Source organism: Pecten maximus, chromosome 12, assembly GCF_902652985.1.
Source record: "Pecten maximus chromosome 12, xPecMax1.1, whole genome shotgun sequence".
Classification (NCBI taxonomy): Eukaryota; Metazoa; Mollusca; class Bivalvia; order Pectinida; family Pectinidae; genus Pecten; species Pecten maximus.
Window position 1 is genome coordinate 37,810,133 of NC_047026.1, and position 144,179 is coordinate 37,954,311.

The following is a 144,179-nucleotide window of genomic DNA, read 5'->3' on the forward strand; positions in this document are numbered from 1 at the left end:
CCAATTACAAGAATCCCTGAAATATTCAGGTGAACATCATTCAGACCAAATGGGCCTCTTCCATAATTTAAGCAACTTCTTCAATGAAACCCCAAGTTTAAACTTTGATCAAAGAAAAATTGGAGCATGAGCATTGTTCCCTGGCAGATGGGGAATACTGAATTCTTCAAGCTGTTAATTGACTTAATTCCCTGTCCCAGTGCCCGAGGAGGAGAGTGTGTTTTTTCAGAATTAATCACCTTAGCTTATGGAACCACTAGTTCAGCTTGGCAGGGATTATTCCTCATATCAAATCTAAACTCAGGATTGCTCACCTCAGTTTGGAGGTAAGGAAGCCCCAAAAAGGTCACAAAGTGCACTTTGCTGTGAATGTTCCCACTACAAGGATTTTTGTAGTCCGTAAGCTGTCAAGGCTCTACAGGCATCTTGTTAGGTACATGGAGTTGTTAGGTATATGGAGTTGTTAGGTATATGGAGTCGTTAGGTATATGGAGTTGTTAGGTATATGGAGTTGTTAGGTATATGGAGTTGTTAGGTATATGGAGTCGTTAGGTATATGGAGTTGTTAGGTATATGGAGTTGTTAGGTACATGGAGTTGTTGGGTATATGGAGTTGTTGGGTACATGGAGTTGTTAGGTATATGGAGTCGTTAGGTATATGGAGTTGTTAGGTATATGGAGTCGTTAGGTATATGGAGTTGTTAGGTATATGGATGTTGGGTATATGGAGTTGTTAGGTACATGGAGTTGTTAGGTATATGGAGTTGTTAGGTACATGGAGTTAGGTATATGGAGTTGTTAGGTACATGGAGTTGTTAGGTATATGGAGTTGTTAGGTAGGTACAGTGTATATGGAGTTGTTAGGTATATGGAGTCGTTAGGTATATGGAGTTGAAAATTAACAGTATTATTACAGTGTTGGCTTCTGTTCCACAAAATAAGAAAAAATCCTGCATTGAGTTCTTGACCATTTTATTTAGGACATGTAGATCATCATCATGATGACAATCAGATGACTATGAGAAGATCAAACTGCTTATGGCACAAAATCCATACCAATAGTATCATATCATATTACATGTAAAATGTTTCATCGGGACTTACAGTAGATGTATATTCAATGCTTGTTTGATCAGTGTGTACAAAGTACAATCCGACTGTCTGGTGGTCGCAATCATAAATCTGACAATGAAAGGGAAACAGATCTGGCACCAAAGGATTGCACCATTAAAAATTTACATATACCTATGACGTAGGAAAAGACTTGACCGTTGTCCAGTAACATTACGGAATACGGATGGATGAGAATATAACGAAACATAACCATTCAAGCTTAACAATACAAATTACAACTAGATAATAATCTTCTTGGATGGACAGGTATTTTATCAAAACTGTAAATTTCATGGCCCGCGGGTTTCATGTTTCTCCCTGGGAAGGGGCTAAACTTTACTGTAATTGTTTATCACATTTTTTAGCATAAATTTGTTATTTTATTTCTGTTGGAAATGATTCAAAATTGGTTAGAATTATGGGAAGGGGCGAAGCTTTGCTATCATTTACATAGGAACTGTTTAGAGATAAGTTGTAAATACAGTACATACTGTACAAGATATAGTTACATGTTAAAAACTCAGGTGATTGTTAAGGCTCATGGGCCTCTTGGTCTTTAAACTTACATGTGCCGGTACTTGTGGTCATGATATTAGGCCAGTGGCATACATTAAGGGCTACCAAGACGGATAAAATGCTTGACCTTGGTTTATTACTTTCAAACTCGCAGGGATAAAACTTTTTTTTTTTAAGTTAACACCATGCAGCAATGTAGACCAGTACGTATCATACGGAAATGCAAGTTTGTTCAATTGAATGACCTTGACTAGTTTTTCAAAGCTACTAAAGTACAGAGGTGAATGAGCAAGATGAAGAGAGTCATGATATCAGATTGGTACCTGGAAGCTTACTGCGATCAATGACTTACGATCAAGGGTTGATATAAAATGTAATTGTTGAAATGAATAATTTTGCCTATACTCATATTATAATTAATTAAGATGTGTTTATCTTAATTAATAAAGCATCCACATGAATGGCCAATTTAAGCTTTAAGGTAAGTTGCAAAATAGGTGATCAATGCATGTATGTAGCACATTTGTATATTCTATATTTTTTTATTAGGGAGACAACTACTAGCAGGGACATATATATAGAGAGAATACATGGTCAGTGACTTAAAATATAAGCTGTATTTTTATTTATTTCGCGAGGGTAAAGCATAGGTGCTTAGCACATTTATCTCTATATTTCTTGGTCTATAATCGGTCTTGTACTTATAATAAAAAATATTATGTAACAAAGCAGTTTAATAGTACATAGGGCAGGAAATTGATATTATCATTCCGCATTAATTGGCTTTTAAAAGTGTAAAGAATTTGTTAGTTATATATGAAAGAATTTTAACGATGGGAGGTAACCCCAATGTAAGAATCCGGCTCTGTCGAGATCGTTTTGTTTTAAATTTAGAAAGTGCTAATAAACATCCGGTTTAAGCGCATTTCACAACGGGGTGGACATTTAGTAGGCTAACAAAAACATTGTTAAAAATAACTCATTGCGATGTCAGCATATTTTATTGATATATCTGTGAAGGTTTCGCCTCGAACGACTTAAACTTATTGAAGGAAATCTGACGGCCTCTTTAACAAGATGGTGTTGATGGCCGAGTCGAGTTTAGCCGTAAAGCTTATTTATTTCCTTTCCTTATTTGTGGTAACAGGGTTTTTTACTTTCTGTATATTAACTCTGTGTAAACATCAACGTTGTTTACTCTTGTTTCATCACTACAAAAAGTTGATTTCTTTTTATTGGAATGCGAAGAAATGGAGAAAAACGATCGACAAATTTGTCGGTAAAGAAGAAAGCATTGAAACTTTTAAATCGTATATCGTAGGTGAGTACACCACTGTATGCTCTAATTTTATATTTATGAATAAAGAAATCCATTTATGAAAGATTTTACTCCAAAATTATGCACATATACCTTACAATACTAGATGCATATGATATGTGTATATTGTCATTTTATGTGGCAGTTTTTAATCCGAAGATTTCTGATATTTTTTATAGGCCTTATCTAGTATGGGCCAAATTTTTAAATTATCTCCCCTTCAGTATTCGAGTTTTGGCAGTTTTATTATCAAATAATGTAGGCCTACAATATGGAATATATTAACATAAAATCCCCTTTCACCCCTGATCAATTTGATATCACTGAAAGTCCATTATATTTACTAGTTAAAGCACTTACATTAGGAGGGGTGAAAGGGCTACAAACAAATTAAAAGTACATAATTTATAATCAAGCACAATAATATTGGAGACAATAATTGAATTAAATTGACTTCCCATGAAAACATGCATGTACATGTACATTGTTACAAACGAACATCAGAACCCTTCGGATTACATGCAGATATTTATTTTTATTTTATTTAATGTTGTTTCACTGTTTTTTCTCAGGAAATCTTGGATCTGGTGTGGATGAAAAAACCTTGATAAAAACTTTACTGCCATTATATAGACAACAAAAAGCAGAATCAGATGTCGTCATTAGTATAACTTTGGATCCAAAGAACACTTCTCTGAGAAAGGCACTTGTACAGGTCCCTTTCCACTGTACAAAAGCTTGCAACCTACTAGCATATAATAATGTGTGAGAACCCTTTCTTTTTATCTCACTTAACAATATAGGGGGTTTGTTACTGAATAATGTACCATTATCATATTATGTACATGTATATACATGTATATATATATTTAACATTTAATTGAAAAAAAAAAATTGTATACATGTATTATATATTTAACATAATAAAAAAAATCATATTCCAATTTTATTATGAATTAAAATCATCAGTATTCTCCATCACATTTCACAATGTACTAAGTGTATGCATATTAAATAAAGTTAGGCCTATAGTACAGATGGTATAACAATTAACACTCCATAATGTCTCTTAAGTCTTAATCATCTCTTGTTTGTTTACATAAATTCATGTGTTTTTGGATCAAGCAAAATGGCTAGCATTAATTAGTTTTGAAAATTGGTCATCAGGTTTTACTGTCAAAGTAATTTGCTTTTTTAATTAATTTTTTTTACATTTAACAAATATTAATTTCAATTAAACTTTGTCATCATTTTCAGAGTTTTAAATGACAGAAAAATTTCAGTAAGTGAGATAAAGAAAAGAAAACATTTACTACGGAAAGATTTTAAATTGGTCAGTCCAGAACCAAGTGTTGTGTCTGTTGGAGAAAGAGATTCGGATAATGGAGCCTGGAAAATGAACACATTCTCAGAGTACCAACTTATTGATGGAGGCAATCGTATCATAGACATAGATAGAAGACTTTTATCAGGAATCCTTGCGAATTCAGATGAATCAGGTGAGTAGAAGTACCTCCCTCGACTGCATCGCCCTTATAAAGAAGTGACTATGAGTTTATAACATAAAATTATAAAAATGCCTTAAATCTAGTTCAAACAGAATAATATGATTAATGAAAGGTTTCAGTCATTATAATTGATCATTTTCAAACTTGATGTTTTTCTATGATGTATGAAATGAATCTCTACTATGCCAAATATACAAACTCACAAATCTCCTCTACTCTGAAAACATCCTTGAGTATCTCCTTCATTATGAGGCTCACAACATACAAATTCACGTTAAAATATTGCCAGTAAACATCCAGTCAGTATTACATACACAGTCACATGTTAAAATATTACCAGTAAACATCCAGTGTTACATACACAGTTACATGTTAAAATATTACCAGTAAACATCAAGTGTTACATGTGTACACAGTCACATGTTAAAATATTGCCAGTAAACATCCAGTGTTACATACACAGTTACATGTTAAAATATTGCCAGTAAATTCATATAAACTTGTTCCAATTTTATCTTGATTTACAGGAATCTGTGCTATGGTGCTTACTTGTTCCAATTTTAAGCAGATTAAACAGGCTGTAAAATTGTGTGAACAGTACCCGGGATACATGTATTTCACGGCAGGTAAGGATAATCAGTGTTTACTTTGAAATATTGGAACACTTCAGTGTCATGATGCTCTAAAAAAAGGGGGAAACAAATTGTTTAGAGCACCGTCATTTAATAGTGTTCCGCCCTTTGTTAATGGTTTGGCATCATTCCTTCTAAATCTGTAAAGAATAAATAAACACTGGTCAGTAGAGAAAGCTTGTGATTTACAAATTGTTTTTCAATGATATCAAGTTACAGACATATATAAAAAATGAAAAAGTCTTGTTTGTCAAAATGGCAAAGGAGGTTTTGTTTGGGAACTTTTATGAAAAACTTTTCCATGAATTGGTTGTCTTTAAAACACTGTTGTTATTACTACTGTAGGTGTTCACCCTTCTGAAGTTAAGCAATGGAATGATGACAGTCTGGATGTGCTGGAAAAATATGCTGAACATCCACAATGTGTTGCAATTGGCGAGTGTGGCCTTCAGGACTCTAACACTGACACAAACAAACAAGTGGAGATATTCAGGCACCAGGTATGTTATCAATAAGGTCTGAACTCTCTAACACTGACACAAACAAACAAGTGGAGATATTCAGGCACCAGGTATGTTATCAATAAGGTCTGAACTCTCTAACACTGACACAAACAAACAAGTGGAGATATTCAGGCACCAGGTATGTTATCAATAAGGTCTGAACTCTCCTCCATCCCTTGTTAGCACCAAGGAATGCTGATATTCATAGATTGGTGTCTGGATTAATTTAGTTAGGTTAATCATTCAAATACATTGTTTTTAACTTTTTATAATCTATAACAATACATGTAAAAGGTCAAGGTCAACTTGATTGGATGAATAAATATGAGGTCAAGGTCATTTGATTCAACACCAATCTATTCAGTAATTATTTGTTTGTCCCACTATGCAGTATGCGTACCATATTGATGTACATACTGAATATACACCACAGGTATGATGTCTCACTATCCAGCCATCACTAATCTTCATTAGGAACTTTTTACAAATATCCTGGTCTTGTGTTTCAGATTGAGCTGGCATGTAAACTTAAAAAACCCTTGTGGTTTTGTTCGCTGGGAGCTGATGACAAACTAATTCCTATCTTACATGAATACAAAGATAAACTGACAGGGATGTGTGTTGGAGAGTATATACCATCAAAGGTGAAGAAGTACCCACACAGAATACCAAGATTTTGGGAACTAATTCAGATGGGAAGCTTTGTCTCAGTCTCATGTAAGTTATTGTATGGTTGTCGGGTCAAGACAAAGGTCACTGTTAGAGTTTTAGAAAATCCATGTTAGGGCTTTCGAGGCTTCATTCCTTGAAAGAGTTTGATTAAACTTCACTCAAATACAAAGAACCAGCATAGCTCATACAAGTTTGAGTTTCAGGATTGTGGGGTCAAGATTTAGGTCACTGTTACTAGTTTTAGAAAATTCTTGTCAACACTCCTTTGGGGATTTTGTAGAATTTCAGACAAATACAAAGGACCCTGATATCTCGGACAAGTATGAGTTTCAGGGTTGTCGTGTCAAGATCGAGGTCACTGTTACTATTTTAAGCTTTTTTCTTTGAAGAAGAGGGAGAGCTAATGTTGTCGCCCTGGCTTCAGCGTCATTGTTGGCTTTCTAACTTTAAGTTTTTGGTGCAAGTGTTAAATAGCATTAACACATCACTTAATAATTGTACTAGGGTACTGATATTTAACATTATGCTTCCTATTGGGTTATACTATCCTCTCCCAGAGTCGAACTAAGAGATTATTCGCCAAAAAACCTGCATTTTGACATATTGGACTTTGTCAAAAACTTAATTTTTAGATGCAAGTGTTGAAAGGCATTAACAAATCACTTTATGTTTGTACTAGCGTACTGATATTTGACTTTAGGCTCCCTGTGGGGTTATAGTATATTCTAATATAGTGGTATCTGCATAAATGACCTAGAACAACTTCAGAGTTGTATCCGAAGCAGGTGAGCAATGCAGGCCCATTTGGCCTTTTGTTGGTGGGAGACTCAATATACTACTGTTTCAGTTTGTATTACAGAGCTCAAAAATTATATCATGGTTCTTGGAAATGAATTCACTCAGGTTTCCTATTAGTTATGTTTTCCTCTTATTTTTCAGGGTTTTCCAAAGAAGGGGGTGGCTATGACAAGACTTGGTTCAGATTCTGGTTACAGAAAGGTTACATTTCTCCATACCAGATTATATTTACTAGTAATGCTCCATCTACTGGTGTGCCAAACACAGACTATGAGGGTTTATGTAGTACTCTGTCCCGTAGCGTTCTGACGTATCTCCAAGAGAGTACGATGGACAATTATTATAATAACTCTTCGGAAGTCATGGATGGGGAGCCCAGCTGTTTGCCTGCCTTGCTGGAGATCATCTCCTCCTTCCTGGACTGCCCACCAAAAAAACTGGCTTCAATCACCACCAGCAACGCTCAAAAGTTTTTCAACTTTAAATGAACTCTACCTGCTTTGTTGAAATTTTGTCTATCCATGAATGAGATTGTAAATGCTAGCGATTGGAATCTGTTTACTTTAAGAATTGATTATCAATCTATCTGTCTCACAGTCTGTCAACTTTGATTTCCACATGCAATAATTCTGTTCGTTTTGGTTGATTGTTGTTTGTTGTACAGTTGTGTGGAGGAGGGGATGCATGGGATTTTCATTTCACAAAGATTTTCATTTTGGTAAAAATTTATCATGTATTGGGCAACAGATTAGTATCCATAGGAACACTACCTTGGAGTTACTGCCCTTGATACTGTATTAGATATATATGAACCGTGGGTTGGAAATTCGTGCCTTTTGTAAGTACCTACAGTATATAGGTGGAATAATGAATAGTTTATAATAATAACATGATCACTCTAACACTTAACAAATGTCATATAGTGAATTGTTAGTTACCTCCCTTTATATTATGTGTCTAAAAATGTAGGGCGAACTTGATTCTGACGTGCTGGCGGAAAGGGGAAAAAATTACTTGATTGTGTCCAGAATATGTGCGCGCAATTTCGGCATGTTCCGATTGGCGTAAATTCCTGCCAGTTTGGAATCACCGGCACAAATCAAGTGAGAAGTTAAAGAATTTCAACTTGTTTTGGGCCTGTCAGGCTATTTTAGTCATATATATTGCAAAATAAGTTGATTTTGAATGTTCTGCAGCGTTCGATGTTTACAATGCTTTTGAAATATGTTTATTCATATATAAATACATAAAATAAATATATTTTGGTCTATGTCGGCCATAATGCAACTGAGCCGCTTTGCTTGAATGTAGGTGCTGGCGGCAAGCTCAAAACTGGCAAACGAAACAAAAGGCAAGACAGAATCAAATTCGCTTTTCAGGTTTCTATTGTAAAATCTACATTGTCTATATTTCCTGGAACATGTGCCAAAACAGCAGTTTGTTATTTCAGGTGTTATCAAAATAAACATTCAAAATAACTTTATGACACTTCATATGATCCTCAATTTTTGTGTTTATTCTAGACAGTGTTTTTCTGTTTATTTTAACGGGGGCGTGGTGGCCGAGTGGCACTTGATCACCTCCACCTCTGGGTTGCAAGTGTGAAACCCACGTAGGACAGTTGTCAGGTACTGACCGTAGGCCGGTGATTTTTCTCTGGGTACTCGGCTTTCTTCAACCACCAAAACCTGGCAGGTCCTTAAATGACCCTGATTGTTAATAGGATGTTAAACAAAATAAACCATTGTGTTAACAGTTAATACTTAACAGTTTTAACATTTGTTCTGTAATTAAATCTTATTTCTGTTGATAGTTAAATATAGACCATAGGAACTTGACCATTGGACATCAGGAATATAAATGATGGATAGAAAAATATTAATTTTTAAATTCTTTGTTTTACATAATAAATTTATATTTTGATATGAATAGTCTTTATGTTTTATCCCTATGGGTGATATTGCTGTGATATTTTCGGTTGCCCAGTACACGTATAAGTGTCTGCATGTTGTGTGACCTTGGACCTGGACAGCTTCAGATAACTTCTGTAATGAGTAGATGTGGTAATCTAACCTCTGCTGGATCTAATAGTGCACAAATCACAATGGATGACTTTTTTTTTTTTTTTTTTTTTGACTGATATTTCACCAATGACTCTCCTTTTCAATCAAATTCACTTCATCGCCTTCGGCCTCGTGCAGTAGAACATTGGTCGATTACAAGTACTTGTGTCAAATATTCTGGATTTATATCTATATATTATTCCTTATTTTACACTACATAAAAAGTAGACAATATAATTGCGATTTGAACCACATCCTCCAAAAATACTTTTAACCAGGTTAATAGTCAAAAGTGCTATTTACTCAGAATGAACGCATTCATATTTTCGCGGTTTTTCGCTTCCTTCATTCTGATTTGACAATGCGTCTGTCTATCGTCTATCTATGATCGGGTAGGCGTCATTATCCGGAGAAGACAATGTATACAAATAAAACTTCAAACCCACTGGTCAGTATGTAGATCGCTGACACAAATCCGTAGAGCGTTGACACAGAATCCGTAGATCGTTGACACAGAATCCGTAGATCGTTGACACAGAATCCGTAGATCGTTGACACAGAATCCGTAGATCGTTGACGCAGAATCCGTAGATCGCTGACGCAGAATCCGTAGATCGTTCACACAAATCCGTAGATCGTTGACACAGAATCCGTAGATCGCTGACACAGAATCCGTAGATCGTTGACGCAGTATCTGTAGATCGTTGACACAGAATCCGTAGATCGTTGACACAGTATCTGTAGATCGTTGACACAGAATCCGTAGATCGCTGACACAATGTGTAGATCGCTGACACAATATATAGATCGCTGACACAATATGTAGATCGCGGACACAATATGTAGATCGCTGACACAGAATCTGTAGATCTTTGAACCAGAATCTGTAGAAGATCGTTGACACAAATCCGTAGATCGTCGACACAGAATATGTAAATCGTTGACAAAAATGCGTAGATCGCTGACACAGAATCGGTAGATCGTTGACACAGAATCAGTAGATCGTTGACACAGAATCCGTAGATCGTTGACGCAGAATCCGTAGATCGTTGACACAGAATCCGTAGATCGTTGACACAGAATCCGTAGATTGTTGACACAGAATCCGTAGATCGTTGACGCAGAATCCGTAGATCGTTGACGCAGAATCCGTAGATCGCTGACACAGAATCCGTAGATCGTTGACACAGAATCCGTAGATCGCTGACACAGAATCTGTAGATCGTTGACGCAGAATCCGAAGATCGCTGACACAATATGGAGATCGCTGACACAATATGTAGATCGCTGACACAATATGTAGATCGCTGACACAGAATCTGTAGATCTTTGAACCAGAATCTGTAGAAGATAGTTGACACAAATCCGTAGATCGCTGACACAGAATCCGTAACTCGTTGACAAAAATGCGTAGATCGCTGACACAGAATCGGTAGATCGTTGACACAGTATCTGTAGATCGTTGACACAGAATCCGTAGATCGCTGACACAATATATAGATCGCTGACACAATATGTAGATCGCGGACACAATATGTAGATCGCTGACACAGAATCTGTAGATCTTTGAACCAGAATCTGTAGAAGATCTTTGAACCAGAATCTGTAGAAGATCGTTGACACAAATCCGTAGATCGTCGACACAGAATATGTAAATCGTTGACAAAAATGCGTAGATCGCTGACACAGAATCGGTAGATCGTTGACACAGTATCAGTAGATCGTTGACACAGAATCCGTAGATCGCTGACACAGAATCTGTAGATCGCTGACACAATATGAAGATCGCTGACACAATATGTAGATCGCTGACACAGAATCTGTAGGTCTTTGAACCAGAATCTGTAGAAGATCGTTGACACAAATCCGTAGATCGCTGACACAGAATATGTAAATCGTAGACAAAAATGCGTAGATAGCTGACACAGTATCTGTAGATCGTTGACGCAGAATCTGTAGATCGCTGACACAATATGTAGATCGCTGACACAATATGTAGATCGTTGACGAAGAATCCGTAGATCACTGACACAATATGTAGATCGCTGACACAGAATCAGTAGATCTTTGAACCAGAATCTGTAGACGATCGTTGACACAAATCCGTAGATCGTTGACACAGAATATGTAGATCGTTGACAAAAATGCGTAGATCGCTGACACAGAATCGGTAGATCGTTGACACAGAATCAGTAGATCGTTGACACAGAATCCGTAGATCGTTGACGCAGCATCCGTAGATCGTTGACACAGAATCCATAGATCGTTGACACAGAATCAGTAGATCGTTGACACAGAATCAGTAGATCGTTGACACAGAATCAGTAGATCGTTGACGCAGAATCCGTAGATCGCTGACACAGAATCCGTAGATCGTTGACACAAATCCGTAGATCGTTGACACAATATGTAGATCGCTGACACAGAATCTGTAGATCTTTGAACCAGAATCTGTAGACGATCGTTGACACAAATCCGTAGATCGTCGACACAGAATATGTAGATCGTTGACAAAAATGCGTAGATCGCTGACACAGAATCGGTAGATCGTTGACACAGAATCCGTAGATCGTTGACACAGAATCCGTAGATCGTTGACGCAGCATCCGTAGATCGTTGACACAGAATCCGTAGATCGTTGACACAGAATCAGTAGATCGTTGACGCAGAATCCGTAGATCGTTGACGCAGAATCCGTAGATCGCTGACACAGAATCCGTAGATCGTTGACACAAATCCGTAGATCGTTGACACAGAATCCGTAGATCTCTGACACTATATGTAGATCGCTTACACAATATGTAGATCGTTGACACAATATGTAGATCGCCGACACAATATGTAGATCGCGGACACAATATGTAGATCGCTGACACAGAATCTGTAGATCTTTGAACCAGAATCTGTAGAAGATCGTTGACACAAATCCGTAGATCGTCGACACAGAATATGTAGATCGTTGACAAAAATGCGTAGATCGCTGACACAGAATCGGTAGATCGTTGACACAGAATCGGTAGATCGTTGACACAGAATCGGTAGATCGTTGACGCAGAATCCGTAGATCGTTGACACAGAATCCGTAGATCGTCGGCACAAGTTCATAGATCGCTGACACGGAATCTATAGATCGTTGACACAGAATCGGTAGAAGATCGTTGACACAGAATCTGTAGATCGTTGACACAGAATCCGTAGATCGTTGACGCAGAATCCGTAGATCGCTGACACAGAATCCGTAGATCGCTGATACAAATCCGTAGATCGATGACACAAAATCCGTAGATCGCTGACACAGAATCTGTAGATCGTTGACGCAGAATCCGTAGATCGCTGACACAATATGGAGATCGCTGACACAATATGTAGATCGCTGACACAGAATCTGTAGATCTTTGAACCAGAATCTGTAGAAGATCGTTGACACAAATCCGTAGATCGTCGACACAGAATATGTAGATCGTTGACAAAAATGCGTAGATCGCTGACACAGAATCGGTAGATCGTTGACACAGAATCAGTAGATCGTTGACACAGAATCCGTAGATCGTCGGCACAAGTTCATAGATCGCTGACACGGAATCTATAGAAGATCGTTGACACAGAATCTATAGATCGTTGACACAGAATCGGTAGAAGATCGTTGACACAGAATCTGTAGATCGTTGACACAGAATCCGTAGATCGTTGACGCAGAATCCGTAGATCGCTGACACAGAATCCGTAGATCGTTGATACAAATCCGTAGATCGATGACACAAAATCCGTAGATCGCTGACACAGAATCTGTAGATCGTTGACGCAGCATCCGTAGATCGTTGACACAGAATCCGTAGATCGTTGACACAGAATCTGTAGATCGCTTACACAATATGTAGATCGTTGACGAAGGATCTGCAGATCGCTGACACAATATGTAGATCGCCGACACAATATGTAGATCGCTGACACAGAATCTGTAGATCTTTGAACCAGAATCTGTAGAAGATCGTTGACACAAATCCGTAGATCGTCGACACAGAATATGTAGATCGTTGACAAAAATGCGTAGATCGCTGACACAGAATCGGTAGATCGTTGACACAGAATCAGTAGATCGTTGACACAGAATCCGTAGATCGTTGACGCAGCATCCGTAGATCGTTGACACAGAATCCGTAGATCGTTGACACAGAATCTGTAGATCGCTTACACAATATGTAGATCGTTGACGAAGGATCTGCAGATCGCTGACACAATATGTAGATCGCCGACACAATATGTAGATCGCCGACACAATATGTAGATCGCTGACACAGAATCTGTAGATCTTTGAACCAGAATCTGTAGAAGATCGTTGACACAAATCCGTAGATCGTCGACACAGAATATGTAGATCGTTGACAAAAATGCGTAGATCGCTGACACAGAATCGGTAGATCGTTGACACAGAATCAGTAGATCGTTGACACAGAATCCGTAGATCGTTGACGCAGAATCCGTAGATCGTTGACACAGAATCCGTAGATCGTCGGCACAAGTTCATAGATCGCTGACACGGAATCTATAGAAGATCGTTGACACAGAATCTATAGATCGTTGACACAGAATCGGTAGAAGATCGTTGACACAGAATCGGTAGAAGATCGTTGACACAGAATCTGTAGATCGTTGACACAGAATCCGTAGATCGTTGACGCAGAATCCGTAGATCGCTGACACAGAATCCGTAGATCGTTGATTCAAATCCGTAGATCGATGACACAAAATCCGTAGATCGCTGACACAGAATCTGTAGATCGTTGACGCAGAATCCGTAGATCGCTGACACAATATGGAGATCGCTGACACAATATGGAGATCGCTGACACAATATGTAGATCGCTGACACAGAATCTGTAGATCTTTGAACCAGAATCTGTAGAAGATCGTTGACACAAATCCGTAGATCGTCGACACAGAATATGTAGATCGTTGACAAAAATGCGTAGATCGCTGACACAGAATCGGTAGATCGTTGACACAGAATCAGTAGATCGTTGACACAGAATCCGTAGATCGTTGACGCAGAATCCGTAGATCGTTGACACAGAATCCGTAGATCGTCGACACAAGTTCATAGATCGCTGGCACGGAATCTATCGATCGTTGACACAGAATCGGTAGAAGATAGTTGACACAGAATCTGTAGAAGATCGTTGACACAGAATCTGCTAATGACACAGCAATATCAGCATAAAGTATCGCATACAATTTTTAATTTTGTTTTTAAATGTCTCCAGTTGATAGGCCTTTTCAATCTCCCAAATCATTTTTAAAATCGGGGACTTAAATTATTTTAGCCTTAATTCGGTTGCTTGTGAGGGGAGGAGGGTGAAGGGGTAACCATCCATTATATATGCTATACAGATACCCAAGTCAACACAAGGCAGCTTCAAAGGCGATATAACACCAGAACCGTTCGGATTACCATATCACATTTTATTGATATGATCCACAGTCTTATTGATCACGAGTGACTTGATTCAAGTTTCATGTTGTCTGTGTAATTATTGAGAAGTCAATATATTTAAAGTAAACATTTTAACAAGACAGCTTCATAAACGAGGAGTGTTCGAAAACTTTTGCAAACGCACTGTATACTAGCTCGAATATCACGTGATTTACGTGCATAAAAAATCAGTACGAACTGGTCCACCGTTTCATTAAAATCAACTAACCGGTTCTCTTGCAATTTAGATTGCTTTCAGGTGTAGTCATATATATATACTGTTGATAATGGTTTAGAAACTTATAGAAAATGTCGCTGAATCAGGGACTGTATAGAAACCCGCTGTAAGTTGGGATTGAACTTCAAAAATATGGGTATAAAAGAATACCATTTTACACAGTTTATGGATGGTTTACTACATTTCATTATGGTCACGAATCAGTCGAAGGTGACCTTTACTCATGAAGGCCTAGGTCTGTGGTTACCAAATTGAACGCCATTAAAATCAAGTTAATCATAGAGAAAGATGGGCATTTTACGGTCAGACTGTTAGCACGAATAACAAGGTTGGAGTTGGCATCTGTTCACTTCATTCTGCTGAAAATTCTTAAGGTTAGGGAAAATGAGTGCTTGTTGGATCCCACATTTACTCGCTGACGAGCAGAAACGTGCACGGGCACAAATGGCTAAGAAACTGCTGAAAAAGTACCCAAAATATCAGAAAATGGCGTTTGATAAGATATAGGCTTTGAAACATGCCAAAAAGCCCAGCATTGTTAAACGAACACTGACAGCAAAGAAAGTGTTATACGCAATAATCCTTAGAAGTAGTGGACCAACCATGCAAATTGCTGTTCCAAAAGGTAAGGATGTATCTTCTGAAGCTTATATAAGAATGTAGTTCTGAAAAAAGTGAGAACAAAAATGAGAAAAATTCGTCCTAAAACAGCTCTCTAGCATGTCCAATCGTTACGTGACAATGCCCCAGCCCACAATATCGAACGTCTTCTTGTATATATCTATGTTTCTACATGTATAATTCCTGACGAACTACACAAATACGTTTCTTTATTTTTTATTGAAGAAGTGTACATATTAATGAACTGTAACAGAAGTTAGAGACGACACATCGATTTACCACCCTTATCCTGCTCTGTGATACAGACCTTTGTTACTGGGGGAGAAAACAGGCCAATCATTATCAATTAAAACTTCATTATGGGGCGATACCAGGAGCTATCCCCGATTAGTTGTAGACGTTAATGATAATATCCTAATCGGAGACAATGAAACAGAAAAGCGCAAACAATTGATACCTCTGTAATGACGCTACCACTTTCCTTAAGTTTGAACAGCTGCATATGACAGTCCTTTCGATGTTCAAATAATATAACAATTACCGACTACAGATGTACCTGTGGATATAATATCCAACACTAATTTTGACCGGACACCCATCTTGTTTTTCCTTTGAAGCAAAACACCAGTTGCCGTAACAGTTAAACTACAGTGGGCTACATCACAGTGTGTACATATAGTACTCGATTGACTGCCAGATTTGCATGAGGTTGAGGTCACGGACCTGTTTCAACCTCAGTTTCCAAACGAATATCTAATAATAACGATCCATCAGTTTACTTTTCAATAAGTCCCGATGATCAAGGGATACTCAGAAATAAATCCTGCTTTCGTTTTAAAAACAATATATTGCATCATTGCGCATGGGAGCTGTTAACTTGTGTTTATTTCTGGTTTTGAAGAGGAACAAGAACTGTTTGTTGACACCTAAGGTAAAATTCAAAGTAAGGTTAAAGAACACCAATCAGCAGCGTAGTTTGTCGTTAAACAGTTTATCCTGCAACTGCCACCGCATTGTCGGAATACACCCACCGTATATATTTTTGCTGTATACGGCAGTGACGGAAAACAGCTGTATTTTGGAATCTTAGCACGTGCGTCAGTTCGACTGACCTACTTCAAAGTGAAACTACGTTTAAAAGGCGAACATATTTCGGTCATTTTTGACACCCTTTCACTTCAAAATGATTATTTTTGATGATTATTTTTATGACTGTTGCAGGATAAATAGAATACATGGTCAGTGTCTTAAAATATAAGCTGTATTTTTGGCTCGGGACAGAAAGACAAAAGTGGCTCGCCAAGGCTCGCCACTTTTGTCTTTCTTTACCCTCGCCAAAATACAGCTTATATTTTAAGACACTGACCATGTATTCTCTATATATACAGCTTTGAACACTGGTCCGAGTTGACCATTTCGGACATCAAATCTATTCGACAGTTTCAACACTATGTAGTGAAACACATACTAAACGTCTGAACACCTACACGCTCCGATATGATTGAAAGTAATCTTGGCCTCACAAGAATTGATGTTGAGATTTCCAAGAAGCTTACATGTAGTTCCCTACAGAAACTAATCTCACGTGAGAGTAAATACGCTCTGAAGCATTTATTTCTCGCGTGTAGATTAATTCCCGATGTTGTTACTATTCTGACCAAATACGGACTTATTAGCCATCTTGACACTAAACTTACGTTCAGAGGTTTGTGACAAAGATATAATGGGAAAGACTGGCCAATCGAGCGATTCTCTCTGTTGAAAATAACTTTCTTGGGGAGAGAATAGATAGTTACCCGGATTTTAGTCAGTTTAAACATATCCATGATGGGTACTGCACCCTTGACATGTATATGTAATATTCAAGTACACTATTTTTGAGGGGGAATACTAATCGAATGAGCGTGTTTAAAAAAACAACAAAGTATTCAATCTATTTTCGTTTCTCGCAAAAAGAATCTTTTAGTGCCGTTCTATAAAAAATAACTGACCTGTTCTTCCCTGTCAGACAAGTATAATAACATCATTGAGACGTCGCACGACGGTCACTTCATAGATACATTGTAGAGGGAATAAAACGTCGAAAGTCTGACGCGCCTGATTTATTATATTTTTATTACAAAATTTTCTCATTGATACGAGTTAAGTAATAAACGTAATCTTACACTCGTGGCTATGTAAATCTGGAATTTATTAAAAGTGTAAACTAATTTCATATCCGCCTAAAGCTTGCACATATTAAAATGATTGAGCTCGTTTAACAAACTCAATATTGCATTTCTACGACTGTAAGATTATCTAATACATATGTATAGTGGAATGTATTATATCGAATCGTTATACAATTTCAATGTAATTCAGCAATATTGATGATATAAAAATAACTTGGGGACACAAACGAAAACAATCTTTACGTTTATCTGTAGATTTAAGCCCATGTCCCGTGATTCAATGTTCATAGGATTGTGGACTATTCAAATAGTCCGTAGTCCGTGGTCCGTCCGTTCACATCCGTAGTCCGTCCGTCACAAGGCAGGGGCGTAGCTAGGCCAACAAAAATGTGTAAGCCCAGGCGAGGGGTCTGGTGGAAAATTAATTTAAAGATTTTATGAAGGTTTGAAATTGATTTCCGAGATAGTAATTTCAAAATATGTTTAATTCTAAATTATACTGAACTACAAGTTTTCCGGTATAAACATATAATTAATGTTCATTTGTTTCTATAGTTAAGACAAAAGACAATTGTCTGTCTTAGAAGGAGACACCGCCTCAAAATGACCCTGGCTGTTCACGTGGCGATAAACCCAGTAACAAACAAACCTGCTAAATAAGTCACGTGTATTGAATTCATATTGGAATTTCAGTTGCGTTCATCACCCTTGTTTACTAACGTTATCAACGCATGGACCGAGTTATGATGCTCGTCCTAAATAACGATATACAAAAGTTGAATATTAATTCACCTTCAATAAATATAGTATCAGTCTGACCACGATATCAAAAGACGGATACTTAAAGTATGCCGATATTACACATATTTGTACTTGTCAGTGTCGGACATCATCTTCTCGGCAGTAAGTTTTTTTCTTCTTTTTTTTTTATTTATTTATTTTATTATTTTGTTAAGTTTTACGTTAAACACCTGGCATATTAAGAGCGGGGGACATACATGTACAGATTTCAAGAACAATTGAACTTGTATTTGTAGTGTCTATTGTTCATGTTTGTTTGAAGTAAATAACCCATAAGAATCCATAAAACTTTAAAACATACTTTTATTCAATTGTAAAACAAGTAAATGTAGAACTATCTAATCTCTGTAAAGCATGCAAAAATAACATAAAACCACTGCTTGGTGGAAACCTTTGAAAATCTGAAGGGAGATAACTCTCCGTCACTCGAATCTGACAGCATTATTTAACAAACTAACGTACGCATGTTATAGAACGACAGGTGAGGGTTTATAAAATATCGGGTAATAATTTTATAGAAAAAAGTGATGATTATCAATTTTACAAACTGAAACTCTTAACTTTCATAAAGATTAAAAAAAAAACCTGGTACATTGTAAAATGTTCAATATCAGACTTGAGAGACTAGTCCTTTACCGTGCAGCCCTGGCCACACAGTCGTCTTGTCTCTCAGTAAATGCTACTAAAGCAGGAGACGAATTTATACAGAATAAAAGTGAATTTTCCCTTAAAACTACTTGGCTACATAAACATGTCAGGTAGCTGAAATACCAAGGCCCATCTTTTGTCTTAATGGGCTTTGACAAGATTTAAGATAAAAAGGTTCTTAGCCAGCAACACATATCAGAGGTTGTACCAAATAATATTGTCCATAAAAATATCAAACATGTCCCTGTGTCTATCACACACCGGAACAGGAAATATAACATGTCCCTGTGTCTATCACACACCGGAACAGGAAATATAACATGTCCCTGTGTCTATCACACACCGGAACAGGAAATATAACATGTCCCTTTGTCTATCACACACCGGAACAGGAAATATAACATGTCCCTGTGTCTATCACACACCGGAACAGGAAATATAACATGTCCCTTTGTCTATCACACACCGGAACAGGAAATATAACATGTCCCTGTGTCTATCACACACCGGAACAGGAAATATAACATGTCCCTGTGTCTATCACACACCGGAACAGGAAATATAACAAACGTTGGTAAACATAACAAGTTCGAATATCAAAACATAGATTTATTTTGTGTACTGGTCCTCCACTTAGTAACCATTCACAGGTTTCCTATCATATAAAATAATATATACGCATGTGGGTTAATGTTGCATTTATAATTAAAAATAACAAAAAACGTCATGTTTTAATATAAATTCAATATTTAATGATTTCCCGGTTAGTTCTGTTTGTTTTCTTGATCGGATTTTAATGTTAGGTGTCCAACGTCTTTATCGGGATGTTTTCGTCGTTCCTCGTGTTCTCGCGTGGTCACGTGACCGGCACGAAGGACTACATTAACACTTGGTCGGTAAATATGGCCAGAGCACCCGACCAACGTATTTTGTCGTACAAACAAATATGATACACTTATTCATCGTGCTAAGAAACCGAGAAAAAGTGCTGTACATTCTTTTATTTATTCAAGTATGGTTACATAACGGCGTTATAAACTGGTGTTAATTGAAGAAGTGCCGATTAATTGACTACTTTTTAAGTAATTTTGACGATGTTTATCATTTTCGTAAGAATGTACAGCACTTTTCGTTGTTCTCATACAATTACCTTCACGCTCTTACCTGTTTCATAAGTATTGATTTAGGGTAGTCGGGTGCTCTAGGACGATTCATAGAGCAAGTGTTAATGTTCATTCTCCAATATTGGAACTCTTCAGTGTTTTAAGTATCGAAATCGGCATATAGAAACGAACAAACGTTAATAAACGAATGCAATGGATCGTAATTAATTCAATTAATTATTTACAGATGATTTCCAAAGACATAAGGTAAAGTTAGAAGTTTTCGGCTGTACACATGCAAGTTTGTAAATTCGTCACTGTGATAAAACCACCGTCCTCGCTGTTGCCATGACAGCCGATCGAAGCTGCGATCACGAATGCACTGACAAAGTGAAAGTTGAAGTATTTTTCGCAACATGCCGTTTAAACTTAAAATTACATTCTCACCTCATATTGATTGGGGTTGTTTAATCATACCTGATCAATTGAATTATCAGAAAACTAACAAAAACACTAAAAAACACAGAATGAAGCCTTCGTGCCAGGCAGTGCAGACACAACGCGGGACCTGTAAACAATGTGACGTCATTGGAATATACAAGTTGCAACAATGTACAACAATGTATATTTTACATGAATACACTAATGAGCAACAAAATGGGACGCAACATTAACCCACATGCGTAGTAAATCAACTGATGAATATCAGTGTAACATCAATGGTCATGCAAGATTTCCCAACTAACATAAATGGCAGCTTTTCTTTGTGACTTCATAATATATACAGACTAAAACCTCAGATTAAGAAAAAAAAGAAAATAATGGCAAACATTTCTACATTGTAATCACTAATTAAACAACAAATATACCTTGTAAATATATCTTAACAATATAACAAACCATATCTGTATACAGACGTTGTATATAATGTAACAAAGGGGTCAAATAGAAAACACTTATTGTTTAAAGTTTGAACTTATCAAACGCACTCTTTGTGCAAAAACCGTTTTAGTTTTAGGTAGCACTTTGCATTTTGGTTTCTTCTAAAAACTAACCTGGATATTAGAAAAAGTTAATAAGTCCGCAACATTTGCATTTTGGGGAGGGTTTTGAGAAAACAAAAAGGAAATTCGTAATCCATAAACCTGCAAAATTGAATCTAATTACATGTTGATGATGCAAGCGCCAGCCGATGTATATGAACCGGAAGGGGATTTTAATATACATGTACATGTTCATATCAGAATATAATCTAAATACATTTCATGAAATTCTTAAGATTTGGAAAAGAAATCAGCGTTAAACGTACCTTGAAACAAAGACACAAAAATCTCATTTTAAAAACAAACACGATCTATATTTTTTTCTTAAAGTCTGGTACATGTATAGCTTTAAAACACGTTCAGCACCAGTTCCATCCTACACCATCCACTCACTCCCAGTGAGACTAGCGAGTTTTCGGTCGGCTCCGGCCAGGTGGTTTCACTAGACTAGTTTGTTCCCGGGAAGGATGAATTCTGTAAGCATTCTTCTGATTTCTCCTTGAGATTCGCAGACTTCTGGAGATTTGTGTATGTGTTGAATCCTTATCAGTGATTTTTAGATTTGTGAGTTCGTGTGATGAATGTAGTTTACATCCATACTGCTTTGTTTTCTCTACATGACAATTGCCCCAAGTTTTAAAGGTTGATCGAAGTCGTACAGGTACAACATAAGCTGACGTCATGTTGAGAAGGTGGTGCAGTTCCCGTGACAACCCCAGTTTATGAGCCACACCTCCACCGATAGACTTTCTTGGAGGAGCTTCCCTCTTTTGAATTCTCTGAATCGTAAAACGGATATCATTTTCATTTAACTGAATTTTAAGTAGAAGTTATCTTAACTACAGGGACCTGTTCATGTGACAATACATTATTACATGTATAATACAAGTCTACTCCGGCACACGTACTTGTCAAGCAGACTGGGGTCGTGGTAAATTTAGTTGGTGTTTTAAATTCGGCATCCTCGATACTCCCTGGTTACTTTCACTTTCGATCTTTGGAGTATCGAGGGTGCTGTTTCGGTAATCTATATTTATATACATCCTTTAGGTCTCCGCTAATACCTTTATAAAATACAATGATGAACTTAATCAATGTAGTAGCATTTACAAAAACGTATGCTTGACGAAGATCTGATATACTATACAGCTAGTATGTCTTATTTTTAAAACTATGTACATGTAATTCACACTTAAAATTCAAATTTTTAAGTGAACCGTTAACACATTACCCGAGAATCCCTCGTCCCCAGACACACGCACACACACACATGAATGTTTTAAAAATCATTCTGGATTATTAAAGTATGATCAATGAGCTGTTTCACACTGTACAGTTGCCAATTTTATCTCCCTTGTATCGTACCGAAGGCCGGGCAGGCAGCGAGCTTGAGTTCGACCTCGGTCTGGGGGGTACTCGTCCAAAATGTAGCTTTCTCTTCACTCTATGCCATGGGATATCTGTCAACAAAAATATACGTATTAAATAATCTCGGTAAAATTCCCGGATTCTGAGAAAATAACACAATTCGGTGACATGTATTAGCGTTTTGTTTTGTAAAGTTTTGTGGTCCACTGACAGTTTGATTCATACAGGGCCAAGACAAGATATATATGTAGTCAATGCTCAACTGTCAAAACACCCAACATGTATTGACTGACGAGGCGAATACCTCTGGTACATTTAGCTGTGATCAAGTACACGTATAGCTCATAACGACGAGACAATTTCACCACAGGGACCTGAGAACTTGTTAGTCTTGGGGTGTATTTATACATTTCCTAGTATGTATTGTACATACTAGGGTTCAAATACACACAGACTAAGGAATCGTCGGGTACCTGCGGAATTTACAAAGGAATGCAGATATGATACAATTTGTTACCCAGACAGTACACAAATAAGTGTTTTACCTGTATAACGGATGCAGAAATGTAAAGGTTTCGTGAAATTGTTGAATCACTAAACACCAACAGTATATCCTGATTATACTGCCTTTACAATGTTTCAACTAGACAGTAGTGATCTCTAGCCAAAGAACTGCTACAATCTAATGTTTCCACTAGACGGAAGTGATCTCTAGCCAAAGAACTGCTACAATCTAATGTTTGAACTAGACGGAAGTGATCTCTAGCCAAAGAAATGCTACAATCTAATGTTTCATCTAGACGGAAGTGATCTCTAGCCAAACAACTGCTAGGCCTACAATCTAATGTTTCATCTAGACGGAAGTGATCTCTAGCCAAAGAACTGCTACAATCTAACGTTTCATCTAGACGGAAATGATCTCTCGCCAAAGAACTGCTACAATCTAATGTTTCAACTAGACGGAAGTGATCTCTAGCCAAAGAACTGCTAGGCCTACAATCTAATGTTTCCACTAGACGGAAGTGATCTCTAGCCAAAGAACTGCTACAATCTAATGTTTGAACTAGACGGAAGTGATCTCTAGCCAAAGAACTGCTACAATCTAATGTTTGAACTAGACGGAAGTGATCTCTAGCCAAAGAACTGCTACAATCTAACGTCGGACGATGGACAACACACAGTTCATTACAGAGTTTTAAGCTCGCCCTTCAAAACGGGCGTACACACAATCGGAAACATTTCAGACTGACATTCCCCATGACGACACACGGCCATTCTGTCAATAACCACAAGTTCAACTACACACCCTGTGATAACAACAATATGACTATAGTTCTGGTATTCTGATAAGTCCTATAATTGAAACTTAATTTCTATGTACGGCTTTGCAAATAATGCAAAATTGTTATTTTAAGGTGTGTCTAATAAAAAGCACGTACCTTCAGATTTGTTTCCACTGTTCTTGACAGGGGTGGGGACCCGTCCCGGGGGCGTTGTATAATGACCATTCCTACGATTGGCTCGGCGTTTCCTGGTGTCGTGTCTTCGAACAACGCCCATGTCTATTGTCCTGCGCGTGGGTGTGGTCACGCCTTCCTCCGCCTGTACATCTAAAACATACACAATAGACTACGTGTGGTCAGGGTAACAAGACACAATGGATCGTACGTCACAACGTATATGACGATGCAAAACCGATGACGTCATTAATTATATCATACATTCTAACAAGATTCGTTTGCAACGCGTGTTTTGGTTAGTTTAATACGGACCATGTTCTAATCTGCGATAGAGCCATGATCAATCGTGTCTTAAGTTCAAACCAAATTTCATGTTCTATTCGCCAGATAGCCACTCAAAACAAAGTACTATCCCCTAATTACAGAGACTGTTAGTCGCAAGGAAATGCGTCCTGGAGCATTTCAAATAAACCTTATACTATAGCCCTGTTAGAGCGGGAAGTAAGAAGAATTGGAATAATGGCCAAACTGATTCGCTATCCAGATAGAACGAGATTCCTAAAATGTATAACTCCCCATCAAAACCATTTGTGACTGTTTCCAGTGATTCACCATTCCGAGAAACTCTTACTTCGAAATCACGGGTCTTTCTAGATCTACAGATCGTTGCAATTCACATTGAAGCAAAACTGAAGGCTCACTGATGGTAGCCATTTCATTGGGTTTTTTTTTGTTATCATCTCTACTTGACGATAATTATTAACTGTGCCAAAGATCATATGTGTCCAAGGCTCCGTTAAAGTTGTCAGATATCATCATACATTAAATAATCTATACGTCTGCCGCAAGCGGGACATATGGATTGCGATTGATACAGAAACCGTCAAGTAATCTTGTTTTTTATGGACCACAGACCCATTCCCGCTAAAGTTCACGCGTGACTCGACTGATTTTTGAAAATCTGAAAAAACTTTCCCCCATCCACCACAGGTAAGATACTATAAAATAGACTAAGAATCGACTGTTCATATTATTAGCCGGACGCTCTACACATTTAACTGATGGACGGGAAATTAAAATATATGTACGCGCACAATCTGACATGTACAATAGGCGACTAAACCATATTGTGTACATTTAAAACAACTTATAATATTCATCAATATAATATACATAGGCCTAAACTAACATTACAGTTGTGTTAATGTGTCCAGGTTGGTCAAGGGACAATGAATTTGATTTGAAACATCATATTTAATTGTCTTCAACTTGTGGGCTGAGATAGCACTCTCTCTCCAAACAAATAACCTTAATTATAGCCTATTTGATAATGTATCTTCCTATTTCGCTTATCACCTCTATCTAGACCCTGAATCGATATTGCATGCCAACACACAAGAATAACGCTTTCCGCCAATTGTGACGTCACATGGTTTATTGGGGTCAAGGGTCGTTGCTACGCGCGCTATTTCTGTACTTTCCCTTCGCTCTCGTCTATGGCCATGTGTGTGTTGCACAGTTGATCGTTTCTGTCTACGTCTTCAGGTATCGGGATTTAAACTGAAAATGTCAGGTAGGTGATCTCTCTCATAGTTGGAAGTGAACTTTCTATTGTACGGGGTGTCATTTTTAAATGGCTGGCATCGGTAACGAAACAGCATCCCCAGCTAATTGACATGACAGGTGATCCGCTAATTGAGAGATAATTTGTCTAGGAAAATAATAGGAAACTATTATATGCACTAAATTATAGGATCGTGTTTCCTACCATTGAATAAATTACTTTAGAAGTAATTCTTGTCAGGAAAGTAAAGCACAGTATATTTTTTTCGGCTAGTCAATACACCTACTGACTTTACTGTTATTGAACGCAGACGATAGTTTGGTTCAATGGAGAGTTTTTGTTCACGGTGGGCCGAGTTATTTGGTATTTCTGATAATCGCTTTACCCGATTAAATCCGTCTGATTGTGCTGAATAAATTTGACACTGTTTAAACTTATCTGAGGTAGACCATATTCAAAATGTTATACTGGACGAGAGTGTAAACTGATCCGAGTCGATGTCTATGTTCACTTTTGCAATTACAATCGAGAATGGGAGGTAACGATACACTTGTTAAAACTGATCAAATACAATGTTTAAACGCTTCCATTGTATAAATTAGATGAGACACAGTAACGATATTGGAGAGCTGATCGTACCGCACTGCTTATGTACAAATTGTGACCTAATGTTTGGTATTACAGGTGTTACATCAAACCTAGCCAGATAACAAATTAGAAATACTGGTGTGATGGTATGATCATTGGGAACACAGATAAAAAATAATAAACATATAATTACTGTATATGTATAGGAAAATAAACTGATAAAAATTCAATTTTTAGATAATTCAGTGTTTTTTTAACAAGAATAATTTTGTAATAATTTTTTTTAATTCTGTATTTTTATTTTCCTTATATAACATCCAGTACGTATACTGGACACCTATCCAGTAATATCAAAATGAATCATCTCTATAATAAATGTATTTGATAATTTAATCATCTCTATAATAACTGTACTTGATAATTTAATCATCTCTATAAGAAATGTTTTGATAATTTAATCATCTCTATAATAAATGTATTTGATAATTTAATCATCTCTATAATAAATGTTTTGATAATTTAATCATCTGTATCAGCACTAACCAGAATTCAAAACTACATTGGTTTAAGCAGGATGGCCTGGTATGTTTCGTTTGAAGGCCAAATACAAATCAGTTCTCTTTTAGATAAAAATGTGTCAGAAAATCTTAAATACAGCCCAAACCATTCATTAGCACCACCATATTATTTCTACACAAAAATGTCATGATATAGATTTAATTTACGAATTCAAACTGAATAGGAAAAAGCCTTGTATACTTGAAATAATTATTCTTTTTTTCCTGATCTTTAAATATATACATTTTGATGAATTCCTGAAAAAAATTAATGACATAATGTACGTGTTAAAAACGACAAAACTTAACGTATAAAAAAAAAATCAAAAGTTTTAAAAATATGCTATACAAAAAAGGAAACAACAGTAATAATTTTTAAAGCATATCATACTTAGGAAAAAGTTGGCTAGAAATTGAAAATGGTTAATACATTTCCCTATGACCTTTGGTATGAAAAGGCCTATCGGCCATTTATCAGCCAGGAACACAAAACATGTCGATTTATAAAATAAGTTCACCGATGATAAAAGTCTATTTATCATGGTTTGATCAATAGCTGCTTCCATAGCTGTGAACAACAGCTCAAACTATAATGGAATATGTGTATATAAATACACTGGACAAACATTTCACACTCCGTGGATATGGGTTATGTTAATGTAAAATCTAATTAATTATAACCGTAAATAAATCTTCATGACTTTATAAATTTGATTAAATTGACACCAAATGAAAACTGATCCGTGCCTGCCTATTATTAGAGGCAGTTTCTCTTCAGATTTGGCCAACATTCATTGTGTATTAGGTGCTAATACGCTGATATATCAAAATACCCCGATATATTGGATTAATTGTCTGGATACATCAACAGAGTAAAACCATAAATTTATCAAACAAGTTTAATAATATATCACATTTACATAGGTACATTAATCATATTCCACTTATTTGCGAAGAAATATAAGGCGGCTAATTTTCACTACCAAGGAAATTCCGTTCTATGATATACCTGGTACATTGTATAAGACAGTATAAGTTTTTCACTACCAAGAGAATCCTATTTTATGATATACATTGTATAAGACAAGAGAATCCTGTTTTATGATATAAATTGTATAAGACAAGAGAATCCTGTTTTATGATATACATTGTATAAGACAAGAGAACCCTGTTTTATGATATACGTACATTGTATAAGACAAGAAAATCCTGTTTTATGATAGACATTGAATCATGTTTTATGATAGACATTGTATAAGACAAGAGAATCATGTTTTATGATAGACATTGTATAAGACAAGAGAATCTTTGTTTTATGATATACATTGTATAAGACAAGAGAATCCTGTTTTATGATATACATTGTATAAGACAAGAGAATTCTGTTTTATGATATACATTGTATAAGACAAGAGAATCCTGTTTTATGATATACATGTACATTGTATAAGACAAGAGAATTCTGTTTTTGATATACATTGTATAAGACAAGAGAATCCTGTTTTATGATATACATTGTATAAGACAAGAGAATCCTCTTTTAAGATATCCAATGTACATTGTATAAGACAAGAGAATTCTGTTTTATGATATACATTGTATAAGACAAGAGAATCCTGTTTTATGATATACAATGTACATTGTATAAGACAAGAGAATTCTGTTTTATGATATACATTGTATAAGACAAGAGAATCTGGTTTTATGATATACATTGTATAAGACAAGAGAATCCTGTTTTATGATATACATTGTATAAGACAAGAGAATCCTGTTTTTGATATACATTGTATAAGACAAGAGAATCCGGTTTTATGATATACATTGTATAAGACAAGAGAATCCTGTTTTTGATATACATTGTATAAGACAAGAGAATCCGGTTTTATGATATACATTGTATAAGACAAGAGAATCCTGTTTCATGATATACATTGCATAAGACCAGAGAATTCTGCTGTTTTATGATATACATTGTATAAGAAAAGAGAATCCTGTTTTATAATATATATGACACAGGTTTATTACATATATGACCATTTATGTGATCAGCACTGATTGGCCAGTCAGATCACAAGAGAGTATATATTCCAATGTATGACTATTTGTTTTCATCCAAACATTATGAAACTTCACTGAGCATCTGTACTCGTGTTTCTGAGTTCAACTATTTTTTAATGGCAAATGTCCTTTTCTATGTTTGTTGATTGAATCTTGTCGGGACAGGTCTCTCCTAACAGTAATTTTCATCCGAAACTTATGTGGTCACCATCAAAAGAAAAAAAAAATGCAAGGTCAATGTCAGATGAGGCTGCTTCCAAATTTGAGTTATATCAGGTTTTAATTAGATCTATTGGTAGATTAAAAAATGTAATAATAAACTTTTATTGAAATCTATTCATTATCATCAGATGATATATCAGAGTTACCAAATGTATATGTATAATTCAACATTTCAATATGGTGTCTATAGGCAGTATAAAGGGGACATAAAAAGACATAATATTCAGCATTGTCAGTGCCTCAATGGGTATACATGTATACCTTGAAATACCTTTTTATATTACCCTAGTTAATTAAAAGTTACACCTATAACCACTACATACTGATATCATCAATCTCCCCAAAATGCTTATTAGTGCTTTTATCATCTTTATGAATATTACAGATTTAGAAGGTTATGAAACTTCTACATTCTATGACCAAACGATCATTAGTTTTAATTATTATCTTCCTCCCATTGTATTTGATTTCACAATTATCAATTCTAAGAATGATAAAATGGTTGGTCACTTGTCACAACAGGTTTGATGCTCCAATGTAAAATTTGTATTCATTCAGTTCTTTTCTTTTTATATCTATATATATATTTGAGGTAATGGATATTTAAAGGAAGATTAAGTAATTCATGCATGAAATATTCATCTGACATGTTTCATAAAAATACCAATTTTACCGAACATGTACTTGTTTTTTCATGCTCTGTCTTGTGTGAATCTATAAATCCTATCAGATGTATATGCGTGTTGCAGTATCAGACTTAAATGTCAATGTGTGTATAAATACAATTCTAAAGAAGAAACTACAAACCTGAACATTATGGATGTGCAAAGGTATGAATGTTAATCTTTTTCTGAATGATTGCGACAGCTACATAAAACTGAACTTTCTCACAAACTACACAGACATGCTCTTCTCATGTTCCCACAAGTTAAGATAGGATGTTCTCTATCTGTCTTCTCTCATTCCCAGCAGGTAAATGATGTCTTCTCTCATTCCCAGCAGGTAAATAATACATGTCCTTTCTTCTCTCATTTCCACCAGGTAAATAATACATGTCCTTTCTTCTCTCATTCCCACCAGGTAAATAATACATGTCCTTTCTTCTCTCATTCCCACCAGGTAAATAATACATGTCCTTTCTTCTCTCATTCCCTCCAGGTAAATAATACATGTCCTTTCTTCTCTCATTTCCACCAGGTAAATAATACATGTCCTTTCTTCTCTCATTCCCTCCAGGTAAATAATACATGTCCTTTCTTCTCTCATTCCCAGCAGGTAAATAATACATGTCCTTTCTTCTCTCATTCCCAGCAGGTAAATAATACATGTCCTTTCTTCTCTCATTCCCTCCAGGTAAATAATACATGTCCTTTCTTCTCTCATTCCTAGCAGGTAAATAATACATGTCCTTTCTCCTCTCATTCCCAGCAGGTAAATAATACATGTCCTTTCTTCTCTCATTCCCAGCAGGTAAATAATACATGTCCTTTCTCCTCTCATTCCCACCAGGTAAATAATACATTTCTCTTCTCTCATTCCCACCAGGTAAATATACGTCTCTTCTCTCATTCCCACCAGGTAAATGATACATGTCTCTTCTTCTCTCATTCCCACCAGGTAAATGATACATGTCTCTTCTCTCATTCCCACCAGGTAAATGATACATGTCTCTTCTTCTCTCATTCCCACCAGGTAAATGATACATGTCTCTTCTTCTCTCATTCCCACCAGGTAAATAATACATGTCTCTTCTTCTCTCATTCCCACCAGGTAAATGATACATGTCTCTTCTTCTCTCATTCCCACCAGGTGAATAATACATGTCCTTTCTTCTCTCATTCCCACCAGGTAAATAATACATGTCTTTCTTCTCTCATTCCCACCAGGTAAGTGATATATGTCCTTTCTTCTCTCATTCCTACCAGGTAAATGATACATGTCTCGTCTCTCATTCCCACACCACTATGTAAATATGTGTCCTTTCTTCTCTCATTCCCTACAGGGAATTATACATATGTCCTTTCCTCTCTTAATTACACTAGGTAAATATATGTCCGTCATTTCTTCTCTCATTCTTACCAGGAAATATATCCTTTTAAATCCGTCGTATCTTCTCTCATTCACACCTGAGGGAAATATACGTTCGACCTTCTCTCATTTACATCTGAGGTAAATATATGTTCTATCTTCTCTCATTCACACCAGAGGGAAATAAACTGTTCAATCTTCTTTCATTGACACAAGGGAAATATATGTTCTATCTTCTCTCATTCACATCTGAGGGAAATATACGTTCAACTTCTCTCATTCACACCTGAGGGAAATATACGTTCAACTTCTCTCATTCATACCTGAGGCAAATATATGTTCTATCTTCTCTCATTCACACCTGCGGGAAATCAACGTTCTATCTTCTCTCATTCACACCTGAGGGAAATATACGTTCTATCTTCTCTCATTCACACCAGAGGGAAATAAACGTTCAATCTTCTCTCATTCACACCTGAGGGAAATATACGTTCTATTTTCTCTCATTCACACCAGAGGGAAATAAACGTTCAATCTTCTTTCATTCACACAAGGGAAATATATGTTCTATCTTCTCTCATTCACATCTGAGGGAAATAAACATTCAATCTTTTCTCATTCACACCTGAGGTAAATATACGTTCTATCTTCTCTCATTCACACCTGAGGGAAATATACAAGTTCATACCAGGATCATATACATATAGGAATATATCATAATACTCTTGCTTCTACCATGTAAATAGACCTTTTCTCCAACGTTAGATTCATGTATATTCCCATTATGTCTGATACAGATCAGTTACAATAATGTTTAAAGGGTGACTTATTTCCTATTATTATTATTGTTAAGTCTCAGTACTGTTACTTTAAGGTTAATGTCCACTTGTGAGATACCTTTCCACTTCTGTGTGTGCTTTATTTGAAATGGTAGAATTATAGTAATAGTAAAACTTATCGACATATTTCATATATATTTGACAGTTTTATTGAAGTATGCTGACAATGCATTAAAGAACCAAATTTTACTTAACACTTTGCATTGGTATTGTTCCAAGCACTGTTAGCATAATAATACAATTACTGTTTGATATTAATGTGGCAGTTTTACATGTTTCCCATCAATTATCCACTGTGCAATACAATTGTCCTTTGTAAGTTGGTTATGGCTGGTTTCCTTGCAGCGTTTACAATATATACATGTAGGATTATAAGCATTCTCACAATAATGCTACCAGGTTTTAACTATAGGTACAGATAAAAGGTATACCTTCATATTGATTGCCAGCAAAGGGTATATCAGTATTATGAATTATTCAGTCGGAGAGAAAAACTGACAGGACACCTGGAAATATTCACAGAAACTTACCAGGTTCTTCATTTACTTTATACGGAATGAGCTCCATGTGCAGATAAAGACTATTAAGTCTAGGATTTACTTTCTCATTAGAAAAGAAACAACCAAACTCCCATACTATAAATAGTGGTATGGGCCACAACTCCCTGTACCATAAATAGTGGTATGGGCCACAACTCCCTGTACCATAAATAGTGGTATGGGCCACAACTCCCTGTACCATAAATAGTGGTATGGGCCACAACTTCCCGTACCATAAATAGTGGTATGGGCCACAACTCCCCATACCATAAATAGTGGTATGGGCCACAACTCCCCGTACCATAAATAGTGGTATGGGCCACAACTCCCCGTACCTGCGTACCATAAATAGTGGTATGGGCCATAACTCCCTGTACCATAAATAGTGGTATGGGCCACAACTCCCTGTACCATAAATAGTGGTATGGGCCACATCTCCCTGTACCATAAATAGTGGTATGGGCCACAACTCCCCGTACCATAAATAGTGATATGGGCCACAACTCCCCATACCATAAATAGTGGTATGGGCCACAACTCCCTGTACCATAAATAGTGGTATGGGCCACAACTTGCCGTACCATAAATAGTGGTATGGGCCACAACTCCCCGTACCATAAGTAGTGATATGGGCCACAACTCCCTGTACCATAAATAGTGGTATGGGCCACAACTCCCTGTACCATAAATAGTGGTATGGGCCACAACTCCCCGTACTATAAATAGTGGTATGGGCCACAACTCCCTGTACCATAAATAGTGGTATGGGCCACAACTCCCTGTACCATAAATAGTGGTATGGGCCACAACTCCCTGTACCATAAATAGTGGTATGGGCCACAACTCCCCGTACTATAAATAGTGGTATGGGCCACAACTCCCTGTACCATAAATAGTGGTATGGGCCACAACTCCCTGTACCATAAATAGTGGTATGGGCCACAACTCTCTGTACCATAAATAGTGGTATGGGCCACAACTCCCCGTACCATAAATAGTGGTATATGGGGTACAACTCCCCGTACCATAAATAGTTGTATATGGGCCACAACCTCCCTGTACCATAAATAACTTCCCATACTATAAATAGTGGTATGGGTCATTACTCCCCTTTAGGAAAATGAACTGCAGAATCAACACTTTATTGAAGTATAAGTTACAAGGTTTGAAATCCTAGTCTGATAATGCTATAGTTGTTAATGTTATTAAGTATAATGTTTATAGTTTAGTAGAGCTGCATGTGAACAGCTTCTATATCAAAATCAGAACATTTTCATATTACTGGCTGCTCATTTGACAATGGACTGAAGTTAATTACTTGTGGCTCTGTTGCAAGAATGTACCAGATAGATATTCATAAATAAATAAAAAAAATATGTATGTATATATAAAAATATTTTCTTCCCAACAGCATATCTAGAATTTTCACAAGGCGACAAATATTTTGATGACCAAGGTAAAACTTCTTCACGCATTTTTGACTTCCTGTAAATTTGTCTAACCTAACCTTTGACCTTATATACCTGTGTTCACCTGATAACCAAATATAAGGCTGCCATGGCCATATCTTTATTCGGAGAAGCAAAACATTTATTGAAATTTGAAAATAACGTCTATTTTACAGAATTGTATTAAAACTGTATTCATGAATTGAAAGTATCTGGCAATCATGAACTGTGAAGTTCAGGTCAGCACTGATTAAAATTCTTATATAAAATGAAAAAGTTTGGGACCGACAGCTCATGGCAGGATTCTTTTTTATTCTATTTGAGATCTTTGAATTAATTTTTTTGTTCTGTGTGAAGATTTGGGTTGCTTCCATTGCTTCAATTCCAAAATTCCTTCTTTACTTTCCCTTGTGAGGTCTGAAATTCCCTCCAGAAAGAGGAGATGCTGTCTTTCTGGATTCCTTAAATTGTTCTTATTGTGGAGTTGCTTCCCTTGTTAATCACAAAATTCTTTCTACAAAGAATCATAATCTATTTTCCCTTGCGAGGTCTAAAATTCCTTCCAGAAGTGAGGAGATGCTGTCTTTCTGGGTTCCTTAAATTGTTCTTAGTGTTGCCCCCTTGAGAATCCCAAAATTCTTTCTGTAAAAAGCAGAATTGATTCCCTTTATGAGATCTCATGTTATTTGTGTGAGTTGCATCCCTTAAATTAACAAAAACATACATTTTTGTGACATCATACTAACTATATATATGAGAAAGAAAATGAAGAGTAGTCTCCCTTGTGAGCTCCATTAATGCTTTCAGCACTACATTAATGTGTAATTGTACCTACCTGTGATTTTCAACAGTACACCGACTCTTGTTGGACAGGTTCTTTGGTAAACTATAGTACTTCTATAGTAAGCATGTTATTTAACTGATCATATCAAAAGAAAAATATGAGCTATCTCTATCTATTTATTATGTATCTATTCCTAAAGAAAAAAAAAGACAATTTGATATACTTTGAAATCCAAGAATGGAGAAAATCTATGTACATAATAATAAAATAAGTCATATACAAAAAAGTGTATATATTATATAGGTCAGGGCTCGAGTCAAAAAGTTGTCTTCCTTCGTCATTTGTGTTGCTAAGTTATATATCTATTTATTAGCACAATGTATCATATACACTATGTGTTGGTGATCCAAAGATATAGATTTGAATTTCCTGTCGTAGTTGTACCGAGAGAAATATATATAATATATGTACAATTCGTATCCATGTATGTGAATTATACATTGCGATCCAGGTATTCATATCATCTTATAGACGACTTCCACAATGATCATGTCAGGGTATCGGGCCGACCATCACTGCACCATTGAAACGTTCTTTTTTAAGAATGCCGATGTGGCGCAGCAGTATAAGCTGCGGGTATTTCTGGCTAGACGATTGGGTGCCGTAGATCGTGAGTTCGAGGCCCGGTCAGGGCATGAGTCAAAAAATTGTCTTTCTTCGTCATTTGTGTTGCTATGTTATATATTTATATATGTTGTATGTACATATACTGACAAATACCATGAAATAGTCTGAGCCGATCATTTAGAGGTGGCGACAATTTTAATTGTATTTAGAACTTAAAGAACTTACATTGATAACATTATAACCTATATACAAAATCAGATCAGCCTGCCGCACAGCCATGTTTGTCTACAATCGACACCTTACAATCAACCTATACGATTTAGAGCGGCGGGATTAGTGCTGTAATGAAAGCTCGCCCAGTTATAATACCACATTACATTTACACCTGCTAATTCTGTAGGTAGGAAGCTCTCTTACTGGTATTAAAACAAGTGAATTAAGTGCTATCTTTGGATAAGTATTGGGTATTTGATTAACAGCTAGGGCAGGGTTTAAAGATTAGTTCTAGCAATTTCACTTGCTCCGGGTTCCATCCATCTTTCCCTTGAGATTATCCTTCAATCTGCATGTATAACAACATTTCCCTTAACTAAACTATGAAAGGCATTGAAAGAATGAGTAAATGACATACCTTAAGTTTATCATGAAGTTCTAGAATGGAGCTCACAAGTTGTATAATTAAACTTTATGTTCTAGAATTGTTCTTGAACTGGTGTGCAAAAACTGTAACTGGTGTACAAGAACTGTAACTGGTGTACAAGAACTGTAACTGGTGTACAAGAACTGTTCTAGAATGACTGTTTAACATTTAAGAACTGTTTTAGTACATTTCTTGATCACATGTTCCACAATTGTTCACAAAAAGTACAATTTAAAACACCAGAGAAATATTCCCATTCGGTTCCAAATGACTTTCATATTTGCTAACTTTACAAATATTGATCAACAAAAAAAAAGTTTTTTAACATATTTTTGAACAAATATTTTACCTTAAAACTACAAATCTGCATGAAACTGTTTTTTTCTGAAAAATGTATAACGGATGACTTTTGTTTAAATTTGGGATTATACTGATCTCCCTCCCAAATGTAACGGGTTGACAAGCATTAAATGTTCATGCAGACTTATTGATTTTGTATTTGTGTATTGTATAAGGTACAAAATCAATATATATGAAAAATGTCACTCTACTGGGACTCTATCCATTATGACATGCAAATCATATATATGGATAAAAATTATCTCATCAAGATAAATGTATTTTAAAATATTACAAGTATAATGAATTCATCTCCATATTCATATGTTAATGTTATATGATAGATTAGAGTGCAATTTCGTATGGATCAAACGGAGTCCTGATAAAATGATTAGAAAAGTATAATTTTAAACCTCTCTGTATATTATGGTCTCTGGCAACAGAGAAAAAAAAACCAGGTAACAGTTATTGTTATGATAATTCAGGTCCATGTTTTAAATCGGGATTGAAAATATTTTATAATTAAAATGGCAGGGATTAATTGGCTGTGGCATTTCCATGGTGATGTAGTGTAGAACACCAACATTGTGTAAACATGTTACAATATCATTATTTACATGTGACATGCAATTATAGATTAAACTGATGTTGAATCAAACTTGTTCGTGTTCGTTATTGATTATCATGTAGTTTACAAAAGTCTAATTTTCCTACATGTATTGAAACCAGAGACCCTCTGTTCACAATACAATAGACATTGTATTTCACATATAAAACTCTTTTTAAGTTATATGCTCTTTATTTTTAAAAAGTAATAAAGATGTATATGCATTAACAGTTGAACAAGATATTGGTTCAAATTGATTTCTTAAATAGAATAGTTCCTGTTTACTTTAACTGCATTGTCCTAATTATATACTCTGACAAGGAACAACTATTCATTGTGTTTACTGGAGAGACCTCCTATTGAAACTGAACTCGAAGTAAAAATATTGCATCAACTAAATATTCCAGATCATATTGATTTTTCTTTACATGTTAAAGAGTGTTTTAAATTTCAGCTTACCGCAAATTCTGGACACAAGTTCATATGGTCTTCTAACTATATACCAAATTTGCTACCCGAAATTGGCACAACATTATTTATTTCTAATCAACTTTGAATACGATATTGTACCATAAAGCAAACTATTTCTACTGGTCGTGTGGAATTCATTGTGAAATGATATTAGAGAGGGGTGTGGTTGCGGATGTTTAATTATATTAGAGAGGGGTGTGGTTGCGGATGTTTAGTTATATTAGGGAGGGGACTGGTTGCCAATGTTAAATGATATTAGATAGGGGTGTGGTTGCGGATGTTTAATTATATTAGGGAGGGGTGTGGTTGCGATTGTTTAGTTATATTAGGGAGGGGTGTGGTTGCGATTGTTTAGTTATATTAGGGAGGGGTGTGGTTGCGGATGTTTAGTTATATTAGGGAGGGGTGTGGTTGCGGATGTTTAATTATATTAGGGAGGGGTGTGGTTGCGATTGTTTAGTTATATTAGGGAGGGGTGTGGTTGCGGATGTTTAATTATATTAGGGAGGGGTGTGGTTGCCAGTGTTTAATGATATTAGAGAGGGGTGTGGTTGCGGATGTTTAATTATATTAGGGAGGGGTGTGGTTGCGGATGTTTAATGATATTAGGGAGGGGTGTGGTTGCGGATGTTTAATTATATTAGGGAGGGGTGTGGTTGCGGATGTTTAGTTATATTAGGGAGGGGTGTGGTTGCGGATGTTTAGTTATATTAGGGAGGGGTGTGGTTGCGGATGTTTAGTTATATTAGGGAGGGGTGTGGTTGCGGATGTTTAATTATATTAGGGAGGGGTGTGGTTGCGGATGTTTAATGATATTAGGGAGGGGTGTGGTTGCGGATGTTTAATTATATTAGGGAGGGGTGTGGTTGCGGATGTTTAATTATATTAGGGAGGGGTGTGGTTACGATTGTTTAGTTACATTAGGGAGGGGTGTGGTTGCGGATGTTTAATTATATTAGGGAGGGGTGTGGTTGCGGATGTTTAGTTATATTAGGGAGGGGTGTGGTTGCGGATGTTTAATGATATTAGGGAGGGGTGTGGTTGCGGATGTTTAATTATATTAGGGAGGGGTGTGGTTGCCAGTGTTTAATTATATTAGGGAGGGGTGTGGTTGCCAATGTTTAATTATATTAGGGAGGGGTGTGGTTGCAGATGTTTAATGATATTAGGGAGGGTTGCGGATGTTTAATTATATTAGGGAGGGGTGTGGTTGCGGATGTTTAATCATATTAGGGAGGGATGTGGTTGCGGATGTTTAATCATATTAGGGAGGGGTGTGGTTGCGGATGTTTCATTATATTTGGGGAGGGGTGTGGTTGCGGATGTTAAATTATATTAGGGTGGGTTTGGTTGCGGATGTTTAGTTATATTAGGGAGGGGTGTGGTTGCCAATGTTTAAACGCTGAAGATCAATGGTTATGTACCGTTTCTAGTTGATATGAAATACTGGGTGCTAACCCTGACATGTAGGAGATTGATCGTACCTTCTATTTCTGTTTTACACTGATTTGATCCCTATCTGTATTACCCAGGTGGTTATGTAATACTCCTGACAAAAGATCATGTAATCAAACCCCATCCCAGGTGGGAGAACAAATACCACCATGGAGTTGTAATCTATCAATCTGCCTTGGATCTAGACAATCTGACTCCTCATTGACAATCAGTTTCAACAAATGTCTACTCATATTTTGTTTGACTTACACTATAATTATTATCTTGGTCTGAATTTTTTTACAGATCATTTCTCATTAAAGTTTTCTCTCAGTATTGTATATTATGGCTTGCCTTGGAATGACAGTTCTTTTTTACAGTAGACATTAAAATGAGACACTTTCGTAATGGATATTATTTCTCTAACTACCCTTCCAGAAAGGTACCTGTATCTCCATGGTTTCTGTCAACCTAACCCCGCCCCCTGTCCATGAGTCTGTCTCATAAGGTATTGTTCCTCTGTCCCGACACCATTCTCAGGTGTCTATCCTGTTGTTCCCCTTTACTTTTAATAATTGTGTTTTCTGTCATTTCCTGTCCCCTGCCTTGCCCCCTCCCTAGTACCTTTCATACATCAGAGAGGTAGGGGGCAGGGAATGACAGGGAACAAGGGACAAATGTTACCTGTCATTCCCTGACCCCTACCTTTCCTGATGTGTCCCCCTGTTACCTGTCATTCCCTGCCCCCTACCTCTCTGATGTGTCCCCCTGTTACCTGTCATTCCCTGCCCCCTACCTCTCTGATGTGTCCCCCTGTTACCTGTCATTCCCTGCCCCCTACCTCTCTGATGTTTCCCTCTGTTACCTGTCATTCCCTGACCCCTACCTTTCCTGATGTGTCCCCCTGTTACCTGTCATTCCCTGTACCCTACCTTTCCTGGTGTGTCCCCCTGTTACCTGTCATTCCCTGACCCCTACCTTTCCTGATGTGTCCCCCTGTTACCTGTCATTCCCTGACCCCTACCTTTCCTGATGTGTCCCCCTGTTACCTGTCATTCCCTGACCCCTACCTTTCCTGATGTGTCCTTCTGTTACCTGTCATTCCCTGACCCCTACCTTTCCTGATGTGTCCCTCTGTTACCTGTCATTCCCTGACCCCTACCTTTCCTGATGTGTCCCCCTGTTACCTGTCATTCCCTGACCCCTACCTCTCTGATGTATCCCCCTGTTACCTGTCATTCCCTGACCCCTACCTTTCCTGATGTGTCCCCCTGTTACCTGTCATTCCCTGACCCCTACCTTTCCTGATGTGTCCCCCTGTTACCTGTCATTCCCTGACCCCTACCTTTCCTGATGTGTCCCCCTGTTACCTGTCATTCCCTGACCCCTACCTTTCCTAATGTGTCCCCCTGTTACCTGTCATTCCCTGACCCCTACCTTTCCTGGTGTGTCCCCCTGTTACCTGTGATTCCCTGACTCCTACCTTTCCTGATGTGTCCCCCTGTTACCTGTTATTCCCTGTCCTACCTTTCCTGATGTGTCCCCCTGTTACCTGTCATTCCCTGACCCCTACCTTTCCTGATGTGTCCCCCTGTTACCTGTCATTCCCCGACCGCTACCTTTCCTGGTGTGTCCCCCTGTTACCTGTCATTCCCTGACCCCTACCTTTCCTGATGTGTCCCCCTGTTACCTGTCATTCCCTGACCCCTACCTTTCCTGATGTGTCCCCCTGTTACCTGTCATTCCCTGACCCCTACCTTTCCTGATGTGTCCCCCTGTTACCTATCATTCCCTGACCCCTACCTTTCCTGGTGTGTCCCCCTGTTACCTGTCATTCCCTGACCCCTACCTTTCCTGATGTGTTCCCCTGTTACCTGTCATTCCCTGACCCCTACCTTTCCTGATGTGTCCCCCTGTTACCTATCATTCCCTGACCCCTACCTCTCTGGTGTGTCCCCCTGTTACCTGTCATTCCCTGACCCCTACCTTTCCTGGTGTGTCCCCCTGTTACCTGTCATTCCCTGACCCCTACTTCTCTGATGTGTCCCCCTATTACCTTTAATTCCCTGACCGCTACCTTTCCTGATGTGTCCCTCGGCCCGGCGCGGCCCTATTACCTTTAATTCCCTGACCCTAACTTCTAAGACTTTCTTACTGTTGTTTCCTACATCCCCACCTTCTCACTTCCAAATGTCTCTATACTTAGTTTCTGATAATTTTTCCCCATCGTGTTATTCCCGAGTGTGTCACTTGCAGCAGATGGAAATGGTCTGTTTGTTATGTCCTCATTAAGGGACACGTTTAAGGTCAAAAGGTCATTGATGACTAATACTTTCAGAACATGATTCAAGCTGTATTAAATATGTACATCGTATATATTGTATTTATCAAAAGGACCATTAAAACATGTTTTGTTTTTTTCCTGTGTGTAATGTAAATCCATAATATATTGAACTTTTCGATCTTTAAGAAGTTTTAATCTTAAAATCTGTTTGATAAAGATTTCACCTAAACCCAGTGTCTCATCAGCTAGCTCACAAGTATTTTGTAAATGAGTCTTTTGTCTCTAGTTACAAATTACTATACATACGGTATGATACCATGATATTTATCCTCAAATAAAACCCCTTCCCCCCTTCCCTAGTGCTTTTTTAATTAGCTTAGTATTTTAGTTTGGGGAGGGCTCGGATATCTGAAACTGAAATTGCTGATTCTGCAAAAATTAAAGGTGGGTGGGGGTGTTGCCTGTGGATAAATACAGTATTTACTACAAGTGGCCCAAGTTAAGTCAGGTTTGAAAAAAAAAATGTGTTTTGGTCTGTTAACTGTCTAGGTGTTGAACAGTATACCATTCACCAGTAACAAATGGCACAAAGCTGTATCTAGTGTATCTGAGGTGTTAACGGGACGATAACATTATTGTCCTGTTACAATGACTTTGGCCTACTTTAATGACCTTGATGTAAGGTTACATACCTACCAGTTCTTATCTGAATCACAACGATACAATAAAGTACAATACCTCTGATTATAGCTTTGTTAGGACTAAACTTCTAACGCTGACTTAGGTACCCCTCTTACCCAACAGTTAGCTTAATTCATCAAGAAAAAAAATCTTAAACATTTTTATAAAATTTATTTCAGGTTTTCATAATGCTATTATGTAATGAAATATGTACATTTTGTTTTATATAATTCATTCAGATTTCAGGATTTTTTTTTAGATATATGTACATTTTAAATTTTACTTCAAGTTAAGATTGTCATACTCTGTGAAGTCTGGTTGAAACAATGAAGGTTTCAGACTGTAGCTGTCATGGTTGTAATTGTTGTATTATATACATACAAACAAACATTATCTATGAGGTTTACTATGTCTCTCTGCTGTAAGCATGTTGTACATGTGCTGGTGTTATATCTAATTGTGGAAATGATGAAAGAGAAAAACATGGAGACAATTTTCTTCATTTGACATATTTTTCAAGTGATTATTTTCTATTTTACGATTGTTAAAATGGTTGCAGAGTCCAAACAGAAGCAAAATGGTAGGTATGTATTGACATGATTGGTGAGTGTCTTCATTAGGACTTACCACTGTAACTTCTACCACTTATAACTATGTAGTGTAGTAGTACCTACCTGATGTTTGTGAGTAATATCTCTGCTGATTCAGAAATGATTTTCAGTCAGCTAACCCATGTATCTTAATAGGACTCCCATAATTTCTGGATTTCAGTTTCAGTTTTTCAAAAACAAACATTTAATTATTTGCATCAGCAGGTAGCGGAAACGTGAATCATGTTTAAGGCCTTATAATATTTCAACATATTTCGATCAGCTTACATTTGCTTGCAGCATACATTAGCTATATCATCTGAAAATTTAACATAATGAAGTTTATGAATCAAATTAATTTTACAGAACTACCCGAGCTAATCCAGCAACTGTACATGTTTTACCTTACTTCAAGAATTTGGGGGAGAGCCGGTACATTCACAAGTTATCATTATGAGGGCCTATTGTTTTTGCATGAGTTATTATTTTGAGCTAGGGCCATGAGTTACGATTTATTATTAGGAGTGTTTTGAGTTACGATTTATTATTAGGAGTGTTTTGAGTTATGATTTATTATTAGGAGTGTTTTGAGTTACGATTTATTATTAGGAGTGTTTTGAGTTACGATTAATTATTAGGAGTGTTTTGAGTTACGATTTATTATTAGGAGAGTTTTTGACAGACACTGTACATTATCTAATTTCCTGTTTTCTGTTGTTTTTTTCAGTGGAGTTTGAACAGATCAGGCAGTGTGGCAGGTGAGATTAAGACATTTCTTTTGTTGCTTCAGTCTAGTGCAAAATTTTCTAGTCATTAGCTGGTAATTCAACATCAATGTTTATTTTTTTTAGTTCACCTCAGACGAAGTCTCGGTTGACCTATTACGATCACCTTTTCAAATGTGCTCAAATCTTCTTGATAAGCAAGAGGCCCAGTGACCTGATATTGGGTCTGTAGCATGCGGAGATTAAGTGCTACAAAGTTTGTTAAAATGAAGGAGTTAAATATGCTAAAATCTTTAAACAACTTCTTCTAGATAACCAAGAGGCCAAGAGACCTGATATTTGGTTTGTAGCATTCTGGGGTAAAGGGCTATAGAATAAAGGTTAATGATTGACATTGACCTTCATTCAAGGTCACAAGGGTGAAATATGCTAAAATCTTTTAAACAACTTCTTCCTCATAACCAAGCACCCAGGGACCTGATATTTGGTTTGTGTAGCATGCTGGGATGAAGGGTAACCAACTTTGATTGGACAGATGACCTTGACCTTCATTTAAGGTCACAGAGATCAAATATGCTGAAATCTTTAAACAACTTCTTGATAACCAAGAGGCCCAGAGACCTGATATTGGGTTTGTAACATTCTTGGATAATTGGCTATCAAGATTGTTCAAATGAATGGACTTTACCTTCATTCAAGGTCACAGGGGTCAAATTTGCTAAAATACATAAAAACTCAGGTGACTGTTCAGGCCCATTGGCTTCTTGTTTTTTTTTTCTACATCTTAACCAACACCAAAGTACCATCAATTACATCACAAAAGTCTCCAGACTAACAAGGTTCTACAGTACACAGGTTCTACTATACACACAAAGCAAAGTGTCCAGACTAACAAGGTTCTACTGTACACAGGTTCTACCGCACACACAAACCAAAGTGTCCAGACTAACAAGGTTCTACTGTACACAGGTTCTACTGCACACACAAACCACAGTGTCCAGACTAACAAGGTTCTACTGCACACACAAACCAAAGTGTCTAGACTAACAAGGTTCTACTGCACACAGGTTCTACTGCAAACACAAACCACAGTGTCCAGAATGACAGGGTTCTACTGCACACACAAACCAAAGTGTCCAGACTAACAAGGTTCTACTGCACACAGGTTCTACTGCACACACAAACCACAGTGTCCAGACTAACAGGGTTCTACTGCACACACAAACCAAAGTGTCCAGACTAACAAGGTTCTACTATACACAGGTTCTACTGCACACACAAACCAAAGTGTCCAGACTAACAAGGTTCTACTGTACACAGGTTCTACTGCACACACAAACCAAAGTGTCCAGACTAACAAGGTTCTACTGTACACAGGTTCTACTGCACACACAAACCACAGTGTCCAGACTAACAAGGTTCTACTGTACACAGGTTCTACTGCACACACAAAGCAAAGTGTCCAGACTAACAAGGTTCTACTGTACACACAAACCACAGTGTCCAGACTAACAAGGTTCTACTGTACACAGGTTCTACTGCACACACAAACCAGTGTCCAGACTAACAAGGTTCTACTGTACACAGGTTCTACTGTACACACAAACCAAAGTGTCCAGACTAACAAGGTTCTACTGCATACACAAACCAAAGTGTCCAGACTAACAAGGTTCTACTGCACACACAAACCAAAGTGTCCATACTAACAAGGTTCTACTGCACACACAAACCAAAGTGTCCAGATTAAAAGGGTTCTACTGTACACATAAACCAAAGTGTCCAGACTAACAAGGTTCTACTGTACACAGTTTCCACTGCACACACAAACCAAAGTGTCCAGACTAACAAGGTTCTACTGCACACACAAACCAAAGTGTCCAGATTAAAAGGGTTCTACTGTACACAGGTTCTACTGTACATACAAACCCAATTGTCCAGCTAACAATGTTCTACTGTACACACAAACTAAAATTTCTAGATGACCAAGGTTCTACTGTACACACAAACCAAAGTGTCCAGACTAACAAGGTTCTACTGCACACACAAACCAAAGTGTCCAGACTAACAAGGTTCTACTGTACACAGGTTCTACTGCACACACAAACCAAAGTGTCCATACTAACAAGGTTCTACTGCACATACAAACCAAAGTGTCCAGATTAACAGGGTTCTAGTGTACACAGGTTCTACTGTACATACAAACCCAATTGTCCAGCTAACAATGTTCTACTGTACACACAAACTAAAATTTCTAGACGATCAAGGTTCTACTGTACACACAAACCAAAGTGTCCAGACTAACAAGGTTCTACTGCACACACAAACCAAAGTGTCCAGACTAACAAGGTTCTACTGTACACAGGTTCTACTGCACACACAAACCAAAGTGTCCAGACTAACAAGGTTCTACTGCACACACAAACCAAAGGGTCCAGACTAACAAGGTTCTCCTGTACACAGGTTCTACTGCACACACAAACCAAAGTGTCCTGCAGACTAACAAGGTTCTACTGCACACACAAACCAAAGTGTCCAGACTAACAAGGTTCTACTGTACACAGGTTCTACTGTATACACAAACCATAGTATCCTGACTAATAAGGTTCTACTGTACAGACAACAGTTTTCAGATAGGATTGATTGTAGGTGTTGAATATCACGACCCATTCTGACATAATTTGATCATTTGTACACTGACCAATTATTAACTATTGTAATATGTCCCTTCAATTTTTGTTGTTTCTATTAATGGAAAAAATAGATAATGACAATTTTTTTTTCTTGATAGATTTTAAACAAGCAGTCAACATTGATTAATAATTCACCGATTTTTGAGCCGATGACAGAATCAGTTTGCTAAATCAAGAGGGGTTGATGCCTTGTAGATTGGGATTATAGAATGGAGATCAGCCCCGATATGTGTACATTTAAAATGACCCGTAAAAAACCTACGCCTATCAATAGATCAAATATCTTTAGATCCTATGCTTCTACCCTGATAAAATGCCAGATAAAAACTCAATATTCAATTTGCATTGCGGTGAAACATTTAAATACTGACTGACAAATATTTAATCCTAAATTAAGTCAAATTTAGATTTGGAACAAACTTCAACATCCTTTTTTTTTTATATTTCTAAGATTTTTCAAATCTACATGAATTGTCTTTATTATTCAAAATTATAGCCTTTGATTAAGGTAGAGTGCCCCACCACCTTTTAACTGAATATACAGGCCCCTCGTGAGATATATGGTTGATTTGATATTTTTCAATTAATGAAGAAACTATAGGTAAAGGACTGAATATTATTCCTAGGAATGTTGCAAGAGATTATCACACAATAAGTAAAAATATGACAACAGCTATAGTATAATGGGTAGTATAATAAACTCCTTGCTTTATATTACAACATCCTGGAATCCAATCTGAGTAATGAAGCATGTTGCTATTGTGAAAAGGAAACCTACAGAGTCAATATCTGTCTTTGCTAGTAAACATGGAAGCAACCTGAGAAAAGAAAAAAAGTTGAACAAATTCAAACTTTTTACACTGCTGTATGGCATCACGTGTTGGAACACTCTACCTTAAAGATACAGGCTGCCAAATTTGATCTGATATATAAATCTTGTATTAAATATAGTCAGATTAAGACTGCAATGTATATATATACACGCATTATCAGGAGTATTATATCTAATTATTATATCCAATTTAATTTGCAAAATCATAAGGTAGTTTATTTTATCCGTAGGACAATATGATTGTACCTCCTATGGTGTTTGTCACCTGCACCTAGCCGAGCACGACCAGTTTATGTCAATGGCTCTAGCCCGTTGGCAGTTCATTCATACCATGTCTGCCAATAGACTTCTAGTCATTAACAACTCCTATTAATTGTCATTGAAGCATGTGATTTGATCCACTAGCCTGTACGCCACAGAAAAACTGTTGTATTATGAAACACTATTATAACAGTGCAAACTTCACCCTCGGAATAATATATACCTATAGAGAAAATGTCTTGGGGTGGATTCATTATAATAAATTAATGATAAATCTAACAAGGTCCTTTTAAGGGGTAATGTAAGGGAATTAAATATAATAGAAATTTGAAACCTTTTTTTTTCTTTTTAAAAGAAAAATAAGATTCCTTGATTAGTTTCCAATATGAAAAAAACTAAAATTTTATTATCTAATGATTTTAGATTTTAATTGGTTACTGGCAATGAGGGTTGGTATGGGTCAATGGGAGCTATGCCAGACAGGGAAACCCTATAATAGTAACCACTGCCAGTGTCTAATGTTTACATATTAACACTCGAGCTTGCTGCATGTATTATATGGCACATCTGATCATGCCAAAATGCCGGATGTAAAACCCATGCAAGACTTTCATGGATTTTATGAGGATGAACGGTCTGATTTTGATCTCAGGTGAGCGCTTTACCTCCTTAACAAACTATAATGGTGTTAGTGATAGAGTATCATGTCTGACACGAATGTAAGGTCGTGGTGTCACCAGTGTTATGACCCCTGCCTTTGATCAATATCCAAGCTGACAACAAAGATACATGTGCACAACAGCTATAAATCTTGTATAAAGTTCAATCTAAAAGATACCATAAACTATACTTTTATTTAATGAACATGCATAGTAAGACTTAATTAATTGTGAATAGAGTTTCAAACATCAGTACAGCTTTCTGAACTGAAACTTTCCCATTCCTGAAAAAACCTACTAATTCTCTGTGCTTTATATATATTAGTTTGAAACAACTATTCACTGTTCAGGTCATATATATATGTATAGTACTTTAAACACAGTTCTTTTCAGCCGATTCTCTTTTCACAGTCTCCAATGATATAAAATCTCAAAACAAAAAAATGATAATAATACTTTGATAATGAAATAGAGAAAATCAGTCTTTTTCAATTTAACACAAAATGTTCTTTTTGTTTCAAACCTCAACCTTGCTGTCAGCACTTTATAAACTGTCTAGAGAGACCATCCCTCTGTCAGTACTGTATAAACTGTCTAGAGAGACCACTCCTGTCAGTACTGTATAAACTGTCTAGGGAGACCATCCCTCTATCAGTACTATATAAACTGTCTAGAGAGACCACTCCTGTCAGTACTGTATAAACTGTCTAGAGAGACCACTCCTGTCAGTACTGTATAAACTGTCTAGAGAGACCACTCCAGTCAGTACTGTATAAACTGTCTAGAGACCATCCCTGTCAGTACTGTATAAACTGTCTAGAGAGACCACTCCTGTCAGTACTGTATAAACTGTCTAGAGAGACCACTCCTGTCAGTACTGTATAAACTGTCTAGAGAGACCACCCCCTTTGTCAGTACTGTATAAACTGTCTAGAGATACCACTCCTGTCAGTACTGTATAAACTGTCTATAGACCATTCTTTTCAGTACTGTATAAACTGTCTAGAGAGACCACTCCTGTCAGTACTGTATAAACTGTCTAGAGACCACCCCTTTGTCAGTACTGTATACACTGTCTAGAGAGACCACTCCTGTCAGTACTGCATAAACTGTCTAGAGAGACCACTCCTATCAGTACTGTATAAAACTGTCTATAGACCATTCTTGTCAGTACTGTATAAACTGTCTAGAGAGACCACTCCTGTCAGTACTGTATAAACTGTCTATAGACCATTCTTTTCAGTACTGTATAAACTGTCTAGAGAGACCACTCCTGTCAGTACTGTAAACTGTCTAGAGAGACCACTCCTGTCAGTACTGTATAAACTGTCTAGAGAGACCACTCCTGTCAGTACTGTATAAACTGTCTAGAGAGACCACTCCTGTCAGTACTGTATAAACTGTCTAGAGAGACCACTCCTGTCAGTACTATATAAACTGTCTAGAGAGACCACTCCTGTCAGTACTGTATAAACTGTCTAGAGAGACCACTCCTCTGTACAGTACTGTATAAACTGTCTAGAGAGACCACTCCTCGTCAGTACTGTATAAACTGTCTAGAGAGACCACTCCTGTCAGTACTGTATAAACTGTCTAGAGAGACCACTCCTGTCAGTACTGTATAAACTGTCTAGAGAGACCATCCCTGTCAGTACTGTATAAACTGTCTAGGGAGACCATCCTCCTGTCAGTACTGTATAAACTGTCTAGAGAGACCACTCCTGTCAGTACTGTATAAACTGTCTAGAGATACCACTCCTGTCAGTACTGTATAAACTGTCTAGAGAGACCATCCCTCTGTCAGTACTGTATAAACTGTCTAGAGAGACCACTCCTGTCAGTACTGTATAAACTGTCTAGAGAGACCACTCCTGTCAGTACTGTATAAACTGTCTAGAGAGACCATCCCTCTGTCAGTACTGTATAAACTGTCTAGAGAGACCACTCCTGTCAGTACTGTATAAACTGTCTAGAGAGACCATCCCTCTGTCAGTACTGTATAAACTGTCTAGAGAGACCATCCCTCTGTCAGTACTGTATAAACTGTCTAGAGAGACCACTCCTGTCAGTACTGTATAAACTGTCTAGAGAGACCATCCCTCTGTCAGTACTTATAAACTGTCTAGAGAGACCATCCCTCTGTCAGTACTTATAAACTGTCTAGAGAGACCATCCCTCTGTCAGTACTGTATAAACTGTCTAGGGAGACCATCCCTCTGTCAGTACTGTAGACCATTTAAAATCTTTCCCAAGAGATATAAATAAAATAGGACCTGATTTGAGAGACCATCTGTTTTGTCTGTACAGTAGAACCTGACTAGAGACCAGTGAAACTTTGCAACAGTGTTAGGCCCCAGTGTTTTAATATGTATATAAATGTTTGACATATACACTACATATGAACGGGCGTGAAAGCTTTATTTACTTTGAAAACAACTCGCTTCACTCTCCACATGGAAATATAGCTGACCTGTTAACGTCATTCGCGAATTTAAAGTTATTTTGAGATCAGAATTCGTGAAATTATGAATTCGCAAATAAGTCGAATGACGTGAGTTCCTGAAATTAAGTACTCTCGAAATATAAGTGATTTACAGTATGTTTGTGGACCTGCTGACCTTGACCTTGACTTTTGACCTACTTTAAAAAAAACGAATTCAGAATTTCAACCCACTTGGCGACCTATGTTGCAAGGTTGTTTTCAGACACCTCTTGTTATGATATTAGGAATGTATATTAGTTACAATGTCCCTCTACATTTAAAAAGTGTTGGAGGAAATTGTAACAGGAGAAAAAATAGTGTGCATAATTAGATCACAGATTTGTGCAAATATTCCTTTTTATTATTTTTTCATTTTTGATATATTATGTGTATTAATACTACAAATGTTGATCACTCTTTAAATTTATTTTTTTTTCAGAGAGAGGTTACAACAACTATCCAGACCAAAAGAGCCAAAAGTAGAATGGTGGACAAACGTGGGGTAGGATCTGTATCAATATTCTGTTTTACAAAAATCATTATTGATGAAATATATAGGAGACAAGCCACATTTCAAAATAGGATCTGTATCAATATTCTGTTTTACAAAAATCATTATTGATGAAATATATAGGAGACAAGCCCCATTTCAAAAGCAGTATTATGTCCAAACTTAAAATTATGATAAACTCCTTCCCCATCTGCATAACAAATATACATAATAAATTGTATTATGCTGTATGCCTGTCCCTATCATTAAAACTATTTTAGATTCAATAGACATTTAAGTTAGTTATTTGTGTAGAGAAGGACATCAGACCTTGATATTCACTTCAGAATCAAGCTTATGACATTAAAATAGGCCCTGAAATACTTCAGAAGCAAGCTTATGACATTAAAATAGGCCCTGAAATACTTCAGAAGCAAGCTTATGACATTAAAATAGGCCCTGAAATACTTCAGAATCAAGCTTATGACATTAAAATAGGCCCTGAAATACTTCAGAATCAAAAGCTTATGGCATTAAAATAGGCCCTGAAATACTTCAGAATCAAGTTTATGACATTAAAATAGGCCCTGAAATACTTCAGAATCAAGCTTATGACGTTAAAATAGGCCCTAAAATATTTCAGAATCAAGCTTATGACATTAAAATAGGTCCTGAAATACTTCAGAATCAAAAGCTTATGACATTAAAATAGGCCCTGAAATACTTCAGAATCAAGCTTATGACATTAAAAGAGGCCCTGAAATACTTCAGAATCAAGCTTATGACATTAAAATAGGCCCTGAAATACTTCAGAATCAAGCTTATGACATTAAAATAGGCCCTGAAATACTTCAGAATCAAGCTTATGACATTAAAATAGGCCCTGAAATACTTCAGAATTAAAAGCTTATGACATTAAAATAGGCCCTGAAATACTTCAGAATCAAGCTTATGACATTAAAAGAGGCCCTGAAATACTTCAGAATCAAGCTTATGACATTAAAATAGGCCCTGAAATACTTCAGAATCAAAAGCTTATGGCATTAAAATAGGCCCTGAAATACTTCAGAATCAAGTTTATGACATTAAAATAGGCCCTGAAATACTTCAGAATCAAGCTTATGACATTAAAATAGGCCCTGAAATACTTCAGAATTAAAAGCTTATGACATTAAAATAGGCCCTGAAATACTTCAGAATCAAGCTTATGACATTAAAATAGACCCCGAAATACTTCAGAATCAAAAGCTTATGACATTAAAATAGGCCCTGAAATACTTCAGAATCAAGCTTATGACATTAAAATAGGCCCTGAAATACTTCAGAATCAAAAGCTTATGGCATTAAAATAGGCCCTGAAATACTTCAGAATCAAAAGCTTATGGCATTAAAATAGGCCCTGAAATACTTCAGAATCAAGTTTATGACATTAAAATAGGCCCTGAAATACTTCAGAATCAAGCTTATGACATTAAAATAGGCCCTGAAATACTTCAGAATTAAAAGCTTTTGACATTAAAATAGGCCCTGAAATACTTCAGAATCAAGCTTATGACATTAAAATAGACCCCGAAATACTTCAGAATCAAAAGCTTATGACATTAAAATAGGCCCTGAAATACTTCAGAATCAAAAGCTTATGACATTAAAATAGGCCCTGAAATACTTCAGAATCAAGCTTATGACATTAAAATAGGCCCTGAAATACTTCAGAATCAAGCTTATGACATTAAAATAGGCCCCGAAATACTGAGGCAGCTCAACTGTATTTGGATATGTACACCCTTCCGAGATTGGTTTAAAATGTGGGGAACATACATACAGACCAGGATTCTGACCCAAATTAAGTGGAGTTTCCATGCCCACATAATAATACTTATAATAAGTTATGATGGACTACAATTTACACGATGTGCCTCAAGGTGCCTACGTCCAAGATTCCATTAACTAAGTGAAGAACAGCCACCAAGGATATGGCTGATAAAATGACAGTGGTAATACATCTGATTGTTTGATAATCAGGAGATTTAATTGTCAGGGAATCATATGCATGAGTAGGTGACATGTTGAAGGCCAGTTTTGATAGCGACTTTATGAAGCATACAATGTTAGCATTGATCTGCCAGTTGGACACTTTCCAATATGGCTGATCTCCATCGCTGTCCATAGAGACCAGATAACTGCCTACACTTTAGTAGTTGACTCACCGTACCCTTCTGTTGTTATCACTGAGTTGTTAGTTTAATTATAATATCCTAACATATCAGGAACAACTTAACATTCTGCCCCCACCCCATTCTGACCCAGGAATGAAATGTGACTTTATTGAAGTATAATCCAATCTGTCCCACCCCAGTCTGACCCAGGAATGAAGTACAATCCAATCTGTCCCACCCCAGTCTGACCCAGGAATGAAGTACAATCCAATCTGTCCCCACCCCAGTCTGACCCAGGAATGAAATGTGACTTTATTGAAGTACAATTTATCCAATCTGTCCCCACCCCAGTCTGACCCAGGAACGAAGTACAATCCAATCTGTCCCCACCCCAGTCTGACCCAGGAATGAAATGTAACTTTATTGAAATACAATCCAATCTGTCACACCCCAGTCTGACCCAGGAATGAAATGTGACTTTATTGAAGTATAATCAAATCTGTCCCCACCCCATTCTGACCCAGGAATGAAATGTGACTTAACTGAAGTACAATCCATTCTGGCCCCAACCAAGTCTGACCCAGGAACGAAGTACAAACCAATCTGTCCCCACCCCAGTCTGACCCAGTGTTCCAATTTACTTTAACAAAGTACAATCCATTCAGTCACAACCAAGTCTGACCCAGGAGTACAATATGTGACTTTACTGAAATATAATCCATTCTGACCCCACCCCATTCTGACCCAGGAGTACAATATGACTTTATTGAAGTACAATCCAATCTGTCCCCACCCCATTCTGACCCAGGAGTACAATATGACTTTATTGAAGTACAATCCATTCTGTCCCCACCCCATTCGGACCCGGGAGTACGATATGACTTTATTGAAGTATAATCCAATCTGTCCCCACCCCATTCTGACCCGGGAGTACGATATGACTTTATTGAAGTACAATCCATTCTGTCCCCACCCCATTCGGACCCGGGAGTACGATATGACTTTATTGAAATATAATCCATTCTGTCCCTCCCCCATTCTGCCCGGGAGTACGATATGACTTTATTGAAGTATAATCCAATCTGTCCCCACCCCATTCTGACCCGGGAGTACGATATGACTTTATTGAAGTATAATCCAATCTGTCCCCACCCCATTCTGACCCGGGAGTACGATATGACTTTATTGAAGTACAATCCATTCTGTCCCCACCCCATTCTGACCCAGGAGTACAATATGACTTTATTGAAATATAATCCATTCTGTCCCCACCCCGTTCTGACCCAGGAGTACGATACGACTATTGAAGTACAAAAATGAACAAATTAAAGAGACTCTAATCACATTGTCCACACAACTACATCTTGTATTTCTTAACATCTTTAAAGTAGTTTTGTGAACCCTAATTTAAGATCATTTTCTGTTGAATAACACCTGGTCCCAGAAATACAAATTGAAATAATTGAGATTATTATTAGTTACGTACTCTGTCCTCAGACCAAATGTTATGTGGGGGACCCAGGAGATGCTGTGGCCCATCACTCAAGAAGCAAAGGATGCCACACCGACAGAACGGGTTGTCAACCTCGCCACCCCCAAGAAAAATTTCCAGACAGGAATGCATGCGGGCAGGTAAATAAAAAATACTTCAGTATTATCACTAATGCATCCAAACAGGTAATACCAGTGCAAAGTTCCAAGAGGCTAGTTAGAATTCTGATCTTTTAATTAAGTTCCATGAGGCCGGTTAGAATTCTGATCATTGAATTAAGTTCTATGAGGCTGAGTTAGAATTCTGATCGTTGAATTAAGTTCCATGAGGCTAGTGAGAATTCTGATCATTGAATTACATTCCATGAGGCTAGTTAGAATTCTGATCGTTGAATTAAGTTCCACGAGGCTAGTTAGAATTCTGATCGTTGAATTAAGTTCCATGAGGCTAGCTAGAATTCTGATCTTTGAAATAAGTTCCATGAGGCCGGTTAGAATTCTGATCTTTGAATTAAGTTCCATGAGGCCGGTTAGAATTCTGATCATTGAATTAAGTGCAATGAGGCTAGTTAGAATTCTGATCATTGAATTAAGTTCCATGAGGCTAGTTAGAATTCTGATCTTTGAATTAAGTTCAATGAGGCTAGTTAGAATTCTGATCGTTGAATTAAGTGCAATGAGGCTAGTTAGAATTCTGATCATTGAATTAAGTTCCATGAGGCTAGTTAGAATTCTGATCATTGAATTAAGTGCAATGAGGCTAGTTAGAATTCTGATCGTTGAATTAAGTGCAATGAGGCTGGTTAGAATTCTGATCATTGAATTAAGTTCCATGAGGCCGGTTAGAATTCTGATCATTGAATTTAGTTCAATGAGGCTGAGTTAGAATTCTGATCGTTGAATTAAGTGCAATGAGGCTGGTTAGAATTCTGATCGTTGAATTAAGTGCAATGAGGCTGGTTAGAATTCTGATCATTGAATTAAGTTCCATGAGGCCGGTTAGAATTCTGATCATTGAATTAAGTGCAATGAGGCTGAGTTAGAATTCTGATCGTTGAATTAAGTGCAATGAGGCTGGTTAGAATTCTGATCATTGAATTAAGTTCCATGAGGCCGGTTAGAATTCTGATCATTGAATTTAGTTCAATGAGGCTAGTTAGAATTCTGATCATTGAATTTAGTTCAATGAGGCTAGTTAGAATTCTGATCATTGAATTTAGTTCAATGAGGCTAGTTAGAATTCTGATCATTGAATTTAGTTCAATGAGACTAGTTAGAATTCTGATCATTGAATTAAGTTCCATGAGGCTAGTTAGAATTCTGATCTTTTAATTAAGTTCCATGAGGCCGGTTAGAATTCTGATCGTTGAATTAAGTTCAATGAGACTAGTTAGAATTCTGATCATTGAATTAAGTTCCATGAGGCTGGTTAGAATTCTGATCTTTGAATTAAGTTCAATGAGGCTGAGTTAGAATTCTGATCTTTGAATTAAGTTCAATGAGGCTGAGTTAGAATTCTGATCTTTGAATTAAGTTCAATGAGGCTGAGTTAGAATTCTGATCTTTGAATTAAGTTCAATGAGGCTAGTTAGAATTCTGATCATTGAATTAAGTTCCATGAGGCCGGTTAGAATTCTGATCGTTGAATTAAGTTCAATGAGGCTAGGTAGAATTCTGATCGTTAAATTAAGTTCAATGAGGCTAGTTAGAATTCTGATCTTTGAATTAAGTTCAATGAGGCTGAGTTAGAATTCTGATCGTTGAATTAAGTTCAATGAGGCTAGTTAGAATTCTGATCGTTGAATTAAGTTCCATGAGGCTAGGTAGAATTCTGATCGTTAAATTAAGTTGAATGAGGCTGAGTTAGAATTCTGATCATTGAATTAAGTGCAATGAGGCTAGTTAGAATTCTGATCGTTGAATTAAGTTGAATGAGGCTGAGTTAGAATTCTGATCGTTGAATTTAGTTCAATGAGGCTGAGTTAGAATTTTGATCGTTGAATTTAGTTCAATGAGGCTGAGTTAGAAGTCTGATCATTGAATTTAGTTCAATGAGGCTGGTTAGAATTTTGATCATTGAATTTAGTTCAATGAGGCTAGTTAGAATTCTGATCGTTGAATTAAGTTCCATGAGGCCGGTTAGAATTCTGATCGTTGAATTAAGTTCAATGAGGCCGGTTAGAATTCTGATCGTTCTATAAGAGATTTTCAGTCTTTATTTTAATAAGCCTTTTCCTTCATGCTGAGGAAACAGATCAATTTTGTCCAATCCAAGCGGATATGGCCACTGTGAATTGACTGCTAAGCGGCTATATCCAGTGTTCTATTGCACTGATATTCTACAAATTTACTGTTTGATATGTTTAGGACTCATTTTACGAGATCACATGCTGACTTCTACTCAAACACTCTATACTTTCCTCAAACTAAATATTTCATATTTTAATTAATTTCTTTGGTTATAGATATTGTCCTTGCAATCATAATGTCTCGTAGTTTAAAGACCTCTTTAAGTTTAACTTCCTACCAATAAATAAGAAATAAGGTTGATGGTTTATATTGGTGTCCATACTATCAAATGAGCTACATATATGGTCATTTAAAGACAGCCTCACCTCTTGTATGTACCATGGTTTGTGGTAAGTTGGGAGACTATGATATGTCTGTGTTTGTCTCCTTGTGATAGCAAGGAACTGATATAAATTTATAGTGCTACCTCACTGAAGACACCCAGCAGGACACCTCACCTGATCACATAAATAATACTGAAAACAGGCAAACCAGTTGTCACATTCCCAGAAATGCTGAGTGCTTAGCGGGAGTATAGCAACTACACTTGTATAGACTGGTATGTCTGAGGCCACTGAGGACAGAACCAAAAGTCTTCCTCACAAGGGCAAATACTCTACATATGGTTAAAAGTGAGGCAGTGTCAAGGGAGACATTGGGATGAGAAAGAATAGTCTAGATAAGATACCAAACTTAGCTGCCTCTTATGATGGACCGTACAATGGGAGCATCAGGTACAATTCTTCACGCCCCACCTTCAATATTTAATATTATACGAAGACCTAATTTTTTTTCAAAGTATTTTTTATGAAGTTCATGATAAGTCCACAGAGATTAATAAACAATGTGCAAAGATTAGCTACTTACATATCCATAGCAGATACTGTATATAATAAAATTACATGAGATCATGCTAGATTTTCTGCTGAAGGCAATAGCCACCCACTTTATAATACAATTTATTGTAATACAGTAATATATTCAATCATGTATATTGTACAGAAACAATTTCACATACTCCAAAACGATTACCATATTTCAATTTCAATTAAGTCAGAATCAGATTATAGTTGTATTACCCTGCTGTGGTAATGCTGATAATCCTCTTCTCCCTGGATCTGGTTAATCCACATCAACGAGTCTGAGGTGTTCACAGTATGTTAGCTTAACTTGTCATTAACTTGAAATTCAAAATTAGTTATTTGTAAGTTTTCCAAACAAAATCTTTGAATTTTTATTATCATGAATTGATTTATTCAATATCTTATACAGTAACTTAGTAATAAATGTCACTGATTCAGTGAAAAACTGATAAAAAAGATAAAATTTAAGACCCATCAGTAAGATATGTTAAGGTGTGATACTGTAACGTAGTACCACTTCCTTCACAACGCGACCTCGCCTTCCTGTTACGTTTGACCAGAACAGCTTGATCATAATTTCTATAGTCATGGTTGAAAGGAACTAACTATCTTGATCTTCATTACCAAAAGGTGCATCAGTGGTTTCTAAGTGTTGAAACTTAAGGTTTCATGACATAAGCAGGACAACATAACAAACGCTCATTTTAATTATGCTGGCTAAACCATACAAATTGGATAGGTAAAGAATTGTGTACCTATGTGGACCATTATGTCACTTGTACAGAAATGGAAAATACAATTTGGACTGACAGGTGTTAAAGTGCAGTTTAATTACCTGAATTTAAATTCAAGAAGATTTTCAGGGATTTAGTATTACGATGAAGACAGATGTGAAGATTACAGTTATTGACGAAAAGGGGGAGAGAACCAGCAATTCTTTTGTGAGGACTCCCACACCACCCAAATCACCTCACATACCCCCTCTCTCTAATCATGTAATGACAAGTCAGTCCTTCCTAGATGCAAACGATGATCTGTTGGTAAAGGATTACAGTGTTTATAATAAATACGATAAATATGACAACATACGCAAAAACGGAGCTCAAACAGGCATTCAGAGTATGTATATTGGCAGTGATAAGAAATGGAAGTTCCTTGCACCACGGTTACCAGAAGAAAATGATAACAATTATAGGTATGTACAACAATGAGCGTGCTATGATACTCGGGATTAAGGAGCTATATATATTTAGTTATACTGAAAAAACCCTGTCTGGCTATTGGCATTCAGTACTTGTGAGTTAAGTCATCGTCTTGAAAGTCACAAATACGTTGTTAAAATGTTTGGCTGTAAGATATGATAATCTAATTTTAATTCATTTGTTAATGAAGAGCTCAATTCTGTTTGTTCTTATTCTATCCCTTTAGGGGAAAGGGTGGGGGCTTCATTATTGCATGGTTCAAAAGATGTGACTAAATTTGGGATCTTATAACCTTTTCTTCCTTATGTCTCCCTTGACACTGCCACACTTAAATCTTTAGTTGAGAGTTTATCCCTCTGAGGGAGGTAAATAATCTGTCCCCATGCTGAGTCAAATTAAAGTCTCCAAGATTGGTATTTGCTAATTTCTGTTTGACCTTTAAAGTTAAATATGCAGTAAGGACTGGTTCACATGTTGTCTTTAATTACTGGTTCACATGTTGTCTTTTTTTACTGGTTCACATGTTGTCTCTATTTACTGGTTCACATGTTGTCTTTATTTACTGGTTCACATGTTGTCTTTATTTACTGGTTCACATGTTGTCTTTATTTACTGGTTCACATGTTGTCTTTATTTACTGGTTCACATGTTGTCTTTATTTACTGGTTCACATGTTGTCTTTATTCACTGGTTCACATGTTGTCTTTATTTACTGGTTCACATGTTGTCTTTATTCACTGGTTCACATGTTGTCTTTATTCACTGGTTCACATGTCTTTATTTACTGGTTCACATGTTGTCTTTATTCACTGGTTCACATGTTGTCTTTATTCACTGGTTCACATGTCTTTATTTATTGGTTCACATGTTGTCTTTATTCACTGGTTCACATGTTGTCTTTATTTACTGGTTCACATGTTGTCTTTATTTACTGGTTCACATGTTGTCTTTATTCACTGGTTCACATGTTGTCTTTATTTACTGGTTCACATGTTGTCTTTATTCACTGGTTCACATGTTGTCTTTATTTACTGGTTCACATGTTGTCTTTATTCACTGGTTCACATGTTGTCTTTATTCATTGGTTCACATGTTGTCTTTATTTAATTTGACCACTGTCAGGGTGTGTCCAGGTGTGGCATTTCAGTGTGATGATACTATAAAACACCTGTCAGTTGTCCCCTCATTCCAGGACACTGTCAAATGGTCTTATTGTATAGGACAAAAACAACACTAAGAAAACCTGTTGAGTGTGAGTTAAATCATGGCTACAGGAGACATACAACTAAACGAATTAAAAACAAGCTTTCAATATGTACCATAGCTTGTAAATTACGATCCATTTTAAATTAGGATTTAATTGGCCCAAAGGTATTAAGGTAGTCATTATGATATTAATGAATGTGTGGATCCATTTATCTGAAAGTCACAGTGAATTACACATGAATCACATTTGTGTATCAGCTTTGATTGGCTAATTCATTATGATGTAGTAGACTAGCTGATGCTTCAGTTAAAGTACTGCTAACCTGCCTTTGGATCTCTTGAGTCCAAATACACAAAATCATGTAACACTTTTCATATCAAATTCCACCATTTAGGAACAAATTCTTCAAAAACAAACAAATTTCTTCATTGTGACACTTCAATTAAAGACTCACAAACCTTGGCAATTGTCAATATATGGTGAGTACAAATGTACAAAGGGACATAACTCTGTATAAACAAATTTCTCTATTATATTACGAGACTCAATCTCTGCAATCCAAGAAGAACTTACAGTATGTTCAGTAAGGTGACAGAATTTGATATACAATGAATTGATAAAATGACACTTCTGAGGAAAAAGAAATTGACAGACTAAAATAGATAGCCACACGGAGACCCACTACACTTCCAGTCCAGACCTTCTGATAAAACATATGCCAGAAACTATTGATAAAGCAACAGTACAAAACATGTAAACATCCAATACGTTTGTTTCTGTTGCAGGCCACTATTTTACTACAGCTGTGGCCGGCCGTCAATGATATGGGAGAACAAGTCTAATGTGAAGGAAGCCAACACGCGGGTAACAGATTTGTCGGTACCTAAACAGCCAAGTAAAGAGTTCACTAACCAGGAAATCAGGTAAGAATTCAGATGGAAACAAATTATATGGTCAATAATGTAATGTGAAGAGGTCACCGGGTCAATAACACAAAGATTTCACAGATCATATGTAAGCTAACAGTGTTCATAGCACTATGTTTTCACAGAGTATGATAGGTCACTGTGGTAAATAACACACAATTGACTTCACAAAATGATTTAAATGATAGGTCAAAGGGTCAATAACAGTCAGATTTCATGCTGCCTGATAATGTACGTAGACCGCTGTTGAGGATTAATGACAGTAAGATTTCATATCATAAGTCTCTGCGTGGTCAAAAACAGTCTAATTTCACAGCATGATGCGTCACAAGGTCAATAATAGTCACATTTCACAGCATGATGGGTCACAAGGTCAATAATAGTCACATTTCACAGCATGATGGGTCACAAGGTCAATAATAGTCACATTTCACAGCATGATGGGTCACAAGGTCAATAATAGTCACATTTCACAGCACTGTAATGTATTAAAGTATAGGTCACAATTAGGTTTAAAACTCAGATATTTCTGCATGATGGGTCATAGGGTCAATAACACTCAGATTTCACAGCATGGTAATAAAGGTCACAGGGTAAGTAGGTCAAATTTCATAGATGGATGATGTAGGTCACAGGATCAATAAGTCATATTTCACAGCATAATGCAGGTCACTGTGGGGTCAAGAACAACCAGATTTCATAGCATGATAGAGTTCGGCCAGATTTCACAGCTATCAAAGGGTCATTTATAGTCTGATTCCACAGCTTGATGGGTCCTAGGGTCAATAACGACGAGATTTCAAAGCATAGTCGCTATTCAAAGGAAAAGTTGAAGGACAATAAATATTATAGGGCCAGACCGATGCTGTGCCATGTCATAAGCTCACTGGTCCCTCGGACCAGGTGTGCTTAATATTTGATACACGGTTATGGAAGGGAAACATATTTAGAATCTACAACATACCAAACACTAAAAGTATTTGAATCAAAGCTAAATAGACTCCAGTGTTCCTGTTGGTTAGTTTCTGGATAGATCCTATCTGATTTTATATAAGTATGCAGGGTTTTCCCTGTGATTTTGTAATGCCGGGTCCCAGGGACTCTTAGATGTGAAAATCGGAGACCCATTTTGATATCCAGGGGTCTCATGACATTTTAAAAGTGACAAAATCATGGTAAAGCAATTCCAGCATCCAAGTTTGTGTGATCAATTATAACAATGTTGTTTTAAGTAAACTCAATAAAATACAAGTGTACATGTAATTTGACATCAGCTGTTATTTCTTTGTTAATTACATGGACAATTTTGGAATTAAAATGCATCGAAGAAATTTAGTTTGAGAGTCCGTTATGCTTTGCTGCATCTAAGACACTGAAAACCTATGTCAGAGAAAACCCTGCATGTTTGTGATAATTAATTATGTTTGAAGTAAGTTGACATCTACAATTCATGTTTATTTAGAGATTTTTCATCAACAGGTGCCTGGTCGTAGTTATGAAAGTAAACTCTATTGTATCATATAACAGTTAATTCTAGGCTTTTTGTTGATAAAATAATAAATTTATTACAACAGGATTCCTTACACCGAGCAGGACATGAAAAGAATGTTTCCTAATGCCAAAAGGTGGTGTACATTATACTAATGTCTAACACAACTAATATTTTATAGTTATTTTCATTTATTGAGGGCTTTGAATGGTTTTAATAACCTTAGAAAAATAGACACTTTTCCAGTGTTGAGGTAACAGACCCTACTAAACTAACCGTCTTTAAATTCATAATACAGTACATATACCGTATATATTTCCTTGAAAAACAAGTGTATGATATGTACAATGTATATGCATTTAGTAACTCTGATCGAATTACAGAAATCTCTTAAATCCTCAGTTTTAACTACCTTTTTATTATGTGGCCCAATTGTCAGTTTAGTAAGAGGGGAAAACCATTACTATATGTATATAACATAATCAGAAATGTTGTTTGTTTATGAGAACATTTTTTTTCTACATCCCTCCTCCAAATAACAATGTTTTATAATATTTTACCTTACAGTTTGTTTACTAATTATAAAATTTGATGAGGTTTTGAACATTGCTGGCATGGGATCCAAAGCTAGACATCCCTTATTAATATATTTATACAAAGGATTTCAGTAAAAAGTTTGAACAAAGTTTCATATGTATTAAGAACATTTAAATTCACAATATCAAAATAAGCCATACTTATACGGCAGAAAATAATGGATTAATTAGGAAAATGAATATTAACTGCTACAATCTTTTGATTAACAAAAACCACCCTGATATTAAGCTATGATTTTGTGTGTACCAAGATGTCTAATTGGAAATGTGACTGTAGTGGTTTAAGAACATGTATGATCCATTGTGTGTTGTTTTGAAAACTAAATATGGTGTGACATTGTTGTTCAGGGAGCCTCAATTGTCATGAGCAAAATGTATAGACTTATACATGTACATCGAATGTGATTTTATTATGCATATATCCTTCAACAATCAGTCCTTCACCAACATAAATCAATGTTTTTGATTAGGTATCTAGGCAGTAAGATTCTATTTCTTATAATGTATCGCACAGTTCTGTCAGAAATCAGAATTGCATAAAAATGAAGTATTTTTATTTCTGGATTCTTAAAATGTCTTTATTTATTACCTCCCTTGACATTTACCTTGGATATTGTACGCCAGAAAGACAAAGCCCAACAATTTCCTGTCAGTTTATCCAAAAAGATGTTGTACAGATGAGACTATAGAAATATATCTAACACAGGATAGAGATTCCCCAGGTGTATTGTGTATGAGAAAGAATCTAGTACTTCAGTCAAATGAATACACGGAACAGAAAATTTAAATCTCAACACTGTTTTACTTGTGCCCTGATTTTGAAGAACACAGGGAAATTCCAGTATTGACCTGCAAAAGGAGTATTCTCTGGAGTTCTGGCCATGAACTGGTCGGAGTTTACGGTAGTCCAATGTGTAATAAATAGCTAGAGATCACATTTTTTTGATGTAGTACAAATGTAAAACAAGCTTTCTGAACACATTGCATATATACATATAGAAATCCAAAGACGTATTCATAAAACTAAACCTTGTTTGTTACAGACCGCAATACCTGTTCAGCTGTGGAAGGTCTAGTCCAATTTGGACGGTCCAGAAAGGGGCTCTCTCTGCAGGTGACCGCCCACGCACACAGAGCCTGGCAAACCCCCGCCCACCACACAAGGAGTTCCAGCCCAGTCGTCAAGTAGAGTCCATTATACCTGGAGGAGCTCTCAGTGCCTCAGCTTCTGAACGGATACATACCCTAGCGACACCCAAAGAGAGGCCAAATGGGCCATTCCGACCACCACAGTGGCCTGTGAGTGATTTTGTCAGTCGGCTAGCCAAAGATGGACTACTAGGGAATCCCAAGTTTATTATATTTCAAGATAAAGCAAACAAAATTGCAAAATGATGATGATGACTAATCTGAGCATTTTTTCCTTTATTTTTTTTTTTTTTTAAACATTTTCTTATCTTTATTATTTGCAGAATGTTTCATAATTTACACATTGCGGTAAAAACATCAATTTTCTGTATTTTTGTTAGGTAACACCTGGAGCAAGGAATGCCATCTCCTCCACTCGATGTGCTGACCTTGCTCGTCCTAAGGCCACGGTGGAAGGGTACCAGCTACCACGTGACGAGATGTGGCCTGTTACACGTGCAGCCAAGCGTGGCAGTGCATCAGGCAGGATTCAGGAACTATGTAGACCACTTGTGAGAGCATCAATGGATCATGTGCAATTTAATCCAGACGCTTTCTTGGTTAAGGAAACAGCCTTAAAGGGACAGGTACCCAAACGTGTGGAGGAACTATCTCAACCTATTCAGCGCTAACAGATCATCTCAATCGGGAATTCTTGCCACTGTGATTAAATTTATTGATATATCCAATCTTTGGTTTACAAGATGCTGATTCTAAGAAGTTTCCCTTTTGAGAATTTGTTTAAAGGGAGATTGTTCTTATGTTTATCCAGTAAGCACAATTTGACAAGAACAGTATTATTTATGTCACTAAAACAGTATTATCATTAAGCTGTATGTTTGTATGATGTTTATCTGTTCTGTGTTTGTTATGGTACTATATAATGCATTCCATAAAATGGATTTGCAATGAAAATATTTTACTGTAAAAAATTGGTAATAAAATCTTGCTGTAATCTGATAACTTGTATATCTAGGTGTGCAAAGTGCCTACATAAACAGCTGCTGTGATGGTTTATACAACCCAGTACAAATAGCATGCCTCTTAACACATCAAACCTGGGCAATTTCACAAATCCTAAATGAGTCAATTTCAGTAAGATTTTTTTTTATCATACAAAAATTTCAATAATCAATAATACTATATATGTAGTGTTACAGTAATGCTTCAGGACAAAAAGAGATAAAACGTGTACATTTACAGTGATATTTGTATTCTAAAACCAAGGAATTTAAATCAAGTGTGTCCTGAAATAAGACTAGAACACTAGATTAATAAATTAGACATTGCATTGTTGTACTTGTTTATTAGAGGGAGACAACTCGCAAGATGATTTTGTGTTTAAACCATAAAATTTGTTTTAAATTTTTTATATGTATATGAATATACTTAAAAGAAACTTTTCATTCAGAAAATAATCCTCTGAGGTTAATAGCAAACACTCTTTCTTGTATGATGACCTGGAAGTATTTCCTTCCATTGTTCCTGTTACTTGCGTGTGCTTGAGATATATGTAAAACTATACAAATATTTGTGTTTATTTATTTATTGAAACAGATTTCCACAAATCAGATCAGCGTGCTGGTTTTCCTTATTTCATCTGATTAACATTCAATATATTCCTTGTGAAGTATGATTTGTTTGTTAACAACAGTGATGCATAGAAATTAATGATTCATTCAAAATGTATTAATTAAAGATTTTTCTTTTCTGGATTTCAAATATTTCTACATTGCCTTCAAAAGCCTAACTGTGTTTACTATAAGGACCAAGGCGCTGAACTTAGTGGAACTTGAGATTGTGCGATGTGTTATAATCATTGTTATTAGATATATGCTATAGTTTGGCTATGTTTGTTTCATATCTTATTTTTTTCCCCAATATCATTGTTACCAGGAGTGAGACAATTGCAGCAAATTATCTTTACACGTGTGTTATGTGAATTAAAATGTCAATACAATCTTCTCTCCTTCTTGTTATTTATATTGTGACTTGCCTGAAACCAAAAGACTTGTCTGGTAGACCTCTGTCAAGTGCTAAGAGAAATATCAACCCAAGTGATTTTTTTAAAGATTTTTTTTGCGTTTTCTTTGCCAAATCATTGAAATGCTGACATTGAAAATTGTAGCCTGAAGGGTTGAAAATTCCTTGTCTTAATCATTTAGTTCCACGCTTTACTATGGCAAATGGTATTCCAAATGGTAAAATCCTTACACTATATATCATTAATTGCACATTAAATCGGTGACAAAAGTTATCATTTTTTGACATCCATTAAGATATTTTACACATTAGTACTGTTCAAAGAGATTATACAATATGCAATACAAGATGCAAAATTTAACCTTGACCTCTAACCTGATGACCTTAACCATTGGTCAGTGTGACCTTGACCATTTGATGTAAATTTTAGACCAACCTTCCTTCATGACAAATCAAACTGTTTAACAATTAAGAGATACAGAATTTGACCATGGCCTGTGACCTAATGACCTTGATAATGCAGATTGACAAGGAGGGAGCTACTTTTATACGTATCGCAGGGCTCCACTGTGTTAAGTATCAAAAATATTCATCTTTGGTTGGCAGGATTCACCAGAAATGAAATCATTATGATCTTATGCCGGATGGATGTACAATAGACCGACACTAACTAAAGGCCTAATAAGATGTCAGCATCACCTCTCTCCAAATCATTACTTGTTTTCTGTCTTGTTTACCTGTGTAATCACACCTGAAAAGTCCATGCAGAAAATAGCATTTTGTGCGAATCATCAAATTTTATGCAAAGAAGTTCTCAATTTGATATGATCATCTCAGCTAAATTTAACATGAGTTGTCGCACATGTTATAAACAATACTGAAGCTGTATGTTATGATCATTTTTTATTTTTACGATAATCTTATATACATTTAATATAAACACAAGCGACTCCGATACTTTCAAACTGTTACTTAGACTTTTGATCACAAAACAACAAAAAAGACCAACAAAAAACCAAAAGCTCAAAATCTTAAATAATTTCAAATTACTAGATGTTGGTCCGATCTTAGCATTAGAACATTATATCCTGTTAGCGTTTAGAAGGAAACACTTCATACTAATTTGTAAAAGTTTGGTTTCCTTCAAAGCGACATAAAACGAACTGCAAATAGTTTACAAACTGTTACATTACCGGCATGATAGCCTGGATCAGATGACAGTTCAAATCTAGTTATTCATCATTACAACAAGAATGGAAAGACTGATGCTGTAAATACGATAATGTGATGATTTGAAAAGAATTCATGATGAAAATAACTTGAACAATTTTTCCCCACTCAAGTAGCATCAACAGATCATTCACATTTTGAATTGTGGCAAGGGATATTTAATTATGGAAAATATGATCTTCCAATTCAGGTACGTCACCTGCCCTAGCTCCAACAAACAGCAGCATGACTGTCCATCCAGGATCATGTGTTTAAACAAACAATTGTCTTGTCCGACACCATGTAAAAATGTTTTGTGAGGAAACCGACTTGTTTATTTGTGACCGATCATCCCGATTCCTGTACAACACATATCCTTCTGGTATTCAGAAACAACCAATCAAAAGGGACGATGATGTGACTAAATCTGACACATAGCCTTCACATTTCACAAGCAATGATTCGATTGGGTAGATGATGCTGACACTTTGACCTCTGTCATGAGGACGTACCTGTCACTCCCTTACTTTTCAGGTACTCGCCATACTGCTCTGGGATACTTTTGAAGGCCTTGATTTTACTCTTGATTTGCTTGGGAGTGTCCTGGTAGTAATTCTTAATGTCCCTGGCCATAGCCTGTGTAAAAACCAACATAATTAATGTCCCTGGGCCATGGCCTGTGTAAAAACCAACATAATTAATGTCCCTGGCCATAGCCTGTGTAAAAACCAACATAATTAATGTCCCTGGGCCATGGCCTGTGTAAAAACCAACATAATTAATGTCCCTGGGCCATAGCCTGTGTAAAAACCAACATAGTTAATGTCCCTGGCCAAAGCCTGTGTAAAAACCAACATAATTAATGTCCCTGGGCCATGGCCTGTGTAAAAACCAACATAATTAATGTCCCTGGCCATAGCCTGTGTAAAAACCAACATAATTAATGTCCTGGGCCATGGCCTGTGTAAAAACCAACATAATTAATGTCCCTGGCCATGGCCTGTGTAAAAACCAACATAGTTAATGTCCTGGGCCATACCCTGTGTAAAAACCAACATAGTTAATGTCCTGGGCCATGGCCTGTGTAAAAACCAACATAGTTAATGTCCTGGGCCATGGCCTGTGTAAAATCCCACACATAGTTAATTTCCCGGACCATGATCACCTATAATAAATGTCCCGGGCCATGGCCTGTGCAAAACCCCACACATAATTAATGAAACACCACAATAATAATGAAATTATGTAGAACCACAAATCAAAACAACTCCAAGATCTGAAACTTCAACAAGTTTCAGGTATGTAGTACAATTTTTTCATTTCTTACTAGAAATGTGCAGCTATGAAACATGAACCTCAATTATGACAATTACCGATGGGGTCTGGATATAAACTGTTTCCAAATCATAAGCCCCAGGGATTAAATTACCAAGTCATCCTCATGTTATGCAACAAGAACCCTTCGACCTTAAATATACCAAAGTCAAGGCCATTTATGTAGAAATATTAAACCAACTAATCCCTTATATCAACTGACCACGATCCTCTACCTTATCTTCAGTCTTGAGATTCTTATCAAATACACCCATGTTTAACTCTGATCAAGCCAAAGTTGACCTCAGATGGAAACAATGTAAAAGAAAGATTTGCTGTACTGTATGATAAATTAAAACCTACTCACATAGCACGGCACAAGATCTTTGGATAATATTGAGTGAAATTACAACAAATATGACATCTATGATCTTGAAATTAGTTCATTGATGATAATACTGTGCATTTGGTTCACTGTTGTATCCACATACTTCTATCGACCTAAACCTTGACCTTTAACCCTATGTCCCTCACCTTATAATTCTCGCCATATTTCTCCATCATGTAGATACAGTAGCGAGTCTCTGGTTCTGATAACCTCAGTCGTCTCCTCTGGGGAATATTAGCCTCTGCCTCCAACTCTGTAATTATGTCCAAATATCCACAGTTTGTTTAGTCTAATATATTATCAATTATTTTGTGGAGAAATAATTGAGTTCAGAAGGTCTTAAGAAGTAACCAATTATGGTCTAATAAATCATACAAAACCACACAGACATCCCTGTAGCTTTCTTCAGCATAGAAATTTAAAAGTACTCAATAAAGGAAGCTTGAAGTTATTTTCAGAAACTTATCAACGTCTACAGAAGGACTCCATTTAATCTAAAATGGATTCTATTTGTTCTATTTGTAAAATACAAAGTGTAAGCCTGCACAATGTATGCTCCTGAGAAAATGAATTCTGATATCCTTGAATCTTTCCACATCTAGGAGATACTGTATACATTATAAGCCTTAAGATATTTGAAAATTTTGTGTCTTGTTACCCAAAGCCACATGCTGTTTGACGGGTGTGATTCTTTCTTCCTTCTCTGCCTTTTTGGAGGTCCCTGGAATACTGGTAACAAAGGAGTCCTGCAAAGAGTTATTTCAAGGGAGATAATAACAGTAAATCTATATGGATACATCAATCACAATATATTAAATCAAAACGATTACAGGACTTCACAAGAAATGCAAGATCGCTTAAACTGCTAATTCTTATCACTATTAATGCCACCTGACCAGATTGCCTCTATATGTGTGTATGTGCTGGAGTTATTATTTTGTGCTGTGACTGTACATGTGCTTCCATGACATCTTGTATATTATTGCGTCGCCTGACAATTACAGTACAGATAGGAAATTATCATACAATGTAACTGGATTGTTGCAGTTGTCAAAATGTTCGTCAAGACATCAAACTATAAAGTACATGTACTCTTTTTTCAGTACTTATATATATCAATTACTACCCACAATTCTAGCCTATTTCCAGTATGTTGGATGTATCATTGATATAAGGGGCTTCAAATGATCTACAATCACTAACTCTAATTATATAAGAAGACAGAATTAATTTGGATAGCATTGCTAATGCTGTGACATGAAACTTGGAAATTCCAAAAATAGACTTTGAATTTGAAATAAATTGGTAATCAAAGTACTGAAAGTACTGAAGACACAAACGAAAACAAATTATTGTAACTGCTTTTGTTTAGTGGGGACATGGTCAACTTTGTATGGAACATCACCAATACCTGATTAGGACTAGGACAAAATATTGGCAAGAAAAGAAATTCATATCTACTTTTGATTGCAAGTGCGTCTTGGCAGCTAATTTTCAGAATAGGTACTCGGGTAATCTTATTTGACATCTTCAATGGGTTAATGTATACGTCGTTGTAGATGTAATATGAAGGTCCTAGATTACCTGTAAAATTAATAAGGCCTTTCTTTTCAAACTTTTGAGGATCCCATGCCTATAAGCGCTTCACAAATTATCATTATCATTAGCATTTGAAAAAATATTTATACATTAGCCCCATCTAGCTACCAGCTTTTAGATAAGAGAGAGCTCAGGTTAAAAACATTTGTGTGATTGTTTTAGGATTTTATCGTGTGTGCGAGCCCTGGTTTGAATGATGTTATGTCAAGGTTTTGAATGATATTTTGTGGCAGATTGTTCTATCCCTTCAGTGCCTTCTGTAAAATAGCGATAACAAACTTCAATTGTCAAAATACAATATGGCTGCCTGTCGGCCATGTTGTTTTCCGATTAGTCTCAAAATGCAATATCCATAACTAGGCACCGAGGGGAACCTACATATAAAATTTGAGAAAGATCCCTTCAGCACTTTCTGAGAAATAGTGATAACAAACTTCAATTGTCCAAATCCAAGATGGCTGCCTGTCGGCCATATTGTTTTCCGATTGGTCTCAAAATGCAATATGCATAATTAATGTAAGCACCAAGAGGAACCTACATATGAAATTTGAGAAAGATCAATTCAGTGCTTTCTGAGAAATAGCAATAACAAACTTCAATTGTCAAAACCTAAGATGGCTGCCTGTCGGCCATATTGTTTTCCGATTGGTCTCAAAATGCATTATGCATAACCACCCACCAAGGGAAACCTACATATCAAATTTTAGAAAGATCCCTTCAGCACTTTTTGAGAAATTGCGATAACAAACTTCAATTGTCCAAATCCAAGATGGCTGCCTGTCGGCCATGTTGTTTTCCGATTAGTCTCAAAACGCAATATGCATAACTAGGCACCGAGGGGAACCTACTTATGAAATTTGAAAAAGATCCCGTCAACACTTTCTGAGAAATAGTGATAACAAACTTCAATTGACAAAATCAAAGATGGCTGCCTATCGGCCTTATTGTTTTCCGATTGGTCTCAAAATGCAATATGCATAACTAATGTTAGCACCAAGAGGAACCTACATATGAAATTTGAGAAAGATCAATTCAGTGCTTTCTGAGAAATAGCAATAACAAACTTCAATTGTCAAAACCTAAGATGGCTGCCTGTCGGCCATATTGTTTTCCGATTGGTCTCAAAATGCAATATGCATAACTAGAAACCAAGAGAAACCTATGAAATTTTAGAAGATCCCTTCAGTATTTTGAGAAATAGCGATAACAAGAATTGTTTACGGATGGAGGGACGGACGGACCACTGACGCAGGGCGATTTGAATAGCCCACCATCTGATGATGGTGGGTTAAAAACACCTGGGTCTGATAAACAGACTCTGGAAGCGTAGAATGCGGATGTAGACAGGGCAGGGTATACCATCACGACGGGCACATTAAACTAAGCACTATATTCAAAACTTAGAATTACATGCTCATATCAGCTCAGACTTGAGACAGTTTCTTAAGAGTGAACATGATTTTCATATAGCACTCTACGTTATATGTTTACACTCCATACTGTGTAGCTACAAATCATCTATACAACAAAAACACATTCATTCACATGTACAGTTCAAATCAATTTGAAGTGGAATTTTGTTTTTCACTTATGTACATTGCATCAAATATTCTCCGCAATAGTATATGTACCATATACATAACTGTAACTGCATGATACATATATATATGTATGTATGGTATATATATCATGTTAATTTATGTTAGTGAGATGTGAATGTAGCTATATGTATTGATATCATCGATTTCAAAATCAGAGGTTTTTTTTTAATCTGCAGCATCTGTCAGATGAAAATGTAGTTCGAATGCCCAAACTGGATGAACTGTACATGTAGTAGCATTCTTCAAAGTCCATTATGAATGCTTTTCATACAAATGTATTTCTTTCAATTGTTCATGTGTTTAAATTATTAGAACACTGAAGTAATTTTTATTTTCATAAAAATGGAAGTACTGCTTATCTTTAAAACTAAATTGGATATTGATAAGATAAATTTGCCAAAATGTTAAAAATCAAACCTTATTAAGTAGAATCTAAACAGTTGTAAATGGCTAAGCCTACTATTCTTAACAACAAAATTACTTATTTTGATTCTCTGTCAAATATAATCAGGTTACTTGAAGACTTTGTCAGAAAAGTTAACACATATATACATTATTAATAGTTGCTTTAATTAAATTAATCTGAATTTGAACATTAAACCGACTTAACAATTTAAATGAAAAAAATGTGTTTTCACCATTTACCATAATTGACAAGAAGAAAATAATTATTTAACTCAACCTATGATATAGTATGTAACAGTCATCAAGACAATACTATTATCTTTAGTCATGCCAAGTTATTTCACAATAGGATATATGCACAACACAAAAAAGTTTTACAAATTTTTGTTGTTTAGAAGAATAATGAACTTAGTAATTTTTGCTGTTCTTCTCAAATAATATGTACTAGTGTTGTAAAGAAAAAAAGATTAAATAATAATAATAAATCTAAGTGATAATAAATTATTTGCATTGATTTATCAATAATTTACTGTGCATTAGTTTAAAGGTTAATTTAATTCAGAAGCTGAAATGATTTAAGACAGAAAAAACCGCAGATGTAGGAATATAACATTTCCACTGCCTTTAAATATCTCTGGTTAAATTTAGCAATCAGTACATTTCCATGAAAAATGGTGTTTTCTAAAGAGTTACTGCCCTTTAACCGTCCCTGAAGCGTTCAAAACTCCACCAAACATAATAAAGGTCTATGTAGATGTACATCGTAGACCCCTTTCTTTTTTATAATATGCTTCGACTGTTATGTAATATTTCAAATGATAATGATAGATCATTTTCTTTTTTTTTAAACCATCACGAATATTAGAAAAAAAGAATCAGTCGCTATAATTAGAGATGAAATTTTCAGTGACGTCTACATCTGCATGCAGACAGCCACGTTAATGCGGTACGCGTTCTGTAAACGAAAAACTTCATGTGCATTACGTAGGATATAATCAATAGATCCGAAGTCAATATTAATATTCACAAGTCCATTTGACATTTCGAAACCCTATTCAGTGAGAATTTATTTAACTTTTTATTTGCAAACATGCGTATGGTACTCGACTGCCGTTGTTGTGATATTGTCATGATGAATAGACAACTTTTTTTCTTTCGTAAAAAAACATCTATATAATCTAACCATCTGCAGACTACATCAATCACATGCAAGTTAATATTTCAGTGAGAAAATGACATTCAAAGTTGGGTTTGATCACCTACTCTTTCTTTTATTATTGTTTACATTACTGAAAGATGGCGGACAAAATCGGATGCTGGATGAGTGATTTTTCAATGTACAAAATAACAACGATATTCCGACGAAACTTTATCAATAATTTAACCCATTCAGTAACATGCCACCAAAGAAAAAAAACACATAGATGTCGATGATGAAAATTCAGCGTGATGTTAGTAGATTTTTCTTCCGGGTCACAGGTAAGCAGCAATATGGCGCCAGCGAAAAGTCGATTGTATCATTCCGCGTGAAATCTAATGCGTTCAACGCGGAAAAATATTCTTACGTATCATCGACAGAACATACTTAAATTAAATACTTTGAAAACTATCTATTTGTGAGGTTCTGTTGTTTTGTCATATATCTAACGAAACTGCAGTGTTGCATTTGACTCCGTAAGTCACAGGACTATTTTTTTTTTTGCGATAGAATATGATTGTGAAGTGGCAGTGGAAGTTGTGTCAGAGCGAACGAAAATGCCAAAAAAAAACACATTGCCCTGTCAGCTTTTAAAATACAACAAAACAAAAGGTGATTTTTTTTAATAGCTGAACTTCACTGTATGTCATTTTTTATCGTGAAGTTAAACAAATATTTACTGCATAACATTACGGAGTTACTGTAAAGCAACGTTTAGATTGGCCAACAGCAGTATCCGCCAGAGCCCTCAAAAGCGCTGACATAGACTCAAACTTACGTTTGTGTCTACGTTTGTGTCAACAAAACAAAAGGTAATTTTTTTATAGCTGAACTTTACTATATGTCATTTTTTATCGTGAATATTTACGATATTTACAAATATTTACTGCATAGCATTACGGAGTTACTGTAAAGCAACGGTTAGATTGGCCAAGGCAGTATCCGCCAGAGGGCATCGTAGATTTTGTCAGCTACACCTCAAAAGCGCTGACATAGACTCAAACTTACGTTTGTGTCAAAAATCACCATACCATACAAAAACATCAAATTCAATAACATTGATTTTAAGTTTAATGAGCCGACTGTTCAAAATTATTTAGTGTTTTTCAAATTTCGGGCAGAAACTGCAACTCAAGACATTTCAGTATATACTTACCTTAGTTTTAGGGACTTTTAGAGTTTTGTTTGGATCAGTTGCAAGCCCCATTTGCTGCATGTTCTCCTTTACTGATCTTGTCGAGTCCCAGGCATTTTTTATTTGTTTACTGTAATGATAAAATCAAGATTAAAAAGAAAGTATACCAGGTAGCTGAATGAACTGAAAAGCAAAATTAAAGTCATAAATTCTTTGAAAATTTGTCAAAATGCATGAAATTTTAGTGATATTATCTAACAAATGTAAACAAGATATCCGAAAGGGATCTTATATTAGCGCCCACCAATGAATGATCTTTAATGACATCTTCAATAAAATTCATTAGTTTGAAAATACACTACATGTATGTAATATCAAAATGTCTTGTGTAGAAAATGACATTTTGAGATCTATTTGCCTATTTGGTTCTCTGAAAGACTGATTTTTCTCTAACTTAATAATTTAATAACAACCTTCAGAGATCTACATATGAAATCTGAGAGAGATCTAAGAAGAAAATTTTGTGAATCAGAAATGCTAAACTTCAACTCTCAGCCATTTTGCTTTTTGGATCAATATCAGACACAAAATGAAATGGGTACAACTAGGGACCAAAGCAAAACTTTGATATAAATTCTCAGAGAGAATTTCTGTGAATTAGAAATCAAATGGGCACAACTAGGGACACTGGGCTGAACACCGGTGGTCAGGTAGCTCAAATGGTTGGGACATCCTTCTAAAGTTTGGAGGTGTCAAGTTCGCGATCGTGTCCCAGTCTGGCTGTTGCATTATCCTTCTCCTTTATGTATACATATGAAGCTTAAGTCTTCCAATACTTCTCAAGACATAGCGATAACAAACTTCAATTGTCAAAATCGAAGACTGGGAACAGAACTTTCTTGTGGGATTCCCGATGTGACATCAGCCCATTTAGAGTCCACACTGTTAACTGATAATTTCTGGTTTCTGACCTTGTAAAAATGATATCAAAGAAATTGTACTGAGAAATTACAATACTAATGTAATTTACTTATTAGACAATTATGCAGAACAGTGTTGAAGGCTTTTTTATAGCCCTTATAGAACCCTGGTTAATACTTAACTATCCACAAACACTATACTGCTTAGCAAGAGCGATCTTTCCTTAAGCTTGATTGATTAAGAGTAATTAAGACTAGCAAGATAGAGATCTCGGATTTGATTCCTATCAGAGGCAGCATGATTTAGATATAATTAAACATATGTTTTTATAATTACATTTACAATCAATGTTCTGTCCTTTATCCAGAACCTCATTGAAATTTGAGCATTTTCAATGCAAGTTAGGTAAATTTACAACCATATACAATTGTATATATAAATGATAAACCTTTATTAAACGAGGGTATGTTTAATACAATACTGACCTTCGTTCTTCAACATGTTTTTAATCCGATCTATTTCATAGCCTAGGCCTATTACTATTTGAAATTTCATCGCAATTATGTTTATATTTTATCATATCAGTCTGTTCACGCTGTAGACGATGCAGGGTCCTTGTTGATATACATTTGTACATGTCTGCTGTAAACATAAATACTCAAAACTATAAATATTTATACATAAAACAACAATACACTAAAATGAATTAATTGGCATAACTATCAAGAGTAAGAGTAGATGACCTGATTTGCTTAGAAAATGCTTAAATTTCAGTATCATATAACAGGTTACTCCATCTGTAGCCTGACCGAGAAATGCTCATCCCCCCCCCAAATCACAATAATACCGAAGTACTGTACCTACCATTCAATCGTTGGCATCTTTTTTGATTTCAGCCATTGTTTCCTTCTGTTCTGATCATAGTTGAATTTCCGTTTTCGATGCTGCTTTGTTGGTTTGCCCATATTGTTGTTGTTGTGTTGTATTTACAAACTTTCCGCTTCACACGTGCTTTTTGGCCGACTTTGTCATTACAACAGCCAAACTTTCGTATAATTTGAATCTGCCATTAATGTTTTTATTTCTATTAAGTGCACACGTGTGTCACACGTAATGAATTTATTAAAATCATAATATTTATTATTATTGTTATTTGGACTAGATATAGACTTTTCAACAAATGTTGGTAAATACGAAACTACAGCTGTAATTACGATAGCGGTTCGTTATCAAACAGCGATCCACCGAAATGTCCCATGGTGACTATTTACCGAGACCAAAACCTCCTCAGGATTACGAAGATGCTTCCGCTGCAGCAGAGAAGCGTGATATGGCCAGTAAATTTGGGGGAACTTACCTTCCACCTGGGAAGCTTTATCGTGACCCAAATGAAATAAGCTCCTCAAATGCAAAGGAATCGCTGATGAAAAAACTATTGGATGATGCTGAAAGAGACGATCACAGAAAGTCTTTCGAGATTATGACGAAGGGAGCTGTAGACATGCGGTCTATGTCGATGCAAGACAGATTATTAACGTCTGCAAAGATGAATCCTTTGGTTCCTTTAGGTAAATGTTCTGAAATTAATCTCACTTACATAATTTTTAACTGTTAATTTGCTTTTATAAATTAGTTTGTTCAAATGAATGACCTTGACCTACATTCAATGTCACAAGGATCAAATTTGAGTTACATTTGTAAATTTGTCAAAGTCTTTAAAGCCACATACTCCCAAAGAAACATGATAAAAATTTTCCCGCGTTTCGCTAGTATAAGCCGGGAAAATGTTGTATAAACGGCTCGTGCTACTCACTCCGAACGTGTTATAGATCACGTAATACAGGTGAAATAGGGTATTGTAGTAAGGTGAAATATCATTATCTAGCTGCCCACAGTACGGTAACACCAAAATTTGACAAGTTTTGCAATGCACTTGTATTCGTTATATATATATATAATTTTTTATTGCATACTGGTATAATTTCCGAATGTTTTTTAGCTCACCTGGACCAAAGGTCCGGTGAGCTTATGCCATGGTGCGGCGTCCGTCGTCCGTCTGTCGTCCGTCCGTCCGTCCGTCGTCCGTCAACATTTGCTTCAAATCGCTACTAGTCAAAAAAGTTCCTATTGTATTTTGACCAAATTTGGTCAGAAACCTCCTTGGCAGAAGAGGATCAGATTTTGCATAAATGGTGACTCTGACCCCCAAGGGGCCTGAGGGGCGGGGCCCAATAGGGGAAATTAAGGCAATTCCTTTAAATCGCTACTAGTCATAAAGTTATGAATGAATTTGAACCCAATTTGGTCAGAAACATCCTTTAGGGAAGGGGATCAGATTTGCATAAATGGTGACTCTGACCCCCAGTGGGCCTGAAGGGGCAGGGGCCCTATAGGGGAAATTAGAGGTCAATTCCTTTAAATCGCTACTTGTCATAAAGTTATGAATGGATTTGAACCCAATTTGGTCGGAAACATCCTTTGGGGAAGGGGATCAGATTTTGCATAAATGGTGACTGACCCCCGTGGGGCCAAAGGGGCAGGGCCCTATAGGGGAAATAGAGGTAATTCCTTTAAATCGCTACTTGTCATAAAGTTATTAATGAAATTGAACCCAATTTGGTCAGAAACATCATCTAGGGAAGGGGATCAGATTTTGCATAAATGGTGACTCTGTCCCCCAAGGGGCCTGAGGGGCGGGGCTCAATAGGGGAAATTGAGGCAATTCCTTTAAATCGCTACTTGTCATAAAGTTATGAATGGATTTGAACCCAATTTGGTCGGAAACATTCTTTGGGGAAGGGGATCAGATTTTGCATAAATGTTGACTGACCCCCTGAAGGGCCTGAGGGGCAGGGCTACATAGGGGAAATAGAGGTAATTCCTTTAAATCGCTACTAGTCATAAAGTTATGAATGGATTTGAACCCAATTTGGTCAGAAACATCCTTGGCAGAAGGGGATCAGATTTTGCATAAATGGTGACTCTGACCACTAAGGGGCCTGAGGGGCGGGGCCCAATAGGGGAAATTGAGGCAATTCCTTTAAATCGCTACCAGTCATAACGTTATGAATGGATTTGAACCCAATTTGGCCAGAAACATCCTTTGCGGAAGGGGATCAGATTTTGCATAAATGGTGACTCTGACCCCCAAGGGGCCTGAGGGGCGGGGCCCGATAGGGGAAATTGAGGCAATTCTTTTAAATCGCTACTAGTCATAAAGTTATGAATGGATTTAAACTCAATTTGGTTAGAAACCTTCTTGGGGGAAGGGGAACAGATTTTGCATAAATGGTGATTCTGACCCCCGAGGGGCCAAAGGGATGGGGCCCAATAGGGGAAATAAAGGTAATTCCTTTAAATCACTACTAGTCATAAAGTTATGAATGGATTTGAACCCAATTTAGTCAGAAACATCATTGGGGGAAGGGGAACATATTTTGCATAAATGGTGACTCTGACCCCCAAGGGGCCAAAGGGGTGGGGCTCCATAGGGGAAATAGAGATAATTCCTTCAAATCGCTACAAGTCAAAGTGTTCCTATTGTATTTTGACCAAATTTGGTCAGAAACATCCTTGACAGAAGGGGATTAGATTTTGCATAAATGGTGACTCTGACCCCCAAGGGGCCTGAGGGGCGGGGCCCAATAGGGGAAATTGAGGCAATTCCTTTAAATCGCTACTTATCATAAAGTTATGAATGGATTTGAACCCAATTTGGTCGGAAACATCCTTTGGGGAAGGGAATCAGATTTTGCATAAATGGTGACTCTGACCCCAAGGGGCCTGAGGGGCGGGGCCCAATAGGGGAAATTGAGGCAATTCCTTTAAATCGCTACTAGTCATAAAGTTATGAATGGATTTGAACCCAATTTGGTCAGAAACATTCTTGGAGGAAGGGGAACATATTTTGCATAAATGGTGACTCTGACTCCCGAGGGCCAAAGGGGCGGGGCCCAATAGGGGAAATAGAGATAATTCCTTTAAATCGCTACTTGTCATAAAGTTATGAATGGATTTGAACCCAATTTAGTCAGAAACATCATTGGGGGAAGGGAAACAGATTTAGCATAAATGATGACTCTGACCCCCGAGGGGCCAAGGGGGCGGGGCTCCATAGGGGAAATAGAGATAATTCCTTCAAATCGCTACTAGTCAAAAAGTTCTTATTGGATTTTGACCAAATTTGGTCAGAAACCTCCTTGGCAGAAGGGGATCAGATTTTGCATAAATGGTGACTCTGACCACTAAGGGGCCTGAGGGGCGGGGCCCAATAGGGGAAATTGAGGCAATTCCTTTAAATCGCTACTAGTCATAACGTTATGAATGGATTTGAACCCGATTTGGTCAGAAACATCCTTTGGGGAAGGGGATCAGATTTTGCATAAATGGTGACTCTGACCCCCGAGGGGCCAAGGGGGCGGGGCTCCATAGGGGAAATAGAGATAATTCCTTCAAATCACTACTAGTCAAAAAGTTCCTATTGGATTTTGACCAAATTTGGTCAGAAACCTCCTTGGCAGAAGGGGATCAGATTTTGCATAAATGGTGACTCTGACCGCTAAGGGGCCTGAGGGGCAGGGCCCAATAGGGGAAATTGAGGCAATTCCTTTAAATCGCTACTAGTCATAACGTTATGAATGGATTTGAACCCAATTTGGTCAGAAACATCCTTTGGGGAAGGGGATCAGATTTTGGATAAATGGTGACTCTGACCCCCAAGGGGCCTGAGAGGTGGGGCCCAATAGGGGAAATTGAGGCAATTCTTTTAAATCGCTACTAGTCATAAAGTTATGAATGGATTTGAACCCAATTTGGTTAGAAACATTCTTGGGGGAAGGGGAACGGTTTTTGCATAAATGGTGACTCTGGCGGGGCCCCATAGGGGAAATAGAGGTAATTCCTTCAAATCGCTACTTGTCATAAAGTTATTAAAGGATTTGAACCCAATTGGGTCAGAATTATCATTGAGGGAAGGGGAACAGATTTTGCATAAATGGGGACTCTGACTCCCGAGGGGCCAAAGGGGCGAAGTTATGAATGGATGTTCTAAAATCAATTCTTGAGATCTTTCAGACCCTTAGAGTGTCTGGACTTCGTCATTTCTTTAAAGCAGTTGGGATCCCTACACCATAACCATATATAGTATTGTTTGAGATTGACAAATAAAACGAATTGAACATGAACATTATTTTGACATTTGGTCTAATCTAACCAGGTGAGCGATACAGGCCCCATGGGCCTCTTGTTTTATATGTGCTGTACATCTTGGTGATTAGGGGTAAAACATTTGTTTCCATAATTTTGTCCATCCCGGTTCAGTCCAAGGTTTTCCAGAATTTTTTATATACATATTTCAAAAAGAACGATTTATTCTGAAACATACTATTGAGAAAAATGTTTTTATCTCTGGTTTTTAGCCCAGGACTCGATTTTAATTTCAATTTCTACAATAAACGTCACATACGAGGATAGGAGTGGAAGTGAGGGACAGGTATATATATACGTGCGAGGTCATGTTACATGTACATTTGTAATTTGCTCAATATGCAACATTAAAATAAACTCTGGCTACCGTACTCTACGCGGCAGGCTAGTCGGCAAAATGAGGTATTTGTGTCGGTGTTGTTTATAATAGTAGATAGAGGAGTTCTATACTCAATGTTTACATTTGGAGCTTTTTAGTTTTCAGACTTGATAAATACCTACATGTATAACAGATTATCGTGAATCAGAAACTAAAAGAAAATGTATATGAAAGTATACGGGGAATTCCCAAAAATAATAACGGTGGCTGCCGAACCAAGTTTCTCTGAAAATTAGTCCCACAATGCAACGGCGGGATTTACAGATCAAAATGGCGGAACGCCGAAAGCGTGGACCTGCGCAAACGCAGACAGATTCTGTCAAAAAAAGACACAATGAGTGGAAGCGGCAAAACCTGAGTATTTCCTTCGGAAAGAAAATGATTCATTGGAATTAAGCGAGAGAAGAAAAGGGAATAGACTCAAATTCCGATTTTGCCGGACGTCTATTGGATTGCTGGTTAGCTTTTGAACATTGTCAACTTCACCAATCTAAAATTTTATCAATGTTTTGTTGTATGCATATAACTACATTTTAAAATTAAGTCTTTAAATGTAAACTATGTTTGTTTATTTTGTTCAGTTACGCAAATATTCTGTTAATATGTTTAAATGAAAGCATTATGAGGCAAAGTTCACATATGCTCGATATGTAAGCAATGGCCATGTGTGTAGTTTATGTGCACATTGTTATAGCCTCATTCTCGGCTTCATGACAAATCTCGTGATAAATATAAATGCATCAAGTTATTTTAATACACTGATGTCTCAAGGACTCCCCCGGTCAAGCGTCCAGGCCAGTGGTCATTTTAATGTTAGGAGAGCGTGAATGAGCATCTTGTATTGCCATTAATACATGTGTGCAACTCTAGCTAGAATTTTTGGTTGTTTGGGAGTATGTGGCTTTAAGTGACGGCTTATCAAGAGATCTGCTATTGGGCGAGTAGTCCAAATTTTCTGACGATCTTACTTCGTTAAATCAGCTTGAAAGGCGATATTAACATCAGAACCATTTGGATTATTGGGGGAGTAGTATGCTGGAATGAAGGGCTAAAGAATTAATTGAAATGAATAAACCCAGCTTACTCTTACATTTCAATCCAGTGGCATCAGGTTACCATATATGCATACATGACCTAGATCAACTTCAATAGCATCAGGTGAACAATACAGGCCTGTTGCTGGTTTAGGCTGAAAGTACATTTGTATATGTATATCCCCTAGGCCTAATTGAATATAGCAATTTATTTAAAAACCTTGTGCTGCAGAAATGATGGGATTAATTCTGTATTTGTTAGTCCTGAAGCATCCTCTGATGAAGGTGAACCAAATTATTTTAATATTTATGTAAATGGTGGGTCTTTTACTGTTTGTTAAAAGAAATTGTTGACTGCAGTAAATTGAGCTGAATGGCAGATCCCAAACAGGGAAAGTGTATTATAACTTACATGGGAATTGTTTTTTTCATAATCACTCATATAATCCAGATGAGAAATACAGGCCCTCTTGGCCTATTGTTATAAATAGCAATGTGTACTATTTGATTTCTTTCTGTTTTAGGATTATTAGGCAGCATCCTCACATTATTTGTTGGAGTACGATCTGCATATAAAGGACAAACCAACAAAAGCTATAGATTGATGAATGTAAGGTTTGGATTTGGAGTAGTAACTGTTGTTGCTTTGTTTGGTTGGCAACATTTGCAGAAGCGGATATTTCAGGATCGTTTGCGTGCCCTTAAAAAAGAGTTACTAGAGGAACTTGGCGAAGATGAAAGTTCTTTGAATGTACAGTAAAAGTGAATGAGGAGCTTGAACTATCAACAAAGACACATACATAAATACAAACTGATGTATGGCCCTCCCCAGGCAACCAATATCAGTTGGAACTAAAATGTATATACTTCCTGCAGATGAGAATTTGTTGGTGTTTAAAGATGCATTTGAGTTTATAATTAATCTGAACAGACAGCGGAGCCTGGGATATTAATATTAACATAATTTCTAACATTATACAAGTATTAAACTGTTGTTTAGGCCTTTTTAGTCAACAGTATAATTTCTTTTCCTCCCCAACGTGTTAGAACCACAGAACTCAAAGGGGAAATAGTTTCGGCCGTTGACTGATATCAAAGGCACGAAATGTCTTTTGCTACCAGCTGAATAACCCAAAATTATCAGATATAGGCCAATTAAAGTGTCATTACTTCTTAGACAATCGTGATCAGGAAGATACTTCATCACGATAATTTAAATGCTTTAACACATTCAGATGTTCCACATGCACCAGTCAACAGTTTTGTCTGTTGACCAAATTTTACAATTTTCCTGATTTCTTTAACCGACTTGGTAATCTTTATAATATCAGTCAAACTTACTATGCGCTAGGTCATCTATCGGATGAAAACTTGATTTATTTTGTATTGATTTATTCACAAACAACTAGGTACGTATACTGTAAATGTACTAATTTTGGCACACTCAAATTTTCATTCATTTCCAAATTATAAGAAATTAGCGCAATGAAGAATTGGCACATTCTCTTATTTTCTGTAAGAATAGCACATAGGTAATGTAATCCATGCAACCATAATTTAGTGAGAAAAAAAGGCTAAAATGAGATTACCATTAAAATATGTATGTTTACAGTATATTTATAAGTTAGTAAAACTGATGTGAATTGGAGAAATCAATAGAGAATAGGAAATTTTAAAACAAGTCGGTGATCTTTGGGAATTCTTTGTCCATTCCGAGATACAGAAGTGATAATAATAGTATACATTTTGTAGTATCAACAGTCTAATCTAAGAGTTGTAATAATATGAATAACTGATTTGCTTAATTATGAAATCTTTTGCAATTACAAATTTTGTAAAGTCAGATGTTGACTAGTGAGTTTGTTTATGAATAGGTGTGGAGTAACATGTATGTTTATTGTGAATGATCTTGAGTGAGAATAAAATGTTTTGTTTTACATTTGCAGTGTTTGTTACAATCTGATTAATTTTATTTTATTGTGAAAAAAAATATGCCATATATTAAATATAAAATCTTGCAATCACCAATGGTTTCCTACTGAATATTGATAAAAATATGCCATATATTAAATATAAAATCTTGCAATCACCAATGGTTTCCTACTGAATATTGCTATATATATGTGTTTTATATTTCATGACAGTGACAGTGTGATTCATTTTCAGATCACCTCAGAAAAAGTTGACACCAAATGGACCACTATCAATATAACTTACTTAGCCTTTCTGTCCAGGTGAACTAGAACGTAAATTCTTTTTTACAAGGAAAAACACTTTATTATCACAATATTGTACATTTCAGCAATAAAATGTAATGAACAGTTCTGTTTTCATGTAAAAATATGCTGCTATCCATATTAATAGGATATGCTGGATAAGGCATCCACATGTAAACAGTATGTAGTTAATAAACTATGTTAAAATTAGCATTTATACAAAATGCTTTTCATTGCACATACAAGATAAGAAATTGTGTTTTATCAATTATAAATGATGGCTGCACTTTTATGTTGGTCAGTACACACTGCTACATGACCAGTCCGGTAGGTCGAGTACATGATCATCCAATGATTATAGTTAATCTGATGTTGGTCAGTACACACTGCTACATGACCAGTTCGGTAGCCTACTAGGTCGAGTACATGATCATCCAAGATTATAGTTAATCTGATATTGGTCAGTACACACTGGTACATGACCAGTCCGGTAGGTCGAGTACATGATCATCCAAGATTAAAGTTAACCTGATGTTGGTCAGTACACACTGCTACATGACCAGTCAGGTAGGTTGAGTACATGATCATCCAAGATTATAGTTAATCTGATGTTGGTGAGTACACACTGCTACATGACCAGTCCGGTAGGTCGAGTACATGATCATCCAAGATTATAGTTAATCTGATGCTGGTCTTGCCTCCATCGTGTCGGGCCAATGACGGTAGAATGACATTTTGTAGATGTAGTGTTTGACTTTTATTCACTCAACTCCTATCATCTATGTATTTATGGTCATTGTCCAATCCACTGACCGTACGATGGGCATCACTCATCTGACACTGGCAGCTTTAATTACAACTGGTCAAGATTATACTGTACAGTACTCACTGACCAAAGTATAGTATGATACTAACTAAGTTACAAATGGCCTTGTTTACAGGTCTTTGATAAGTTAGTAGATACACAATTCTCATCCCACATTACTGCCAGGAGTCTTACTCCCACTAATATTTGGTTTACTGGTCAGTAATGACCGTAAACTGGTGGATGTCTCTAGAAGGGATGTTGCCTTCCCAGGTAACAGGGCACCTGAAAAAGAAATAAATAATGTAATTCTAATATTTGTTTTGATTCAATGATTGCTAACCATTTCAATATATCTACACATAGGACAACAAAAAACACCTGCTATGATATAATAGGTCATGTGTATAAAATGTTACATGTACATGTAGAAACCTGAAGGGCAATACACATAGCATTAGATTAAATGTTTGGCTCTGAAATATTTAGTAAAAATAGTTAATTGCCCATTCTATGTTGTCCCCATGGTTTCCTGTCTATTCGTTTTACTCACTAAACTCTGCTGGCTGGGTGACACAGTTGTAACACACTAACATTTTATCTGTGACCTTGCTTCCTCCAACAATATGACCTCATTAATATTATCATTCTGACCAACAAGAGTGATTAATATAAACTTACAGCTCATTACATAATTGTTGTGATATAAAGTTAATTGAACTGTATCCCTGGACTCAGAGAGCTGTATAATTTGAAGCATATCATTTCATCTAATTACCTTTTGTTAAAAGTTTGAAAGCCTCGAAGCTAATTGAAGGGTCGTTAGTGGCATCAGTGACAAGGTTTTCTACAGTTTCCATTTTGTTTATTTCAAATTTGACCCATTTGTATCCTGTACATCGTTTGGAACCTGGACAACTTTGTATTAAATTCTGAACAACTGGATGTGACAAACCGAAGAATTCTGCTCCTTTACCAGCCAAGTCCAGCATATTGTTTCCTCTGTGTGTATAAAAGACAAGATACATGATCATACCAGCAATGCAAATTCTGAACAAAATATGAAGCCTGTGTACCGTAATTAAATAGTTCTAAACTGAAATAAACAATAATGTTTTGATTTTATCATAATAGAAACTGCTTTATATTTTGGAAAAATACACTATTCATAGTTATCAATCACAACGGATAATGGGTCTGGACTCGGTGCTAGTATCTGAATATCAAGAATTATCTCTGTGTCGCTGACTTCAAAGGTACACTTTAAACTTCCATATGCAAAAGCCACTAACCTTAGATAAGGCTGTGTGAATAAAGCAACTGAAAATTGAACTCTCAGATCGACTTTAATATAATTCCATTCACAAACCTGCTTTTATTAACGGCGGTAATAAGAAGGTTGTGACAGTCTGATGGTGAATCACTCCGAAGTACACGGTCTGTGTTGTCCTCGGGTGCTATCTCAAACTGTTATAATGTACAATATATGTTATAGTACACATTTTTTCACAAACACAAGTCTCATTACGTCACACAACACAAAGTATCATTACGTCACACACAACACAAAGTCTCATTATGTCACACACAACACAAAGTCTCATTACGTCACACACAACACAATGTCTCATTACGTCACACAACACAAAGTCTCATTACGTTACACACAACACAAAGTCTCATTACGTCACACAACACAAAGTCTCATTACGTCACACACAACACAAAGTCTCATTACGTCACACCCAACACTAAGTCTCATTACGTCACACACAACACAAAGTCTCAATACATCACACACAACACAAAGTCTCATTACATCACACAACACAAAGTCTCATTACGTCACACACAACACAAAGTCTCATTACGTCACACAGCACAAAGTCTCATTACGTCACACACAACACAAAGTATCATTACGTCACACAACACAAAGTATCATTACGTCACACACAACACAAAGTCTCATTATGTCACACACAACACAAAGTCTCATTACGTCACACACAACACAATGTCTCATTACGTCACACAACACAAAGTCTCATTACGTCACACACAACACAAAGTCTCATTACGTCACACACAACACAAAGTCTCATTACGTCACACAACACAAAGTCTCATTACGTCACACACAACACAAAGTCTCATTACGTCACACCCAACACTAAGTCTCATTACGTCACACACAACACAAAGTCTCAATACATCACACACAACACAAAGTCTCATTACATCACATACAACACAAAGTCTCATTATGTCACACAACACAAAGTCTCATTACGTCACATACAACACAAAGTCTCATTACGTCACACAACACAAAGTCTCATTACGTCACACAACACAAAGTCTCATTACATCACACACAACACAAAGTCTCATTACGTCACACAACACAAAGTCTCATTACGTCGCACACAACACAGTCTCATTACGTCACACACAACACAAAGTCTCATTACGTCACACACAACACAAAGTCTCATTACATCACACACAACACAAAGTCTCATTACGTCACACACAACACAAAGTCTCATTACGTCACACAACACAAAGTCTCATTACGTCACACAACACAAAGTCTCATTACGTCACACACAACACAAAGTCTCATTACGTCACACACAACACAAAGTCTCATTACGTCACACACACACAACACAAAGTCTCATTAAGTCACACACAACACAAAGTCTCATTACATCACACAACACAAAATCTCATTACGTCACACAACACAAAGTCTCATTTGTTTTTTTCTGAACGGATCAATAGTATTATTGGACAATTTTCTCAATGAAATACAATCTAATAAATTAATCCAGGGTAAAATGATACGAGAATGGAAAAGGTGAAGAGAGCACCATTTAAAAGAATAATTCCAGTAGATAGCACTTTATACTTACGATGGGTCCTTTCCCGCTGTCAGATATCTTACATGTGTACAGACACTTCTGATCGTCTCCACTGGTACTGGCAAATACACGCGTGCTACAGTAACCCTCAGGATAGATACACTTAGGAGTATGGAATCCTGGCCGATCTGTCACAATCTGGGGAAAAACATCCTTTTAGATTTTTGAGCTTACAAATAAGAATTATTTTGAAGAATGTATTATACATAAGTAATACACTGCATGTATACTGTACATGCTTAATAATTTTCTACAGTAATACTTATTGGTGCTTTCATTATACACTTATGTCCCATATAATAGTACAGGAAATCTTTTCTAAAAGTTTAGGTGCCCCAGTCAAGAACAGGAGAGAAAGAATTTCTCATTCATATAAAAAAACATCAATAATAGTTATAGCTACCTCCCCAATACTGTGGATGGTCAGTTCCCCGAGAGCTAGAGGGAAGACCGGACGTCCAGTCGAGTCAAGTTGTAGGGGCGGTATGACTTTCTTGATGATCTGACTTTTACTCTTCTTTGGTTTCACCTGGACACCATCTGATATTTCATCGTCCAAAAAAAAAGCAAGTTTAGGTTAATACAGAAAATATTTGACATTTTGTCATGGATTATATCAAATATGAAAATAAGGAAAATTAAGGAGATATTGACTTTTGTTTTCTGCCAATTCATGATATTTTACCAAAAGTAATTATCTATCGATATACAAATATTGCTTTTCACGAGTTATAGTTAAGGTAGATAAATTAAAGTTTAAATACATTTTTTAATTCCACATTATATAGTTACATCAACTAAAGCTCACAATGTTTTCATGAGGATATAACGTATATCTTCTGGCAAATAACTTTATTACTGCTGATGAAATCTAGACGCAGGTTAAATCAAAGACCTTTGCATAGGTGTCACATTATACATGTAATGCAGATTTTTATCATAGATTTAAAAGTCAGTCTCGCTAGCTGTTTAGTTACTGCTGTACTCATCTGAATTTAAATAATTCTGAATAAGTGAGTCTAAGATGTTGTTGCATATGGAGCTTCATACATCCTAAATGTCTGTACTACTCATATACTAAATGTCTGTACTACACACATCTTAAATGTTTGTACTTCACACATCCTAAATGTCTGTATTACACACATCCTAAATGTCTGTACTACTCATATACTAATTATATAAATGTCTGTACTACACACATCTTAAATGTTTGTACTTCACACATCCTAAATGTCTGTACTACACACATCCTAAATGTCTACTACACACATCCTAAATGTCTGTACTACACACATCCTAAATGTCTGTACTAAACACATCCTAAATGTCTGTACTACACACATCCTAAATGTCTGTACTTCACACATCCTAAATGTTTGTACTTCACACATCCTAAATGTCTGTACTACACACATCCTAAATGTCATACTACACACATCCTAAATGTCTGTATTACACATACTAAATGTCTGTATTACACACATCCTAAATGTCATACTTCACACATCCTAAATGTCTACTATACACATCCTAAATGTCTACCTCATACAACCTAAATGTCTACTATACACATCCTAAATGTCTGTACTTCATACATCCTAAATGTCTGTACTATACACATCCTAAATGTCTGTACTACACACATCCTAAATGTCTGTACTACACACATCCTAAATGTCTGTACTTCATACATCCTAAATGTCTGTACTACTCACATCCTAAATGTCTGTACTACACACATCCTAAATGTCTGTACTTCACACATCCTAAATGTCTGTACTAAATACATCCTAAATGTCTGTACTACACACATCCTAAATGTCTGTACTACACACATCCTAAATGTCTGTATTACATACATCCTAAATGTCTGTATTACACACATCCTAAATGTCTGTACTACACACATCCTAAATGTCTGTACTACACACATCCTAAATGTCTGTACTACACACATCCTAAATGTCTGTACTACACACATCCTAAATGTCTGTACTACACACATCCTAAATGTCTGTACTACACACATCCTAAATGTCTGTACCGCACACATCCTAAATGTCTGTACTTCACACATCCTAAATGTCTACTTCATACATCCTAAATGTCTGTACTACACACATCCTAAATGTTTGTACTACACACATCCTAAATGTCTGTACTGCACACATCCTAAATGTCTGTACTATACACATCCTAAATGTCTGTACTATACACATCCTAAATGTCTGTACTACACACATCCTAAATGTCTGTACTACACACATCCTAAATGTCTGTACTACAAACATCCTAAATGTCTGTACTATACACATCCTAAATATCTGTACTACACACATCCTAAATGTCTGTACTACACACATCCTAAATGTCTGTACTACACACATCCTAAATGTCTGTACTATACACATCCTAAATGTCTGTACTACACACATCCTAAATGTCTGTACTAAATACATCCTAAATGTCTGTACTACACACATCCTAAATGTCTGTACTAAATGTCTGTACTACACACATCTTAAATGTCTGTACTACACACATCCTAAATGTCTACACACATTCTAAATGTCTGTATTACACATCCTAAATGTCTGTACTACACACATCTTAAATGTCTGTACTACACACATCCTAAATGTCTACACACATTCTAAATGTCTGTATTACACATCCTAAATGTCTGTACTATACACATCCTAAATGTCATACTTCACACATCCTAAATGTCTGTACTACTCATATCCTAAATGTCTGTATTACACACATCCTAAATGTCTGTATTACACATCCTAAATGTCTGTACTACACACATCCTAAATGTCTGTATTACACATCCTAAATGTCTGTACTACACACATCCTAAATGTCTGTACTACACACATCCTAAATGTCTGTACTACACACATCCTAAATGTCTGTACTATACACATCCTAAATGTCATACTTCACACATCCTAAATGTCTGTACTACTCATATCCTAAATGTCTGTATTACACACATCCTAAATGTCTGTATTACACATCCTAAATGTCTGTACTACACACATCCTAAATGTCTGTACTACACACATCCTAAATGTCTGTATTACACATCCTAAATGTCTGTACTACACACATCCTAAATGTCTGTACTACACACATCCTAAATGTCTGTACTACACACATCCTAAATGTCTGTACTTCATACATCCTAAATGTCTGTACTACTCACATCCTAAATGTCTGTACTACACACATCCTAAATGTCTGTACTTCACACATCCTAAATGTCTGTACTACACACATCCTAAATGTCTGTACTACACACATCCTAAATGTCTGTACTACAAACATCCTAAATGTCTGTACTACAAACATCCTAAATGTCTGTACTATACACATCCTAAATATCTGTACTACACAAATCCTAAATGTCTGTACTACACACATCCTAAATGTCTGTACTACACACATCCTAAATGTCTGTACTACACACATCCTAAATGTCTGTACTACACACATCCTAAATGTCTGTACTACACACATCCTAAATGTCTGTACTACACACATCCTAAATGTCTGTACTACACACATCCTAAATGTCTGTACTACACACATCCTAAATGTCTGTACTACACACATCCTAAATGTCTGTACTACACACATCCTAAATGTCTGTACTACACACATCCTAAATGTCTGTACTACACACATCCTAAATGTCTGTATTACACATCCTAAATGTCTGTACTACACACATCCTAAATGTCTGTACTACACACTTCCTAAATGTCTGTACTACACACATCCTAAATGTCTGTACTACACACATCCTAAATGTCTGTACTACACACATCCTAAATGTCTGTACTACACACATCCTAAATGTCTGTACTACACACATCCTAAATGTCTGTACTACACACATCTTAAATGTCTGTACTACACACATCCTAAATGTCTACACACATCCTAAATGTCTACACACATTCTAAATGTCTGTATTACACATCCTAAATGTCTGTACTACACACATCTTAAATGTCTGTACTACACACATCCTAAATGTCTACACACATCCTAAATGTCTACACACATTCTAAATGTCTGTATTACACATCCTAAATGTCTGTACTATACACATCCTAAATGTCATACTTCACACATCCTAAATGTCTGTACTACTCATATCCTAAATGTCTGTATTACACACATCCTAAATGTCTGTATTACACATCCTAAATGTCTGTACTACACACATCCTAAATGTCTGTACTACATACATCCTAAATGTCTGTACTACACACATCCTCAATGTCTGTACTACACACATCCTAAATGTCTGTACTACACACATCCTAAATGTCTGTATTACACATCCTAAATGTCTGTACTACACACATCCTAAATGTCTGTACTACACACATCCTAAATGTCTGTACTACACACATCCTAAATGTCTGTACTTCATACATCCTAAATGTCTGTACTACACACATCCTAAATGTCTGTACTACACACATCCTAAATGTCTGTACTTCACACATCCTAAATGTCTGTACTACACACATCCTAAATGTCTGTACTACAAACATCCTAAATGTCTGTACTACACACATCCTAAATATCTGTACTACACACATCCTAAATGTCTGTACTACACACATCCTAAATGTCTACTACACACATCCTAAATGTCTGTACTACACACATCCTAAATGTCTGTACTACACACATCCTAAATGTCTGTACTACACACATCCTAAATGTCTGTACTACACACATCCTAAATGTCTGTACTACACACATCCTAAATGTCTGTACTACACACATCCTAAATGTCTGTACTAAATACATCCTAAATGTCTGTACTACACACATCCTAAATGTCTGTACTACACACATCCTAAATGTCTGTACTACACACATCCTAAATGTCTGTACTACACACATCCTAAATGTCTGTATTACACATCCTAAATGTCTGTACTACACACATCCTAAATGTCTGTACTACACACATCCTAAATGTCTGTACTACACACATCCTAAATGTCTGTACTTCATACATCCTAAATGTCTGTACTACACACATCCTAAATGTCTGTACTACACACATCCTAAATGTCTGTACTTCATACATCCTAAATGTCTGTACTACTCACATCCTAAATGTCTGTACTACACACATCCTAAATGTCTGTACTTCACACATCCTAAATGTCTGTACTACACACATCCTAAATGTCTGTACTACAAACATCCTAAATGTCTGTACTATACACATCCTAAATATCTGTACTACACACATCCTAAATGTCTGTACTACACACATCCTAAATGTCTGTACTACACACATCCTAAATGTCTGTACTACACACATCCTAAATGTCTGTACTACACACATCCTAAATGTCTGTACTACACACATCCTAAATGTCTGTACTACACACATCCTAAATGTCTGTACTACACACATCCTAAATGTCTGTACTACACACATCCTAAATGTCTGTACTAAATACATCCTAAATGTCTGTACTACACACATCCTAAATGTCTGTACTACACACATCCTAAATGTCTGTACTACACACATCCTAAATGTCTGTACTACACACATCCTAAATGTCTGTATTACACATCCTAAATGTCTGTACTACACACATCCTAAATGTCTGTACTACACACATCCTAAATGTCTGTACTACACACATCCTAAATGTCTGTACTTCATACATCCTAAATGTCTGTACTACTCACATCCTAAATGTCTGTACTACACACATCCTAAATGTCTGTACTACACACATCCTAAATGTCTGTACTACACACATCCTAAATGTCTGTACTACACACATCCCAAATGTCTGTACTACACACATCCCAAATGTCTGTACTACAAACATCCTAAATGTCTGTACTACACACATCCTAAATGTCTGTATTAAATACATCCTAAATGTCTGTACTACACACATCCTAAATGTCTGTACTACACACATCCTAAATGTCTGTACTACACACATCCTAAATGTCTGTATTACACATCCTAAATGTCTGTACTACACACATCCTAAATGTCTGTACTACACACTTCCTAAATGTCTGTACTACACACATCCTAAATGTCTGTACTACACACATCCTAAATGTCTGTACTACACACATCCTAAATGTCTGTGCTACACACATCCTAAATGTCTGTACTACACACATCCTAAATGTCTGTACTACACACATCTTAAATGTCTGTACTACACACATCCTAAATGTCTACACACATCCTAAATGTCTACACACATTCTAAATGTCTGTATTACACATCCTAAATGTCTGTACTACACACATCTTAAATGTCTGTACTACACACATCCTAAATGTCTACACACATCCTAAATGTCTACACACATTCTAAATGTCTGTATTACACATCCTAAATGTCTGTACTATACACATCCTAAATGTCATACTTCACACATCCTAAATGTCTGTACTACTCATATCCTAAATGTCTGTATTACACACATCCTAAATGTCTGTATTACACATCCTAAATGTCTGTACTACACACATCCTAAATGTCTGTACTACACACATCCTAAATGTCTGTACTACACACATCCTCAATGTCTGTACTACACACATCCTAAATGTCTGTACTACACACATCCTAAATGTCTGTATTACACATCCTAAATGTCTGTACTACACACATCCTAAATGTCTGTACTACACACATCCTAAATGTCTGTACTTCATACATCCTAAATGTCTGTACTACTCACATCCTAAATGTCTGTACTACACACATCGTAAATGTCTGTACTTCACACATCCTAAATGTCTGTACTACACACATCCTAAATGTCTGTACTACACACATCCTAAATGTCTGTACTACACACATCCTAAATGTCTGTACTACACACATCCTAAATGTCTGTACTACACACATCCTAAATGTCTGTACTACACACATCCTAAATGTCTGTACTACACACATCCTAAATGTCTGTATTAAATACATCCTAAATGTCTGTACTACACACATCCTAAATGTCTGTACTACACACATCCTAAATGTCTGTACTACACACATCCTAAATGTCTGTACTACACACATCCTAAATGTCTGTATTACACATCCTAAATGTCTGTACTACACACATCCTAAATGTCTGTACTACACACTTCCTAAATGTCTGTACTACACACATCCTAAATGTCTGTACTACACACATCCTAAATGTCTGTACTACACACATCCTAAATGTCTGTGCTACACACATCCTAAATGTCTGTACTACACACATCCTAAATGTCTGTACTACACACATCTTAAATGTCTGTACTACACACATCCTAAATGTCTACACACATCCTAAATGTCTACACACATTCTAAATGTCTGTATTACACATCCTAAATGTCTGTACTATACACATCCTAAATGTCATACTTCACACATCCTAAATGTCTGTACTACTCATATCCTAAATGTCTGTATTACACACATCCTAAATGTCTGTATTACACATCCTAAATGTCTGTACTACACACATCCTAAATGTCTGTACTACACACATCCTAAATGTCTGTACTACATACATCCTAAATGTCTGTACTACACACATCCTCAATGTCTGTACTACACACATCCTAAATGTCTGTACTACACACATCCTAAATGTCTGTATTACACATCCTAAATGTCTGTACTACACACATCCTAAATGTCTGTACTACACACATCCTAAATGTCTGTACTACACACATCCTAAATGTCTGTACTTCATACATCCTAAATGTCTGTACTACTCACATCCTAAATGTCTGTACTACACACATCCTAAATGTCTGTACTACACACATCCTAAATGTCTGTACTACACACATCCTAAATGTCTGTACTACACACATCCTAAATGTCTGTACTACACACATCCTAAATGTCTGTACTACACACATCCTAAATGTCTGTACTAAATACATCCTAAATGTCTGTACTACACACATCCTAAATGTCTGTACTACACACATCCTAAATGTCTGTACTACACACATCCTAAATGTCTGTATTACACATCCTAAATGTCTGTACTACACACATCCTAAATGTCTGTACTACACACATCCTAAATGTCTGTACTACACACATCCTAAATGTCTGTACTTCATACATCCTAAATGTCTGTACTACTCACATCCTAAATGTCTGTACTACACACATCCTAAATGTCTGTACTTCACACATCCTAAATGTCTGTACTACACACATCCTAAATGTCTGTACTACACACATCCTAAATGTCTGTACTACACACATCCTAAATGTCTGTACTACACACATCCCAAATGTCTGTACTACAAACATCCTAAATGTCTGTACTACACACATCCTAAATGTCTGTACTACACACATCCTAAATGTCTGTATTAAATACATCCTAAATGTCTGTACTACACACATCCTAAATGTCTGTACTACACACATCCTAAATGTCTGTACTACACACATCCTAAATGTCTGTACTACACACATCCTAAATGTCTGTATTACACATCCTAAATGTCTGTACTACACACATCCTAAATGTCTGTACTACACACTTCCTAAATGTCTGTACTACACACATCCTAAATGTCTGTACTACACACATCCTAAATGTCTGTACTACACACATCCTAAATGTCTGTGCTACACACATCCTAAATGTCTGTACTACACACATCCTAAATGTCTGTACTACACACATCTTAAATGTCTGTACTACACACATCCTAAATGTCTAACACACATCCTAAATGTCTACACACATTCTAAATGTCTGTATTACACATCCTAAATGTCTGTACTACACACATCTTAAATGTCTGTACTACACACATCCTAAATGTCTACACACATCCTAAATGTCTACACACATTCTAAATGTCTGTATTACACATCCTAAATGTCTGTACTATACACATCCTAAATGTCATACTTCACACATCCTAAATGTCTGTACTACTCATATCCTAAATGTCTGTATTACACATCCTAAATGTCTGTACTACACACATCCTAAATGTCTGTATTACACATCCTAAATGTCTGTATTACACACATCCTAAATGTCTGTACACATCGTAAATTGTAAGTGTCTGTACACATCGTAAATGTTGATCACCTAATATTTCTTTTGTAGTAGCTGCTTTCTTCCGATCTGTAGATGGAACCTTTTTCTTTGTTTTGTTTTTAACTTTCACAGTCTGGGGGTCTGAACTTTCTCCCGGAGACAAGCCACTGAGTTTTACCGAAGCGCCACCTGGGGAGGATTTATCAGACACAGCTGCACCCTCTGTGTAGGATTGGTAATGTAATACTTTACGCAACAAGAACCTGAAATATGTAGAGTAAATAATTATAATAATCTATTAATGTAATGAAGCTAGACATAATGATATATATGTTAGTTATATGGACATTGAAGCTTTTAGTCTGCACCCATCAAATTGTTATATTTTTTTTCATTGTTTTGTAGCTCTGTTTAAATCAAAAAGCTTATGATAAGGTCAAATTCATATGATATTGTATTGAAATTCAAAATACATCAGTTTAAATAACCTATACTGTGAAGTGTATCTACTATTTTGTGAAATTGAACATAAGGCCCTGCAGTACATGGGACATAACATTTACTCAAATTACAATCTGTCACGTAATTATCTAGTTTTTTAAGTTACGGTATACACTACTGCCCAGCAAAGTCATTACAAATCTATTACAAACCCATTACAAAACCATTAAAAACACTGATTCCATTAAAATTGGCCATTATTTCTCGTTTCCATTTTTGGGACAAACCTGGAGTTAAGTAATGTAATGGGCATTATTTTTCTAAATTTCAATTACTTTCCTATTAATATTTTCTTTGTAATGGTCATTAACAAAATAATGGCCATTACTTCATGTTTTGTATTTTTTTTAATGGCCTTTATTCTGTTTGTAATGGCCATTAGAGTGGAGTCATCATAATGTTATGGCCATTACTAACTGTGGATTTTATGTACTCCCATAACATTTTCCATTTAATGGCCAAAACAAATTATGATCACAATGTAATGGCAATTATTTATTGGTAACTTCATGTAATGCCCATTACATTTTCCATTTAATGACCATAACAAATTATGGTCATAATGCAATAGCCATTACTTAATGGTACCTTTATGTAATGCCATTACATTTGTTATTCCTCATAAGTGACATTTTTTTTCTTGTAATGGCCATTACAAATATTACAAATATCATCACATCATATTGTAATATATATGACAATGTTTAATATACTACCATGAATTGTTGACCTTAAATTAATGTATTATTTCAGTATCTTATTTTTCATTATATTGTTATTGTTGAATTCCATGTCTATATTACAATTTTGTTGTTGGCTTAAAGAAGAATAAGGAAACTGCACAGGCTTACTAAACCCCTTCACAATAAAAAAAACTTCAAATTTCCCGCCAAATTTTCCCGCCAAATAACTTCAAGCAGGAGAGTTCCAATACATGGCAGCCATGAGGCTTTTCTCACACATATGAACAACATGTTATTTTACAAATGAAGGGAAGTATTTATCTTTAATACCTGGTTCATGATTAATACAAGACTACCAGGAAATGAAATATTCAACTCTGGAAGTATGTCAACCTGTTTATAGGTAAGAATTAACTTAAAACCAATCACCATGCATGTGACCTAAATTTACATAGTGTACATTATATTCAAACAGCTTTGGCATTTCTTAAATTGTATTGCCTATTCAACCAAATTGTACAAACACACATCATATGTACATTGAGAATTAATGCAATAATGAACATAAATCACTCTTACATGTATCTGAAGAATATTAAAAGGATTTTGGGTCCACATGATTGTGTACTGTGAATATCCATTTTTGAAGCAGTTATCAATTTGAAACAAATGATGGATCACTTTGAATGCAATTTTTAATGGAAGGACTACATGTACAACGATATTGTCAAACATGCATAGTGATACAGTTCATGATGAACTTTGATGAAATTAAGTGGTAAAATGCATTTTCTAAATTTTCTGAATGCGTCTTATGTAATGGTCACATTTAGGTCCCTTAATTTTGTATACCTGTATATATATAATGGCCATTACACTTTTGTTTGTAAAAACGTAATGGCCATTACCATTGTGTTGATCTTTAAACAGTTTTTTGTACTTTAAAAGTAATGGTCATTATATTTGTAAAAATTATGGCCATTAAAGTGTATTTTCTTGTAATGGTCTTTTAGTTTTGTACACCTTTAATGGCCATTACACCTTTTCTGACGAAATGTAATGGCCATTACAGAGTACACTTCAGAAAGTAATGACACCGTTAATGGGCATTACAAAAATGGTTTTGCTCCAAACCTAATGGCCATTACATTACACCAAAAATGTTTAATGCCCATTACACCATAAGGTTTGATGCCCATTACATTGAAAACTAATTATTGATGGCCCTATTACATTGTAATGGCAATTACTTAGTGAAAACTTTAATGGGTTTGTAATGGGCAATTTGACAAACCATTAAAATCCTTAAAATGCATTTAAATTTTATTGGTTTTTTTTCAGACCCATTAATTTTGTACCTTTAATAGTCATTAATGTTAAATTAAAAGCCATTATTAAAATAATTAATGATCATTATAAATGTTTTGTTAATAGCCATTAAAATGTATTAATTAAGTACCATGAACTAATTGATTTGTTTCAACCCTTTGATGATCATTAAAATTGAAAACTGTCACATTTAAAGACTATCAAACTTGTATTAAAATTTTTCAATTAATAGCAATTAAAGGTACAAAATTAATAGCATGATTGATGGTTTTATGATGGGAAATTTTAATGGGGTTTTTAATGGCCGTTTTAAGGGCTTGGGTATGCAGTAGTGATACCTGGTAATTTTCGCCCTCGTTTAATTTTCGCTATTTTCGCCTTTTGATGATAGGGCGAATTTAAGATGAAGGCGAAAATGTCAGGCCTGGTTGAATCAAATTATTAATTTTGTGAAGAGCAAATTTAAAACGGGGCGAATATGTTTTGTGTTGCTAAATGGCGAAAATAACCTGGGGCGAAAATTTCCAGGTATACAGTATTTATCTTGTTTACACAGTTCACTGGTTTTCACAAACTTTCATCTCATTTCATTTTCACACATACATTTTCTTTTAAATTATGATTTTCCTGATACCAATCTTTAAAAGGAAAATCTTGACTGTATATTTACCGTCTTTCTTCTTTAGCTTTTGCAACTTTTTCTTCCACCCTAACAACCTCATCACAAATAGCAGCATTCACCTGTGAACAAATCAACACCTGTAACCGACGGTGACAATATGGGGTCTCGAATAGTGACAACTACATTAATTTCTTATAATAAATTTGCAGCGTCATTACTTGTGAAGTTACTTTATTTTTTGTGGTTGCTTAGTTATGTGACTAAATGCTAAATTTAGAAAGCTCTCTAGGCCTGCTGATACCGAAAATAACTGGCAGCTATTTTTTACTTAAAAATTAAGTACCTAAAACCTAAAACATTTGGAGCTGTACATCTATATTCTTACACTTACCGTATCACTGTGAATGGAATAATGCGGTCTAATAACTACAATTTGGTTTACCAATGACATACATGTAGGCAAATGCAACACAAAATGTTAATACAATACTTTTAAATATGATACCTACATATATATGGACCGTGGAGAATCAATGGTTGGGAATTCATGCCAACTGCCTGTGTCTTTAACAGCATATTCTGTACTTCATCAAATTTATAACAAAAGGGCCTAACTTAATAATATATTAATCTCTATCTGAAGCATACATATATTTCCATACTTTAAAATAAGATTAAGTTTAATAGAAATGGCTTTCAAATTACACAGGGAAGGTTAAATTTTGAGAAACTTACAAACATCAGGTCCTTGATGACTTTTTTGAGCCGTCTCCATTTCCTGACATAAGGGTTGGGGGCCATAATGGGTCTGGTAATGATCCTCCCTGGTACAGGATGGGTTCCACTTGGAAACCTGTAAAGGAATAAACTTGTATGTAATATATTAATTAATTACACTAGTATAAGCTAATTACCATATATATTGATAATTATATGAATGCCATTTTTAAAGAAAATGTTCCAATATTTCCTCAAAGTAAAACCTGATCCACGTAAAGCAATGCAGTTTTTTGAGACCTTACCTGACAGGATTGCGGGCCAGCATAGCATGTGCTATTGATCCTGGTGAGCTGGTGACAAGAGATGGATGAGATCCTTGTACAACATTCTGTTTCAACTTAGGTACCACAGTACTTCCAACAGGTTGTGTTATTGTCTGTAGAAAATAAATAAGATGATTAAAAATCTGCTAGGCTATTCCATGGCTCCTCATCAGTGATAAGCATAATTCTTCAAAAGAAAATACCTTAAGGCCAATTCCATTTGGTATGCTATTCAAAATAGCACATTTGTGTGGGCTCATTATAGAATTTTGGGTCAATATTGGGAGAGGGGTTATAAAATGAAAGTTTTATTATTTCAGTTCATACAAATTTTGTTTTAATATTATATATATAGTTTTTGCATTTTTCTTCTAAAGAAATTTTTATCAAATTTTGAAATTCTGTTATGAAAATGCCAAAAACTGAAAAAGAAGGTCACAGTGACCTAGTATTATGTCTTGTCTATTTTTAGAAAAATGACCAAAAACTTCCATGAGTATGATTACCAGGTATACATCCCCCAAATAATTTGTCAAAAATTATCCTGTATCACATGGGGATCACAGTCTATATCTGGCAAATGTCTGACCCTCCAGAGATCTGCATGGGGTCCTAGTGACGGGACCCCAAAAGGGGTCACTTAGTGCATTTACAGATTTAATAAACTTCTTCCATCAAACCAAAAGTCTCATTTCTAACAAACATTTTTATAAATGCAATGACAGGTATCGATATCAGTATAAACTTGACAAGTTGGTATATGTAATACCCGACCCCCTGGGGTATGAGGGGGAAGAGGGCAAATGTATATATCTTACCATTAGTCAACTTATAAATCCATTAATTCAAATTCAGATGAAACCTGTAGCAATCAGTTGACATCAGATACAGAACAATTTTTAGTTACAAATGTAGAATGTGACTGTATTATGGGTTATTCGAAGTAGAATTAAATATAAAAATTTTGCACAACTGGTTCTGTCCACAGACTGGCACAGGTGTTCCAGGCAATGAGGAAAGTTTGGCATCCATTATAATATAGACTATACTATATAGCCAGATTTACCTGTGCTCGCGTGTGTTTGATAGGGGACAAGACGCTCTCGATAAGGGATACACTTGAGTGGTCACGAATAAAGGGAGCCACCACTTGTACAGGAAAATAGTAATGTTTCTTATCTCTCTGTATATATGTCTCTGGTCCAATTAATCAAAATTTAGTGATCACCTGTCGCATGTGCATTTATCCATGCATGATGAACAGGGAAGCGGGGCCAAATGATAATCTAACGATGGCTAACCTTGAACCATCTGACATATACTAGGCCATGGTGAACTCCGGACTAGCGTATATAAGTCTGTCATATTATAAATGGATCGTATCGTACAAAAAGTAATTTGTAATTACGTCATGTCTGCATGCATAGCACTTAGGTTAACGTTGTCATTACTTACTAAAAATACTTGTTACATGTATATAGATCAATACATTTATAATTATAAACCCGACAGACACAGGGTTGGTTCATGTTCTATATTAAGGTGTTAATTACATACTTAGAGCAAGGGTACGTAATTTCGCACAGTACGTAAATTCGCACACCTGATGATTTTGTGTGTTTTTTTCTCCCCAGTGGTCGAGGACTGTGCTTTTTTGCTTATATTTTGACTAATACCAAACTTTTGTGGAACTTTTGCGGTTTTAAATACTTCTTTTCAGATTAAGTTCGTTTTGAAAACAAAATTTAACTGATACGACTCTCCTCCGATAAAATGGATACCGGATGATTAAATATCTTATCTAAAATAATCCCAGTTGTTGATTGGGATGTGAATATGCAAATATTTAAGGAAAATTAAATTTGATCAGATCATAATCAAAACTGAATACAAACCCACTAAAGTATAACTAATAACAGCGTTGACCTGCAGACACCCCATAAATTTTGCCGCCTTGTTTACATTACCTCCGTAGGGAGCGGTCATGGTGGTAAATTAATTGACACTTTCCAATTTTACATTATTTTGATTTTAAAGATTATTTTAATCATGGCATTAGGCTTATTCTTAGTTTAGGATGTTGTTTGTCTACAAAATGGCTGAAAACTATTTTTACCTACAAAATTAAAGAAGTTAGGTGGGTGTGCGAAATTACGTTCCCGATCGTCTTCAAACCCAGCAATAAACACAAGTTAACAACAGCTCCCATATGCACAGTGATACGTGTGCACATCAGGTTGCACACTTGTATGTTCCGAAGCATTTGTACATCTAACAATGTCAGGTATTCTTTCTCGATTTGAAATTAATTTAATGGAAATGTATTTAGATACATACCAAAGTGTGCGAAATTACGTATCCCCACTCTATATATCATCAATAAACAAAAACAGAGAAGTTTTAAGAGTAATCGCCATTTCGGTATCAACATGGTAATCCAAAGATTATATCTGTACATAACTCTTATTGGAAACTTTAATTCGTTTTTTTCTTGAACAAGTTTGAATGGCAGACTTCAAAATCATAAAATCAGTAAAATCAATGTGGTTTTTTTTTATTCTTATAAACATGGTACACACTTGTCTTACTCAAACAATATGCTAGAGGTTTTACACGGCGATATATTTTTGACAGGCTCCGATAGAAAAAGAGCCGACCAGCGGCCTCTTATGTTTACTGTATACAGTATAGGAGTAGTCTAACACTTGTCTATGATAAAAAAAATTCTTTCTTTGTATATGATTTGGGTACGAAATGGTATTGTAATGGTACGAAATGACTAGTACTTGTAATTCCGACCATTAGTTTTCTACGGGAAGTACCACAGACAATTATTGACTTAGGTTCAATAGTGAATTATATCAATCGGAAGCCAAATTCAAATGTTGCATCTCCAGCACTCAGCAGTTACCTGGCCGCTCATCCCTGGCATAACGGTTTGGTCTTTTGGAAAACCAGTACCGACTTTTCCCGTCAATAGACTAATGTGTTGTGAGGCTGTCGGTTTTACATTTTGTTTCTGAAGTCCTGCTTGGTATTGTTGCAAAAACGCGGAATCTTGGCTGAAAATGTTATTTGATGCATCTGTCTGTGGTTGATTTCTCTCCATGATGGTCCGTGGTAGACGATAGTAGATGGAACTCTTCTGTGTTATTTTGAGTCATTAAAACGCTTAACACGTACGGAAATTCTAACCGTTTAACGACATAGATCGTTGTTTGAAAATGGCGTCCAAAACAAGACCAGCGAGTGAAAATTGCCTTAGAAAGATATCAAAACCGGTTATCAGCACAGATGTTATGGGAAACAGAAATGTTGAAGTCAGAGCCGTTGGTGCGTGGGTACAGCCAGCCATTTCTGCTCACTCCGAAGGCGTTGTACGTATATAGAATATGCATTAGAAAGTTTTGAAATTATCATTTGCATGTCTAAACTTGACTGAAGCTATATATGGTGTACTGTATACTTCTAGATACAAACTTTTTATCAGATGAAGAGAATGCTCAACCGGTCATGACTTTTGATGCTAGTGGTACTGACGTTTTGTTATCCGGGACGAGTTACGAGACGTTTTAATTTTATACTTTTGAGACATTCCGATCCCCAAAAATTGTATCAATTATTTTTTATGTCGACTGCTATTAAACATCACATTTTTTTATCGTGTTCAACCTTTTCATTTTTTTGACACATTCAAGACTGATATTCATCAAGTAGAACACTGGATATAATATAATAATGTCAATGCACATGTACTTCTTGTGTGGTTATATATATATGTGTAGCGGGACTGGACTAGGTCGATCATCGGTGACCAGATACATTGTAGCTCAATTGATAGAGCATCCGGCTAGTGTTCCTAGGTCCCGGGTTCGAACCCCGGTCTGGCCACTACATTTTCTCCTCTCCTGTTACATATATATGACTCGATCTCGGTGCAAACCATCATATGCAGTAGATTAGACATAACAGGATTATATTCTATAGACTGCAACTTCCTCTCCTGTCTAAGCCCAATTAAAAATATAAATTGAATATGGTTACATTGTAAATTACAACTGTTGGTATCTTATTTCAGACTGCAGCGTATGAGGAAGACGCGAGAATTAAAAGGATGCAACAGGAAAAGGAAGCCAGACTACAGAGATTTAAAGATGATGTTAAAAGCCGTGTAAGATTAATGGAGAAGGCAAGAAAACAGCAAGAAATTGAAAAAAGTTACAGAGCTGTAAGTTTCATTTGAGTTTAAAACGTCAAATGTTTTCAATGGTATTATGTAGGAAGATATCTTATTTATGAAGAGTCTGGCATAATTGATTCACAGGTCTCTATTTTGACAAATTATTGTAAAAACATTGTGAATAGAAAAATGAAAAGCTTAACTTTTTCTCAACTAATGTTTTAGAATATAATCAGAAATGTTTACCATATATATATTTATATATGTGTGTGTGTTTTTTTGTAAGATTGAGCACGAAAGAAAAGTTGTCAGACAGAGTGCCTTTTCAAAGGAAAACATGCTCCCAAGGAAAGATAACTGTATTGTACAGCGGAATCATGCCCTGACGATCAAACAGCGAAATACATCTTCATCTTTTGCTGGTGTGTGTATATAATTTTCAGTAATGCTTTGCTTTTGTATCACACAGAAAGTGATGTGTAGACATATGGACTACAACAAGGCATCTAATAATATGTTTTCAAAGATATCAAGTTATCTGTATGTTCAGATTTGTCTACAATGTCCAGCATAAATTATTACAACTGTAATGTATGCTTATAAAAACTGTGTGATATGACTGAGGTCAAAATTAATGTTTTGGTCTGAAAACCAACGTAGATCTGTTACACATCAAGGTGTTTGAAACAATGAGAAATAAAACTTCGGTAAAAAGTTATTTTTATGAGCTAGCAATTTAAACTTTTGTTATAGTTTTAAAATTTATGCTTAACTTTTTAATCAGAGGAACTTAAGGATTCTACAAATAAAGCTTTTCAAGATCAGACAAACCAGGTAAGCCTGTATTTATCTTCATTTGAATTACGGTCTTCTTTGTAGATATATATATTTTTTTTTTTTGTACATGTATTTTGAAACCTATCCTTCTGCCATAATATTGTCAGTTACGGGACCTGGATAATGAAATATGCTTTTTACAGCACAGGACAATATATAGTAATGAAAAATGTCCCCTTGTGTTTTATTTGTTATATTGCCATGAATTGTCTTTTACATTCCAGTGTTTTAATCCTTTACGTTTCTTAACAATTCTCATTGTAAGCATGTTTCTATATATGCCAGTATATATCATTGCCAAATCTCTCTTTAATGTTAAACTTTCGCTGCATAAATGATGGTAGTAAATTTGATGGTTTTTTTTTTCAGATACACAAATTCACAACACAGGCTCGTAAAAAACTCAGCTCTAAGCAGGTGATCACAGAAGATTTCATACCAGATGACTTACCTGGTGGTGTCTGGAAAGTGTCTAGGACAAGAGATGTAGGTATACAGTGTCTAGAACAAATGTCTTCCATCAACTTAGTTTCAAAGTTTTTACTAGCGATGCTTTTATCAAATCATTTCTGATAATTTATTATAAACTGCAAATTTTTGTAAAGTCATTAAAGAATAGATGAACATTCCTTTCATTATATTAACCAGTTTCCCTATTTCTGGAAAGCTGTGTTTTGGTTTGACGTTACTGAATTAGCCACTTCCTAATATGACAACCCTTAAATTACTGATCATTTGTCTCTATCATGTAACATAATTACAGCATCCATCGTCACGACAAACCATGGAACCAACTGTGATTGAATTAGATGATGAAGACGAGAATGAAGGGTGGTCATCTCAAACAGATCAGCCAAAAATTGTCATTCCAACAGGTAGATATTTTTTTGAGTAAACTAATAGTTTGTTTACACAAAAAATGTTTTTATTAAAACCAAAATATATTTCATTTTGATGATATTTTAATTCTCCATGCAGTTACTTTCTTTGCAAATGTTACCTGTTGATATTTTCAAAATAAGACTAAATGATATCTATGGTATCTTACATCTTATAGGAAATGCTGTAGTACACAATCAAATTTATATCTGCAGCCATTTCATTCAATGAGCAATAATATGTTACAGATTAGATATAAGCAAATTATCTCCAGTCTAGCTAGTATGGCATATCTCTTAACTGTATGTTTCTGTTTTTAATTTGGCAATAATAATCTTGATTCAATGAAGGAAATTTTTTGCAACACAGATGTTTTCAAATTTGGCTATCCTTCCGCTTAGTTTGATTGTTAATTAATAACTAATGAACAAATTTTCCAATGATCTTCTTCAGATCACTTTGATATAATGTATCTGTGTCATTAATAATTTATCAATTAATTGTAAGTTGACATCGTGTGAAAATCTTACTTTGATTTGATTTATGTTTTTGGTTCTTAGGAAGTCAAGACTTTGATGAAAACATAGAAAAAATGCAGCAAATGAAGATGGTTCATTTTGATTTGGAACCAAGCAAGGATGAATCGAGGCAGGAAAGAATATCAAGAAAAACCAGTAAATATCACACTTTTGTTAACATTCATGGCACCATGAGGACTTTATCACAGTCAAGGTCACAGGGTCAAATGTCAGGTAGAACCTGATGTAAATGTACTTAACATGATCCTCCTGATAACATGCCCTGACAGTACTTACTATTATATTATCATTGCTTAAGTTTTTGTATTACAAACAATTATGAAGCAACTAACATTTAATTTTGTAAAATGATGCTATTCATTCTTGTTGACTTGGATATGGAAACAGGAGAAAAAGGTCAAGCTGTAGTAGGAGAACTGTACCCAGAGAAACTCTCCTGATCAGACAACTCCTGTCTCTTGTCCCATGTCAGGAGCTCACTGTATCAGTAAATCCTAACAATCTTGATGCATCTAGTGTAAATGCTCATGAATATTAATTTAATTCACAATTTATGTTATTGTTGTTGTTTTTCTGGACATTGTAAAAGCATTTATCATTTTTTGAAATGTAAATTGCAGTTACAACAATAAGTGGTACCCAGATCAACAGAAACATCCCACATATACCAAATATTTATATGGGAGTGCAGTCAGAAGAAGAGAAGCAGCGGCTCAGGAGCCAACAAGCAACCTATAGACGTCTGTTTATGGACATAGAGAGAGAACAAGTGAAAGAAAACCTAAAACGCAAAGAGCACAGGAAACGTATACAAAGGTAAGTTTTTTGCTCCTTACATCTCCCTTGACACTGCCTTACTTTTTGCATATTGTTGGCTGTTTGCCCTGTGAAGGAAGGCTTTGCGTTCTGTCCCCTGGCTGAGATATACCAAAGTCTATAAAATTGGTAGTTGTTGCTTTCTTCTTGATAATTAGCTTTAAGTTGGTGGTAAGGACCAGTATAGTCATGATCAGTTTTTTGTGACCTAGTCGCCTTGTCCAGGTGTGGAATTTCAGTGTGTTGACAAACACTATAAATACATCATTCAGAAACATCCTCCTTAAATGACCTTATTGTTTTATAATTGTATGTTAAACAATGCTAAACGCTAAGCAAAAACAATAAAAACATGTTTGGTTGATTGTTTATTGCACAGATACATTTCACCTACAAAACACACGGGTACCTACGGGCCCACTCTTGATATATATAAAAGTGTGTTTGTTTGTTATTTTATTCCGTAACACCTACAAAATCCAGGGGCCCACTCCTGATATATATACTGTATATCAATATATACCGTATATCAATAATGTAATTATCCCTTGAGCACCTTTGAGTTATGTCATGACAGAATCAGAGACTCGCTGTCAGGCTTTTGATTGACTGTTGTTGTACAGCTCTGCAATCAGCCATTTGTATTTGTTAGCCAGTTGTTGTACAGTGTGATCAGCCATTTGTATTTGTTAGCCAGTTATTGTACAGTGTGATCAGCCATTTGTATTTGTTAGCCAGTTATTGTACAGTGTGATCAGCCATTTGTATTTGTTAGCCAGTTATTGTACAGTGTGATCAGCCATTTGTATTTGTTAGCCAGTTATTGTACAGTGTGATCAGCCATTTGTATTTGTTAGCCAGTTATTGTACAGTGTGATCAGCCATTTGTATTTGTTAGCCAGTTGTTGTACAGTGTGATCAGCCATTTGTATTTGTTAGCCAGTTGTTGTACAGTGTGATCAGCCATTTGTATTTGTTAGCCAGTTGTTGTACAGTGTGATCAGCCATTTGTATTTGTTAGCCAGTTATTGTACAGTGTGATCAGCCATTTGTATTTGTTTTGTTAGCCAGTTGTTGTACAGTGTGATCAGCCATTTGTATTTGTTAGCCAGTTGTTGTACAGTGTGATCAGCCATTTGTATTTGTTAGCCAGTTGTTGTACAGTGTGATCAGCCATTTGTATTTGTTAGCCAGTTGTTGTACAGTGTGATCAGCCATTTGTATTTGTTAGCCAGTTGTTGTACAGTGTGATCAGCCATTTGTATTTGTTAGCCAGTTATTGTACAGTGTGATCAGCCATTTGTATTTGTTAGCCAGTTGTTGTACAGTGTGATCAGCCATTTGTATTTGTTAGCCAGTTATTGTACAGTGTGATCAGCCATTTGTATTTGTTAGCCAGTTGTTGTACAGTGTGATCAGCCATTTGTATTTGTTAGCCAGTTGTTGTACAGTGTGATCAGCCATTTGTATTTGTTAGCCAGTTATTGTACAGTGTGATCAGCCATTTGTATTTGTTAGCCAGTTATTGTACAGTGTGATCAGCCATTTGTATTTGTTAGCCAGTTGTTGTACAGTGTGATCAGCCATTTGTATTTGTTAGCCAGTTGTTGTACAGTGTGATCAGCCATTTGTATTTGTTAGCCAGTTATTGTACAGTGTGCAATCAGCCGTTTGTATTTGTTAGCCAGTTGTTGTACAGCTCTGCGATCAGCCATTTATATTTGAATGCAATTTGCTGTACAGCTCCACAATGAGCCATCTGTATATGATAGCCAGATGCTGTACAGATCTACGATTTGCCATTTGTATATGATTGCCAAATGATATATGGCTTTGTGATTTCTTTATCTTAGTCTCCAGACTAGTCAAATTGTATTATTCATCCACAAGGAAACACATGTACAATGTACCTTTCGATTACAATTGTGTATAAAGAGAGTAACATTCAGATTTTGCAGACTTAGATCATAGATAAAATCATTTATTAATAGTAAAAAATAAAAGGGGTACTTTTTTATCAGCTACCTTTCAAATGTATTTCTCAATTCCTTATATACTTGTATACTTAACACCTGTTCAATATGAGAAACAAATTGATAGTGATTATATTATAGACCCCGGTCTATGTAAGAAGTAACTAACAATTACCTTGGCTATTTTGCTATTACTTCTTAAATATGATGTACTGTATATATGTTTGGTCTCTTTGTGTGACAGGAAAATTTGAACTTAGGATTTCTAGCTGTATAATTGAGTACCAAAATTATAGGAAGTACATGTATGTCTGTGATATATGTGTGATAAATCCTGGGCATACATTATAGTTTTAAGTTAATGTAAAGACAAATTCTCGTTGTGTAGCATAATACATGTATCTTGTGACTAGTTGAGCTCAAATTTGAATCATTGTATCTGATATCTAATGAAGGTTGAAGAAGGAAAAGGAAGAGGAGAGAAGAGAAGAAGAGGAGAGATCTCGTCGTTTTGTTGAGCCACGAGACCCTGTCACTGGAGAAACCTCACTCCAGGCCTTAACAAGGGAAATAGAAGAACAGGAGCAGGTAAAGGAAACACTGAGGCAGAACCAACTAAGGCTGAAGAAACTTCGTGAAATGGACAGGTGAGAACAAAATTAAAGTATTTAATTTCTTACAATATAAACAAAAGTATTTAATTTCCTTACAATATAAACATGTATCTACCGTAATCTCTAAAGCTAGACTATGGTGTTACTTTTCCAATACCATAAGTGTCCATGCAAGTATTGAGAATTTATGTTTAGATCTATTTTTCAGAAAGTATTAAGCTCCGTAGCTACCAATTTTGGTATGTGTGTAGTTAGACCATAGGATGTGTAACTCAGGATATTAAAGCCACATACTCTCTAAGAAATGTTAACATTTCGAGCTCTTTACAGTTTTCAGACTTAATACATTTGTATATACCTAACGAATTATTGCAAATCAAAAACTGGAGGTAAATGTGTATTTATGAGAGTATACGGGAACTTTCCAAAAATGATAACTGGGTCTGACAGACCAAGTTTCTCTGCGAAATTAATAGTCCCATAATACAACGGGAGGGTTATCAGTCTATACAAAATCGCGGAACGCTGAATGTGTGAGCCTGCCAAAACACAGACAGATTCTGCCAAAAAGAAACTGGAAAGAGAAAGGGGTTGGAATCAGCAAAACCTGAGTATTAAAAATTCCTTGGAAAAGGAAATGATTCACTGGAACTTAGCGAGAGAAGAATAGGGAATAGAATCAAATTACGATTTTGCTGGACGTCTATTGGATTGCTGGTTAGCTTTTGAACATTGTCAACTTCACAGATATAAAATGTTATCAATGTTTGGTTGTATGCATATTGCTACATTTAAGAATTAATGTTTGTTTATTTTGTTCAGTCATTACACAAATATTCTGTTAATGTGTTTATATAAAAGCATTTTTAGGCAAAGTTCATGTGTACTCAATATGTAAACAATGGCCACGTGTGTAGTTAATGTGCAGTGCACATTGTTATATCCTCGGCGCCGTGACAAATCTCGCAATAAAAATAAATGCGGCGAGGTATTTGTATACACTGATCAAGGACTCCCTTGGTCATGTGTCCAGGCCAGTGGTGATTTTAATGTTAGGAGAGCATGATTGAGCATCTTGGATTGCTATTAATACATGTGTGCAACTAGAATTTTAAGTTATTTGGGAGTATGTGGCTTTTATAAATATTTAGAATATCGTGATCACATTTTTTGGGGTCATTTAATCAGATTTATTTGTTTTATTTTAGATAGATCGTTGGACAGTAAGACGAAATTCCAGTTTACATACGATACATAATCTACTCTCATCATTATATTTCTGTATTTTATATCTAAGGTTTGTGGAGGCGCTGAGAGCACAGCTCCGAGAGAAAATTGAACTTAAAGGAATCCAGTTACCTCCCCTTTGTTGCTGTGGCAACACGGTGTGGGATACCAACCCAGAAACGTGTGCTAACAACTGTGTATTCTACAAAAATCCTAGAGGTGAGACAAATGGGTGTCCAATCATCTTATTGCAATACTTCTTTATGGAATGTGTATTCTACAAAGACCTTAGAGGCGAGACAAATGGGTGTCCAGTAATCTTTAATATTGCAATTATACTTCATTATGGAATGCATATTCTAAAAAAAACCTAGAGGTGTGTTGTATTTTTTATGACCAATGGACAATTTGAGTCATTTAGAGCCAACCCCAGAGGTTAAACAAATGATGTCCTGTTGTGTTTGCATTACTATGGTGATCTATCATTTATAATTACAAGTATAATATTCAAGTATTTCAGCAACATCAGATCAGCATGGAGTTTAAAAATAATAAATAAATATTATCAAGACCTGATTGGCTTCACTATACTGGTTAGTGGACTGGTATATCTTAATAAGAAAGTTTTTGTCTTTATCAAGTTATTTATTGACTCTACAGTTTATTGGTATCTGTTGTGTTCGTCCTAATTCTCGGCTTTCTTCCAAAGGTTTTGCCAAAGCTCTGCAGTCACTACTGATTTCTTGTGACGTGTCCTGACAAGGAAAGATGGTCAAGACCACTTAGTCATCACTATTTAAAATCTCACCACACAACATTCAGTTAGCGTGTATGGCATGAACATGGATGGATCCATCTATTTAACCAATGTATTGAAGGAATTATTTCTCCATTCTTCTTCACCACTGTTCTATATAAGGATTAGTGTGTGGAGGTCTGTTTCAGTGGAGAGAATGATCAATGTCCATTTCAGTGGAGAGAATGATCAGTGTCCATTTCAGTCGACTCATGGTCAACGTTCCTTTCAGTGGAGGGCATGATCAATATTCATTTTATTGGAGGGAATCATCAACATCCATTTCAGTGGAGGGTATCATCAACATCTATTTTAGTGGAGGGAGTGATTAATATCTGATTCAGTAGAGGGAACTGTCAACATCCATTTCAGTGGAGGGTATCATCAACATCTATTTTAGTGGAGGGTGTGATTAATATCTGATTCAGTAGAGGGAACTGTCAACATCCATTTCGGAATAAAATTATCCTGTATCCAAACATACTACTGCAAGAAAGACATCTGGCCAGCATCATGGCAAGAGAAGTTGAAATACCTGGCTAGCAGCCTCAAGAAAACTTAGAGACATCTGAACGACTGCGGAGACCTACAAAGAGCTTATTCCATTTCTAAAGATAATTTTGCCTTAAAGATTATCTGTTTATTAGGAGAGTTTAAGTTTTCACCAACTTGTACTGTTTGCTAGTAATATCATGTTTCCTATTTAATAAAGGGGATATTTATATGGTGTTTGTACATTTTGATCTATTCTCAATTGATACACAATAGATTTATCCTCTGTAACACTAAATCTGTTAATTGGGTTCTTTTTTATCAAAAGATACATCCGTGTATACCTGTATGGACGTCATATATATCCGTGTATACCTGTATGGATGTCGTATACATCCGTGTATACCTGTATGGACGTCATATACATCCGTGTAAATCTTTGTATACCTGTATGGACATCATATATATCTGTGTATACCTGTATGGACGTCATATACATCCGTGTATAACTGTATGGATCATCCGTGTATACCAGTATGGACGTCATATACATCTTTGTATACCTGTATACTATAAATCAATGATCATAATAAACTTCAACTGTTAAAATCCATGACGGCTGACTGTCTGCCATGTTGTTTTACAGCTCAGACTTAACATTAAATGGGAACAACTATATGAGAGACCAAGAGGAACTTTCATCTGAAGTTTTATAAATATTCTTCAAGTCCATAGTTACATAATTCATAAGGAATTTAGGAATAAGAAACTTCCAACTATCGCTATTTCTCAGAAAGTTCTGAAGGGATCTTTCTCAAATTTCATATGTAGGTTCCCCTTGGTGCCTAGTTATGCATATTGCATATTGAGACCAATCGGAAAACAAAATGGCCGACAGGCAGCCATCTTGTATTTTGACAATTGAAGTTTGTTATTGCTATTTCTCAGAAAGCACTGAAGGGATCTTTCTCAATTTTCATATGTAGGTTCCCCTTTGTGCTTAGTTATGCATATTGCATTTTGAGACCAATCAGAAAACAACATAGCCGACAGGCAGCCATCTTGGATTTTGACAAATGAAGATTGTTATCGCTATTTCTGAGAAAGTACTGAATGGATCTTTCTCAATTTCATATGTAGGTTCCCCTTGGTGCCTAGTTATACCCCCGCAACGAAGTTAGGGGGGTATACTGGAATCAGGTTGTCCGTCCGTCCTTCCGTCCATTTTGTCCGGACAACTCCTCCTAAACCGAAGGGCTAATTCCGATGAAACTTCACACAAATATTAATGATCATGTGTAGATATGTATGCCACTTTATTTTTGTCAAAGTTATGGTTGCTATGGCAACTGGTCACTATAAACAGGTTTTCCGATAAGAACCATAACTTTAAGTTTGTCCGGACAACTCCTCCTAAACTAAATGGCCAATTTCATTGAAACTTCACATAAATATAGAGGAACATGTGTAGATGTGCATGCCACTTTCTTTTTTTTTCAAAATTATGGTTGCTATGGCAACTGGTCACTATAAACAGGTTTTCTTATAAGAACCATAACTTTAAGTTTGTCCGGACAACTCCTCCTAAACCAAGGCGCCGATTTCAATGAAACTTCGCACAAATATAGAGGACAATGTGAAAATGTGCATGCCACTTTATTTTTGTCAAAATTATGGTTGCTATGGCAACTGGTCACTATAAACAGGTTTTCCGATAAGAACCATAACTTTAAGTTTGTCCGGACAACTCCTCCTAAACTAAATGGCCAATTTCAATGAAACTTCACACAAATTTAGAAGAACATGTGCAGATGTGCATGCCACTTTCTTTTTTTTTCAAAATTATGGTTGCTATGGCAACTGGTCACTATAAACAGGTTTTCTTATAAGAACCATAACTTTAAGTTTGTCCGGACAACTCCTCCTAAACCGAAGGGCCGATTTCAATGAAACTTCGCACAAATATAGAGGACCATGTGTAGATGTGCATGCCACTTTATTTTTCTCTAAATTATGGTTGATTTGACAACTGGTCACTATAAACAGGTTTTCTTATAAGAACCATAACTTTAAGTTTTTTTTTTTTCAAAATTATGGTTGCTATGGCAACTGGTCACTATTTTACTGGGTTATCTTTGTTAGTATAGCCTCTAATGAACAGTTCCAATTCACCAATGACTCGTGCAGATAGCAGGAGTATTAGTCAGCCATCCTGGCGACAGTTCTAGTTATGTATCTTTTTATTTTGGGACCAGTCGGAAAACAACATGGCCGACAGGCAGCCATCTTGGATTTTGACAAATAAAGTTTGTTATCGCTATTTCTCAGAAAGTACCGAAGGGATCTTTCTCAAATTTCATATGTAGGTTCCCCTTGGTGCATAGTTATGCATATTGCATTTTGAGACCATTCTGAAAACAACATGGCCGACAGGCAGCCATCTTGGATTTTGACAATTGATGTTTGTTATCGCTATTTTACAGAAGGTACTGAAAGAATCTTTCTCAAATTTCATATGTAGGTTCCCCTTGGTCCTTCGTATTGCATTTTCGGACCAATCTGAAAACAATATGGCCAACAGACAGCCATTATCGCTAAATCTCAAATTTCATACATAGGTTCCCTTTGTTTGAAAAGTACTGGAGGGATGTTTCTCAATTTACAGATTAGTAAGAGGAAGGGAAAAATAGAGAGAAGATCAGTCTGACATGGAACCTATAAAGATCATTCAATGGTTGGTGCCAAGATCCCTCTGGGATCTCTTGTATAATATGGTGGTTGGCTAATAAAAGTGAGAGAAAAATCTGTCCAGTACTTTGAGGGAAGGCTTATTGATGGATGAAGTTTATATACACAAAAGTTGAGTTTAAAAGTGACAGATACCCTGAATGTATATATACTAGTGTAAAAATGCTGGTCATGCATGTTAAAGATGAAATGATTAATTCTTGCATATTAATTAGACACTGAAAAACTTTATTATTAAAAGTAAAAACAAGAATTTACAATCAACATTATTATCTTGATTTAAACATGCTTGTAATGTCCTCCATCATACCTGGTTATACAATGCATAACAAATGAATAATGTCATTCAAATATTAAAAAAAGATATAGTACACCAATTGTTTAGGTATTCATTAATGTTAAGTTAAACCACTCAAACTCAAAACATGAGTATTTTTGGCTGTATGCTATGAAAACTATTGCCAAAACCGTTGGTATAAAAGTATTAGTCATGAAAATGCTATGAAATACTTTGGCTAAATCAGGTTTATCCTCAGTAAAGTTTATTATTATTATTATTGTAACTAAAAAATAGATTTTCAAATCTAAATTCATGGCATCTCAGCACAAATCTGAAGTACTAATTCCGATATTTAATTGAATATTTTAAACTTCTTTTACATAGCACAGTAGACCTGTATCCCCAGTACTGGTAAAATCACAGTACAATATATACACATGTCCCATGCCAAAATGGAATTCATTATTATATTAAGTGAATGTAAATATAGAAATGCAAGATTAATTTCTAATCAAATGGCAATGAAATACAAAAACTAGTACAATGTCATGTCATAACAAATGTGAGGATCTACAAATGTACAAAGATAAACATTCAGGGCAATAGCTTTCACAAAAATAGCTGAATCAAATAAAGATTTCACTCTGAAAAACATCACTACACCGTATATAGCATGGTTATAAAACTACTAATTACAAGTTTAAAAAAAAATCAATTGAAAAATGTAGGAGGAAAACTTCAAATACTGAAAAAAACAAAAGGCAATAACTTTAGCGAAAGTAGTTGAATCAAACTAGTTCTCAGGGAAACAGCTTGATATCATGACTATAATGCCTACCAAGTTTAAAAAAGATCACTGAAACAAGAAGCCCATGGGCATTATTGATCACCTGAGTTTTGAAATATTTCAGTTAAAATTTGACCCTTTTTGGCCTGCCATAAGCCCCTGGGGTCAGTCAGGGCCAACATGTGCATACCATCAAGCTGTCATCCAATGCTGACAATGTTAAAAAAGTTGGAATGAATTCCAATAGAAATCAAACAAATGATAGTCAAACATGTGATTTCCCTATAAATAAACTCTAGTAAAGTTTACCCCTTCTCAGGGGTAAATGTGTGACCCCAGGGTCATGAAATTCACAATTTTGGTTTAGCACCTTAAGACCCTTCCATGTATTTGATTCTACCTTATTTCGTCCTTGAGAAGATGTTTTTTTAAATTTCAGTTTATTTGACCCTTTTTGGCCCCACTCCTCAAGTCCCTGGGGGTCAGTCAGTGCCAATATGCTTGTACTATATAACAAACATCCCATACTGATAATTCGAACCAAGTATGTATTATTTCCAATGGCAATTGGAACAAATAATGCTCAAAAATTTGTTTTCCCTATATAAACTGTAGTTAATTTTACCCCTCCCCAGGGGGAAACACTAGACCTCGGGGTAAACTCATTAAATTCACAATTTTGGTAAAGACTTGGAGACCGTTCTATCTATGAAGAGTATTGATTCTACCATATCTGGGAGTAGACAAGAAGATTTTCTAAATTAGCAATTTGGCCCCGCCTCTCAGGCCCCTGCACACATTACCATTACACATTTGAAAATCTGTTACAGTACCTATAGAGTAAATTAGTAAATTAAATATAACATTAAACATAAATCAAATATTTACATCAAAACTACTACTTCATTTGTGATCTACAATTACAGAAATTAACCCCATATTAATAGAATAACATTCATGTTTTTTGTTTTTTCATTTCAATTCAAAATTGATGAGAGTAAATTATTTCAACACATAAATGGCATATCCTTCCATGTCATAAATATTGTATATTATAAGACACGTAATAACACTTTATAGTGACATCATAAACAAGTAACATCAAATAATGGTTGCGGTAGTAAAAAAAGGCACCATCTTGGTTAAAATTTGCCTGTCTTGAGGTAGCACACTACAGTAGGACAGGCTGGCCATGGGCGATTTTTTTGTTAAGCAAATAACTCCTGTATTATGATATGCATAAACAAGAGGCCCATGGGGCCTGTATCGCTCACCTGGTTGGATTTGACCAAATGTCAAAATAATGTACATACATGTTCAATTTGTCAATACATATACAAAAATGTACTCTCTGAAAGACCATATGGATTATTTTTACACCATAATGGTGTTTAAAGAAACTAAGTCCCTTAGGGTGGGGAAAACCCCTTTGGCCTATTTTTACATAAGAATTGTGTTTATCTCTTAATGCCCAGCGATGATATACATAGTTATGGGATTGAGGGTCACAGTAACCATTTATGCAAAATCTGTTCCCCCATCACCACGGATGTTCCTGACCAAATTGGGTTCAAATCCATTTAAAACTCAAATCTCTATTTCCCCTATTTGGCCCCTCCCTTCAGGCCCCTTGGGGGTCAGAGTCAATATTTATATAAACTCTCTTTCCCCCTTCCCCTAAGGATATTCCAGACCAAATTTGGTTCAAATCCATTCGTATCTTAATAATTAATACCGATTTAAAGGATTAACCCCTATTTTCCCTATCAGACCCCACTCCCCAGTCCCCTGGGGATTCAGAGTAAAAAATCATACCAACTCGGTTCCCTTCTCCAATGAATATTCTTGACCATATTTGGTTAAAATCCATTTAAAACTTTATGACTAGTAGCAATTAAAAGACTAATCTCTATTTCCCCTACTTGGCCCTGCCCCTTAGGCCCCTAGGGGTACAGAGTAAAAATTCATATAAACTCTGTTCCCCCTCCCCTCAAGGATGTTCCTGACCAAATTTGGTGAAAACCTATTCAATACTTTAGGACTAGTAGCGATTTAAAGGAGTAACCCTATTTCCCCTATTTGGCCCCGCCCCTCAGGCCCCTGGGGGTTGAGAATAAAGATTTACACAAACTTTGTTCCTCTTCCCCCAAGGATGTTCCTGACCAAATTTGGTTCAAATTCATTAATAACTTTATGACTAGTAGCGATTTAAAGGATTAACCCTATTTCCCCTATTTGGCCCCGCCCCTCAGGCCCCTGGGGTTTCAAAGTAAAAATTTATACAAACTCTGTTCACCTTCTGCCAAGGATGTTCCTGACCAAATTTGGTTCAAATTCATTCATAACTTCATGACTAGTAGCGATTTAAAGGAGTAACTCTATTTCCCCTATTTGGCCCCGCCCCTCAGGTCCCTGGGGGTTCAGAGTAAAAATTTATACAAACTCTGTTCCCCTTCTGCCAAGGATGTTCCTGACCAAATTTGGTTCAAATTCATTCATAACTTTATGACTAGTAGCGATTTAAAGGAGTAACCCTATTTCCCCTATTTGGCCCCGCCCCTCAGGCCCATGGGGGTTCAGAGTAAAAATTTATACAAACTCTGTTCCCTTTCTGCCAAGGATGTTACTGACCAAATTTGGTTCAAATTCATTCATAACTTTATGACTAGTAGCGATTTAAAGGAGTAACCCTATTTCCCCTATTTGGCCCCGCCCCTCAGGCCCCTTGGGGTTCAGAGTAAAAATTTATACAAATTCTATTCCCCTTCTGCCAAGGATGTTCCTGACCAAATTTGGTTCAAAATCATTCATAACTTTAGGACTAGTAGCGATTTAAAGGAGTAACCCTATTTCCCCTATTTGGCCCCGCCCCTCAGGCCCATGGGGGTTCAGAGTAAAAATTTATACAAACTCTGTTCCCCTTCCCCCAAGGATGTTCCTGACCAAATTTTGTGAAAATCCATTCAATACTTTAGGACTAGTAGCAATTTAAAGAAAAAGTTGACGGACGACGGACGCGGGACGACGGACGCTGCACCATGGCATAAGCTCACCGGCCCTTCGGGCCAGGTGAGCTAAAAATGAAAAAATAAATATACACTATAATTGGTATATTCAGTATGAAGTAGTACAAACAGGCTTCACATTTGTTCAAACAAAAATTAATCAATTGGTTCCGGATTTTAAATTTCCGGATTTTCCGAATGTGTGTTTACACAGGAAATTTAGTTTTGCCTACAGCGAAAAATTGAAGCCCCCAGAAAAGGTAAGATAGCAGAAAAACTTAATTTAAAACATATGTCAAAACAAGATTAATTCTGTCTTTGGGATAGAGATATTTAATTTTAAATAGGTTTCAGAAAAAAAATTGTGTAGAGAATTGTGTCATTTTGGGTCAAATATCATAATATTTTGCAATTTTTGAGCATTTTTTAAGCTGTTACCATGGTATTCACAGCTCTAAAAATCACAGAAAATATAAGTTTACTTATCCTTCAGGGCTGTACTAAAATTGCAAATGTTGTACAGATTACAAATATATATAATTTATTAGAGGTAATATGTAGGGTTAACTCGCAATGTTTACATATCTAAAACATGTGCCATATTTTTCAGAATTGGGCATTTTTACTGTACTCTGCTACCTGAACAGAATTTATTTGGAAGGGTTCACAGATTTCCAAATGAATATTTAGTTTCTGATTAATGAACATGTGCAAAAATGGAATTTAAAAACTTTAAGTAAAAGTTTTACTTCGATATGTATAAAGTTATAGGCCTTTATTGAACACTTGATTATATAGTATATAAATAGTATTATAAACTTACATGACATCACAGACAATTGTAATACCCTGACAAATTTGGGAGTAAAAATAATGGAAATCAAATTACTTATGTAGCTACAACGTGACATAAAATTGAAATGTCACAAATACTTGATTGATTGATTGATTGATTGATTGATTGATTGATTCATTGATTGATTCACACATTTCACTAGCTAATGTTGTATAGGGTGTGTGATCCACAGGGACGCGACACAAATTCCTACATATATAATCCCCATTGCTATTTAATCCCCGCCTCAGGCGCCTGGAAGGTCAGCTCCATCATTTGTATAAATTTGAATCCCAGCAACCTAGGGATGCTACCATTGAAATATAAGGATGAGTACATTCATACAATAAATGGATGTAATACTTTGTTACGTAACGATGAGGACATTCATACAATAAATGGATCTAACACTTTGTTACATAAGAACGAGTACTTTCATACAATTGATGGATCCAACACTTTGTTACGTAACGATGAGTACATTCATACAATTGATGGATCCAACACTTTGTTACGTAACGATGAGTATATTCATACAATTGATGGATCTAACACTTTGTTACGTAAGGATGAGTATATTCATACAATTGATGGATCCAACACTTTGTTACGTAAGGATGAGTACATTCATACAATTGATGGATCTAACACTTTGTTACGTAAGGATGAGTACATTCATACAATTGATGGATCCAACACTTTGTTACGTAACGATGAGTACATTCCTATATGAGTAAAAAGGTTTGGTTGTACCTGAAGACCTGTCTTTTTTAATTTAATTCTAAATTCTTCCAGAGCATAGTCTTTCCCGAAGTTCTCCTTACATTGAACCGAGGACAGATAATTTAAAACTTCTTCCATGCCTTCTCTAGGGTACAAAATGGCAGGGGTGCAACAAGCTGGTGCAGGGGTCACTTGGTACAACTGCCTCGACACACGGCGTAGTTCTAACAAGCTCTGACGGCCAATAAGTAGTAATAGTAAACAAGAGTATACAAAAAAACAAAACCACAGAATCCGAGTGTAGGAGGTTGTAACTGGGCGGTATTTCTGATAGCAAAGCATCATTAGTGTACTCAAAATGAAACCCAAACAAAGAAGTTCTGGAATTCTCTCAAATTCAAAGCTAATGTATCCGAGAAGCCGCTCTGGGTGATAAAACTTAATGTAAGTTATATTTTTTCTATAAGGTATATGGTCTGCATTTGACTTGTCAAAATTAGTGGAAATTACCCAATCCAATACAGGAAAGAGGTCCTGGTGAGGAAGAGCATCATCTTCTATGAGAAATACGTTGGACACATTTGCATTCAATGTCTTCCGCCCACAAAATACATAATCTCTTTTTTCTTTCTCCAACCGTTCACTGATACTCATCCTTGGCCACACCACAGTATTGTTTAAATCACTTCTGAATCTTTGAAATACTGGCAGAAACTTGGTTAAGGGCCTGATCTCCGAATAACTAGCAGGGTCGGAATCAACATCACACAAGAACAGTTTATATGTGTGTTTTAATTTAGATGTTTCCTCCATGGCCTTCATCAACTTGGTGACAACCTGTGTAAAATATTTCGGCTCATAATTATCAAGACGACGATTTCTGGAAACTGTTATAATGGTTATACCTACATCAACATTGTCCACATGTAGACGGCCGTCACCAGATTCATGCACAGATCTAGTATCTCTGAATTTTTTCAGAAAGTTTTCCGCTTCTTCAATCCTTTTATTGTTGTTCATTCTCATTTGGTTCATATCGCGATTGGTATTCTTCTCCCATAAGAGGTAGTACCAAGAGTGTTGTAAATGGAGGCAGATGATGGGAAGGATGACACAGAAGGTCATCACACACAGACATGCATACTGACGTACAAATACCCTGTCAACTGTCTGCATACACTTCCATCGTCTCAACATTGTTGAAATCCTTAAAAGAAAGAACTAATCATTAACTTAATCTGATTAAAATGAACAAGAATATAGAGGATATCTCGCACGAGGGAAAAATATCATAATATTAGCCACATGAGTGAAATATATTTGGTATTATTCAAGATACTGTTAGATATTCTGTTTATTACTTTTTATAGCAAAATCTTCTGGGGCAACTTTATTGTTGTCCCGTTGTCGTTTGTAAGCAATTTTTTGATTGGTCAAATCAGAAAAAGTGATATTTGTCACTAGTGAAAAATATCACTTTCATAGAATGAATAATTTTCAATATTTCACTGGTAAAAATGTAATAAGAATGGTTTACTGACATAAATACCTGTGCTTCTCATTTGTATACCTGTACACTTGTATAAAACAATGGTGAGCTGAGTAGCAAGTTTACAGATAGCTATTACAATGTAATGTATATTAGCAATCAAACCAAATGAATCCATTGAAATAAAATTGACACCATTAATTTTGGTCAAATTTTCACAAAATTATTAGAGGTCTATGTAAGGATTGTATAAGCTAAGTGGAATTTTGTATCAAAATCTGTGTATATTGACCAATTACCATGATAAGTAATATTTTCACAAAAAAAACCTGAAATGAATGCACATCTGCATAATAATGGTCCCTAAAATTCCAGTGTAGTTTCATTGTAATAAGGTAACAATATCAGGTGTTGTCTGGACAAGAATCATCCAAATATAGGTTTCTTTTGTTACCATGCATGGGAAGTAAATTACAACACTTGTTTAAGTTGTATTTAGAACTCTTCTAACAAAATGTATCAAATCATTGAACAGTATTAGGAAAAACCTGCAGTCATATTGATAGTACCGGCCAGAGCAGTTGTGGTGGAGGTGTGTTCTTTTACAATATTGACTTTGTCTAGCTTTTTGGACACATATTGTGATATTGATTGCTAATTGATACATGTATATTCCAAAACTCAACAACATCATACAGCTTCATAATTTGATAGTCAAAAGGAAACTAGTAAACTAAACAGATCAGACGAAAAGTAAATTTTAGCAGAATGTTAACTGTTCAGACTACCACTACAGATAGCCCGAAGTTTCCTCTGGCCCTGACACCAGACGTGATATGGTGTCAGGGCCAGAGAGGAAACTCTAATAATAATAATATTTATTCAGGTAAAGCATACACAGTACAATAGTATCACATTCACATATATGTTATACAATATTTACATCATTTCCTTATTTTCTTAATTTCAAAGTAGATAAAAATGATGAGTGATTAATGAATAGCATCACAAATATTGTTGAAATATCACAGTTGACATAAGTATCACGTTAATATATTGCACATTATTGTTATGGAGTAAATTTGCTTTACCCAGGATTGCCCATAAAAGCCGATGTACAGCTTATTTCCAATGTGGTCCTCGAGTAAAAGAATTTTAATCGTAATAATTATCTATTGATCATATTAAAAATTTGTCAAAAATGGCTAGAACAGAGTATTTCTCAATTTGACTAACTTGAGAGATGATTTTCAATATTGATTTTAAAAAATTTAAACCAATTATCAATTTATTTATTCTTATCATTTACATTTATGTCAATAGCGAACACCCCTATGGCGTATTTCAGTGTGGCCGATACTGTAGTATACTTATAATCTTTATAAGTGTACTAGGCTAGCTACTGAAGCACCGAAGACGCACTCAATCGAAATTAGAGGTAAGTCATTAGGCCCTACGCACAAGCGTCCTCGTAGGACTCTCGATTTTCATTGGAAATCCAAATACCAACCTGTTCAAACAGGACAGTTCCTGTATACTTTAAGAAATTTTGGTAGGCTCCGTACTTCTCCCAAAAAGCAATGTGTGTCGGTAACGCCGCAGTCGTGTGGAGTTCTTCTGTGTTTGGAGGTGAAATACGTTAAATTGAAAGTGAAAGTAAAACATCTTAGTCTCGATCAACTTATTGAGTGGCATGGGCTACCCTTTCTTGAATGAGTAGTAATCAAGCGTCTGGTTGAAACCAAAACAAATATTTGCGATCTTCAGAAATATAAACTAATATAGTTGGCCTAGTGTGATTACATTTTCTTAATATTTACTAATCGTAAGTAGGCGCCTTTTACTTGTCCTGAAACTAGAAGAGTTACCTCTCTTTTATCGGCTCAGTGCTGTTGTATTACGACATTTACATGTAATGAAATGAGTATTAAGGTAGATTCATGACACTTGTACTCCCCAAATTACGCCAGCATAAATATTCAAAAGCATTAAATATAATAACGGAATCCTAAATGAATATATAATATTATATTTATGCCAATTAAATTATTGATATCAATAAATGAATGGTGTTAATGAGTAGACTAATTAGCAAAAAAATGTTTCTGTAACTATTTCTTAACAAATATATCACATCGAACATTAGTGGAAGGGTTCACCATTGATTACTAACCGTTTGGTTATTTCTCAAATCTTACTCGACACAAGTGTACTGAAGCACCAACACACAATATCAACGAATAAGTATTATATTTATACATAGAATTAAAAACATAACGTTATTATATGGTCTACCGACTGTGAACAGCTCATCTGTGCCAAAATTGACATCGTTGGTAACAAATCGCTGTGCAGTTGTCACTTGTGGTGTTGCACCATTGTGAGTTATCATATGCTCAGGTGACCTAAAAATCTAAACCCTGCAAAAGAAGCTGGTCCAGATAACATCATAAACTCAGATTTTTATAAAAGAAATGGTACATGAAATATCGCCTACCCTGACCCTACTGTTCAAACGTTCATACACTGGAGTCTGGTACCACGTCAGCCGTACGCGTCTGATCGAGTGTTGCGCACGTTAGCATATGAAAACTAAGGTCCATCTCCCTGGCATGCATATACACGTGTATGGAGTTAAATAATCAGGGACATACGATATATATATATGTCCCTGGTTCCATCACGACACAGTCAATACCACCATACTACATGTATATCCTCTGTAGCATGATTTTTTTTTAAAGAAAATGTCATGTAAAATGGGTCCTGAAGTCATGAACTGACCTGAATTGGCTTCAAAGGTGATTGTCACGTATAAACGTGTAATTTCTCAGTCCTTTATGCAAGAAGGGATGTTATTACATATTAATTTGAAAAAAAAAAAAAGATTTAAAAGATTTTCAATGACGTATTTTAAAGCTCTATAAATGGGACGTTTAACGAACCTATAAGTACACTAATAAGTGTGACTTATATTATTATAAATGCTGCATATAGTTATTAACTTAGAATACTCCCTAGTCAGTGAAATACCAGATACCAGATACCCTATACGGTGTTACACTGACTGGTGAGTTTACAAAATGAGACATATTGCTACAGATATAGTTATTGACTTAGAGTACTCCTTAGTCAGTGAAATATCATATACCAGATACCCTAAGGTGTTGACCGATGTACCTTACATGCCGATGTAAATAATTCAGTAAACACTTATATATTTGTTCCCCTCGTTATTGTGATAAGAAAATAAATATTAATGATTACGTCTTTTACTCTTGTAGATTACACATTCCTGAATGTAAATATATTGTAGATACATAACGTTAGAAAGGTTTTCTCCTTACCTGTATGCTTTTAATGAATAAGAAATAAAACAACTGAACTATTTCTCATCTTATAACTTTGTATGATTATCATGATTACACAGATCAAACCCAGATAAAACATTTATTTGTAAACTTAATTCATTATTGTTTGATTATTTATGGGGCGGGGGACCAGACAAAATTAAGAGGGAAATAATTATCCAAGATTATGCAAAAGGAGGCCTTAAGATGGTTAACCTGTCATCTTTCATAAGTTCTTTAAAACTTACTTGGATTCGAAGACTTTTCACAGCACTGGAAGTTGGCAATATATACTAAAAACTTACATAGATACTGACCTTCTTGCAAAATGTGGAAGTGAATATATTGATATCTGTTTAAAAAAAATATAAAAATGACTTTTGGAGGGATGTTTTTAAATCATGGCTTTCCTTTAATGCTATTTACTATAAAAAAAAGAAGCTATGCATAAACACATACTAAAAGTACCAATCTGGTATAACTCTGATATTAAAGTAGGGGGAATTCCAATCTTTTATAAAGCATACTATAAGAATAACGTAGTTGTAATTAATGATTTACTCAAAGACACCAGCACTGGTTCATTCTATTCATTAGTTGAATTTATTCAGAAATTTCATGTCTTTTCTGCAGTATCATGGTCTTATATCAGCAGTGAAAGATTTTATCACATCTCATAACATACCTATTGATAGTCCATGTTTATCCTATCCTTACATGCCTATCAATTTGGAACTTCTCTTAAGAGACAAAAAAGGTTCAAAAATGTTTTATGATGTTTTGATCAAATCTGACTTGCTTCCCACAGGTGCTAGAAAATGGAACAATGATTTTGATAATAAAGGAAAACAAATTTGGGAGAAATATTTAAAAAAAAACTTTTCTTGTAACTACTAATACAAAGCTTCAGTGGTTTTACATCATATATTAACAACAAAGTTTTGAAAGACTACTGGATGCTTTACTCATCCCTTTTTCATTTAGCAAGATGTCTTTTATATTTGGATTTATTTTTAACAACCATCTTCCAAGTAACAGAGTAGAAAATGAAATTACTATAAATAAATAAATAGCTCATTAAATTTAAATGCCCTAGTAAACACAAATAAAGACAATTATGAAAAATGAAAAATAAGAAAATGTGAAGTCGTAGTTCAAATATAGAAATAAAACAAATACATGGACTCGATATAGGACCGCGTCCTCGTCGTTGAGTCTGGGGAAAAAATATATGGCAAAGAGTTCTACTTTCCAATTATAATTTCAAATGTATATATCAAACATGTTCAAGAAGATACAAGCCATGTTTTGCCGGTTTGTTTTTAAATGACCTTTACCAAGTATATCGAGCTGTGAAAATGTTGTTTTCACAAATAAAAATTAACAAGATAAGTTTCGGTCCGCCATGTGTAACGGTGCGATCATCGCCCCATATATGAAGCTCGAAATAACACTACTTATTAATGTTTTTTAATGAAATCTTCTTTTTGATCATGAGTAACATCCCTGCTTGCATTAGACACTAAAATATTACACATAAATGCTAAAGTAAGCTAAATTCCCGTTTAGGTCTACTCGATGTTAGTCGGTTCGATTAGCGACCCATTTATTGAGCTTTAAAATAAATTATTAAAATTATCATCTTAATGAAATAATCTTTAATAAGTAATAAAATCCCTTCTTGCATAAATCATGAGAAATTACAAACACAAACACCTTTAAAACACATTCAAGTCCCGATTCAGGTCCATTCAGGTCCATTCATGTCTTTAGGTGACCCATGGAAACTCAATAAAATAATCTATTAAAGATGTAAAATAGTTTTTAAGTTATCTGGACAATGGCAAACAAACTAATATTCTCGTTCTTGACTTCTCAAAAGCTTTTGATAAAGTCACCATTATATTCCGAATGCCCAATAGTCCGAAAGTCTGATAGTCCAAAGGTCCAATATATAATAGTCCGAAGGTCTGATATAGGTCCGAAGGCCCAATAGTCCGAATGTCCGATAGTCTGAAACAAAGTTTGTTGATAAATAGTTCTATGTCAGCATTACTCGAAATTGTTACTTTTTTATTCGTACCTTTAAATCTGTAATTAGTTTATTACATAATTCAATGTCAAATTCTTCTAAGGAAACTTTCATAGATAAAGACTAGGCGCGAAAATAAAATCAATCTATTCCAGCAAATGCAGATGTTCATTGCTTTATAATACATCTGGGCCCAGTTGTTCAAAGGGTGGTTAGCTTAATCACTTGATTAGTGAAAATGTCATTTCGCCTTCACTTCAAATCATATATGTGTATATCCTTCAAAATCAGCAGTTATGAAGAGACTGGTAGGTGTTATAGTTTAAGAAAATTTTGTCAAATGAGTTTTACCAGAAATTATTTTATCTGGATTTTAATATCGTTGTTAAACTGTGATTAGCCTAATCACCTTTTGAACAACTGGGCCCAGTACTGATCGGACGTCAATTTTAACAATATCAGCTTCTGTAGCTCGACAACGCGACGATGCGACAACGCGACGATGCGACAACGCGACGATGCGACAACGCGACATCAACATCACGTTAATTCAACGCGTCGCAAGCAAAAAATGGCCCTATAATCAAGATATGAGTTGAAGAGAGATGTGCGATTTCTAATCTAAGCTATGGTAGATAATGTGTTTGTTTTGCTTTATATCAATATTCAGTTTCAAGGCACTTGGAGGCAATTTTTTTATCAGAAAACGCTAAAATTGCGTTGACCAGTCCATTAAAAATGACGCCGTCTTGTGAAGCGTAACAAAATATTTTGACACCTGCATTTTCTTCCGGTTTTTGATTTCATTGTTTCGTACATATTATCTACCATACTCGTGATACACATGTCACACTCAATGGGAAGCATACATGTATATAACCATTTATTCACGTTACTTTATTACCTATTTTCGGACTATTGTGTCTTCGGACTAATGGGTCTTCGGACTATCGGGCCTTCGGACTAATGGGTCTTCGGACTAATGGGTCTTCGGACTATCGGACCTTCGGACTAATGGACCTTCGGACTATTGGGCCTTCGGACTAATGGACCTTCGGACTATCGGGCCTTCGGACTAATGGGTCTTCGGACTAATGGGTCTTCGGACTATCGGGCCTTCGGACTAATGGACCTTCGGACTATCGGGCCTTCGGACTAATGGGTCTTCGGACTAATGGGTCTTCGGACTGTCGGGCATTCGGAATATAAGACGGTCTGCGTATAACAGACAGAACACAATCAGTCCTACTCAACGGTGAACAATGTACCAGTTTTATCAGGGGTCACCCAGGGGTCGGTCCTTGGTCTATTCTTGTAACATATCAATGACATGCCCATTGGTATATTTTCCTAACATAGGTTGTTCACCGACGACACTATTGTGTTAATCACAGTAAAATCAAATGATATATAAAACATCCTACAAATCTAAACTAAACTCCTCTGAAATACAAATGCCACCTGCAAGAACAAGGAAACTGTCTAGACCACACTGATGAAGCAAAATACTGATGGTACACTACAAAATGGGACTCGCAAATTGCCAACATCACAAGCAAGGCAAACACAACGTTTGTCTCAAAGAACAGACATAAGAATAGTAAGTGCGTCCATCATTAGAATATGTTTGCTTTGCGAGGGACTCACCTAAAATCTAACATTCATAAACTTAGCATGGCAACGTAGAAAAGCGTTTTTATTATTAGTGATACAAGATCTAACCTTTCCCGACATATTGTCTGATAGCTAGACGAAAGACGCCCGTCTGATACATGCAGCTAAACGATAGATCGATATCATTCTGATAGCAAGAAGAAAGGACGCCCGTCTGATAGCAAGAAGAAAGAACGCCCCTATGTTAGCTAGACGAAGGACGTACGTCTGATAGCTAGTCGAAAGGACACCCGTCTGATAGCTAGTCGAAAGGACGCCCGTCTGATAACTAGACGAAAGAACGCCCGTCTATTAGCTGGACGAAAGGACGAACGTCTGATAACTAGACGAAAGGACGCACGTCTGATAACTAGACGAAAGGACGCCCGTCTGATAACTAGACGAAAGGACGCCCGTCTGATAACTAGACGAAGGACGCACGTCTGATAGATAACTAGACGAAAGGACGCACGTCTGATAACTAGACGAAAGGACGCCCGTTTATAAGCTAGACGAAAGACGCCCGTCTGATAACTAGACGAAGAACGCCCGTCTGATAACTAGACGAAGAATGCCCGTCTGATAACTAGACGAAAGGACGCCCGTTTATAAGCTAGACGAAAGACGCCAGTCTGATAACTAGACGAAAGGACGCCCGTCTGATAACTAGACGAAAGGACGCCCGCCTGACAGCTAGACGAAAGGACGCCCGCCTGACAGCTAGACGAAAGGACGCCCGTCTGATAACTAGACGAAAGGACTCCCGTTTATAAGCTAGACGAAAGACGCCCGTCTGATGACTAGACGAAAGGACTCCCGTTTATAAGCTAGACGAAAGACGCCCGTCTGATAACTAGACGAAAGGACGCCCGTTTATAAGCTAGACGAAAGACGCCCGTCTGATAACTAGACGAAGAACGCCCGTCTGATAACTAGACGAAAGGACGCCCGCCTGATAGCTAGACGAAAGGACGCCCGTCTGACAACTGGACGAAAGGACGCCCGCCTGACAGCTAGACGAAAGGACGCCCGCCTGATAGCTAGACGAAAGGACGCCCGTTTATAAGCTAGACGAAAGACGCCCGTCTGATAACTAGACGAAGAACGCCCGTCTGATAACTAGACGAAAGGACGCCCGCCTGACAGCTAGACGAAAGGACGCCCGTCTGATAACTAGACGAAAGGACGCCCGTCTGATAACTAGACGAAGAACGCCCGTCTGATAACAAGACGAAAGGACGCCCACCTGATAACTAGACGAAAGGACGCCCGTCTGATAACTAGACGAAAGGACGCCCGCCTGATAGCTAGACGAAAGGACGCCCGTCTGATAACTAGACGAAAGGACGCCCGCCTGACAGCTAGACGAAAGGACGCCCGTCTGATAACTAGACGAAGAACGCCCGTCTGATAACTAGACGAAAGGACGCCCGCCTGATAGCTAGACGAAAGGACGCCCGTCTGACAACTGGACGAAAGGACGCCCGTTTATAAGCTAGACGAAAGACGCCCGTCTGATAACTAGACGAAAGGACGCCCGCCTGATAGCTAGACGAAAGGACGCCCGTCTGACAACTGGACGAAAGGACGCCCGCCTGACAGCTAGACGAAAGGACTCCCGTTTATAAGCTAGACGAAAGACGCCCGTCTGATAACTAGACGAAAGGACTCCCGTTTATAAGCTAGACGAAAGACGCCCGTCTGATAACTAGACGAAAGGACTCCCGTTTATAAGCTAGACGAAAGACGCCCGTCTGATAACTAGACGAAAGGACGCCCGTTTATAAGCTAGACGAAAGACGCCCGTCTGATAACTAGACGAAGAACGCCCGTCTGATAACTAGACGAAAGGACGCCCGCCTGATAGCTAGACGAAAGGACGCCCGTCTGACAACTGGACGAAAGGACGCCCGCCTGACAGCTAGACGAAAGGACGCCCGCCTGATAGCTAGACGAAAGGACGCCCGTTTATAAGCTAGACGAAAGACGCCCGTCTGATAACTAGACGAAGAACGCCCGTCTGATAACTAGACGAAAGGACGCCCGCCTGACAGCTAGACGAAAGGACGCCCGTCTGATAACTAGACGAAAGGACGCCCGTCTGATAACTAGACGAAGAACGCCCGTCTGATAACAAGACGAAAGGACGCCCACCTGATAACTAGACGAAAGGACGCCCGTCTGATAACTAGACGAAAGGACGCCCGCCTGATAGCTAGACGAAAGGACGCCCGTCTGATAACTAGACGAAAGGACGCCCGCCTGACAGCTAGACGAAAGGACGCCTGTCTGATAACTAGACGAAGAACGCCCGTCTGATAACTAGACGAAAGGACGCCCGCCTGATAGCTAGACGAAAGGACGCCCGTCTGACAACTGGACGAAAGGACGCCCGTTTATAAGCTAGACGAAAGACGCCCGTCTGATAACTAGACGAAAGGACGCCCGCCTGATAGCTAGACGAAAGGACGCCCGTCTGACAACTGGACGAAAGGACGCCCGCCTGACAGCTAGACGAAAGGACGCCCGTTTATAAGCTAGACGAAAGACGCCACAGGCGCGTAGCTGCCTGTACACAGGTACGCATGTGAATCCACTTATTTTTCCATAAAAAGATAAATAAATAAAAATTGTATCAACATGAAGTCAAATGCATCTTGTATACATAATAGAACCATATAGTGACACTGACAAATCGGGAACAGAAATAAAATAAAAGTTTACTGGCGACTTTGTTTGAACTCCATTTTAATATTTTCAAACTTCAAAACTTTCAACAGGTTTCGGACTCTCGCCTACGGCGCTCGTGACTCCACTTAATCGAGTGCCCAGCTACGCCCCTGCCGTCCGATAACTAGACGAAGAACGCCCGCCTGATAACTAGACGAAAGGACACCCGTCTGACAACTAGACGAAAGGACGCCCGCCTGATAGCTAGACGAAAGGACGCCCGTTTATAAGCTAGACGAAAGACGCCCGTCTGATAACTAGACGAAGAATGCCCGTCTGATAACTAGACGAAAGGACGCCCGCCTGATAGCTGGACGAAAGGACGCCCGTCTGATAACTAGACGAAAGGACGCCCGTCTGATAACCAGACGAAAGGACGCCCGCCGGATAACTAGACGAAAGGACGCACGTCTGATAGCTAGACGAAAGGACGCCCGCCGGATAACTAGACGAAAGGACGCCTGCCTGACAGCTAGACGAAAGGACGCCCGCCTGACAGCTAGACGAAAGGACGCCCGCCTGATAGCTAGACGAAAGGACACCCGTCTGACAACTAGACGAAAGGACGCCCGCCTGATAGCTAGACGAAAGGACTCCCGTTTATAAGCTAGACGAAAGACGCCCGTCTGATAACTAGACGAAGAACGCCCGTATGATAACTAGACGAAAGGACGCCCGCCTGATAGCTAGACGAAAGGACGCCCGTCTGACAACTGGACGAAAGGACGCCCGCCTGACAGCTAGACGAAAGGACGCCCGTCTGACAACTAGACGAAGAACGCCCGTCTAATAACTAGACGAAAGGACGCCCATCTGATAATAACTAGACGAAAGGACGCCCGTCTGATAACTAGACGAAGAACGCCCGTCTGATAACTAGACGAAAGGACGCCCGTCTGGTTATGATGTAACAAACGACTAAAGTAACCATATAAGAAGGCCTTCATCTTTAACAACAGTTGTGACAGTCTAGACACTCTCACACATTCTCCTAACACATTGTTCACTGAAATTTCGACCGCCGAAAGTCGGTTTAAAGGGAAATATAGAACACATTGTAAAGGAAGTCGGCGTAGAGGGTAATATAGAACATAGTGTTAGAGAAGTCGGTGTAGAGGGTAATATAGAACACAGTGTTAGAGAAGTCGGTGTAGAGGGTAATATAGAACACAGTGTTAGAGAAGTCGGTGTAGAGGGTAATATAGAACATAGTGTTAGAGAAGTCGGTGTAGAGGGTAATATAGACCACAGTGTTAGAGAAGTCGGTGTAGAGGGTAATATAGACCACAGTGTTAGAGAAGTCGGTGTAGAGGGTAATATAGACCACAGTGTTAGAGAAGTCGGTGTAGAGGGTAATATAGAACACAGTGTTAGAGAAGTCGGTGTAGAGGGTAATATAGAACATAGTGTTAGAGAAGTCGGTGTAGAGGGTAATATAGACCACAGTGTTAGAGAAGTCGGTGTAGAGGGGTAATATAGAACATAGTGTTAGAGAAGTCGGTGTAGAGGGTAATATAGACCACAGTGTTAGAGAAGTCGGTGTAGAGGGTAATATAGACCACAGTGTTAGAGAAGTCGGTGTAGAGGGGTAATATAGAACATCAGTGTTAGAGAGTCGGTGTAGAGGGTAATATAGAACACAGTGTTAGAGAAGTCGGTGTAGAGGGTAATATAGACCACAGTGTTAGAGAAGTCGGTGTAGAGGGTAATATAGAACATAGTGTTAGAGAAGTCGGTGTAGAGGGTAATATAGACCACAGTGTTAGAGAAGTCGGTGTAGAGGGTAATATAGAACATAGTGTTAGAGAAGTCGGTGTAGAGGGTAATATAGACCACAGTGTTAGAGAAGTCGGTGTAGAGGGTAATATAGACCACAGTGTTAGAGAAGTCGGTGTAGAGGGTAATATAGAACATAGTGTTAGAGAAGTCGGTGTAGAGGGTAATATAGAACATAGTGTTAGAGAAGTCGGTGTAGAGGGTAATATAGACCACAGTGTTAGAGAAGTCGGTGTAGAGGGTAATATAGAACATAGTGTTAGAGAAGTCGGTGTAGAGGGTAATATAGAACATAGTGTTAGAGAAGTCGGTGTAGAGGGTAATATAGAACATAGTGTTAGAGAAGTCGGTGTAGAGGGTAATATAGACCTCAGTGTTAGAGAAGTCGGTGTAGAGGGTAATATAGACCATAGTGTTAGAGGTAGTCGGTGTAGAGGGTAATATAGACCACAGTGTTAGAGAAGTCGGTGTAGAGGGTAATATAGACCACAGTGTTAGAGAAGTCGGTGTAGAGGGTAATATAGAACATAGTGTTAGAGAAGTCGGTGTAGAGGGTAATATAGACCACGGTGTTAGAGAAGTCGGTGTAGAGGGTAATATAGAACATAGTGTTAGAGAAGTCGGTGTAGAGGGTAATATAGACCACAGTGTTAGAGAAGATAAACACGTACATAAAATCGATATTCGTAATATTTTAGCAATTTTGTGCTCTTCGCGATAGACGCATAGAAGCATTGCGCTTGACTATATTGCGCCTATGATATACTATTTCTACAACAAGTTGTGTGGGTGCGCCAGTCCATCATTTAGCTAATCTGGTAAAATTTGCCAGTGCGCTAAATTGAGAGTGCGCTAAAGTTAGTACTTTTGGAGTAAATTGGTCCTTAATTATCGTAAGTACCTTACTACTGCGGGTGTCACATCGCCTTGATACAACTAGGACGAACTTGAATTTCAAATTTCTTCAATCAACTTATACACTGACCATTGATGCAGACAAAAAATACACAAGACGAATGCAATAGTTAAGGATTTCATTGATATCACAATAGCAACATACAATATCAATAATAAAATAAAGATATGGCACTAAACACTGAATGTATGAGCTGATATATGTAAACAAAAAACAAACAAAAAACACGTAAATAAATACTATTTTGAGATCAAATTTGATAACGATAAATTAGTATCACATGTAAACGACATAAATTCAGTAAAACCATTCTCAATTAGTGGAGGTCTCTTGCGTAACTTCGACAATATACACAATTTCAAAAATAAAAAGCGATATGACAATTGACCAGTTTCAATGGATATATCAAATAACTGTATATATAACAATGAAAGCAACAGTTTGTCATATAAAAATGCTAAATATGAATAAATTAGGTCTACTATCAGTCGATCACATTGAGCCGTGTTAAGCTGAAGTACTATCACATTTCATCTTTAATATATGGCTCATTAGATTATTCAATTACATGCTGCTCTTGAAAAGGTTGTCAAAACTCCTTTAACATACCGTAAATTAGCAAGAAAATCATATTTAATTGGTAATCCCATATACGGGGATCCCCGGACTGATTGATCAGTTATGAGCCTCGTATTGAAGGAGGTACTCAAGGATGTTCTTTTAAGTCCTACTATTCTCTGACTATAATATAGAGCCGTGTACCCAAGGACTGGTCTCATTTGGTTAGTTTATATAGACGAGGTAGCACTCTAAAGTAAACAAGACAAGCGGCTTTTGCAAAATGGACAAAATCGGTTAGGGTTAGGGTTAGGGTACAAGAGTCTGTCATTGCTATGGCTGCCTTTCATGATTTTGGCTTTAAATTGATTTAGGACGCCTTATTCACCTGATCTCGCTCCATCAGACTTTAATCTATTTCTTAAAATGAAAAAGCTATTTCAGACACCCTTACCCTAACAATAACAATAACATGCAGTAGATGACTTTCTGAACAGCCAAAGAGTTCTATAAAAGTGGCACTGAGGCCCTTATACACCGCTGGGAAAGGTGTATAGATACTGAAGGGGATTATGTTGAAAAATAATACAATATGTCTGGCAAAATTCAAATCCTTAAATATGAGGCTCACAACATATCCATCAACCCTCGTATATATATGAAATTATGAGTTATCTTCTTAAAAATAAAACTTGTATCGATTCAACAGAACATAGATATTTCTACATATACATGTATACTAAACACAGAACCACTGATCTGTTACGTAACAAAAGACAACAAGTTGTCTACAAGATGATCGATCCATATTTGCTCCCCAGGTCGGCGTAAAAGTCCTCGGTCTGTTTCACAGTAACATAATCCCTCACACTTCTTGCAAAAATGCTTTCCTCGTGAAAGTCCTCTGGCATGACATCCTCCCGTTTGATGAATACATCGATTGAACCACCGAGACTTGCTATTAAGCTTTGTAGCTTACACATTGCACTGTAATGCCTTTCTTCTAGTGATTCATACAGAGTCAGATATTCACCGGAATGGTATTTTTCTTCCTCCAATCGGGACCTTTCTAAAAACGCTCCAAACACGGACATTAACGTATAGTCGTCTATGAAACTTGATGTCATCTGGAGGATAAAAACGATTGATACAACGATAGTTCCATATAAGATTATATGTTGAGTCCCGTTAGAGAATAAAGGGATTAGACATCGTCGATACTACACCTTCCGAAACACCTGGTCTGGAGTTTCCAATACAGTTTTTATTTACATGTCAGTACTTCCTTATTGATCTATGTTATGTCGACAAGATGTAACACGTAATCACTCATGTATCAACGAGCCGGTAAAATAACTGAGTGATTGTTGATGTACCGATAAATTATTTGGAAAATCGGCTCATCGGCATAGTAACCTAAAACATTGTCAAACGAACAGGGAACATTGGGATATTGTTTTTAAGAGGGCAAAACGGAATATATCCTCAATATACATACTAATATAACGTAAAGAACAAACTACATGTATTTGAATAAAACAATAAGTCTAACATTAACTTATTTTCCTTAGGTCAGAACTAGTTTCCCGGTTAAAACAGTAACTTACATTTCTCAGGTCAGAACTAGTTTCCCGGTTAAAACAGTAACTTACATTTCTCAGGTCAAAACTAGTTTCACAGTTAAAACAGTAACTTACATTTCTCAGGTCAAAACTAGTTTCACAGTTAAAACAGTAACTTACATTTCTTAGGTCAGAACTAGTTTCCCGGTTTATATCTTCTGGCAGATCATGAGTTTCATTTCGTAACAAACCCAGTAAATGTTCAGAATCTCCCAGTCTTTCTGTGACCTGTGTTAATATAGAGATACAATGCAGTGAATGACAAAACAACAAAATAGAACAGAGTTTTCACGAATAGATTCATCATTGACATTCAGCTGTAAATACATTGAATTACAAATAGTGTTGATGTATTTACAATCATTGCGACATGAGTTATATCAACTATATTGATCACTCTTGTTGACCCCGATGTAAACGACTCCGGGATCTTTCTGTAGGAAGAAACCGGAGTATACCAGGAAAAACTCCACGGGGGTCACGTTCGATGGGGATTCGACGAGCTGAACTTCAAGTCATTACAACCAATATTTAAAAGTATTTAGACATAAAGACATTAGGACCGGTGTCTATGGGGACAGGAAACGGAGAAAATGGTCTCAAGGATGGCAAAAGGGCCAGCAGATCAATTTTGGCTCTCTTTATGTCATCTAGGTAGAAAACTCAGCCGAATGTCCCTCACGATAGACCCCTTTTATGATCACATACAGTATAACAGGTATAACTCTGGGTGTCTCTCACGATAGACCCCACACATACAGTATAACAGGTATAACTCTGGGTGTCTCTCACGATAGACCCCACACATACAGTATAACAGGTATAACTCTGGGTGTCTCTCACGATAGACCCCACACATACAGTATAACAGGTATAACTCTGGGTGTCTCTCACGATAGACCCCACACATACAGTATAACAGGTATAACTCTGGGTGTCTCTCACGATAGACCCCACACATACAGTATAACAGATATAACTCTGGGTGTCTCTCACGATAGACCCCACACATACAGTATAACAGGTATAACTCTGGGTATCTCTCACGATAGACCCCACACATACAGTATAACAGGTATAACTCTGGGTGTCTCTCACGATAGACCCCACACATACAGTATAACAGGTATAACTCTGGGTGTCTCTCACGATAGACCCCACACATACAGTATAACAGGTATAACTCTGGGTGTCTCTCACGATAGACCCCACACATACAGTATAACAGGTATAACTCTGGGTGTCTCTCACGATAGACCCCACACATACAGTATAACAGGTATAACTCTGGGTGTCTCTCACGATAGACCCCACACATACAGTATAACAGGTATAACTCTGGGTGTCTCTCACGATAGACCCCACACATACAGTATAACAGGTATAACTCTGGGTGTCTCTCACGATAGACCCTACACATACAGTATAACAGGTATAACTCTGGGTATCTCTCACGATAGACCCCACACATACAGTATAACAGGTATAACTCTGGGTGTCTCTCACGATAGACCCCACACATACAGTATAACAGGTATAACTCTGGGTGTCTCTCACGATAGACCCCACACATACAGTATAACAGGTATAACTCTGGGTGTCTCTCACGATAGACCCCACACATACAGTATAACAGGTATAACTCTGGGTGTCTCTCACGATAGACCCCACACATAGAGTATAACAGGTATAACTCTGGGTGTCTCTCACGATAGACCCCACACATACAGTATAACAGGTATAACTCTGGGTGTCTCTCACGATAGACCCCACACATACAGTATCACAGGTATAACTCTGGGTGTCTCTCACGATAGACCCCACACATACAGTATAACAGGTATAACTCTAGGTGTCTCTCACGATAGACCCCACACATACAGTATAACAGGTATAACTCTGGGTGTCTCTCACGATAGACCCCACACATACAGTATAACAGGTATAACTCTGGGTGTCTCTCACGATAGACCCCACACATACAGTATAACAGGTATAACTCTGGGTGTCTCTCACGATAGACCCCACACATACAGTATAACAGGTATAACTCTGGGTGTCTCTCACGATAGACCCCACACATACAGTATAACAGGTATAACTCTGGGTGTCTCTCACGATAGACCCCACACATACAGTATCACAGGTATAACTCTGGGTGTCTCTCACGATAGACCCCACACATACAGTATCACAGGTATAACTCTGGGTGTCTCTCACGATAGACCCCACACATACAGTATAACAGGTATAACTCTGGGTGTCTCTCACGATAGACCCCACACATACAGTATACCAGGTATAACTCTGGGTGTCTCTCACGATAGACCCCACACATACAGTATCACAGGTATAACTCTGGGTGTCTCTCACGATAGACCCCACACATACAGTATCACAGGTATAACTCTGGGTGTCTCTCACGATAGACCCCACACATACAGTATAACAGGTATAACTCTAGGTGTCTCTCACGATAGACCCCACACATACAGTATAACAGGTATAACTCTGGGTGTCTCTCACGATAGACCCCACACATACAGTATAACAGGTATAACTCTGGGTGTCTCTCACGATAGACCCTACACATACAGTATAACAGGTATAACTCTGGGTGTCTCTCACGATAGACCCCACACATACAGTATAACAGGTATAACTCTGGGTGTCTCTCACGATAGACCCCACACATACAGTATAACAGGTATAACTCTGGGTGTCTCTCACGATAGACCCCACACATACAGTATAACAGGTATAACTCTGGGTGTCACTCACGATAGACCCCACACATACAGTATAACAGGTATAACTCTGGGTGTTTCTCACGATAGACCCCACACATACAGTATAACAGGTATAACTCTGGGTGTCTCTCACGATAGACCCCACACATACAGTATAACAGGTATAACTCTGGGTGTCTCTCACGATAGACCCCACACATACAGTATAACAGGTATAACTCTGGGTGTCTCTCACGATAGACCCCACACATACAGTATAACAGGTATAACTCTGGGTGTCTCTCACGATAGACCCCACACATACAGTATAACAGGTATAACTCTGGGTGTCTCTCACGATAGACCCCACACATACAGTATAACAGGTATAACTCTGGGTGTCTCTCACGATAGACCCCACACATACAGTATCACAGGTATAACTCTGGGTGTCTCTCACGATAGACCCCACACATACAGTATAACAGGTATAACTCTGGGTGTCTTTGATATTCAATGATTGACGACAACAGGAAATCCTCAGCTGGCTGATCGTTTACCCATACAATGATGTAGTATACAGGTACAACATGTAGTAGGTATGTCAGAAAGTAGTAATATACTTTATTCACAATTGTATCTGAACAGGTATTAAAACAATGTGACCAGGAGGTTTGGGGATATTTAACTCGCGAAACGAGAAAAATATGGTTTTCGGGAAAAGATTTGATGATTTGTGTCCGGGAAGAATGGAAACGAAGAAAAAACTATTATACATGTATTAAATGTTCGCCCTCTGAAGATCAAAAGGAAGATCACCAATCACCAGAAGATAACCATAAGACACGAGAAGATACAAGAAGGCGTTTCATACTGTAAGTTACAAATCTATTGAAAACTAGACCAATTATACATTACTTCCTTAATAGCAAAGGTCGAGGTCAATAACATTCTGTTACAGCGGCTATTGAGGTGACGAGACAACACTTAAGTACCAACTTAAGACGTTTTAGGAAGAATGAAATTTAAAAGTGGTCTTGAAGTGACTGGCCATCATCAATGTCACGTGATCTTAGATATTTACTGGACGTAAATAGATGCATATAGTAGTTCTGTTTACATTCACCAAAAAGTTAAATAGATATGTTGTTTTGTACTAAAATCACACAAAGTGATTATAACTTACTATTTTACTTAGCAATGATGCACTTTTGATTATCGCCTCCTCAAGACTAATAAGAATGTTGGCAACGTAGTTCCGGGACACCTCTTCTTGGTACGTCTGATTTGACGTCATTTGCATAGGTGCTCCGCAAGGATGGGTCCAGCGACCAGGAGTGTTAGACGAGGTTCTGTCTACTGCCCTCCCACACACCACAGCGATACACAGTGTTATAGCAATTACAGATAGTTTACAGTGACCTGGAAATAAAATATAATACCGACGGCTAAATGAAAAATGAATCCTGCCCAAAGTCGAAACTGGAATTATCAACAATAATCAATGCCAAGATGGTAATCTGGTAATCCTTACAGCTGAGGATGCATATCGATAGTGTTATGATAGCCGAGTCTCATTCATTAACAGCTGAATATACTCTAATGATGCTAAATGGATAAGATATACAGTGTATATATATAAGATATATCTGGACAATGACTGCGTGTAATTGTCCAGATACTGTGTCTCTGTCAGGCTATAATAATTACTTTAATAGTCGTCAAAGTACCCCATATATGTCCTCTCAGCGGAATTACTTAATCTACTTCGCGGATAAGTAGTCAAGTAGACATACATCATTGAGTTAGCCTCTTCATTAATATAACCAAATCATAAATACACACCTCGTTAACCTTTACAAACACAATTCTATAAGAACACGAAACATACTATAAGCGAGTAGCTATCTGTATCACATAACAAACATGTAAAACAGGAATTAATTGAAAATAAAAAAATAATCAGTTCATCGTTATATGTTACTAAATATCTGATAGATTTCTCAATCTCGTAACTCGTTGTAAACAATAGGATATGTAAATTACATACCCATTGTTGAGAGTTTTCCTATCAGACTGATCTGGTACGGTATCGTCAGAAGGTTTTGAAATCATGCTTTAAATGAAGTATTGGTCTATTTTATAGTGGATTTGATGGGTTTCTTAATTCGAAATATTCTACCGGAAGAGGAACTGGTTTGGAAAATAAATGGTTGTATAATTTACAACCGAAATTTCCCAGCGTTCACACCTACTTTGGAAACGTTCTGATAAACCACTTGTTGTATCGGGACATATCATAAAAGGAAAGGGTAATATTTGTGAACTACAGGGTATTTAAATTTACATTGGATGTAGATGAGGACACACATCAACACACTTGAACTTTAAGATGACAATAAGACACCTTTTATGACGACACTGTAAAAGCACGGAAAGACCAGAAGTGGTAAAACCTCCGCCATTCTGGTAACTATGGTAAATATGGCCGTTAACGTGTGTAATGGCTTGTGTAAGAAAGACGAGAGTTTTGATATTTTTGCATTGTGTACAGGAAGCCCATGATATCCCGACCCGAATATTTTGCATTTGTGTAGGATATGTATTGACCCTCCGACTGACCTGTAAATTCATGGTTTATAGTATTGACATAACCGCTATCCCCCTATAAGGAAACTTTTCGGACAGATTGTTTAACATCCGGTTACAATATTGCTTGCCCTTTCTCAAACGTGTCGAATCTACATTCTGTTATCTACAAAACCTGTTTAAATTTGTTTATAGATAGGTTAATTGCTATTTAGATGTGATTTATACAACTTATATTGCCCTCGTTTTGTAAATTAGAGCTAAAGCTCAATTTCTATTTCCTTTGTTAGTTCTTACTTAATACGTTCAGATCAGTTGAAAAAAAATCAACTGATATTTCGCAATTATTTTCTTATTTATTTCAATTACTTTCATGTTAATTCACTTTTCAAGCCTGTGAATATACAATATACAGTATATTTAGACTATAGTATATGGTTCACTTTGTTAGTTTAAAGTTAGGGCTTAATCCCTTTGTTAAGTTCAGTTACAAATAAAA

At 36.6% G+C, this 144,179-nt stretch overlaps 7 protein-coding genes across 13 annotated transcripts; 4 read left to right on the plus strand and 3 right to left on the minus strand.

Annotated features, from left to right (window-relative positions):
- The first annotated feature begins 2,546 nt into the window (after positions 1-2,546).
- Positions 2,547-8,832, plus strand: LOC117339541. Its single transcript, XM_033901214.1, has 7 exons — positions 2,547-2,950; positions 3,520-3,712; positions 4,205-4,446; positions 4,983-5,081; positions 5,433-5,587; positions 6,100-6,307; positions 7,202-8,832. Exons 1-7 carry the CDS (start codon positions 2,707-2,709, stop codon positions 7,546-7,548), a joined length of 1,488 nt encoding a protein of 495 aa, XP_033757105.1. The 5' UTR covers positions 2,547-2,706; the 3' UTR covers positions 7,549-8,832.
- Positions 8,833-20,864: 12,032 nt separating this feature from the next.
- LOC117338749 lies at positions 20,865-76,675 on the minus strand. Its single transcript, XM_033900060.1, has 8 exons — positions 76,513-76,675; positions 74,749-74,857; positions 69,448-69,535; positions 68,936-69,042; positions 67,600-67,723; positions 24,026-24,196; positions 22,584-22,678; positions 20,865-21,997 (listed from the first exon to the last, which is right to left on the minus strand). The coding sequence occupies exons 1-8, from the start codon at positions 76,611-76,613 to the stop codon at positions 21,623-21,625; spliced, it is 1,170 nt and encodes a 389-aa protein (XP_033755951.1). The 5' UTR covers positions 76,614-76,675; the 3' UTR covers positions 20,865-21,622.
- On the plus strand, positions 25,472-65,860 carry LOC117338750 (testicular haploid expressed gene protein-like). Of its 7 annotated transcripts, XM_033900062.1 has the most exons (9): positions 25,492-25,619; positions 33,856-33,900; positions 43,077-43,107; positions 50,438-50,500; positions 54,142-54,276; positions 60,482-60,619; positions 62,197-62,247; positions 63,751-64,006; positions 64,237-65,860. In XM_033900062.1, the coding sequence occupies exons 1-9, from the start codon at positions 25,613-25,615 to the stop codon at positions 64,525-64,527; spliced, it is 1,017 nt and encodes a 338-aa protein (XP_033755953.1). In that variant the 5' UTR covers positions 25,492-25,612; the 3' UTR covers positions 64,528-65,860. The 7 variants fall into 7 exon arrangements, with proteins under 7 accessions (XP_033755956.1, XP_033755958.1, XP_033755953.1 ...); XM_033900065.1 differs by lacking the exon at positions 33,856-33,900 and having other exon boundaries at positions 25,472-25,619; XM_033900066.1 differs by lacking the exon at positions 62,197-62,247.
- A 186-nt stretch (positions 76,676-76,861) lies between the features above and the next one.
- Positions 76,862-84,211, plus strand: LOC117338850. The gene is made up of 2 exons (XM_033900212.1): positions 76,862-77,216; positions 82,791-84,211. The coding sequence occupies exons 1-2, from the start codon at positions 76,898-76,900 to the stop codon at positions 83,024-83,026; spliced, it is 555 nt and encodes a 184-aa protein (XP_033756103.1). The 5' UTR covers positions 76,862-76,897; the 3' UTR covers positions 83,027-84,211.
- Positions 84,212-84,520: 309 nt separating this feature from the next.
- Positions 84,521-104,639, minus strand: LOC117338847 (transforming growth factor beta regulator 1-like). Its single transcript, XM_033900210.1, has 10 exons — positions 104,417-104,639; positions 101,485-101,618; positions 101,198-101,315; positions 100,511-100,581; positions 97,379-97,590; positions 88,621-88,757; positions 88,209-88,355; positions 86,657-86,754; positions 86,066-86,289; positions 84,521-85,572 (listed from the first exon to the last, which is right to left on the minus strand). Exons 1-10 carry the CDS (start codon positions 104,612-104,614, stop codon positions 85,454-85,456), a joined length of 1,458 nt encoding a protein of 485 aa, XP_033756101.1. The 5' UTR covers positions 104,615-104,639; the 3' UTR covers positions 84,521-85,453.
- Positions 104,640-104,699: 60 nt separating this feature from the next.
- LOC117338849 (trichohyalin-like) lies at positions 104,700-113,727 on the plus strand. The gene is made up of 11 exons (XM_033900211.1): positions 104,700-104,882; positions 105,584-105,733; positions 105,972-106,107; positions 106,470-106,519; positions 106,892-107,008; positions 107,286-107,397; positions 107,962-108,075; positions 108,561-108,756; positions 111,185-111,376; positions 112,641-112,789; positions 113,280-113,727. The coding sequence occupies exons 1-11, from the start codon at positions 104,730-104,732 to the stop codon at positions 113,327-113,329; spliced, it is 1,419 nt and encodes a 472-aa protein (XP_033756102.1). The 5' UTR covers positions 104,700-104,729; the 3' UTR covers positions 113,330-113,727.
- Positions 113,728-121,633: 7,906 nt separating this feature from the next.
- Positions 121,634-125,600, minus strand: LOC117340079 (transmembrane protein 246-like). The gene is made up of 2 exons (XM_033901853.1): positions 125,236-125,600; positions 121,634-123,443 (listed from the first exon to the last, which is right to left on the minus strand). The coding sequence occupies exon 2, from the start codon at positions 123,431-123,433 to the stop codon at positions 122,189-122,191; it is 1,245 nt and encodes a 414-aa protein (XP_033757744.1). The 5' UTR covers positions 123,434-123,443; positions 125,236-125,600; the 3' UTR covers positions 121,634-122,188.
- Positions 125,601-144,179: the final 18,579 nt, after the last annotated feature.

Excerpts from the sequence above, each read along its gene's own strand:
- LOC117339541 (XM_033901214.1), top strand. The coding sequence starts at position 2,707 with ATGGTGTTGATGGCCGAGTCGAGTTTAGCCGTAAAGCTTATTTATTTC. Across the intron at positions 2,951-3,519 it reads TTTTAAATCGTATATCGTAG|GAAATCTTGGATCTGGTGTG; the intron begins GTGAGTACACCA and ends GTTTTTTCTCAG. Across the intron at positions 4,447-4,982 it reads TGCGAATTCAGATGAATCAG|GAATCTGTGCTATGGTGCTT; the intron begins GTGAGTAGAAGT and ends CTTGATTTACAG.
- LOC117338750 (XM_033900061.1), top strand. The coding sequence starts at position 58,166 with ATGAAGACAGATGTGAAGATTACAGTTATTGACGAAAAGGGGGAGAGA. Across the intron at positions 58,483-60,481 it reads GAAAATGATAACAATTATAG|GCCACTATTTTACTACAGCT; the intron begins GTATGTACAACA and ends TTTCTGTTGCAG. Across the intron at positions 62,248-63,750 it reads ATGTTTCCTAATGCCAAAAG|ACCGCAATACCTGTTCAGCT; the intron begins GTGGTGTACATT and ends TGTTTGTTACAG.
- LOC117338749 (XM_033900060.1), bottom strand. The coding sequence starts at position 76,613 with ATGGGCAAACCAACAAAGCAGCATCGAAAACGGAAATTCAACTATGAT. Across the intron at positions 74,858-76,512 it reads AAGATGCCAACGATTGAATG|TAAACAAATAAAAAATGCCT; the intron begins GTAGGTACAGTA and ends TTATCATTACAG. Across the intron at positions 69,043-69,447 it reads CAAACAGCATGTGGCTTTGG|AGTTGGAGGCAGAGGCTAAT; the intron begins GTAACAAGACAC and ends ACATAATTACAG.
- LOC117338850 (XM_033900212.1), top strand. The coding sequence starts at position 76,898 with ATGTCCCATGGTGACTATTTACCGAGACCAAAACCTCCTCAGGATTAC. Across the intron at positions 77,217-82,790 it reads GAATCCTTTGGTTCCTTTAG|GATTATTAGGCAGCATCCTC; the intron begins GTAAATGTTCTG and ends TTTCTGTTTTAG.
- LOC117338847 (XM_033900210.1), bottom strand. The coding sequence starts at position 104,614 with ATGGAGAGAAATCAACCACAGACAGATGCATCAAATAACATTTTCAGC. Across the intron at positions 101,619-104,416 it reads TGCCAGGGATGAGCGGCCAG|ACAATAACACAACCTGTTGG; the intron begins GTAACTGCTGAG and ends TATTTTCTACAG. Across the intron at positions 86,290-86,656 it reads ACCGCCGTTAATAAAAGCAG|AGGAAACAATATGCTGGACT; the intron begins GTTTGTGAATGG and ends TTATACACACAG.
- LOC117338849 (XM_033900211.1), top strand. The coding sequence starts at position 104,730 with ATGGCGTCCAAAACAAGACCAGCGAGTGAAAATTGCCTTAGAAAGATA. Across the intron at positions 106,108-106,469 it reads TACATCTTCATCTTTTGCTG|AGGAACTTAAGGATTCTACA; the intron begins GTGTGTGTATAT and ends CTTTTTAATCAG. Across the intron at positions 106,520-106,891 it reads TTCAAGATCAGACAAACCAG|ATACACAAATTCACAACACA; the intron begins GTAAGCCTGTAT and ends TTTTTTTTTCAG.
- LOC117340079 (XM_033901853.1), bottom strand. The coding sequence starts at position 123,433 with ATGTTGAGACGATGGAAGTGTATGCAGACAGTTGACAGGGTATTTGTA.